Source organism: Hirundo rustica, chromosome 3, assembly GCF_015227805.2.
Source record: "Hirundo rustica isolate bHirRus1 chromosome 3, bHirRus1.pri.v3, whole genome shotgun sequence".
NCBI classification, from domain to species: Eukaryota; Metazoa; Chordata; class Aves; order Passeriformes; family Hirundinidae; genus Hirundo; species Hirundo rustica.
The window spans coordinates 112,401,084-112,544,018 of NC_053452.1; the positions used below are offsets into that span (position 1 = coordinate 112,401,084).

General features: G+C 43.0%; 6 protein-coding genes across 7 annotated transcripts in view; 2 read left to right on the top strand and 4 right to left on the bottom strand.

The window, feature by feature from the left end:
• Positions 1 to 39,699: 39,699 nt before the first annotated feature.
• On the bottom strand, positions 39,700 to 76,015 carry CDC5L (cell division cycle 5 like). Its single transcript, XM_040059007.2, has 16 exons — positions 75,680 to 76,015; positions 72,913 to 73,016; positions 71,952 to 72,113; positions 70,997 to 71,124; positions 70,043 to 70,142; positions 69,741 to 69,959; positions 68,459 to 68,603; positions 68,150 to 68,338; positions 66,644 to 66,792; positions 64,825 to 64,987; positions 63,602 to 63,766; positions 61,606 to 61,686; positions 61,034 to 61,279; positions 58,125 to 58,322; positions 46,391 to 46,603; positions 39,700 to 45,295 (listed from the first exon to the last, which is right to left on the bottom strand). The coding sequence occupies exons 1-16, from the start codon at positions 75,722 to 75,724 to the stop codon at positions 45,191 to 45,193; spliced, it is 2,412 nt and encodes an 803-aa protein (XP_039914941.1). The 5' UTR covers positions 75,725 to 76,015; the 3' UTR covers positions 39,700 to 45,190.
• Positions 76,016 to 77,479: 1,464 nt separating this feature from the next.
• Positions 77,480 to 83,798, bottom strand: LOC120750915 (zinc finger protein 493-like). The gene is made up of 3 exons (XM_040060051.2): positions 83,686 to 83,798; positions 82,873 to 83,475; positions 77,480 to 82,223 (listed from the first exon to the last, which is right to left on the bottom strand). Exons 1-3 carry the CDS (start codon positions 83,750 to 83,752, stop codon positions 79,582 to 79,584), a joined length of 3,312 nt encoding a protein of 1,103 aa, XP_039915985.1. The 5' UTR covers positions 83,753 to 83,798; the 3' UTR covers positions 77,480 to 79,581.
• Positions 83,799 to 105,297: 21,499 nt separating this feature from the next.
• On the top strand, positions 105,298 to 111,133 carry LOC120750871 (opsin-5-like). The gene is made up of 4 exons (XM_040059951.1): positions 105,298 to 105,370; positions 108,731 to 109,024; positions 109,598 to 109,929; positions 110,761 to 111,133. Exons 1-4 carry the CDS (start codon positions 105,298 to 105,300, stop codon positions 111,103 to 111,105), a joined length of 1,044 nt encoding a protein of 347 aa, XP_039915885.1. The 3' UTR covers positions 111,106 to 111,133.
• Positions 111,134 to 113,443: 2,310 nt separating this feature from the next.
• Positions 113,444 to 130,618, bottom strand: MMUT (methylmalonyl-CoA mutase). Its single transcript, XM_040058593.2, is given in 14 exon segments — positions 113,444 to 113,859; positions 115,123 to 115,290; positions 115,401 to 115,548; positions 117,084 to 117,215; positions 121,533 to 121,648; positions 122,183 to 122,298; positions 123,589 to 123,700; positions 123,975 to 124,223; positions 125,630 to 125,801; positions 126,023 to 126,180; positions 126,943 to 127,310; positions 128,215 to 128,594; positions 130,430 to 130,455; positions 130,457 to 130,618. Coding segments are annotated over 14 exon segments (2,430 nt in total). The 5' UTR covers positions 130,613 to 130,618; the 3' UTR covers positions 113,444 to 113,730.
• Positions 130,619 to 130,739: 121 nt separating this feature from the next.
• Positions 130,740 to 135,702, top strand: CENPQ (centromere protein Q). Of its 2 annotated transcripts, none has more exons than XM_040058596.1 (9): positions 130,740 to 130,831; positions 131,781 to 131,936; positions 132,252 to 132,309; positions 132,444 to 132,558; positions 132,714 to 132,782; positions 133,326 to 133,455; positions 133,666 to 133,785; positions 134,050 to 134,127; positions 134,703 to 135,702. In XM_040058596.1, the coding sequence occupies exons 2-9, from the start codon at positions 131,814 to 131,816 to the stop codon at positions 134,829 to 134,831; spliced, it is 822 nt and encodes a 273-aa protein (XP_039914530.1). In that variant the 5' UTR covers positions 130,740 to 130,831; positions 131,781 to 131,813; the 3' UTR covers positions 134,832 to 135,702. The 2 variants fall into 2 exon arrangements, with proteins under 2 accessions (XP_039914530.1, XP_058275788.1); XM_058419805.1 differs by having other exon boundaries at positions 132,255 to 132,309.
• A 1,142-nt stretch (positions 135,703 to 136,844) lies between these two features.
• The window catches only part of LOC120750137 (cytochrome P450 2K6-like), an 8,894-nt gene continuing 2,803 nt past the window's right edge, over positions 136,845 to 142,935 (bottom strand). The window contains exons 3-9 of the mRNA XM_040058385.2: positions 142,327 to 142,476; positions 141,708 to 141,868; positions 140,881 to 141,054; positions 140,162 to 140,303; positions 139,271 to 139,455; positions 139,044 to 139,185; positions 136,845 to 137,717 (exon numbers count right to left, since the gene is read on the bottom strand). Of these exons, the coding sequence (XP_039914319.1) occupies positions 137,530 to 137,717; positions 139,044 to 139,185; positions 139,271 to 139,455; positions 140,162 to 140,303; positions 140,881 to 141,054; positions 141,708 to 141,868; positions 142,327 to 142,476 (1,142 nt within the window). The 3' untranslated portion in view covers positions 136,845 to 137,529. The remainder of the gene's footprint in view (positions 137,718 to 139,043; positions 139,186 to 139,270; positions 139,456 to 140,161; positions 140,304 to 140,880; positions 141,055 to 141,707; positions 141,869 to 142,326; positions 142,477 to 142,935) is intronic.

Sequence of the window (142,935 nt, forward strand, 5' to 3'; positions counted from 1 at the left end):
CCATATAATGTCTCATCCTCTTGGTCTGCGCCTGAATCAACTTCCCTCCATGAAAGCATTTGCAAAGGAGACTGCACCTCTGGGTTTATGGTGGGAGATGTCCTTGGAGGACGAGAAGCAACAGCAGAAAATTGGCAATGATCCAGCCAAGGTTAGGCCCAAGTATTGAACAACTCAGCTGATGGCTTGCACCCATCCCACTGCCAGTGGATCAGGTTGGCTGTTCAGTCTCAGTCACTAAAGTTTCACAGGAGGACACAACCCTCCCTCTTACACCTTGTTGGCTGCGTAATAATTGCTGTGCCATGAAATGCCTCCTCAAAACAAAAGATTCCCTCAAAAAAACTGATTAGAATACTAATATCATGAAATCACAGAATTATTTGGGTTATAAGGGACCTTAAAAATCATCTTGTTCTACCCTTCCTGCCACGGGCAGGGACACCTTCCACTATCCCAGATTTCTCCAAGCCCTGCCCAACCTGTCCTTGGATGCTTCCAGGGATGGTGCAATCACAGCTTCTCTGGGCAACCTGTGCTAGGGCTTCACCACCCTCAGAGGGAAGAATTTCTTCCTCATTTCTTCTTCTCTAATCTAAACCCATTTTCTCACAGTTTAAAACCATTCCCTGGATGCTTCCAGTTCAGCAGGTTTTTGCAGGGGCAAAGGGCATAATGAGTTCTCACTTCTATGAAAACTTCTTTCAAAAGTCAGGTCTTCTAGAATTTTGGAAAATTGTTCAAACCTCACTGAACTGATAAGAGACAAGTGTAAGATGATCAACGCTTTTCAGAAGTCCAGAAAGATAACATTTATAGTCCTTCCCTTGTCCACTGATGTAGTCAGCGCTCTTCTCCATTAAAAATCTTCCTAACATATCTCAAGGAGTCTGATGACGCTCATGAGTTCAGGTTCAACAATTCTGAGGTTTTTATTTCAAACAGTGGGATTTTCCCAAGCTTTTGGTGCAGTGCAGAAATTAATTTGTCCTAAATTTACATGCTGTGAAATTTACAATTCTTTCTTTCTTGTGTCCTTATGCTAAGGATTGGGCTTCTCCAAAATAGGATGAGGGAAAGAACCACATCAGAATGACATTACAGATTTACCAGAGTCCTGCCTCTGGAGGCCTTCAATCAATTGAGAGTGACATTTATTTAACCAAGACAAAAGTCCTGTGGCTCTGTTTCATTGTCACACAGCAGCACAGATCTGGAAAAACTAAGCAAAGGGCTGTTTAAACTCAGATTATAACAGGTCCTTTTTTCGTGTCCCTTTGGAACAATAAATTGGCTAAAAATACAAGACGATATCAAATGCTTATTACTCCTGTGGAGAATTAATGTACCATGGCATCCAAACTATCAAGTGGTCAGACCATATGTTATTAGAAATGGGGGATGCTCTGTATTGGTTAGGGATGTTATGCATTTGTGATTAAGGCTATGAAACTTAACCAATAAACATAGCTGAGAAATGAGCATAAACAGTCAATCCATATGAGGGAAACTGCTCACGTGAAGTAAATGTAGCAAAATGCAATTTAATGAGCCTTGTAGAGAAGACTTGCTACATCCAAGAAACTTTCCCACAAACTAATATTGGCTGAGACCAGCTGCTTATCAAAATAATCCTTGGTCTTACTGGACAGGGGTTCTACACACACGGAGTGTAAGAGACAATAATAAACATCTGACAATAATAAACTTATCACCCTTGAGATATTTGCTGCTGGCAATAGGGATCTTCCCTGCTGTAACTTGTAGAGCCAGGCAGCAGGGATCAACTGGAAAAAAGATTGTGGTGCAGATCCCTCTTCTTGAGTGGCACCAGCAAGCCCAGTCACTGTTTTGTGCCTCAATTTACCCATCACTTTAATGCAATGCTAATACACACAGCTTCCTCGGTTTAATTAGCATGCTAATGAATATCTAGGAATTCCATCTTGTGCATTCCCTCATTGTCTTGAACATTATTTAGCAGGAAATCAGAACAAAGCTTCTTATCACAGTAAACACCTTGGGATCCTGGATGAAATACTCTGAGTGCTTACAAAATTTTGGTGGAGTTCCACCAAATATGAATAGAATCATAGAATCACAGAATGGGTGGAATTGGAAAAGACCTTAAAGACTATCTAATTCTAACCTCCTGTGATGGGCAGGGACATATTCCATGTTGCTCCAAGCCCTGTCCAGCCTGGCCTTGAACACTTCCAGGGATGGGAAATCCACAGATTCTCTGGGCAACCTGTGCCTCACCACCATACAAGGAAGAATTTCTTCCTAATATCTAACCCTGTCCGTTTGAAGACATTTCCCCTTGTCCTGTCAGTTTGAAGCCCCTGTTCTAAGTCCTTCTGCAGCTCTCTTGAAGCTTTTTTAAGCACTGGAAGGAGTTCTGAGGTCTTCCTGTAGCCTTCTCTTCTCCAGATGAACACCTCCTGTTCTCCCAGCCTGACTCCAGAGCAGAGGGGCTCCAATCCCTGGAATATCTTTATGGCCTCCTCTGGACTCACTCCAATAGATCCATGTCCTTCACATTCTGGGGATCCCAGAGTTGGATTCAGTACTCCAGGCATGGTCTGAGGAGAATGTAATAGATTGGGAGAATCCTCTCCTCAACCTGCTGTCCTTTTGATGCAGCACAGAACACATGGCTGCCATCTAAATTCAACACTGGGGAAAGCTGTGGATCAAACATGTCCCCAGGGTATGGTTCAGCACTGTCCCCAAGCCATCATGGTCCCAAAGGAGCACACCTCATCTAATGCCAGCCCAGCATCATTGTCCCTAAGTGGAGATTGAGCCCTCTGCTCCCCAGGGAGCAGTTTCACTTTCACTGAAAGACCTGCCTGGGATAGTTGATGCACTAATTTTCCTGAGTATCCTGATCTTCTCAGGATGTTTCCATGGGTGTTGAAAAAAATTATGCAGTTAGAATCATAGAGTAGCTTGAGTTGGAAGGGATCTCTAAGGGAAAACTAGTCCAACTCCCCTGAAAAAAAAAAAACAGTAACATTTTCAACAAGACCAGGTTGCTCACAGCCCCCGCCAACCTAGCCTTGAACATTTGCAGTTCTTTGTGGCAACAAATAGCATGATGTGTGCTATGTTCTTTTAAAACACCTTTCAAAAATTATGTCTGAGAATTTTGGGAAATTGTTCAAAACTCACTGGACTGAGAAGAAATGAGCTGTAAGTGTAAGGCTGTCATGGGAGGCCTGCTGAAACCCTGGTGGCAGCAGAGCTGAATTCCTGTTATATACACCCGGTTCCTTCTATCCCCTTTCAGCCTCCACTTGTTTATTATTCTTCCCTGGTTTACAAGCTCCAAAGAGACTTGACATAGATTATTATACACAAGAAGGCTCAATGCATCTCGAGATGGATTATTTCCTTCCTTCAGAGCTACAAGAAGGCTGGAGTTGCTCATGATTCTGTATCTTTTGACATTTCATTGCAAAAGCTTACTTTTAGCACAGTGAGGCTGCAGTGTGGGGAAGCCTGACCAACACAGGCCCATTTACCTGCTGGCATCTCCAGCACTCAGGTCCATAATGGGGTTTGCTGTTCCTGTCATGATTTACATCTGGTTTTGCTGTTTAGAAAGTGCTAATTTTGACCTACAAGAGTACTGAAAGTTATGATGTCCATTCCTGTGAGGTGGCCTCATTTTGCACAAGAACCATATGATGAAGAATAAGGAGTAAGAGGAAAGGGTAAAAAAAAAAGTAACTGGAAAAGACAAGCAAAAAACTGTTGAGTTGTTTGACGTGATTTATTTATTTGTTTGCTAAAGTAAATAATTTCTGAGTTATGCAATCAGTGAGCATTTGGAGGCTTGAAATAACATTCAGGCTTATGAATGTCTGAGTCATTGAGACCTTCAGGGCTCAGAACTTCTGTACAAATGGATTTGTCTGCCTGTATTTCATGTACAAAGTGGGGAAGCTCCAGTTTCCCAAATTGAAAACTCTCTTTTTGAGTATCAGAATTGAAGAAAATTGGTAGTGATTCAAAAATGATCTTGTATCAGACGGAAAATAAAAACTTCACCGGGGAAGATTTGTTACTAACATTTATCACAACTCTAATAGTGTGTCATGTCTGAGAGAGCCCAACGAGGAGATGCTACAGCATAGACAAGGTCACTAGTACTGAGTCAGGAGCACACATGCCCCATTTAATTTATCCAGACACCAAAAGGAAGTGGATCCTGTTTAAAAAACAGGTTTTGATCTGCAAAATGACATTCTTGAAAACTGCATCTGAGTCTTACTGCACTGTGATAGCAGAGTCCAAGCAGATTATTCTCCAGTGGTGCTGAGGTATTTTATGTGCATATTCTGACAAAAACCATCAAGCAGGACTCATTGCAAATTAACATTTCCAGTGTACCATACAGAATTTAGCCTTCTGGATTATTCTATTTTCCAGTGAAGTACAGATTATAATACAGCGCGTGTTCTGTTTTTAAAGCAATTATGCTTAAATATACTTGTTCTTCAGTTTAATTTTCCTTCTGAAAGCACAGCAGTCATCTTCTATCAACAAATCCATTCCAGAATGTTTTGCTAGCAACTGTTACTAGGGCTTTTTTCATCCAAATTGGAAGCTTGAGAGGGATATGATCAACTCTTGAGCATGGCTAGAGGCATTTGCCAGTAGCTAAAATACACAGTGAGCAAATACCTGCTCTTTGGATGTTTTTAAAACAAGGAAAAGCCATCATAGTTTTAGGACATGAACTTCATCTGCTTCCCATCCTGGAAAAGCAGGAGTCATTCCAGTCTAACAGTACTTTCAGACAGGAAGGAACAGCTCTCTGGTCCAAGCAATTGCTGAACACCAGTCAAGAATGAGTGGAAGAAACCCCACCATTGGCATTATGTGACAGAACTGTAGTGTTGACTCCAAAAATTCAATTATAGACGGTTTCTCCACAAAACAAAGATCTACATTTGGTGTCTCCTCCTGCATCCCCACTTCTCCCCTGATAGATGTCAGGTGTGACCTGGGGACAGTTTGGCTGTGGATGCCAGGTAGCCCTGGGTCTGTACTCAGAAACAAAAGCAAACTGTGTAAAAAAGTGGCAGAGCAGACACCTAGCCCCTAACGCTGAGGCAAGGCACCATTTCATTTTTATTTAATTGTTTTACCTTTAATTGTTTTCCCAGTCACTGGAAAACACTTGCTTTATTTTTTTTTTTTTCTTTTTTTTTTTTTTTTTTTTTTTTTTCATTTTATCCTCATCTCATTGCAGGGGGTCAAGCAGAATAAAAAACTCTGTGCGCGGCTGGTTGCCAAGACTTTGGGCTTGTCGCCCAACCAGTGGATGACACACACGTCCCTGTTCCTTAACCAGTTAACACCAATAATGATTGTGACTAGTCAGCATTTTAGCACGCCCCATTCTCTCTGTGCACACATGTCTACGTGATTCATGAGGTCTGGATTGCTTCTGAGGTCTGCTCCAAGAGCTGTTTCAGGTGGCTCTGATGTTATCAGGAGTAGCTGGAGAAACAAAGGCCTTTCTACAGAAAAATTGGCAGGTAAGGAAATGAGGAAATTATTTCCAACTCATTTGTTTTAAGGTCTATTTATCACACTCAAATCTAAACATATTGATTTATATTATGGCTTTGGCATCATAAACATTTGATAGGATTATTTATTAATATTGAGCTGTTCTTTTTTGGCTTTCCAAAACAAACTTCTGAGGAAATATTTAAACACACACACACTACACAATTGGCTGATCGCAGCTCACCTCCTCGACACAACTGGATTGTATGAATATCCACAACTTCCATAAGGCAATCCAGCAGTCAGGGGTGCAGACAGATCACAGAATCAGGCTTCTGAGCTAAAGCTACAAAAATACCTGAGTGCTACTTCCAGCTTGGTATTTTACAGGGATCCTTCAAATTCCTGTGGCCGAGGGCTATGAACGTTCACATTAGTGCTGGCAAAGCCCCATGGGCTCAAGTCTCCACCAGAGAAACTACACCAGCCTTGAAGCTGTCATCCTGTTGAGCCCCCTGTGCCACATCTGAGGCAAAGCAGAGCTCTCAGGCTGCTCCTTCCTCGAGGACCTGCTCCAGGGAACGCTGTACTTTGAGCACAGTTACTGTACTTCCCTGGGCACAGCTGTTATGTTTGGCTTTTCTCCAACCAGAAGGTAGTAATGGAACTTTATAATGCTGCCATGTGTGTCCCACCATATCCCACAGGCCAGTGACTGAACTGCACAGGTTTCCTGATCATTTACCTACCCAGCTGAAGAGATGCTCAAAAACCTACCCCAAAATTCAAGTTGTGGGCTGAAGTTCCTCAAAGGAGTGTAGGGGATGTCTGAGAAGACAACTCTCCAAGGTCTTCTTCCGCTGTCAAAAACCAATTCATTCTCCTGCAGGTTTCCATAAAATTGGGCTAGGGTGGCATAGGTACCTAATCTAGAAAAAGATTCAGAGCTAAAAATCCCAGCTAAAGACTCCCAGATAGCCATGGAATCACACAATCACAGAATCATTAAGGCTGGAAAAGACCTCCAAGGCAGCAAGTCCAACCTTCAACCAAATTCCACCAGGACCACTAAACCATATTGCAAAATACCACACCTAATTTTGTTTTATTGAACACTTAGCTTTTAAATATCATGTCTTCCTTCATCCAGGACCAGAAACCTTGGTGCCCTGAGTCTTGCCCATCTTCCTATTTTCTACAAGTTTCCCCATGTATTTTTAAGTTCTCTTTTCTGTTTTGGGCTAATACTATCCATTCATGTAATCTGCTTACAGAGATCCTCAGTGCCTGATGTCTGGAACAGCCTCGGTCTGCGCACAGATCTAGTTTTAAGTGACTTTTCCAGGAGAAGGAAGAAAGTGAATGCGAGAGCCAGGAATGGAAGCCAAGTTTCTTGTTTCATAAACTCCTGAGTTAACCACTTCTGCTCATAAGAATCAAGCGCAAAAAGGACACAACAAAGGGGGAGTGAGAAGGAAAGTTTTCAAAGAACCAAGCCCAATATCACCCATTCAGATTTCTTGAATGCCTTGTGTTGCCAAACATTTATGGCTTTGAGCACTGTTGGAATTCTCTAAGCTGGTGGATAATTTTCCCCACAAATTTTATTACTGTAGAATTTGATTCTGCTGCCATTATGCATCTTGGTCTGCCCCACTTTTAGCCCCTAAGGCTGAAAAAAGCCCTTAAGCTCTAAGGGGACAAAAGGCTGCCAAGTGCAGAAACTTCTTTTTTGTTTCCTTTTCCTTGAAAATAAAAGGAAATGAGCAGATGAAATGCACATTGCACCCTGAGTTTTTTCTTTTTAATGAAATTTTCCTTCCCCTGTGATGCTCACTTTTCCCTGCTGTACTACCCAGGACAAGGTAACACTATGAACCAGACCCAGTGAGAAATTCCCCCCTCAGATAATTTTCCTGCTAGGAAAGGTAGGTTGCTCCTATCTGTATGGTTCCTGGAGGTGGTTTGGTTTTGGCAAATCTTGCAGGAGACCTAAACAAGAGGTTGTACTGGAAATTTGTGTATTTTCTTTTGGCTCAGAAGGATGCTTCTGACTTTTCAGCTGCAGATTTAAGAAGGCTTGATGAGGACTGTGGTGTTCAGGGACCACAGTCTGTGGGTCTTTCAGAAAGGAAATCTGGTGGCAAATAGGACTGGGTCCATTTGATGAGGTTCTTTGAGGTAAAAAAGAAAATGAGAGGATATCAAGATGGGCTTTTTAACCACAATTTAATATGCATAAATGTAATTTCCACAGCAGTTGCTACAATAAGAGTCTACACATTTTTAAACAGCTATCCACTCTATTTCTTGGGGAAGAAAAAATACCTAAATGAATAAAACCTACAGCAGTGAAGAAGAAGGTCCTGGCTTCTGATCAGCAAATGGCAAAAGGGATCTATAAAAAAAAGGTGGCTCCTGTAAAACATAGGGGAGAAGGAAACTCCAGTAAACAAGACAAAACAGACCTAATTTGAAGCAGGCCCCCCAGCAGCATTCTGGATTGGAAGGCAAGTGGGGAGAATGGGAGAGCTGCAGAGAAGATTGGAAGAACTGAAAAGCTCAAAGAAAACCAAGGGGAATTGAATTTAAAAAACCAAAAAACAATCTGCTTATAAAAGTAAACAGAGGGGGAAGGGAGTGCATGCAAAGGGAAAACAGATGCACAGTAAGACAGTGCTCAAGAGACAGAGGGAGATGAAAGCTGTCTAAAACAAGAGGGGAACTCAGAGGGGGAAAAAAAGGAACAACCAAAAAATCCAACAGAAATATTAGCAGCAATGCCTTGGTGACCTTCACACAGCAAGATGCTTCTGTTTGTATAGGCCCTGGGGAGGTTGGTGACATTTTATTGACACAGAAGGGTTTACCATGAGGAGCACACTGAGGAACTCAAAATGCAGTAATGCTGTCTTACTCAGGGTTGGTTTTAAAGTCTCCTCCCTTCTTTGTCTCAGTCTTATAGATCTGGGATGGAACAGATGGAAGAGAAACTCTGAAATTGAGTCAAGATACCTCTCTGAGGTCTGGCTTCCACCTAGAGTATCCAAAGAGGGTCCCATACACCATCAGAAGCTGAGCATCCTCTTCCAGTGGGCTCTGGGTGCACAAAAAATCCATAGGCTTCAAGCCAGAAGGTGTACAAAATTGTGATCTCCATGCATAGGTTAGGTTATTTGTAGGAGTGTGTCCTTCCTGTTAGATAGATGCACAAAAATAACATGTCACAGAAAAAAAAAACCAGCTCTCTGGCTTCTGTGGAACCTGTTGGAAACCCACAGTGGTTCTGAGTACTGCAAACAAGAGCTGAGGGTGCTCTCATGTGAGGAGTTACTCTAAGACTTAAATCAGAAGGATTAGAGTCTTATAAGCTTATTTTGGGAAGCTGAGCAAGGAGGTCTAAAATATTGCTCTTCCAGTTGTCTGTCCCCTTTCTCAGGCAACTCATTTTGGTGAGCCAGTACAAACTGACTCACTTTAGCATAGATTGTATGGGACAAGGGGGAACAGCTTTAAAGTAAAAGAGGAGAGATTTAGATTAAATGTTAGGAAGAAAGTGTTCCCTGTGAGGGTGGCGCGGCTCTAGCACAGGTTGCCCAGAGGAGCTGTGGCTGCCCCTGCATACCTGGAAGTGTCCAAAGCCAGGCTGGACAGGGCTTGGAGCAGCCTGGGATAGTGGATGGTGTCCTTGTCCATGGCAGAGGCTGAAATGAGATGATCTTTCAGGTCTCTTCCAGCTGAGACCATTCCATGATCTCATGATCCCACGATCCCATGGTTCTAAGATCATAACAAGGCATGGTAGACAGAACGGATCTGTGCCTCTTTTGCCAGACTCTGTGGCAAGTGCTTGACTTGTTTTCTTTCAGAGTTTAGGGACTTCCAGAGCTTTGGATGAGTTTAATTGACAACACTGGCAGAAAAGAGCGAATGACTGGGTCTGGGAGCCAAAGGCGTTCTCAGAGGGAAAACTCAACACCTTTCTCAGAATTATGATTTTGGGTTAGTGCTATAGCATTAAGTGATGCTGCTGTGTTACTCCCATGTAGTAAAAAAGCGGAGGATTTATAGATCAGACCTTTATCTTCTTCCAGCCTTCATCTCCCCAGTTTGTCTCATTGACCTCAAAGGTTAGATCTCTATTACTAAAGCAAACACTGTCAGGATTCATTCCTGTGCTTGGAAACTGACGCTCTGGTTACCTCCAGCCTATTAAACTGTCAGATTAAAAATGCATCCAGCCATCTATTGGAGGTGGTCCCAGGAGTGTCCCTGCACTGTCCTCGGGAGCAGTGGGAGAGACACGGCAGCCTGGCAAGGGCCCCTCTGACAGGGAACACCATCAGGGAGATCCGCCCAAGGACCTGGACGTTCCTAATGTGACCGAGATAAAGAGCAAACTGTCTGTGACTGCTAATCTCTCTCCAATAGATCTCACTGTGCTGATATTAAAACCAACAGAAAATGGTTGTACCTGTCAAATATACACACCAACCTACATACAGTTTCCTTCATTGTTAAGGAAAAAAAAAAAAAAAAGAAAAGAAAAGGAAAAAAAAAATTAAAAACAAAACAAAACAAAAAACCCCCACTTTTTAGGACAAATCCCCAAAGACATATATCATTTCCTCACCTTGTAAAATTTCACTGGTTTGCCCTGAACTATGGTGTTTGCCAGGAGGATTCTGGAATAAAATGAAATCTCTGTCCAAACACAAAAAGGGTAAAATTCCAGTTTCTCCTTTTTGTTTTGAGAAAGGCATGAGCTTTTTTTTGTCAGAACCCAATTCCCTCATAGCCTATCTCCTAGAAATGAATTTTTGGACTGCTTTTGTTAAAAGGAACAAACTCCACATCCAACAACTCTTGGATTTAGGACGTAGGTGTGGGCCTATTAACAAGTTAGGAATGCACATGATGCTAGGTTGAAGATCCAGATTTGCCCAAATGTTCAGGGAGTGATCAGATCTGTGGTTTTGGTTCAGCTCCATCCTTGGTTTAGAGGGAGGGAAGTAGTTTGGACTCTGCTGATAAAAGAAACTCACACTTGCATCATTTTATACTGGTAATATGCTAAATACACCGCAGCAGATTCATAGGGCAAGGAAGCATTTCAAGCATTGCAGTGAGCTAACTGAAAGGAACCATAGGAAATATATACCAGAAGTTAATTTTTTCCAGTTCTTTTCCAGCTCTGCACCCTGCCTGTGTTAGTTCTTGTGCCGTGTGGCTTATTTTCACTCAGAGCTGCTTTGGAATAATTATAAAACAACTGGTGTGCCACGAGGACGTGGGGAGTCTCTCGGCTTATATTTTGCAGATGTCCATAATTTAACAGGACCAGCAGGTGACCAGGATTCCAAAGTCACCTTATGATGGTGATCAGCTCATGAACATGGGCAGCTCACAGTAACACATCGAGCCCTGCCCTTGGCTGCTTTCCATCAAGCCTGCCATGCATATTAGATGTTCTCTGCCTGAAATCTGTCCCTTGAGGTTGAAGTTCAAAATCTAATAGTGCCTCCTGGCCCTGAAAATATGTGTCAATCCATCTAGGCCGTGGTTTTGCTTAAAGGTAAAGCAATCCAGGGAGTTTTCAGGTCTGGATGCAACAATCGGCGATTATGGAGTTTATCTTGACATTTATTAGTTGTTAATGGCAGTGCTTCCAGAGAGCTAAGCACATTCCAGGCAGCCACACAGCATCCTTGGGCTGCACCAGCTGGTAGTTTAAGAACACGCAAATACTAAAGGAAACAGCAACAATAAAAAGGTGTTTTTAAAGCTGGGGGTTTTCCCTTTGTCATTAAAGCCCATTTGTCAGAGGGTGGCAGTTTCTCAGAGGCGGAAATATCCATAGGGAAGGGAGCCGCAGGGTGACCTAGATGGGCATGGTGAGGTCAGTTGGAGCGTGGGATTGACCGTCTGCAGGTGTAGAGAGTGCCATAACCAACAAGGGTTTTTCTATAACCTGGGCAAAAAGCCCTACTGCTTGGACAAAGAACCTTGGTGACAGTGACAGAACATGTGACCAAGAAGGTCCCATGTCAGTGGTGCTGGGACTATCTGTGATGGCTGGTGATCCTGAAACCATGGAAATACAGCAGCTCCTTTTCCACTAGAAACTGAAATCCTGAAAGGCTGACATCTTTTTTGGGTGCTCCTGCCCATCAGTGTCTGGTGCTCTCCTGGAACCAAGGATTGGAGGAAGGATTTGGATGTCCCTTGGCTATGGCCAGTTTGATAAATCATAGAAACAGAGAATCCTGGAATATCTTGGGATGGAAGAAACCACAGAGATCATCTCATTCCAGACTCCTGCTGTGGCCAGGGACACCTTCCATCAGACCAGATGCTCAGGGCCACGTCCAACCTGAAATCCCAAATGGCATCCCATGACAAATGAGCATTACATGACCAAGTGAAGCCACTGAAACTCAGTTTTGGCTCCTCCAGCATGGACTGAGTCATTTCTGAGCAGAGCTTTTCAGTCACCAAGCTATTCTTTTGCCTATTCCCTTGGGGGCTGCCATGTGACATGACAAAGCTTTTGCCCTTCTTCCAGAAGAAAAGTTTATTCCAGCAGATAAGAGAAACTTCTCATTGCAGTGACTCTCTGTGGCAGAGACACAGTGAGATGGATGGCATGGGGAAAATATCAGGCAGCAAAATGTATCACTTTAGCCTTTAAATATGCATTTATTGATTTGGGGGTTTCCTCCTAAGTCCAGAACCTGAAATTCAACTCTGAACTCTTCATCCACCTGACTTGTGTGGGCCTTTTGACCTGTCAAGGGTTTTTCCATTTGTAAAGGATGAGTAACAATACCAGGTAGCCTGGTAGTGCAGGAAATGCCTCCCTGAAGTAATGTATGGATCAGAGAAAACAGTATCTATGCCCAGAGACTGCAAAGGACTGTGTAGAAATGGTTTTAAATTATGATGTATTATTTTCTTGGGGTAATCCCATATTTCAGTTATCTCACACCACACCTTCTGCCTCTTCAGAATAAAGCAGTGACACTGGAAACAAAACCCAGATCAGATCTGCCACTTCCAATAAAGTTTTAAAATTATTTGAATTATTTATACACATTTATTTTTAATAAAGGAGACTGCTACCAGTGCATATCCTCTAACAGACCCCCAAAACACTGAATTTCTCAATATAAAGACAAACTTCTATCATAAACAAAATTTATGATACCTACATAGGCTTGACCACCTGTGGCTGCTCTGAGTGTGCTGAAAGGGGCCCTGGATAAGCCCTTCTCCAAAGATGAAGCTGTCTGCTTCCCCAGGTGAAGGCAGCAGCCACTGCTGCTCCAGGCTGCTCCCAGACTGCCAAAGCCATTGGTTATGTCTCTCTGTGCTCCTTTTATTTGCAGCCATAAAGAGTAACAGATAATCACAGATGTGTCAGCCCAGCTCCAATATCACCTCTTGGGTCCTAAATCCAGTCTGTTAGGAGGGCAGGAACTCAAAGAGGCTGCTGATTCTGAGTCGGGGCACTCCCATTGAACAGGGCAGCAGCCCCAAAAGGGTGGAAATGGCCAGGCTTGAAAGTTTTACAAGTGCTTGGGAGGAATGAGGGCTTGTGAGAGTCAGACAAGATGCCTGGGAGCTTAAACAATGCTGAGTGCGGCTCCAAAAGCACTCCCTGTGGACAGCCCATCCTTTCAGCACAGCCAGAGATTGCCCGCACGTCTTTAGAGCCCTGCGTTGCACTGATTGTGCACAGCAGCTGGGAGCTGAACAAATAAGCAGCCGCTGCTGTGCTGGATGAGGGAACATCCTGGTGCTGCTATGACATTCCTTGTCAAGTTTTCAGGCTCAAATGGATCCCACATGGGGGGACTGCAACGGGCTCCATTGGCGGGCGGGAGATTTGGAGGCTGGAGTACTCCCCATCTCCTGCTCGTGGAAACAAAGCATCTTTTATGTTTCCTTGCAACCAGGACAAGAGGCTGGAATAAATCATCAAGTGACCCAGCCACTCCCCTGCTATTATAACAAGCAGCTGGAGGGCCACCAAACCCGGGCACCGTGCTCGTCAAACAGGCGCTTTCCCACTTGCCTTTTATTGGGATTCACTGGTGGCACTCCGGGGGTTTGTCGCTTCTTTCTTTGCCTCCTACTGTCCAGAGACACTACCAGTAAAACCCCAGGGTGATATTAAAAAGGGGAGGCTGGGCTGGCAGCCAGCTGCTGCTACCAGATGTGCCTATGAGCATCGCAGAAAAAGCCAATTTAGCCCATCCAGCCTCCTTGCAAAGTGGAGCCCATTGTTTGATGGGGCACAACAAGCAACTGCAGGAGGTTAAATAAATCCCAGGGCACATATTTCAGGCTGGGGAAAGCTTCCAGAAAGGTGCTTAGTTCTGCAAAGGGAGGCTGGGGAGGTCTCCAAGCAAATAGCACATGCTGGAACATCGGCACTATGGCAACAAAAATAAACTTTTGCATTTTTAAGCTCACTTGGAAGATAATGGGAGTGAGAAGTGCATTTAAGGGATCAAAGTAAAGTTGTCCATGTACCCAGGCTGGATGGGGTTGACTGAAAAATCATTGAATCAGAGAATGGTTTGGGTTGGAAGGGACATTTAAAGAACATCTAGTCCAATCTCCTGCAATGAGCCCGGACATTTTCAATGAGATCAGATTGCTCAGAGCCCCATCCTACGTGGCCTTGAATGTTTCCAGGGATGGGGCAACTTCCACCCCTCTGGTGCCAGGACATACACGGCCTTGAAGATGGTCAAAGGGTACCCAGGTCTAGGGTAGAGTCAAAAGTAGATGCCCAAGTCTTCTGCTGATGTTTCAAAGCCCCCCTCCCTCCATCCTTCCCTTGTCTGGAGTCTGTGCTGCCCTACACAGAGGTGATGCTCACTGCAGCCCACAGGGACTCTTTTCCATCTCGAGCCACAGCCTCAAGGAGCCGCAAAGAGATGAATTTGGCGATGCCCTGTGAACCAGCTGCTTTTCTGGGCCTGCTGCCTTTTCTCTGGGAAGAGGAGAGGCACAGCTGGGGGGAGGAGGCTCCAGCTGGGAAGGTGGGGAGGGTGAGAGGAAAACCATGAGGGAAGTGCCTGAGCAATTTCACAGCAGAGGCAGCGTATGAAGTTGCCTCGGTTCGTGGTCTGCACTCTGGGGTCTGTCTGTGGGAAGCCTGCAGGGGTGTTGCAACCTGCCAGTGCCAATAAACATCACCACAAGACCAGAGGAGCTCAGGGCCAGCAATATGAAAGGCAAAGAGAGGAAAATTAGAAGCAAAAATATGAAGTTAATAAAAATCCTTTATCCAATCAGACTCTAAAGGGAGCGCAGCCATGGGCTGGAAGGAGCAGCCGGGCGCTCCGAGCCCTCACTTTGCTTAATTACCTAATAGCTTGCAGAGCTCCTCCAGCTTTATGAGTTGCACATTTACGTGCAGCTGTCCTGCCTTGCAGGAGCCGAGGTAGCTGCTGGGGGGTGTCTCTGCCCCTGCCCCCTGCCTGCACGCCGGGCAATGGGGCTCCACAGCCCAGATGCTCCACATCTCAAGGTTAGAAATAGGTAAATCCCTTTAGGTAAATAATCTTTCTTATAAACTGTATCATTTGCCATCTAAGGGGAAGAAAATCCCCCTCCCTGCTGTTTGCACAGCAGGTACTCTGAGCGGTTTGTCTGAGCCCCTATTCCCAGGACGCAGGGTTGATGATTTCATGAAGATCAGGAATTGTGCCTGCGGCTTGCTGGGGGCTGGAACAGACTCTGCATTGGTTTTCCTGCTGCAAGAAAACCCCTTCCCAGCTCAGCTCCTGCCTCCTGCAGGGAGAAGCTCCCAGGGCAGCAGGTGGGTGGGATGTTCGGATGGGGCTCTGAGCAATCTGGCCTAGCTGAAAGAAGTCCCCACTCGCTGCAGGGGTTTGGACTAGGTGGCCTTTAAAAGTCCCTTCCAACCCAAGCCATTCTCTGATTCTATGCTGGAAATCTTTTCCCCAGTGATGGGTGCACTTCCCAGGAGTGGAAGACGAGGACAAGGTAGGAACACATATTCCCAAGGTGAGGGCAGCACCCTGGACCCTGGTAAATAATGGGTTTGGGCACAGTAAATGTTTTAGTTCCAGGTCAGGCCGAGGCAGATCTGGTGAAGCTTTCCTCCAGGTTGGACTGCTGGGGACTGCTGAGGGGTGTTGTCTTCCCTGTATCATGGCATCCCCGTTACCTCCTGGACATTTTGTCGGCAGGCTCCATCCCAGCATCCCAGTTTCACCAGAGCAATCCCCCTGTGTCCCCATCCAGTGACTGGAAGAGTTCCCTGTTCTGAGAAAGGACTGCTTGGTACCTCCTGTCTCAGCATTCCCTGGACAAAGCAGTGGATGAAGACGTCTCTGATCAACAAAAAATTCTTTTCAAGATGCCCATGACTGCAGTACTTGGGCTTTGATAAACACCTTGCTTAGCAGGGAAGAACATAAAGGACCCACCTGCAGCAGTGCTTGTCTAGCAGTCATTACAAAGCCCAGAGGCTTTGGTCCCAGCCTTTTTCTGGGGCAGGATGTCTACCCAGGCCACCATGGAAAACCCTGATGGCTTTTTCAGGGCTCTCAAACCCAGAGGCCAGGAGTTACATGCAGGGTTCACATGCAGGGATGAACACTGACCAGCTGAAAGGAGCTGGGGCCTTACTGCTGCAGCTGAGCACCATTAACCTCAGCTGGTCATTAATCCCCAGGAAACTGAGTCATATCACAGAACTGGGGGATAAATGGGCTGAGGGGACCTTTTTGGATCATCTTATCTGACCCTCTGCCACGTGACAACATCAGAGAGCCTTTGTTCCAACACCTTTTGGTGTTGCAAGCTAAAAACGAGGAAGGAGAGGAATGGAGGAGAAAATATAAAGTGCTTAACAAAAGCTGCAGTGATATTGACTGAGTGCAAGCCCTGTTGTTGTTCCCTCTCAGCTGGCAGTTAGGTGAAGGCATAACACATATGTGTGTCCATGAAAATGCTCCAAGGGCTGGAGATTCTCTGCTCTGGAGACAGGATGGGAGAGCCAGGGGTGTTCACCTATAGAAAAGATGGCTCTGAGGAGATTTTAGAGCACCTTCAGTGCCTAAACAGGCCAAAGAGATATAGAGAAGGAATTTCATCAAAGGCATGGGGTGACAGGACAAAGGGGAAGGGTTTCAAACCAAATAAGAAGATATTTAGATCAGATATTAGGGAGAAATTCCTCTCTGCGAGGGTGGTGAGACACTGGCTCAGGTTTCTCAGAGAAGCTGTGGCTGCTCCATCCCTAGAAGTGTCCAAGGCCAGGTTGGATGGAGCTTGGAGCAACCTGGGATAGTGGAAGGTGTTCCTGCCCATGGCAGGGCATGGAAGTAAATGATTTTTCAGTTTCCTTCTGACCCAAACCATTTCTGGTTGATTCTATGATATCTGAAGGGAGAATATTTCTTATAGCACAAATCATCTCACTGAAAGATTTCTGTTGAACATCTGATTTGTTCATTAGGAAGATCTTTCTGCTTTCTTGTTCTATTTGAAATAAATACAGCAACAATTCAAATCAATATTGTGCCTTTAGAGGGTGTGTGAAAAAAGTTCACACAGATGTGTCTTTTTCTGCATTTTGCTGGTCCATTTTCCAAACTGGAGCTTATTGAGAAATCATTTTATCACACCTGGAAATTATAAGTAAAATAAACAGCTTTAAGTGCTCATTGATATTTTTGAAATAGAAACTCTAAGGCTTCCAATAAATCCCAGTCAGTTTTAAAGTAACATAGTTAAGTAAAAAAGTTCAGGATTCAGAAGGAAATTTCATATCACTTGAGAATAAAATAAAATAAAATAAAATAAAATAAAATAAAATAAAATAAAATAAAATAAAATAAAATAAAATAAAATATTCAATTCTATAAATACTAAACAGAGAGAGAAAAGCTATCTAATTTTCCCCAAACTGTTCTGTGCAGGAAACTTGATGTCACGATCACAGGAAGAAAAGACTATCCATAGCTTTTTGTGTTGCAGAAAGGGAAGATGGTCGATACTTGTTTAATTGAATATATGAAAATATATGAACAATTTCTTCACAGAAAGATTTTTATTAATTACAAATGTATAATCTCAGGCTGCAACTGATAAAGGGTGTGTAAATTTGGATTTTAATACTCTCAATTCATGTTTGGATTCTTATTCCCTTTTTCCAAAACATTTTAAAGTCCCACACTGGGCACTTCTGAAAACCGGCCCATTGTCTGAGTGACCTCCCCTCAGCAACTGAGCTCTTTTGAAAACAGAACTTCAGTTGGGAGCTGACCACATCTGTAAAAGTGGAACAGCTTTTCAAACAGAATTAGATGTCAAGTTTCAAAAACACTGGTAGGCATTTAAATACCAGGATAGAAACAAATATTCGTATTTATAACCTGTTCCAGTGGTTTATTAGCCTCTGAGTAAAGACTTTCTTCCTAATATCTAATCTAACCCTGCCCTCTGTCACTTTGAAATATTTCTCCATATGTTCCTCAATCCCTTGTCCCAAGTCCCTCTCCAGCTCTCCTGGAGCCCCTTAAGGCACTGCAAAAGCCCCCAAGTTCTCCCTGGAGCCTTCTCTTCTCCAGGCTGAACAATGCCAGCTCTCCCAGCCTGGCTCCACAGGAGAGGAGCTCCACCCCCTCATCAACTCAGGGACCGCCTCTGGACTTCCAACAGTTCCATGTCTTTGTGGATTTGGGGGCCCCAGACCTGGATGCAGAGCTGCAGGTGGGGTTTAGAGGACATGGTTTAGTGGTGGATTGGCAGTCCTGGGTTAGCAGTTGAATTTGATGATCCTAAGGGTCTCTTCCCACTAAAATAATTCCATAGTTCTATGATTCTGTAAACTGACTTTTAATTTTAAATTGTCCTATTATCCAGTTTTTAAGGTTTTATTTCAGGCAATCAGGCAGCAGGTGTAACTTGTGCTCCCTGCTCAGAGTTAGCAAAACTTGCAGAGTGAGTTTGGTGTGAGATTGGTGGTTACACAGTCTGAAACCAGCTTTAGTACCAGATCTGACACTCTTGGCTTCAGTGGAGATCCAAGGATGAGAACAAGTGAATATTTGCTCCTCCTGCCCTGCATCTCGGGCCCTAAGCTCATCCTGCCAGCATGTGATGCGATGAGTGCTGGCTCCTTTGTGAGCTCATCCCGTGTGAGGATTTTGTGGCTGTGTCCCTCCACCGCCACAGGATTTCTGGAGACATTTGTGAGCCCCAGACCCTTCTCAGTGGCTGCAGAGGGCTGGTCCATCTGCTGTGTGGTGTTCACTTACGGGGAGTCAGAGGAGCTGGCTGCCAGCTCCCAGCAGACAGATCAAACCGGCATAAAAAGGGATTAGTATCTGAAGACCGGATGGAATTCCCTGACGTTACCCCTTAAAAGTTTCAGGTGGAGGATAAAAAAAATTCTTGTAACCTGAAACCTTCTGATGTCCAAATTGTTATGTTGCATAGGAAATCTCCTTCTTTCTTACAGCCCCTGGTGGACTTTCACTGATGAGTGAGTGGGCCATCTGTTTAATTTCACGATTAACGTGTGTGTCGTGCAGTTATAAGCACTTTCCTCCCTGCACTGTCCGGCTGCCCATATCTGAAGTGTAGCTGGTTTTGGTCCAAAAACCACAGCAGGGCGTGTAATTAATAAGGGTAATGTTGTGATATGATAAGTGCTGCAGTGTAGTGTGTGGTTGGGTCCATTGTTAACCCCAGAGCTGTTCATTTCAGGGCAATGTTTTAAGCTGATTTACATGGGAGATAAGCAAATTCATCTGTATTACAGCAATAAGACTATTTAGCACTTATCCATCTGCAGATCTTAAAGCAATTTTTAAACATTAATTAATTAAACTTGGTGTTCAATCAAGCTGCAAACAAGCTTACAGTACTGTAGCCCCATTTCTAGAAAGAAATCCAGAAGAGTGTGAGAGAAATCCCTGTTTTACCAGCCTAAACTGAGAGAAACTGCCCCCAGTTTTTATTAGAAGTTATAAAAGACCTATTGTGTGGCTCTGTCCTTCTTTGGACACCTGGGAAAAAACTCCCTTTAACTTTGATGTCCATTCAATGCTAGGTTTCCCCTTACAACTTAATAGTGAGATATCCTTTTACCAAAATGGTGTTCAAAACACACCCCTGATAAATGAAGGAGGAGTGGGTGAGTTTTTCCTGTGGTATTCTGAACTATGTTAGAAAAAAAAGTCTTTTACGCCCTATTTATCTATGTCTGTGTCTTCTCTGTCTCTACTCAAAAACAAAATGAGAAGTGTCTACATTTTTCAGCAGTCTGGGGCTGTTCCCAGCTCTGTGTAATCAGTTAAAAGAATCCTCGTGCTTTGCAGTGGCTCCAGCTTGGATCCTGAGAATAAATGCTCCTTCTTTTTAGTTACCGGAAAGCCAGGTAGCTCTGCAGTAATCTGGCCAAACTCACTGAGTGAGCTGAGGATGTTTTAGCTGCCCAGCAAAAAAACCCCTCATTAACTGCACAGGACTTGCTTCCATAGGTTTGCAGGATGCAGCTGTGCCCTGCAGGCACTATCCCGCCGTGGGGTGGGAAGTCCTTGGTAAGGCAGCTGAAATGGTTGCTATAGGGTCTCACAGCAGGAATACAGACTCATTGGATGTGATCCTGATTGCTTGTGCCAGGCATTTGACTACTCAGTTGAAAGAGTAAATAGGGACTTCAAAGCCTCATCAACCTGCAAATCAAATATATCCACAGCTGGAGGGAGACCTTGCACAGCAGAGGATGGGGGCAGATGGGCAAAATCTACCTGAGCACAAGTCTGAGGAGGAGCAGCTGAGGGAGCTGGGAAAGGAACTCAGCCTGGAGAAAAGGAGTCCCAAGGGGAACTTTCTGGCTCTGTGCAACTCCCTGACAGGAGGAGACAGCCAGGTGGGGGTCAGGCACTGCTCCCAGGGAACGAGGGACAAGATGAAATGGCCTAAAGTTGTGCTGGGCAAGATTTAGACTGGATAAAAATTTCTTCACTGAAATGTTGTTTTGGCATTGGAACAGGCCATCCAGGGAAGTGGTGGAATCACCATGCTGGAAGTGTGGATGTGACACCAGAGATGTGATTTAATGGTGGGCTTGGCAGTGGTGGGTTGACAGTTGGGCTTGATGACCTTAAAGGTTTTTTCCAACCTTAATGATCCAATAATTCTGTGATTCTAAGAGAAGACCTGTGGGCGTCCCCCCTCTACACATGGGTAAAGGGTTGGAGGAATATCCAGCCAGATTTGCAATGAACTCCTCAGCCAGCACCAGTGGCATTCACCCTTTAAGTGTTCCTGTAAGTGGTCATGTTTTCTGAAACCTTGGTGACCTGAGGTGGCCATCTCTGGCCACCAGTGTCACAAAAAGGTGGTTCTCGAGGTGCTCTGCCCACACTCACAAATCAGAGCAGGGTCATGGTCTCCATTTTGACTCAATGATCTTTGAGGTCTTTTCAGACTTTAATGATTCTCTGTCTTCTTCTTTGACAAGCTCTGAGGACAGGTCCTGCTGCATGGGGCATCCCATTGTTGTTGTCTGAGATTCTTGTGGGCACACCCTGTGGTCTGCAGTTTTACTGTGAGATTCGCTGTTCTGTGTCAGAAAAAAAGTGTGAGGTGCTTCCAGCAGCAGGTTTTTAATTGCTGGTGTCACCAAAAAGGATGTCTTCTGGGTCTTTGTAAAGCCTAGAGAGAGATGGGGTGCCACAGGGAAGAGGAAAGATGCATTTATCTAGTTGGCATTCCCTGATGTATGAGCTGGGACACTCACAGACAGAAAATAATCAGTAACAGGAACTTTTCCCCTTCAGCTCGTCTAGGGGAGGGGAAAAAAAGAAAAAAAAAAAAGAAAAAAAAAAAAAAGAAAAGAAAAAAAGAAAAGAAAAGAAAAGAAAAGAAAAGAAAAGAAAAGAAAAGAAAAGAAAAGAAAAAGAAAAAAAAAAAAAAAAGTGTGCCAAGAAAGCTCCTTTCCAGGGCCTCTTAGACACTTTCCCAGTGCCAGAGGATGATCTTTGAACATCTGTTACAGCTCTGCACATGAAAGGCTCACAGGCACATTAGTTTGCATGTCCAGCCGTCCTACCCTATCTCCAAGGGGGATGCGCTCATCGCTGACGGAGCTATCTGCAGGATGTGATTGCTCATGCTGCACCCAGGTACTTGGCAAGTGAGGGGAGTGACGACGTTCTTGGCACCACACCTGCCCCGTGTGTTGAGCCACGGGCGGGATTTCCGCATCGCTGTCTCCCCTGCCTGGGATGAGAGCGGCTGCGAGCTCACAGCTGGAGCTGGCCGAGCCCAGCAGCTCGGGAGGGAGGATTTTGTCTCTCCTTTCAAGGCAGAGCTGTGAAAAGACTTGCACTTGATGGGTTTTTCCTCTCCAGCTAGACTGAAGGTGCTCAGTGGACTTGGTGGTCTCTGGTCTTCGCTTCAGCTTCTGAGTTTTTTTAGGTAAAGCATTCTTCTTCCCTTGGGGTGACTTGCAGGAAGTAACACAGTGCCCTGACCCCTAAAATGCAGCAGGAGCTTTCCTGTTGGTTTTAAAGCAGCCCCAAAATCACCAAGGCACTGTCAGGAGCTGGGTCCAGCTGCTCTTAGCTCCTGTTGGTTTGCTTTGACTACAAGACCTACCTTCACCAAAGCAGCATCCTCGCCTCCCTGTCAGCCAGCAGGATACCAGTTTAGATTGCTGCGAGTTTTACAACCCTGCTTTTATGCCAGATTGGCTGGGAATCACCCTAGAAGGGTCAGCTGTCTGGAATGCCTTGTGCTCCTTGTTATTTTCCCAGCCAGAACTGCTCACAGTAAGCAATGCTCCCAGAGCTGGGTTTGTGAGCAGCTCTTACAAATGAGTCAGGAAGGGTCATGACGCTTTGGTCATTTGTCTCTGCTTCTCTCTCTTATCTCTTCTACATATTTATTTCAAAGAAAGTGTTTGGGCTGTTCTCAGGGCAAAGTTCAGTTCAGCCTCCTGCTGTATCTTAGTCACAGACTCATTAAGGTTGGAAAAGCCCACTGAGACCACCAGGTCCCACCTTTCCCCCAGCACTGCCAAGTTCCCCACCAAACCATGTCCCCAGGTGCCACATCCACCTGTGTTTTGAACAATTCCAGGGATGGTGGTTCCACCACTTCTCAGGGCAGGCTCGCCTGACCACCCTTTCAGGGATGAAATTTTTCCTAATATTACATCTAAACCTCCCCTGCACAACTTGAGGCTGTTTCCTCTTTTCCTATCAGTTGTTACCTGGAAGAAGAGAATGATCCAGCAGTTTAACCATCTTATACTTGGATTTAAGAATTTTTACATGGTGTAAGCAAGGCAGGGAACAACACCTGGTTTTACACAGAGCACCAGGCAAATGCCACACCAGTGACAGCTTTTGGTCACCAGTGGTCGGGGCTGGGGTTACATCTTGTTGCTGGGAGATAATTTTTTCTTTATTTTGGCCAAATGCTGATCTGTGTGGTTGTGGGACTGCCTCCTTCAGAACAAGGAGACACAGAGATGGGGCAAAACTGCATCCTAAATCTTACCAGAGCATCAGTCTCTTTCTCTCTTTTTCTCAGTCTCACCCCATTTAATTCAACTCTTACTTTCCAATTTGCAACTGTGCGTTATTTTTGTCTCTGCAGACACAAACCCAAATCCTGATTTCATTAATGTTAGTGGCAAAACTTCCAATAACTTCAACTGCACCAGGACTTGGCTCACTGTGAAGAAAATGTTCTGAAGGCAATATGTACTGCCACAAGGCTTCAGACATCCATAAATCCATCAGGCCAATGAGTATTTCCATCTGCCATCCAGCATTTGGAGTCATGTGTGTTAACAATATGAGCTAGAGAGTGAAAGTTACCAGCAAATGCATTTCTGCAACTATTTCTTCCCCCCTTATTGATGAGGCTTTTGTATTTACTGGCAGAAGGATGAAGAACAGCTTCCAGAGCACAGTAGTTTCTGTGTAGGTTGTCTCTTGGATGTCAGTGTGATGAACACCTTGAAAATGTAGTAAGACCTAAAAAGTTTGGTTTGGTTCTAGGAAAGCTGAGCTTATTTCCCAGCTCTGCAACCAACCTCCTGTGTGTCCCAGGGCAAATCACTTGATCTCGCTGTGCCTCTGTCCCTCTGTTACATTTCTAGCTCCTATCCTTTGCTTATGCTAAATTACAGGCAAAGCTGTAATACAAATACAAATACAAATACAAATAATAATAATAACAATAATAATAACAATAATACCGATATGGTCTATACACTGCATCAAATCTCAGCCACCCGCATCTGGCCAGCTACACTCTGGCAGGACTCACACAGCTGAGCAGCACACATGGGAACCCTTTAGATGGGGGAAAAAAAAAAACACCAAAACAAACACCTTTCCCTTTCCTGGTGAATAATTTTAGGACTAGACCGGTAGCAAAGCCAAAGTGCAACCTGGAGGCAATTTTGCTGGCATTCTGAAATGAGTTTTATTTAAGTCCATAAATGTTTTTGAAAAGTCTGTTTTAACAGAGGCCAGAGTGCCCTGGGGTGACTCTCTTTAAAGAGCTTTGTTGGGTTAATGATGATTTGTAAATTCTGTCTGTCGGAAGTGCTGCTGACACTATCTTGGAAAAGTCTCTGCTGGGGAACACAGGTACCTTGTGTTTTCTGAGGTGCTTTGGTGTTTTCCTTTCCAATAATGCCCGTCAGTGCCCCGACCCTGCGTGGCCACAGTGGAATGATGCTCTGCTGTATGGCCATGCTCCTGTGCTACATCCACACATCCATGTCTTCTGTGGCATTTGGGATGTCACCATGCAGAGCAGATGGCATTGCCCTGGGATTTGGGGAGATGAACACCTTGGGGAACTCACCAGATCATTTCTGAGCAAGGACAACACCTGGCAGATCCCTGCTGTAACTGCAGCTGGATGTGCTGTGGTGTGGATGAAGGACACATCTCACCTGTCAGAGGGAGAACTCAATTCATGCCACAGAGAGGGTCCTGCTGGGATGGTGAATAATTGCCATGGGGATGCCCTGAACCAGGAGCCAAAGCCACAAATCCTGGCATTAACTGTCAGAGAAAGGAAAAGGTCAGTCATTTGAGTCGTACAGAGACTGAAGTCTCTGTATTTGTGTTGAGCGGGAAGTAGGACTTCTAAATGACTCTGAGAAATACTCAGAATTGTACTTTCTGCTGCTGCCTCTCCAAGCATGGACTGCGTGAAAACAAGATGCCTGCTATTTCTGCTAAAATCCCACAGTTTGGTTTCTCTGCAATCACTGTTTCAAGCCTCTGGGTCCTTTCAGAGGGCCCAGCTGCATCTTGCAGGGATCAGCAGCACTATTTCTACCCCTCAAATCTACTCCAGCAGCTTCAGTTTGGATAAAATTACAGCAACCATCAATCCAGTGCTCGTAGTCCAGAGCCAACGCTAATCACCACAGAGGGGAAGGAAGCAATTTTCTTCACACTTTATTACTGTGCAGCTCCATACTTACACATCTCAGTGATGCTCTCTATTTTGCATCCTTGAGGAGCATCCATCACCCTCCAGTGCTGGAAGGGCTGACAGAAAACCAGGCTGGACAGACCACTGCACTACCTAAGGTAGAATTCAGGCCTAGGCCTGACCTAACTGTGGCTGCCTGCAAGCTCGGCTGATGCCAAATATCATTTTCTCTTTGGTGGAGGGAGTGGGAGAGGGTCGGGGGATGATTCATCCCATGCTGGGGGAGGTGTCTGAGGCAGCCAGGATAAATCACCCTTTGGAGGCCCAGCTCTCTAGGTGGAGCCCATACAATTCACCCCTGTGAGATTCCAAATTTCTTGATGGCTGTAGTGGAGAGAGGTGTTCCTCACCTCTCCTGGCCATGGGCGCTGTATTCCTGGCCCTCTGCAGCAGTTCTTCAGATGAATGAAATTCCAGAAGATTTGTTTTTGCTTTATAGAAAATTGTCCCAAGCATACTTCCTCTTAGCAGGCTGGTGCAGGACACGAGACCAATATGGATGTGCCATGGTAATAATAATAATAATAATAATAATAATAACAACAACAACAACAATAATGAGAAGAAGAAGAAGAAGAAGAAGAAGAAGAAGAAGAAGAAGAAGAAGAAGAAGAGGAAGAAGAAGAAGAAGAAGAAGAAGAAGGAGAAGAAAAGGAAAAAAAGGAAGAATTGCTGGTTTGGAAAAGGGAAATATACCAGCTGAAACTCAGCAGAAGGGGCCAGTGAGAAATTCTGTTCCAAAATGATTGTGCACTGAGATGAGGTGGAAGAGGAGGGGAAGTTTTATTAATTATCGTACTTAAACCTGAGTGCAACGGCAAACATTACTGCTTTTAAAACTTCCCAGCTGTTCCTTCCTTTGTTCTGGCGACTGCTTGGAAGTTTGAGCAGTGATAAAAGCAAGGGCTCTTAAAGCAGTTTGCAAAGTTGTAGGAGACTTTAAACAGCTGGTATGATAAAACACCCACATTTCCCCTGACAAATGTAAGCTCCACCGGTAGCTTTTAGTACAGGGATCTGTACCAGAGCTATAAAAGAAATCAAATGGTTAAGTGTGGAGGTGAGGTCCCAGGTTTTCCCAGCTCAGTAAAGATATATCCAACCAGCCATTATCACACAGGTGCACGTATATCATTCAACATCAGACATCAAGGAAAAATAATCACCAGGAGCGAGAGAGTAAAGTTCAATGAAAGTTTGAAAGCCTCCTGGAAGGATAATCACACACACACACACATATGAAAAAAAAAAAAAAAAAAAAAAAAAATCTCCCATGATTTTGTTTGGTTGATGAGTTTGGGTTTTCTGGCTGCATCAGATGAGATCTACAAATCCATCTTCATTAGACTTCTAAAAACAATTGTACATTTCCTGGAAGCTCATTAACAGAGGAGCATTGCCAGGCTCTTATTCATAATGACCCTGATTCAACAAAGTAGTTAAACATGTGCTCTGGGACTGATGATTTATAATAGAAAGTATAAAAGGAACCCAGATTTTTTTCTAAGTTGTAGAAAAAACTGAGCCCAGATTTCATTTGCATTTCTAGTGAAAATTCTGGTCAATCCCTCTTTTCTTTGATCTGATATGTTTTAAATAATATATCCAATATCTACCTACCTATTATTTCATCACTCAGCATAAATTCATGTTGAGCTCAAAATACTTGATGACTCCACCTCAGCACCCACTGATTCCTCCTTCTCTTTTCTGAAATACTTCAAATACTCCAGAGGCTGGGAGGGCAGCATCTGTTGCCTGTTGAGCACAAGGATGTAGAATCATGAATGATTTGGGTTGGGACAGGCTGGAAGGTTCATCTGTTCCAAACCCCTGCCACTGGCAGGGACTACTTCCACTAGACCAGGTTGCTCCAAGACGTGACAACCTGGCTTTGAACAATTGCAAGGATGGGGTAGCCACAGATTCTCTGGAGAACCTGTGCCAGGGCCTCACCAGTCTCTGAGTAAAGAATTTCTTCCTAACATTTAATCTAAATCTATCCTCCTACATCTTAAAGCCATGTAGGTAAAAGTCTTTCATGTAGGTTTAAATTTATTTTTCAATAGGTTAAATATCTTTTCTTATTGCAGTTTCTTCATTAAACCTGATTCCCTGCTCCTGGCTCAGCTGTGATCCAGCTTTGGTCCTTATTCCAACTCTCTCCAAGGCATCAGCATCTACTGCTTCTTTCCCCAATTTATTGCTACTTCACCGTTCCTGTTCCCGTAGGATGATAGCCCCAACACTGATTAATCCCTTACTACATCCTAAACTCTGTACAAACATGTAGTCAGAGATTACCATCCCTCTGAGAAGTCTGTAACCTAAATAGTTGAAATAAATTAGGAGGTGAAGTGATTTGCCAGGAGGAAAAGCTGATTTTTGGATTTGCACCTGACAGCGCCAGGTCTCGGTGCCTGGTCATTAATCCCCTGTTCCCCAGGAGAGCACGTGTGTTACCTGCTGGAAGTCCACAGCTGGAAAATGTTCCAGCTACAGCTTTCCTATTGCAGTTCTGCTGGAGAGAGATCACTCCTTGCTTGACACATGGAGTTGTATGAAGTCTCATTACAGAAAATGTTTTATGCTGTCGATCTTCCAAAACGTTGTTGCTGCCAGCAGGGCACTGGCTTCAGAATAGGTGGATTGTGCTTCTAAAAGCTAATTAAAATCATTAGTGGCTCCCTCAGATCAGTTGCCAGAAGCTATCCTTCATGACAGCAACCTCACATTCCCCTTGTCTGCTTCGGTATATTTAAGAGTTATTCTGAAGTTTATTATCTACCTTTTTAAAAATAATTCATGGTTATTTTATGGTAAGGGGAGACATCTTAAAATGATTATGTATACCCAGATAAGCAATAAAAATCACAGAGGTCAAGAAAGAGAGGGCCTGTTTTGAATGTTACAAGTGTTCTGTATCTGCTGCTGGGTTCAAGGCCAGAACCTTTGCCAAATCCCCCGAAGTCAGATATTTTTGCATTCTCTGCTTGTTACAAATGGAAGCTACAAAGCTGCTCAGTGGGAAGGGGATGGAAAAATGAAAGGGGAATTCTCAACAAGAAAATAGCCATGAGAAAATATCTCCATTTAGGACTTCTTTCTCTTTGCCCTGAATTTCTATTTCCCTCATCCTCTGCCATTCCCAGGTTTGTATGCTTTGGAAATGGATAGAAACAGGAGCTTCATGCAAGAAGGTCTATGTCTGTAAGATGGATAAAAACTTTGACCAGGATTTATAGTGCTTACCTGAATACCAAAGAGTAGACCTGTATTAAGTCCCTGGACTGAGAAGGGTGGCTCAGTTCACTGAATACAAGCTGTGACCCTCAATAAATCAAAGTAATACTGCTCTCCTCTGAAACCTTTCTTGTCCTGTCTGTTTCAAATATATTTTATTTGCCTTCCCCAGTTGGTACAGTGGATTCTCCAGGTGCTGACACAAGGCACTTTGAGATTTGTAAGCCACATTACACCTGCAAAGAGCCTGGTGACAGCTGTGAGAGGTGCATTTGTTCCAGCTCTGCTCAGAGCTGCTGGCTACAGCCATTTGTATGGAATAGCTTTGAGCTGTAGTTGTGTAGATTAGGAAGAAATTCTTTACTGTGAGGGTGGAGAGGCCTTGGCACAATTGCCCAGAGAAGCTGTGTCTGCCCCATCTTTGGAAGTGTTCAAAGCCAACCTAGATGAGGCTTGGAGCAACCTGGTCTAGTGAAGGGTGCTCCTGCCCATGGCATGGGATTGGAAATGGATGATCTTTAAAGGCCCTTCCAACCCAAATCATTCTATGATTTTGGCAGAGAACTTGACTGTCTAAAACAAAGTATTTGAGGCTATTGGGAGCAGTTCTTTGTCTGGAGCGTTGCTTTCATGGACATAGAAACTCATTCTGGAAACATAGTTCTAATAATTAAATTAATTTGGATATTTTATGTAGAATGTCAGTTTAGCTTTGTAATAATAAATTCCAGTTTTTCTTCTGTTTGTAGCAATTTACCTCTTACTGGAAGAATCACTTCTGTTCTACTTCTGCTTCCCATGCAGTGATTAGTTCTAGTGCCATGGATTTAGCACCCAGTATGATTTTTAAAAAGCACAATAACACCTGTAAGATGGGGCTGCCCATTGCATCTCTGCTCAGGGCTGCCAGTGATCCCAGCACGGCAAAGAACAGCTCAGAGTGGTTTTGTCCAAAAAAGAAGATGGAAAGAATGTCCGTTGTGCCTGCCTCCTACACTGAGCATCTTCCATGATGATGAAAGGTCCTGGTCCACTTCCTGCCTCTCCCACCTGGAAAGACTATGTAAAAAGAATAACATTCCCTGGCCTTAGATGTGTTGCTGCTCAGTCAGGATTTGCTAAAATTCACTGAAATAGCCATTGAAACCCAAATACGAATAGAAGTTTCTGCAACTCTGATTTCTGCTGTGCAGAAAGGCTGTACCTGTGGTAGCTGAGCCATGCTGCACAGTGACAGCCACCTCTGAAGCCATCCTGCAGGGAAACAGCAATCCAGCCGCATTCATCAGTTCATAGTGAATGACCACAGTTGCTCTGTACATCCCTCACCTAATGGCAGGCTGCCTTCAAAAGTTTGTTGGTTTTCCCCCCCCCCTTTTTTTTTTTTTTTTCTTTTTTTTTGATAGTAGGAAGCATCCTTCCAGTGAACATAAGATCATTTGATGTTACAATAAACCATTCTGCTGGCTCAAATCAAAGATGAGGCACCGAGGTGTTGTAAAAATCTTTGAGTCAACGAAAGACAGCTGGTTGAATCATTTCCCAGATTTTCATATGACTCATAAATTTGTTACATAGTGAGGAAATTCCCTGAAAGCTTCTTGGCAGGCACCACCAGTCTGACCAGTAGCTAAGAAACACATAACCTTCCAGTTATAGGGAGGGAGCAGTGTGGGGAGGAAACAAAGAGCACTCTGCCTTCAGGTTTGAGCCTGGGGTCAGTTGGAAATGCATTTCTGCCACCAAAGCCACAATCCTCCTGCACAAGGGGGCAGGACATTGAAGTGACAGCTCTGGGTCATTATGAGAATATCCAGATGAGTCTTGTCTCCTCCTCTCTCTCATTCCACCCCACTGCACTCATGCACAGAAGCACTCATGTCCAGACTCCACAGGGGTGACCTGGTGGTGCAGATACCTGCACCAGCCAAATACATAAAATTAGATCTTATCCACGTTAACCAAGAGCCATAAATTCATAAATGGTTTGGGTCAAAGGGACTTGAAATATCAACTCATTCCAACCCTCTTCCATGGGCAGAGGCCCCTTCCACTGCCTCAGGTAGCTCCAAGTCTCATCCAGCCTGGCCTTGAACACTTCCAGGGATGTGGTAGCCACAGCTTCTCTGAGAAACCTGTGCCAGTGTTGCACCATCCTCTGAGGGCTAGTGAAGCACTGGAGCGAGACAGGCAGCCCAAATCCTGTCTTATTTGGGCATCTAACTAATGACAAAATTTGAGATGTTTCTGCCGCCATGATCCACATTTCTTTGGGTAGTTAATGGGGAGCACCTTAGAGAGCCTCTAAAGGGAAAAGCCTGCCTATGTGAGAAGGTAGGCTGGGTACACGTGTTCCCCAAAAAGCCTTCAAAGCTGTGTTTGGCTTTTCTACTCTTGCTGCGGATTGTATGTGGACAGGAAGGTCTTCCTTCAAGGGAACCAATTAATTAGACACCTATAGCCTTGGCACAGACTGGGGCACAGTGTTATGGACCCCAAATAAAGCTGTATGAACAAATGCCAGTGACCATCTTGTGCTTGTGTTGACACAAGCACTGGGCAAGATCTTGCCTTACCTCAGAGACCATTTGATCCCGGAGTTGTCTCCATTACCCCAGCAAGATGGAGCTTATCCACAAAACTCCTCCAACTTCAGAGGTTGCTGGTGCAGACAGCTGCGCCTGAATTTCTGCGTGATCCCTTCTTTGTGGCCAGAGGAAAGGAAGAACAAGTTCCTCTCATCCCAAGCTATTGAAGCTCCATGTGACATCAGATATCATGCAAATAATCTCACAATAATATTTTTTCATGTCCCTGTGGTATATAGAGAATAAACCCAGGACACACTCTTGAAAGATGGAGTGTAGAATCATTAATAGCTCTGCTGTAAAACTCAACAATGCAGCATTTGGTCGTCCTGCTGGGTCTCTAAGCTCTACACCTTGTTAACTTTTGAGGAACCCCCAAGGCATCTGGAGGGGCTGTGCATGTCTCAGGTTGTAGAATCTGAGGTGCTTTGGGGTGTTGGCAGATAGGTCTGCTCAGGGTTTTTCCTGGTCACTGGTACCAAAGCCACAAACCACAAGGAGTAATTGACTCCAACATGTTGGGTTGAGGGATGGAAGTGAGATTGTCCAGGTTAGAGAGTGTGAAGATGATGGAGACCACCTTGCAGAGACTTGGGGACCACCAGAGAGGTGTGGGCTCCTATTTGGGGCCCACCAGTGCCAACATTTTAACCAGTGCTTAAGCAGAAGTTGTGTTACCTGGCAATTCGCCCTACAGAGTTTTCACACATTTAATTAATTCATCAGATAATTCAACAGCCGTGGATGATCACGGATAAAAGTTCCACTGAAGTGCCAGTGCGTGAGCACGCACAGGTCCAGGCACATCTAATGGAACACGGCTCCCAGCTCCCCAAATCCCACTGTGCTTAAAATGGCCAAAGGAAACACAAATTACATTTTGTTTCTTCCCTGTGAAAAACACTTTCAAACCCCTGACCAGCGAGAATGGATTGCATTTCAGGGACTTGTTTATTCATCCAAAGCTCAAAAGATTTAAAAGTTTAAATAAAGCGTCTGAATGAGGCTCTGGGTATGCGAGGCTCTGAAATGCTCTTTTTAAGAGACAGACGCCTGACGCCTTGGAGGAGCTCCTCGGTGGCAGAGAGGGGTTTAGCGGCTTCAGTTGGCTGCAATTAAAGCTGATCAGGGCTTCGAGCTGGTTGGCAACACAGAAAATCATGCCCAGTTCAGCCGTCCAAAATGCCTCCCTGTGTCACATATTTGTCACAGCTTTAGCTTCAAATTGCAGCATGAAATACACAGCCCATGGCCAGGTTAGGGGTAAAAATGTTCCTAGGAATTCAGAAACTTTACCAAGCAGTTATTCTGACTGCTTTTTTTTTTTTTTTTTTTTTTTTTTTTTTTTTTTTTTTTTTTTTCCTTTCTTTCTTTCTTTTGGTTGCTTTAATTTTCTAGAGGAAGCAAAAGCAAATAGTTTAATCATAACCATCCCTAGGGGCAATTTAGAATAATTTTCTCATTAGTGCCTATAATATGCAGTATAAGTAATGTTCAATCAGATGGTGGCTACAAAGGCCTGTGCAGACAGTGAAATGAAATGCACTCCAAAGCCAGGAATAGCTGAATGAGAATAATCTTGTCTTTTTTGTATCTTGCTCCTTTGCTGGTGGGTGAACAGGATTCTTTTTTCCCCCTTTATTCTCTTTCTGGTTTGAGGGGGATGAATCAAACTTTCTCCTAAATAGTAAAATCAAGTTATAGAAGTGGAGAGATTCCAAGACTATTAAGGCTCCAGGGAATTCAGTCACAGACAGCCAAAGGCAGGAAGTATTTGAAGGGGGAGAAGAAAATAAAAACACAAGGGAGCAGGAAATACGTGCTCCATAAAGATGACTTAACTGGGAGACATGTGTCACACATCCATAAGGAGGGTCCAACAGGAGTACCTGAGGGTATTTTTGGGAGAGGCAGTCGCTTCAAAGGCTTCTTCTTCTCCTAAAGATTCTCAGCCTGAGATGCAATTAGCTACGTCCCCAATTTCATCATACCACCTTGTGTGGGTCAGGATTGAAGTCAGATCATGGAAATTACTCCCATTAAAAAACAAGCTATGAAGATTCAAAATGGTGGGGCAGGAAGTTCTTGCACCATGTCTCCTGCCAAAGCTGGCACACATGGGATTACTCCCCTCAGTGTAGATAGGTAGGTAAGCAGAAATAAAACGCTCATTACTTGGATGGCCACCAGCTCAGTGGTTGCCCTCTTGCTCCTGTCAGGTGGAATGTGCTGCTCAGTGACAGCTACACCGCGTAAATGGGATCTCATGGATCATCCTGACCATGATGGGGAGCCCAAAGAGCACTGCCTGTGATTCCAGCACAAGCTGGGAGCTGAGGAAAGTAAATTTTTCCTCTATCCAGGGGAAAAATCAGTAAGACCCTTAGCTGTGTGCCTTTCCGTATTTCTCAAAAGGCTTTTGGTTTGCCCAGGGTGATACCTACTGGCTTTGAGGGACTTTGTCTGGGAGAACGGCAAATTCTGGGATTTCCCACTTTCCAGCTGGTCCAGAGTGATGGCTGGGAGTGGATATTGTCTCTTGACTAGTTAAGTCTCTATATATATAAAAAAAATATATAGTGGCTTCACTTGTCTGTTTTTCATAGGTTGGAAGAGACACTGGTGCTGCTCCCAGCATCCACAGAGATCAAAGGTATGAAATTGGACTCCATAGCAAGGGGTTTTGCAGATCATTTTTCAGGATCATTCAATGAGGGTTTGAACCTCCCAAGTTTCACTTAATTCTTCATAACCGAATAAAACCAAAAATTCAAAGTGAAACTCAACCCAGAAATCTACATTCAGCTTGGCTTTGGACGAAAACCAAAGGAAATCATTTAATCCCAACATGGTTTCTACCAGAAGCTCTGCTTTGGTCTGGATTTGGTTGAAGCTCAGCTTCTGCTTCCCTTTGCTGAACAGTTCATGTAAACTATGGGATAAGAAGAAACAAATCAGGAAATACTTGTGTATTTTTCTTTAACTGTTCAAAAATATCCCCTGAATTCTATCAAACACATCATTTCCATGCAACTCCAGAAAATACATCAGTCCAAACTCTGTAAATTGGAAAGAGAAATTTGTCACTGTTTACAGAAACCCCAGCACTGGAAGAACTTGGATATGTAGCCTGCAATTTTTTCCCATAGGTGGAGAAAAAAGACAGCTTCAGAAAAGATTATTTGATTTAATAAACAAAAATGAAAGGCTTAATTAATGCTGTAAACAAGCTTTCCTCTCACTTCTATGAAGTCTGAAGGAAGCAAAAGCAGCATATTTGCTACGAGAGACTTGGAGCATATTTTCCCCGAGATCTCAAAAATGATGGCATTATACAAATGTCCTATTGGGCAACAGGCTTCGAGTGACTAAGGTCAAGACTATCTCATGTCTTATCTCATGGATCAAGGCAAGGAAAACTCTATTAACAGGAGGATGGCAGGACTGTTCAGATAGTACATGAATAGTGAGTAATGGGTACAGAAAATGGATATTTCTTATTTTAGTATGTGCTTGTGTAAATCTGTGTAAGGCTTGTCTGGCTTGTATCCTGTTGACCATGAGAACATGTCCCTTCATAGGAAGGCACAAGAAACCATAATTTGTGCTTATGGGATGAGCAGTTTTTTAGTTCAGCCAACAATTAGGGGCAGCCTGAACTCAGATGATGAAGTACTTGCTCCTTTGGGCTCACAGATGAATTGGGGTCTGTAGATTTGGATTATTCACGGACAGGGTGGACAGGGCTTGGAGCAACCTGGGACAGTGGAAGGTGCCCCTGCCCATGGCAGGGGTTGGAATGAGATATCTTTAAAGTCTCTTCCAGCTGAAACCATCCTGTGATTCTGTGATAATACTGTAAACTGGTATTCCCCCTTAGGCATTCTCGGTGGCAAAAGTACTTGTTTACAGAGTTTGGGTACGATTGTTATTCCTCAGGGAGCGCTAGGCATCTGCAAACTGTGTGCTTGGCAAACTCACACCCTGGAGATATTTCGTGGAAATTCCACTCACTGTTTTTTTGGTTTTTTCTCCACAAATTCCTTGTTAATACATTCGCCACTAATAAATCTTTTAATTGCTCAACCAGCTCTCAGAAAACAAAAGTACTGTTGGGGGAGCGTTTGATTGCAACATTTCTTTCTACAGAAATAATTATCATCCAATAAAGTTGGAAGGAGTTTGGCAGAGTAAAATCCTCCACTGGGATTGGATCTCCTTGAAAAGACTCAAATTAATTTTGCCGCTTCCATGATTTGATTAGATCTTGTTTCACATGTGGTTAAACTTCAAAACAGAGATTTATATCTGTGTAGCTAACCTGTGCAACAGCATTTGTTGCTTCTTTTAACTTTAATACATTGAATGCATGTAAAAAAGCAAACCTAAGGAAAATATTTAAAATATTGACTCACACACATGATGTTTTTGTGCTTCTCTTCTTACGCTGTCTGCAAAAACAATATGTGTTTTGGCCAGGCCATTGTCAGAACAGACAGAGATTAATTACTGCAGCCATTTGTTCTGTTACAGAAAAGATAAAAATAACTCATGAGTCATGACAACAGTGAACAGTGTGAAGCCAAATGCTGCATCCTATTTGCCATCTTCTAGCCTCAGCATAGAAGAAGAGATGTGATCTTGAGAAATGATCTGATGCTATGGTTAGTGCCTCTGGTGTTTGCACAGCCAGGGAAGCCTGTGCCTGGCACTGCTTTTAGGGACACACAGACATGGTTCAGGGGAGGCTGTCCTGCTGCAGGCTGGGGAGTGAGGCCACACTTGGGATTCTGGGTCCAGTTTTGGGCCCCTCATGACAAGAAAGACATTGAGGGGCTGGAGCATGTCCAGAGAAGGGAACAGAGCTGGGGAAGGGTCTGGAGCACAAGTCTGATGAGGAGCAGCTGAGGGAGTTGGGGTGGGGGGTGCTCAGCCTGGAGAAAAGGAGGCTCAGGGGGAGCCTTCTGGCTCTGCACAACTCCATGACAGGAGGGGACAGCCAGGTGGGGTTGGGCTCTCCTCCCAGGGAACAAGTGACTGCACAAGATGAAATGGCCTCAAGCTGCACCACAAGGAGGTTTAGATTAGACCTTTGGAAAAATTTCGTCATTGAAAGGGTGGTCAGACACTGTAACAGGCTGCCCAGGGCAGTGGTGTAGCCACCATCCCTGGAAGTGTTCAGAACTTGTGTGAAATTGGCACTGTGGGACATGGTTTAGTGGTGAACATGATTGTGGTTCTGGGCTGATGGTTGGACTTGATGATCTTAGAGGTCTTTTCCAACCTTAATGATTCTATGATTCTATAAAAATCCACAGGTTGTGCTATAATAAGCATGAAATACATGAACATGACACACGTGTCACCAGTGTGCTGGACCCAAGCTCTGTGCTGTGTGCTCCCTTTGCAGCATGGATTCCTAGGCTTTCCTCAGATGATAGCAGGGGCCAGGGCAAATTTCTGACATAGTTATCATCCCGGGAGAACAGTTTAATAAGGTCGTGGACATAATCCACGCAAGAGACAGGGTCAGGTGTGGTTTAGTTTCCTGGCACAGATTATAGAATCGTAGAATCACAGAATCCTAGAATTATAGAATATCCTGAGTTCAAAGGGGCCCACAGGGATCATTGACTCCAGCTCCTGGCCCTACACAGGACAAACCCAACAGTCCCATCCCTGCCTGAGAGCATTGTCCAAATTCTCCTTGAGCTCTGTCAGGTTTGATGCTGTGACCACTGCCCTGGGGAGCCTGTTCAGTGCCCAGCCACCCTCTGGGTGAAGAACTTTTTCCTAATGTCCAACCTAAACCTCCCCAAACTCGGCTTCAGCCCATTCCCTTGGGGTCCTGTCATTGTGACCACAGAGCAGAGATCAGCACCTGCCCCTCCTCTTCCCCTCATGAGGAATTGTAACTGCAGTGAGGTCTCCCCTCAGTCTCCTCTCTCCAGGGCTGAACAGACCAAGTGACCTCAGCGGCTCCAGACGTGGCCATGCCCTGCACCACAGAGCTCCCTGTGACCTCAGAGGGACAGCCAGCAAGCAGGGAGCAGCTCAAGGCCCGAGGACTGCTCAGATATTTTTCATTTAACAGTGGCTGGATATAACAAACAAAGACAAATCTGACTGAAGTCTTCCAGCCCCTTCCCTGAACTTCTCTCATCTCTCTGGCCTGGGAAGGGGTGAAGAGGAGTTGAGTGCTTTGTTGTTACAGTGCAAATTTTGGCAGCTCCTGGTCCAGACGCTGCTCAGCAGCAGAGTTATGATGATGATGATCCTCTTCCAGCTGTGCTTGTCCCTTCCCTTGTTTTTTATTGGGCCAAGTTCTCTGTTGAGGAGTTGAGCCAGAGATGGCCAAAGACCAAACATGTCACCTGAGTCCCATCATCTCTGGGAGTGTGGTGATGCCAGACAGAAGGCATCTGAGGTCAGCCCTGCATGTGTTACATGAGCAGAGAAGTATCAGGACTCAGTTTTTATTATTTTTTTGAAATTTTGCTGGAACACATCTTGAGTGTCAGGTCATTCCTTCACACATGCACGTGTGTGCAGCTCATTACAGCTTCTTGTCTCCCTCCCTTCCTGCGCCTTGCCCCACTTCCCTGCAGTATCCTCCTTCCACCCTGGGGCTTGGAAGCTGTGCTCAGCCTCTGCAGGAAAACTGCTTCCAGCTGTGTGCTGTGACAGGCTCTCAGCCGCTGTGCAGCTGTTCCCGGGCTCCTCAAACCAAGGGGATGGGTGGGGAAAGGCTGATCCGTGCTGCCGACTGCCTTCTGAAGCAGTTGCCTGAGTCTGGGTTTGGAGATCACCCTGGCCCTGAGAGGATTGTCCAAATGCTCCTTGAGTTCTGGCAGGTTTGGTGCTGTGACCATTTCCCTGGGGAGCCTGTTTGGTGCCCAACCACCCTCTGAGTGAGGAACCTTCTCTTAATATCCAACCAAAACCTCCCCTGACACAACTTCAGGCCATTCCCTTGGGTCCTGTCACTGGTCACCAGTAAGGAGATCAGTGCCTGCCCCTCCTCTTCCTCTCCTGAGGAAGATGTAAACCACTGTCCTTGTAGGTAGGAAGGGTCCTCCCACCCAGCTGATGTCTCTCAACCTCTCCTGGCCATGCTGCTATTTGTGGTCACTTTTTCTTGGTGCTTCCAAGGACATGTGTCTGCCTGGCCCAAGTTCCTCTGTGAACCCTTGTCCTTCTGGCTGATTCAGCAGTTTTTCCAATTACAGTCACAGCCACATGGGCTTGGCTGTGCTCCTGCCATGCCTCATTCCTGCTGGAAGAAGGAGACGCAGGCAGACGTTTGTGCATTCTCTGGTGATGCACAATCCCCATCCTGTGGTCACCGGGTAACTGTAAAATTAAATCAGATCTTTGCTGTTAACCAAAAGGCATCTGCAATAAAGGAAGTTAAATGCAGAGCTGGAGGGGTTGTTTTGCTGCTAACAACACATTACAGGACCTGCTAGGAAATCTAATTCACTGTTCTATCCTCACCCACATAATTAAGTCCACCCTCAGCTTAATGTGATTTAGGATTAGGTGGGACATTTTATTTGTTGTAGGTTCAAGGATCCCTTTTCTTTTTCCCCCTGGACGTTGGTAACATTGCCATTATTAAGAATGACAGAATAAAATGACCTCAAGTTGCAACAGGGGAGGTTTAGATTAGACATTTGGAAAAATTTCTTCATAGAAAGAGTGATCAAACACTGGAACAGGCTGCCTAGAGAAGTGGTGGAGTCACCATCCGTGGAAGTGTTCAAAAATTGTGTGGGACATGGTTTAGTGGTGAACATGATTGTGGTGTGGGGTTGACAGTCGGACTTGATGATCTTAGGGGTTTTTTCCAACCTTAATGATTCTATGATTCTATAAAATGCACAGGATGTGCTATAGCAAACATGAAATACACAGAATACAATTTTTTTCCTGCTGTATAATCCTTCCATGAGGTAGAAAGTGGCCAGATACTCTCATCTTCCTCTCTAGGGACCAGGCAGGAAGCCAGAGCCAAAAATTTCCGCCTTCACCAGATTTTGGGTACTTTCCAGGTAACACAGTTATGCTGGGGGTTTGATCTCTGGGACTGTCAAAAGTGTGAACCAAAGGTCCAGACCTTCCAATCCAGGAGACGGAGGAAGGTTTGGCATCTCTCCTGGAAAGGCACTTTGTCATAGCGAAATGACACAGCTATGTGACTAAACATCTGCTACAGTGGGGTGAGAAACTGCTCAGGGCCCTCTAAAGCAATGACCAACCATTTATGATGTGGGGTGAAAATACCTCATGGGTGTTCCCACCAAACTGCTGTTCCTGGTTTTCTCTTCTTTTCCTCTAAACTGGAAGCAAGATGACCAGCACTGTCTCTTTTCACCTGAAGCACCAGCAAAATGGGGAACAAAAACCCTCGAGGTCCCTGTTGGAGCCAGGATGAGCTAAGGATATAGAAGCAGCAGTTTGAAGGGAGAATACCTTTGAATAAACCAGCTGGAACAGGGAGGTGAGTTTCAGAGTTCAGGGTCTTGTAAATATCTGTGTTCTCCACCCTTCTAATGAAAGACCCTACCTCCTCCCAGACCCTTGGAAGCGCTGGGCAGGAGCATACAACAAGGAGAGATAAGCCTGTTCTGTGCTAGGGATTGATTTGGTTGAGTCAGAATTAAGAAAAAAAGTGGGGGAACACAATCTAAGGAATAATTTAACTTTTATTTATAGTTATTTTATGGTCTGCCATGGAGCTTAATTAATGTGGTCAGTAAACTCACTCTTTTTTTAAGACCCAGTTACAGTGATGGTCCTGCCCAAGCCCTAAGATAATTCATGAACAATTATAGATAAGAGAGAGACAGCTTTGAAATCAATGTTTTACACAAGAGCCAGATATTACAAAGATCAATGCAATAATTAGTTTTTTAAAAAATAAATCTATCATACAGTTGAATTACTCCAGGGGGTGCCTTTGTGTCTGAGGTTCAACCAGTGGATTCTTTTAATCAGAATTAGTTCTGGAATAGATTTTTGCTGGCTGTAGAGCTAAAAACGTAATCCTGGCTGGTTCGTGCAGCTTTATTAAGCATTCATGACTATTTTTCAAAAGAGGATGTCTTTCTTCTCTTGACAGAAATCCTCATCAAATACAGACAGGAAAGGAAAGGAAAGGAAATCTCAGCTCCATTGAAGCTGAAGCCAAATCTCCCATCGAATTCACTGGTGCCACAGTCTCACCTAAGCTGCATAACACACTTAAAAATGCTACTGACCTGATAATTATACGAAATAGACCCCAGATTTTTGTCCTGGGAGGGGAGAAGGAGCAGGAGGAGAAGAGGGGAACGTAACACACACATCTGTTTGATCCTTCGAGGCATTTACCAGTAGCATGTGCTTGGCAAAAGATGTGATGTATGAAGTGAATAAATAATAAAATAGTCTGTGTTTCCTTGTGTCGCAATTAGTAAATGCTTTCGATGCACTCTAAGTGATCCTAAAAGATGTACTTGCATTTCCTTTGAGAAATCCTTGAGGAATCCAAACACATCAGCACCACGGTTGTGACCTGGAAACCTGAAAGTCATCGAATGTGGCAAACGCTTGTCTAATCTGATCTGTGAAAAACCTATGCAAGACTTTTCCAACCCTGACACTAAGGCATCTCTCAATAAATTACAGTAAACCCAGACAACACCCCCCACCAACTGGCAAACAATCAAACCCGCTATGAGTAATCACACCAGCAGCAGAAGTGATGCTGTAAAACACTGCTCATACCTTTTCACCTACTGCATGCATCACAGTCATGCCTGAGGCAGCAGGAATTGGTTAAAGCCACCTCATTTAAATACATAAAAAGCTAATGAGGCTTGCTGGAGGGGAGATGACTCACCTAAAACCTGCATGTAACCAAAAACGTGAAGTTCCTCTTTTTCCACCCACAGCTACTCCCCTTTGCTTCAAGTCTCAAAAGGGCTTAGCGTGGAACTTTCAAAGGGTGAGACAATCGCGTGCATTTAGCGGAGATACAGGGCTGCATTGGCTTAGATATGTGTTAAATGTGTCTTTTGAATTCTTTTTCAGGATCTGATCTCACTCTTAATGTCAGTGCAAGTCTTCAAGATCAGCAGAACCAGGTATTTTTTTGTTGGTAGGGAAAGGTAGAAACTGGAGCCCTGGAAAGGCAGAGCACATAGGTCTGGAATCAGTTACAGGGACACTCTGCCTTGAGATGAGTATCTGGCTATTTTCCAAGGTGCTTTTCACTCAGCTAGGAAAGTGGGGGAAATGCTATTTGATACTCCACTTTTAAATCCTGCTTGGGAGACAGGTGTTGCTTTGAACCCACATTATGGAAGATATCTGCAAGCTGGATTCCAGAGATGAATGTGAGGCAGATTAAGTCCAGACCACAATAATCTCTCTTCTCCAGCAACATCACTGACCGAGGATACTGAAGGCAAGCCAAAGTTCACACACTGGTTTATGATACTGTTAGCAAGTCTGCAGCCAAAACAAAAGTTCAAACACGGTTTTGATGCATTTTATTTAGAAATCTATGTTCAGGCCATGATGACAAAAAACAATGAATTTTCAGCGTTTTCATCAGGGGCACAGATCCAGCTGAGTCTGTCAGAGGACCTAATTGTGGGTAGTTACCTCATGTCAGCTACTGGCCTCTGAGCACTGCAGCCCATGATTCACACTCACTTTAGGCAGACAATGAAGTGGGACATCCTCTGACAGAAGCAATCACAGAATCATTAATGTCGGAAAAGACCTCTAAGATCACCAAGTCCAAACATTAACTCAGCACTGCCAAGCCCAACACTAAACCACGTCTCTAAGCACCACATCCACATGGTTTTTGAACACTTCCAGGGGTGGTGGCTGCACCACTTCCCTGTGCAGCTCGTTCCAATGCCAGATCACCCTTCCAATGACGAAATTTTTTCAAATATCCAGTTTAGCCCTCCTTGGTGTAATTTGAGGCTATTTCCCCTTGCCTTATCACTGGTTACCAGGGAGAAGAGCCTGATCCTACCTTGCTGCCTCCTCCTGCCAGGGAGTTGTGGAGAGCCAGAAGGCCCCCCTGAGCTTCCTTTTCTCCAGGCTGAGCCTCTCCAGCACCCTCAGCTGCTTCCTTGTGCTCCAGAGCCTTCCCCAGCTCCACTGCCCCTCTTTGAACACTAGTCTGCCTCACTTCAACCTTCACTTGCACTTCCTACTTGGAAATGCAGCCCAGCTCATGACTGCCTTGTAGAGGGGATTGGACAATCAAGCTCGATTAACATATTTCACCCCAGATGCGCTGCCCCAATGCTTGTCCCAGCAAACAAGGGTGCAAAAGGCAAACAAGCAGCAACAGGAAAAGACAAGATGCTCCTGTTGGCGCTGGAAGTGTCTTTTTAAGGCAGCCAGAGAACTCTGGTGTGTCTTGGCTGTGCTGGCTGCCGTGACTAATTACAGCGTTACACTGTGCTTATTTCCCTGGAGATTTGCCATGTTTGGAAGAGCTGGCTTCAGCTCTGTTGGATTTCTCACAGGGAACCTTCTGTGCCTCTGAGGAGTCTCCCCCTTACCCTGAGCTCGTGATCTCTGTTATCTGCCGGGTATGGATGAGACACCCTTGGCTTTCCCAGGTACATGAATCCAACTCAACTGAAGTAAATGACAGCCTTATCAACTTCAGGGACTTTGAAGCAGGCTCCAGCTATGGGATTGATCCAATACAGAAATGCCAAATCTGATTGCAGGAAGGGAGGAAAATCATCAGCTGAAATTATTTAAAGGCTTGCAGATATATCTTGGCATGCTGAATGGAAATGGAGGAATTTCTTGGGGAGAACGTTAACTAATCCTCAAAATAATTGCTAACACACACCACAACCCCCATCCCACCTCTGTCAGTCAGGTTAGAGTTTCTCCACTGTAGTGAAGTATTCAGAAGTTTGCATTGTTTATGGTTATACTTATTACTGTTCTTGGAAAGAAAGATAAATCAGTGGCTGGCTTCAGAATTTTAAAATAAAAATTTGCTGTCAAGGAGCACTGGTCAATCTTGTGTCCACCAAACATCTGCATTTAGCTACAAAGCCATTTGGAAAGATTGAAGGAGCGCTGTTTAGGACATAAACTATGCCCAAGAAATAGATCTGGCAAGCCCGAGTTCCATCATCACCTGCAGATGGAAGCACTGACATCTACCAGCACCCAAATTTGCTTGGGTAGACTTCCTAAGCACTCCAGTTTAAGATCCCACTCCTGAATGATATCAGGATGTTTTATCCAGGCTCTGCTGCTCCTTCACACCATTGTGGAACCAACAAATGCACAGAGCACCCTGTGTGAAGTTTGTGAGGTGATTTCAGCAGATCTATGACTGGCTGCCCTAGAGCAGCCAGCTGAGGGCAGGCAAAAAACTAAAGCAGGGCACAGCCAAGCTCTAAGTAATGAAAGAGACTTCATTAGTTTTCTTTCATTATTGAGATAGAAACTTCAGGACAAAAACTCTGACTAAAGCCAGGGAAAACTGTGAACTTACTTAAGTGTTGTGTGAACAAACTACTGCAGAAACAATGAGCAAACCTCCTGCAGGTACTTCTCAAATAGAACCAGCTCGTGCCTGCTGCAATTAATGACTGGTTAATTGCATGCATTTCAAGAAAGAAAAGTCTTTTGTGACTGATCAGTCCTTCTGAATTTGTCATTTAAGCAATTTAAGGCAGTGTCTGAATACCTGTCTAGCTCCAAAGCTGTCAAAAACACAGTGCACATCAAAGAGGCTCTGCTGCAGCCCTAGAAAGAAAGGAAACAATTGTAGTTGTGGTATTGGTAAACCTACAAGGGTTTCTCTGTTAATATCTCCAGCTACCACACAACCACAAGAACTGACATGATATGCCACGATTTTTCCTTTTGGGTATAACCATCCAAGCTAAAATACCCCATATGTTACAAGATTGATCCTTAATACTTCATTCCAGATGTGTTCTGGCTCAGTTAAATATTTAACACATTTCTAGAAGAATGTAGTCTATAATTGCATTAATACTTCAGAAGAATGATGTCCTAGTGAGTAAAGGGAAAGATATTCCAAGGCTGGCTATGTCCCTACTCCTGTCAGTGATCAGCAGGACTAAGCCAGGTTACATTTGAAAGAATCTGATAATCATTGATCTCCATGGATGGCACTGACAGAGCTACACAGCCACAACCCTGACAGTGTTCCCCGGTAACATTTCCAAGGCCTGAGCAAAGTGACACTGTAATCTGGTAAAATTACAGACAGCAAAATCCCCATTTAAATTTCAAATACATCCAAGCAAATTTGCACGATGCATGTCACTGGATGTGTTTAATTGCTGAATTTTGTGTTGTTAACAACAGTTTTGCCTTCTCCCCCAAGCTTTTCCACAAGCTGAAAGACCCAAAGTGTAAGCACATTCCTGCCTTTCCCTAATTCCATCCTTACCCTTCAGGACAAAGCAATGAGACAATTAAATCCTGTTGAGATGTGGTGAAAGAAGAGGAGCAAACACAGAGCTTCTTTCTCATCCCACAGCATGGGCAACAAAGCAGATGATTTATAAAAAATAATACTCAGAAAATTTAACAGTACATTTTCAGCTGAAATATATGTCTCTATTAGGCCATGCTGAGTGTCTTTTATAAAACTTATCCCTACCATGGTTCCAGGACGGGGAGGTTTTGCCAGTGTGACCACCTTGATAAAAGCTGTGAGTGTTTATTCACAGGCACAGAGGAGAGTTGGGAACATGGTATTTATTACCTGGACAACAACAATCCTGCACAGGTAATTCCTATTACAAATTAATCATGAAAATAAAGGCAGCAGCAGGGGGAAGGGAAGACCAGAAACACAAAGGAGGGCTGGGATGCATGAAGATTCAATTTTAGTTAAAAGACAGACATTATTACTTCTCTGTTTTTTAACATTCCTGGTTTATTCAAAAGACATTATTCTGCATGTATCTTACAGGCCTTAAGACTGTTAAAACACTAGGAATATTGTGATAACCCTAGCAAATAAAGACATGGCTAAAATCATACCAGAGTGATTTTTCTTTTCTTTCAATAAAATTTGGGACGTTTCAATCCCATTTTTAACACTGGCCAGAGCTACTCATACCTAGACCATTTGGAGTAGTCCACTGAAGGAACAAAACTTGACAAGATGGAAACAGCAGACTACACTTGATTTCTGCAACTGCTGGGAAAAGCTGCTGGAGAAGTATCTGCACACTTTAGAAATGTTACATCAGTGACAGATGGAATCTGGTGCTTTAATACTTTGCTTGAAAAGTCTCTTTATCCAACATGAAGTCAGCAAATCTCTGCTGGAGCTCCTTTTCTCTCTCCTGCTGTCGCTGCACATCTTCCTTCAGACACTGTAAGGAAAACATCATTAAACAACCAGTCAGTTGTCCACCAGTCACACCCATGAAGACCAAAGGTTGTGTTTTAGTTCCTCCAGAGGAAGAGCTCAGAATTAAGACAGAACATTGCTGAAATTACTTACTTTAAATATAAATGTAAAATGAGCAGTGGATGTAAAGTATCAAGAAACACAGTTATCTTACTTCAAATGTCAGGCAGCTCACCCTGTTTTTGACAGCAGCTAAGATCAAATGCTTCAAAATGAGAGATTTCAAATTGGAACCTTGCCATTTACTAAAAACAGGTGCTATTAGCAGCTGTCAAGTGACCTAATATGTTTTAACTGTTATCTTTCACTAAATCAATTAATTACTTCTGAGTTTGCAGACACATCTATCAGCATTTCTAAATCATCGTCACAAAATCAGTTTTAAGAACTGATGCATTTTATCTTTTTTATAGCAAGTGTTTGAGAATATCTAATCCTCTATGGAAGCCTGTGCTCTGAAGGAAAAACACATTATAATAAAAATTATGCTCAGGTGAACACTTATTCCTTGGAAAGAAAGGCTGGCACTGGTTCAAACCTAGGACTGGATCTTTATTAAGGATTGTCTCATTAGCTGAATAGAAGGAGAATATACTGGAAATCCTTAAACTAAGAGAAGTGGCTCCAAGGCAGTGATTTCAGGTACATACCAGCATTTAGTCCACTGATTTTTAAGGAAGAAGGTTTTAGACAAGTTTTACATTTACCCGAAGTTCTAATAGTAATTAAAACTCAACCAAATCAAGAGAGATGAAACTTGGGCTGATACACATTGCAGAAGACTTATAAAATAAACCACACAAGGAAATAAAAAAAGCCCTGAAGACAGAGAACACACTGCCAGATTAGTCCCAGCCTCTAATATGTGTATCACAGAATCTTTCATACTGAAGTAAAAGACAGATGAGTCTGGTAACAGCCAAAAGTATGATTTTAAGAGAACATTAAAAACTTGATACCAGCTCAGGCTGTGAGGCTTAGAGCTCGTGCCTTATAAAAACATCTTTTCCACTAGGTGCCTGTGTCTGACCTCAGGTACTGGATTTTGGAATCTCACCTCCAGTCTCCGAGGGATCGCAGCATCCTCGTGTTTCTTCAGCTCCTCAAAGGTCCGCAGCTCCAGGTGCGCCTGCTCGATCTGGTCCCACAGATCGTTCAGCTGCTTGATGAGCCCCATTGCTCGAGACTGGTAACCCCCAAGAAGGATCTTCAGCTTCTTCTCCATCTTGGCAGCCCTCTTGGCTTCAGTGGTCATGTGGCCTCTGTTGATCTGCCAGAAGGAACACAAGAGTTGTTTTAATTACCCAGAACTCAAAAGTCAAGAGGGGAAAAAGAAAAAAAAAAGTAAAAATATATCTATGGAATTGTGTTGAGTTGATCAAGTTCTTTGATTTCTATTAAAATAATCATACTGCACGTTTTACAACAACCTAGACTTATGGATTAAAGTCTTTGTAATAGACATAATACAGCTCTAAAATCATAATCCAAACAAAATCCATAAACAGACAAGTGACACAAATTACAAAATTCTGTCAACCGAGACACAGCACCAATAACTGAATGTATTTGTGTTACCATGTTATAAATGTTGCATAAAACATTTATAAATAGCAAAGGCAATAGAAGTCTTTGTGCATTTTCCCACCTGGGGTAAAATTAAATGAGTACTAAAAGAATTAAATAGCCATCAGAATTTTTAAAGCCCGGAAGAAGGGATCAAGGAAATCTTTAACACTGAATCCCAATCACAAATGGCTTAGAGAAGATTAGATTACATTAAATATTTGAAAGAAATTGTTCCCTGTGAGGGTGGTGAGGCCCTGGCACAGGTTGTTCAGAGAAGCTGTGGCTGCCCCATCCCTGAAAATGTTCCAGTTTAGGTTTGACAGGGCTTGGAGCAACCTGGGATAGTGGAAGGTGTCCCTGGCCCATGGCAGGGGTTGGAATGAGATGATCTTTACAGTCCCTTCCAGCCCAGGCCATTCTATGATCCTGTGAAACCAAGAAATTACACAGGTCTACACCACTGAGCACAACCGTGGAGAGGTGCAACAGCTCACAGCTCTGAAGAGGGAGATAAGGCTCCTTGTTAAGGCTTTTTTAATGCCACCTCCTTAAAAAAAAACCAAACAAAAAACCCGAAAAACAACAAAACAAAATAATTTTTCTTTGGAAAGGACTATGTGAAGAATGCCAAGCTCAAGAAAAAAAAGGAATTTAACTTCTCAGACTTTGAGTTTTGCCACACTTAATGATATATTAATGCAGGACATGAAATATGAGTTTCTCAAGTGTTAAAATATAAAAGACTAACTCAGAACCACAGTGTCTGAGTCACCAATCTTTGCCTTGCTTTCTTTAAAAATCAAAGCTTTACTGGTGAACTTTCTCACATACAAAGAAATTACCAACAATCAACCAAAATGTAGCACCTTTGCATTGCTACAATTACCCAAAATATCAATTATTACCAATAATGGAAACAGAACTCCTTTGGGAAGGAACTACTGAAGAGGGATCTGCCCTTCACAGTGATAACTACAGTCAGCCATCAGTCTTACACACCAAGCTACTGCAAAGTGCATTTCATCAGCCTTCCAGCCCTCAAACTGTACTGAAGTACCCTCTGTTACACAGCTGCAAGTTTCTGTAAGGAGCCCTCCTCCTCCTCCTTAACAATTTATTCACTCATTTAGAACAGTTTTAGTTGCTGGTGCAGAGATAAACAAAGTGAATGGTCAAGGGAGCAAACTGTTAATGGGTGAGTGAAAGAGAAATTTGACTTTCTGAGCTGTCTAGTTTGCTCCTGGGGAGAGCGATGCAGACTGCTATGCTTTTCAAACTCTGTTTGCAATGTAGACTTCAGATATGCCCAAGGTGCTTTAAGCATACAGAAAGGCGCCTCTTTTTCAATATTTATATAAATCCAGAGAAAATTAAATAAATAGATTAGGGATTTGTGAGAATACTCTCTGATGGAAAAGTATGAAAGTTTTAAATGTCTTCATTGGTAAATAATATGCTATTACTGCAACAACAAATACAGCTGTGCGGTCAATGAACTATTTTCCAATTACTCTTTCTTGGATGAAAAATGTGTGCTGAGCACCACTGACATTTAGAGATCATGGAATAGATGGATGCACAGGCAAACAGAATTCTGTTTGCAACAGAGGCCTAATGTAACAAAGATCAATTGTCCATGTTTCTCTCAGCATTACAGACAATGTAGAGTATGGCTGGTGTGAAACGAAACTCCCATCACAATGTCACTCTTCAGAGCAGGCTAAAAAAGACCATTTAGAGAAGTTCCACTGCTCTGTCATTCTGAGTGAAGATCTTATTCTTTACTGTGAGGGTAGTGAGGCCCTGGCACAGCTTGCCCAGGGATGTGGCTGTCTCATCCCCTGTCCAAGGCCAGGCTGGATGGAGCTTTGGGCAACCTGGTCTGGTGGAAGGTGTCCCTGCCCATGGCAAGGGGTTGGAACAAGCTGAGCTTTAACATCCCTGCAAGCCAAACTATTCTGTGATTCTATGATCTCTGAACAACCTAATTTTCTAATAAAATGTTAAACACTGAGTACCTGAGGACATAAATACAGTTATCAGCACTATCCCCACCATACAGAAAAGGGACTGGATCAGTGTGGTCACAAGCCCTGAATTATCCCTATGTTCCAAGCATGGAACACGGTATCACCAAGTATCACCAGCAGCAGAGGCAGTAGTGGCTTGGTCTCCCAATTTTACAATCTGCACTTGGGATCCCTTTGCTTGGCTTTAGACACCAACATCTGAGCTTGTCACAGAAGGTCTTTCCATCATCAGGAGAGAAACTGCAACTCCAGGGCATGGCTCATCTGATCCAGGGCCTTGGGACAAGATTAAACACCCCAGTGAAGGGCTCTTCACTGACTGATGGGAGCACAAACTCTTTGCACAGACACTGTTATCCAAGATCAGGTAGATCCATCCCACTCACATTAAGTGTGTACTGTTTTATGGTGTTAGATATCATAAAGCTTTTTTTTACATTTGGAGCTTTTAACAAAGCCAGTTCAAGTCTAATACTTATTACAGCGTCAGACCCTGACTGTTTAAGCATTCTTGAAATTTTCAGACAATGAGAATTGGACTTAATATTCCTGAGTTGGTCTGGATACTGGACCCTTAACTACTACAGCTCCTTAGGTCGTATGCCGTTATATTGCTTTTCTACTCAGCTCCTTGTCCACCTTGGATTATCATAGGCCCCACTGCTATAAGAAGAAAAAAACCCAAGAAAAATAAAATAAAAAAAAACTCTCAAGTATCTAAAACCAGAAATAACAGCCCTTTCTTCCTTCTCTGCTTATGGAGAAATGTGAACACTCACCACCTTTTCCCTTCCCTCCCAACGACAAAATTTTAGGACCTACTACGAAAAGGTCAAAAGAAGGTCTCAGCTTTTGTAACAAATACTATTTATTAAAAATTGCTGACTGCTGCATTAGTGCCAACAACTGCATATAATTTCAGTTCAAGCTTCATAAAATTTTAAGGCTCAGATACCAAGCTAAAAACTCCAAGCAGTTATAAAGAGGTGTGTTTAAACAGTAGTCTACATTATTTGCTTAAAGCAAAGAAATAGATTTGAGTAAAATCTGACAACCATTTCCCCCTGAACATAACAGCAAGATTAAAGACATTTGAAAGATTTCTCCACTTATTTATTTTGTACTGTTCCTTAGCCAGCTTTGGTTCTGCTGACTTTTATACCAGCTACAGCAAAATGAGAACAGCATGTACAGACAAAGGGTAAGATGATATATGATGTTAAGGCAAGTGTGAGAGCCTCATCCTATCCCAAATCTCTGATGTAAAAGCCTTCCCACATGACTCGTAAAGTGGTGTTCAGTTTTCAGTACTGCACCAGAGAACCAAGGAACAGAAACCAAAACAAGAAGCAGACAAAAGAGCCAAAAGAGAAACAGACATAACCAGAGGTTTATAAAACATGATCTAGAAAAGGGAGACTGACTGGAAAACCAGGGTTTGTTTGGTTTGTTTTTCCTCTGCCTAACAGAAATAGAGAAAAAGAAGAAAGACAACACCTGCTTTAAATATCAGAAAGTTCATTGTGAAAAATTCATCTGTTCTTACAGCTACTGAGAAAGGAAGAGGGACTTAAATCTGGAAATGAAATTTTAGATGTTAGCTGTAAGGTTTAACTAAGGACAATGAAGGACAGAGAAGGACTCCTTATGAGAACAAACATCCACTGGGAAAGATTTAAGAAAAACTGACCCTGTGGAAGGAAGAGCTCAAGTGCCTTAAAAACTGCATTTTCAGAATTCTCATCTCACCAGGTCTACTGAGGACACCACTCATCAGTTCCAAGGGCTTTTTCACTGCACTGACTGGTTTGTTTCCCTTCTCTTTAATGTGGAGCTTCTGGTAATCCCTGAACAGCATTAAGCTCTCTTGTCTTTTAATTGATCTTCCTAATCATGCTGGATGGATTAAACAAACATGGAAGAAAAACTGCTGCGTGTTCGGAGCAGAGCCACAGTCAAAGTAAACCAACCTGTTCCGTGACCTTGGAGAATCAACATCATCACAAAGCTGCCTCGCTTGTGCAGAGAAATCCTCTGCCAGCTTCAGCTACGCCGGCTGAGCAGGGTACTCTTGGAACATACACAGGACTATTCTAAACGTTACTGTAACTTTCTTCTTCACCTCAGACCCACACGTGGCCCTCCCAAATTCAGTTCTGCTGGCAGGATTGACTTAATTGGAATGGCAGGTCTGTGAGCTTGGCTCATGCTGGCTCAGCTGCAGTGTCTGGGGTGAGAGCCCTAAGCTGGACAGCAGCTTGTGCTCCAGGCCAGGCATTTCCAACCATTTCCAGGACAAGAACTCCCACACTACTGAATCCTCTGGCCATGCTGGGGTCATCTGCCTTTACAATCTTATGGAGCATTCAACAATAGCATGTTAAGGAAAAAAAAAAAAAGTCCAAAAAAAAAAAAAGTCATTAATTTCTCTACTTGAAAAATGCTTTTTCAGTTCCAAGTTCCTGGACAGAATTCTCTATTTTTGGCTTGAAACACTGTTGTACCTGTCTAGAGTTTGATCAGGCAAAACTCTCTAGAGAGCCCTGCTTGAGTTACCCCCAGCTTAGTTAAAGGTAAGTCAGCTCTGCTGGAAACTGAGGCTAGGAGTTAGTATCAAACCAAAACTGCATGTCCAGTGTAGAACAACATGGCCTCAATCTATTAAACAACATTAGCTCAGCTCATCAACTGAAACCTCTCCATGGGCTTGACACAATTTCACATTTCTGCTGTGACACTAGAGATCACAGAATCAGAGAATGGGTTGGGTTGGAAGAGACCTGAAAGATCATTCCAACCCTCCAGGGCATGGACATGAACACCTTCCACTAGAACAGATTGTTCCAAGCTCAAGTCCAAGCCCAGCCTGGCCTTGAACACATCACCTCCAGTAAGGTGCTTTACTTAATGTACGAGGGAGGATGAGGATCATGAAGTAAAGGTGCTGATCAGGGTCAGAGCAGCCAAACAGGGACTGAGCTTGTAGCTGTTAAGACATGAAAAAGCAGAAATTAATTCTAATTGACTGGGATCACACCAAGGTTTTTATGGAAAGATTCACTTAAAAAAATCCTCAATTTAAGGCATTGCTGGTAAGCAACTACAACTTCCTAACTGAAATTAGACCAGATGTTCAGAGCTTGCATAGCAATATGCAAAAAGCTGCCTTTTCCCAGTTTAATAGGGAAAACCCAGAAAAACTACTATATTGTACTTTATCATCTAGATCCTGTACCATTATGACTAACTGATATCAGCAGAACACTACTGTCTCTACTCACAGCCAAATCTAATGACCCAAGACCATGCTCTCCTGAAGTATGTTCCAGAAATTATAATGACTTGTCTTCAAACACCACGAGTCAGTGTGACTGTTGAGTAAAGACAATACAGGGTATACGAAAAGCAAGTGTTTCTACAGGGGTTCACAGCATCCAACTACCTAGAACAATCTGAAAAGTTACTGTGTAAGTCAGCAGTCATTGCTGATCTGCAGCCATGACAATAAAGTACACTTTGGAGATTTTTATTTCGGAACTGCTTCTAACACCAGCAGTTTTATGAGTGATACCAATCTCTGCTCCCTACAAAGAAAGAAGGTTGTACTGAGGCGGGTGTCATGCTCTTCTCCCAGGTAACATATGACAGGATGAGAGGAAATGGCTTCAAATTGCATCAGGGGTGGTTTATACTGGATATTAGGAAAAAATGTTGTTATGGAAAGGGTTGCCAAGCATTGAAACAGGCTGCACAGGGGAGTGGTGTAGTCACCATCCCCATAACTGTTCAAAAAATGTGTGGATATGGCACTTGAGGACATGGTTTAGAGGTGAACCACATGGTGGTACAAGGCTGACTTGATTATCTCAAGAGGTCTTTTCCAAATTTAATGATTCAAGGTTCCTATCTCAGTCACAGCAGAAACATGTCTAGAAGAAAGAAGTTTATGATGAAAAACGAGTAATTTACTTTTACTAAACTTTTTTGGAAACTCTCTACCACTCATTGGAAAAGAAAAAGCTTGCATTAAGATCACAGACAGCAACACCCACCAGAGGCCAAGATCTTTGATTAACCACAAGCAAACATGGGTTATTGCTGAGTCTGATGAGGTCACAGGGCAGCCAGCACAGTGTAATTACCTCCAAACACTATCCCTGCACACCCAGAGTGCCTGCACTGGCCTCTTCCAGAGGCTTATGAAGTTGTGAAAGCTCAGGCCATAAAGGAGCTGGCAAAGAGCCGGGCTCCCTCCCAATACAGCAGAAGCCCCATGGTGATCCTATAGCAGTCAGTTCTGGACAGTGAGGGTGTGCAAAGGCCTTTGCAGTGAGAGCTTTGTCAATGCTGAACTTTATTTCCAAGCATGCTAAGTTACCAGATTCTGAACAATCTGACAGTGAAGAGCCCTGATACCTCTCTGCTGGGATCCTCTGGTGCCAACTCCATTCCCAACAGACCTTATCAGAAGAAGTGTACTCCACAAATGCAAGACATTAGCACAAAATAAAACGTGACCATAAAAGCAATGCTACTCAGGATTTTCACCATATTTTAGCTTCCTGAGTAATTTCTCTGTTCCTGGTCCTATAAAATCTCTTATTTTCTCCAGGTGCTTTCTAAGTACCAGCACACCTGAAAATGCAAAAGAAACTGCAACCTTTAGCACATAAACTAGAGAGAAATTAAAAGACAATCTCCAATAAACAGATACACCCTGCAGCAGTTATCATGTAACCTATAAAACGCCAGCTAAGCCAGTTGTTTTTAATCTGAATTAATTCAGAGGACTTGGGCTGCAATTAAAAGCAAACATGAGCACTTCAGTAAATCATCACCTTGATGTATCTTGGATACTGCAAAGAATAGATAATTTACTAAATTTTACATATACGGTGTACCTTGAACTTTTCCCCTGTAGGCTTCCAATAGCATTTGTAATTTAGTAATCAATTGAAATGATAATGTTAACTACCACAATTTTAATAAAAGTATTTGTATTCTGCAAGCCAACTTTATTAACTGTCTTCAAAGGAAAAGTAAAGATAACAGGAAGTTTCTATATTGTGAACTACAAAGAGAAGCAACTACGTTGTTAAACAGACGCCTTTACTATCTCATTTCATCTTATAATGTTCCCAGTTTAACATATGTTAGTAGGAATGCTTTGTAAATGTATTTTTTGGAAGAAAAGGGAGCAAATGGTATTTCAGAGAACTGAAGTAGTCACTCAACACAACTGCAAGCATCAGAAAACTTCAATTTCTGAAATCACTTGCTCTGCAGTGTAGCCTAGCCTTGGAAAAATATTCTCCATTTTTAGAAGCTCCTGGAAAGATCAAAAAATTCCACAAATCTAAGGTGTCCAGAGACACATACTGAGGTCACAGGGATTCACTTGAATAGACCTGAAACTCCCCATCTGTAATGCAAAAAAGTTCACATACTAATCCTCTAACACTCTTAACCCACATTAAGTAACACAGTCCAGGATTCCAAAACCCTCAAAACGAAACAATGAAAAATACTACTAATACACAGCAGTACACTCCAACATCAGAACTACTGATGAGCTGTGCATTACTGATGATGCCTGGACAGGATACCCAGCCAAACAGAAGCTCTCCACAACAGCTCCACTTTGCCTCCTCGAGTTCATCAATAACAGCACAGATCTGTTTGTGATATCAGCATCCATTTGAGAAAGATAAATGTCATGTCAACATGGCTGCCACAACTAAACCACTCAGGCAGTGAGAACGGGACAATTAGAGGAAGATGAGTGCATGTCCACACCATCAGTCCAGCCAGGAACCTCAGAGAGACAAAGACAGACACAGAAACAGCTTGGGTTTTTTGCACAGAATTTGCACGGTGTCAGCAGTCCCACATGGAAGTGCTAGACAGTGACTTCCCTTTGGGCAGCTGTGCCAAATATCACCACACTCTCAGGTTGTTTTCCCTAACAGTCTTAGTGCACTATAAAGGGGAAGAAGCAGCCCCCAAAACTGACCAACATCACTTGCTGTTGCTGGCAAACTCTGTTTCACAGTTTCTATTCTTCTCTCAAAGAAAGCTAAGAGTACAAGCAAGTGTCTTGGGGTACTGAAAGCTGAGCTAATGTCCCTGCTTTTCATTAAGCCTGTCTGATACGTACCATTAAAATATCTATTTCAACTGATATTGCGTTCAGACAATTTTCCTTGGAAAAACATTACAATGAAGGTAGGTTTTGTTATTGCTGAGAATGGGCTAGGAAAAAAAAAATCTGTGCTTTTTTACTGCATATTCGTTTGTTCATTAAACTGCTATGCTTTTTATTTATTGTTTAAAAAATGATTCAGCAGGTGACCTATGCTTAAAAAACCTGTATATGTATATCTTCCTTTTAGGAAGGGTCTTCTAGGGTCAGACCACAGAGCTGCACTAAAATGCATTTTGCACACACTTGGGAGAGATCTTCAGGTCAAATTTAACTTTGCACAGAGTGCACCTGCACTCAACAACAGTGAGCCGTGAGAGGCAGCACAGTGCTCACTGCACCTGCAGGTCCCAGTGCCTGCCTGGACTGGGGCTGGGATTTTGGAACACAGGAACATGGGAGAGCAGGATTGGTGTGGAACTGCACCAAGCCATCAGTGTCATCCAGCAGCACTCTGAGCTCCCAGGGGATGTAGCAACATTAACCAGAGTCTCATGATGCAATGACTGGTAACAGACACAGAATGGGTCAGGCTGGAAGGGAAAACAGTGGCTCATCTGGTCCCACCTCCCTGCTCAAGCAGGGTCACCCCAGAGCACAGAGTACAGGATTGTGTCCAGACAGTTCTGGATTATCCCCAGTGAGAGAGACTCTATCCCCTCTCTGGGCAATCTGCTTGGTCACTGCACAGGGAAGTTCTGCCTCATGTCCAGGTGGTACTTGCTGAGATCAGTCCCTGCCCGTTCCTCTGGTGCCTTTGCTGAGCCCCATGGAGCAGAGCCTGGGCCCCATGGAGCCCTCCCTGCACACAGGGACACACAGCGCCGAGGGCCTCTCTCAGCTGGAGCTCCACTCAGGGCTGAACAGCCCCGGCTCCCTCAGCCTTTCCTGGGCAGGGAGATGCTCCAGTCCCTTCATCATCTTTGCCATGCAGCACTGGACACACTCCAGGAGCTCCATGTCTCTCTTGTCCTAAGGACAAGAACTGGACACAATACTCTGGATGGGACACAGCTAATAGGATTCTGGCAAGTGTCTTTCACAGAGTCCCATGCAACCCTGGCAGCAAATAAAACTTTTTTTTTTTTTTTTTTTTTGGCAAGACCTCTGATTTGTATTTTGCTTCCTGGGTGACTGTCTTGTGACTGCAGAGCAAAGACCATTTAGAACAAACATACACGAGTTTGATAAATGATAAACTTGACCTTACTTTGCTTCAGTATCCTTAATAAGCATTCCACCACCAACTACTCATTCAAATATTGGGAAGAGAAGGACAGAAATCAACAGCACAAGAAAGCCCACACAGAAGTAACCAGTTCAGACTGCAGAAACAGTGCACAGGATAAAGGCACAGGGCCACACACTAAACAATTAAGAGAAAACAAAATATTCAAGAGCTACTCATTAAGCAAGTACCATCTACCCTGTGCAGTAAATGAGTCTGTGGAAAAACTAGGCTGCAATCATGAAATTAAAGACTGTCTCAAAAAGCATGTGCATAGGCAAATTAAGGCTGTTCGTGCATTCCCTAACTTGGACTGTTTGACTTTGCAACTTTAATAATGCCTTTCTAATGTCGTTTTGGAGCTAAGATATTTAAATTTCAAAAGCATTTGTACACAAATTAGGTGCAGCCCTCCGACTGCTGGCGCTCTGCCCGCTCAGCCCCGCTGCCATGCCGGGCCAGGCTGTGGCTGAGCTCCCAGACGGGTTTGGGAAAGCAGAGCAAAGCAGAGCCTGTCAGGCAGCGCTGGGCAGGGCAATGGTGCTCTCTGCTGGGTGAGTTGCAGCACGACAGGGGTCCTGGAATTCAGACTAAACCCCTACTACCCGGTTACGCGCAGGTGAACTGCTCCTGGCCCGGAGCGGGGCTGACAACTGCGGGATCTGTACATGGACAATGCTCCTGACTGACAGATTTACGTTGTATTTCATGTGTATGAATCGAGTGAAAATTCAGCCTTTCTGGCCTCTCGTTATTTCTGGGAGAGCAGCTGTCTGGGGAGGTTTACTTCAAGCAACAGTAGCTATGTTGATGTTAAATACAGAAAAACATTTTTTGCAAAGTTTCCTTTTACCATGGGAAAAAAATAATCTGATGCCTGAATAATTTAGAGAGACTTTTAGGCTAGAAAAGTATTTTAGAAAACATTTAATGACTTACTGCAAGACAGAGCAAACATGTTCTGTGCGAAGAAACTGTTTCAGACCAGCTTACCTGTTACCATGAATGTTGTCTATTTTTGGGAGGTTTTTTTTGGTACGGCATGTTTGGGTGAAAATCTAGAGAGTGGACTGAGCAAGGGAAATCAGTGTCAAAGGGTCTGATAAAGAAAGTGAAATGGGATCACAAACATCCATTGTTCTCTTTTTTGGAGGGAATCTGTGGAACTGGAAGAAGATGCCAGCCTGGCAAGAATTCAGGACTATCTCATCTTCATGTATGTAAGAAACCAAATGTTATGCTAGAAAAAGAACTTGAGAGGAACTTTGGGACAGAGATGGTTTTTTAAGCATCTTTCTCTGAGGTTTCTCCTCATACTGGCCACAATCAAGTGCAAACTGAGAAAGATCTGATCCACTCACAGCAGAGAGTAAGAAAACATTAACAAACCCACATGTAATTAAGAGACAGCAGAACCTGACCTTCTCTCTAGTGTGGGCCTGGTATTTCTGGGACTGAGAAATTTTCCCTTGGGAAAAAGTTAACAGCTGCTAGCAGGCTAAAATCTCTCAGACCCAGAAGTATCAGGCCCACACTCCAGTAGAGAATGTGTTAACAGCTAATAGTGCAGAGAGAAACTTTGTGTGGGAATACTCTGTGTGGGGATATTTAAAAAGGAAGATGAGAGAAAGTGATTTAAGCACCTCAAGAACATCTATGAACTCCCTAGGGAAAAAAAAAACCAAAACAAAACCCAAAAACCAAACAAAAACCAAAAAAACAACCCAGAAAAAAAAAGGAGGCAGAAAAAAGTGACACTGACCTCCAGCCTCTTTTCAAGTGACTCTATCCTGTCTTTTTTGCTGGCCAAGTTAGCCCTTGTGTAGCGGCTCTGTCCAGGCAGGTACAACACTTGGCTGTAACATTCTTCCCACACCTGGTTATAAGCTTCACTTGACAGCTCTCCGTGCCCCATTCCTTGCTTTACCACCTCCATCTCTTGTGCCAGGAGATCCTGTGCCTGTTGGAAAGGATCAGAGAAATTGCAGTTACGATACACAGGATACAAGAAAATTCCTCTTCTTTTCAAACCTTCACTGTGCAATTCATGGGGGCAGCTTTTCTTTTCACACTCAAAGCACACCATCAGGTTAAGCTAACTATGAAATCGAACACAGATGCTGTGGATTACAAATGAAACCCAGGCTAGAAGGCTCCTCACAGCACAACTATCCCTCATTTTATATAATTTGGCTAAACCTGACATCACTCTGGCGTGGCTAATGAAAGTTGTGGCACAGCGAGATACTTCATCTTGCTGCACAAGAACAGAGATAAAAGCAGGGACCTTGAGGGGAGGGAGTACTGTACAGACAGAAGCAGCTGTCCTATGAAACAAAAATCACTTTTCATTTCCTTTCGCTTGCCCTTTTCCACACAACCTGGAAAGTCAAGTCTAAACATTCCTGGGTGAGCTGCGCAAGCTCCGCTGCAGGAAATACAACTCCGACTGTAACTAACACATTCTGTGGCTGCAGATGTGAGCACTCTGCTGCTTCCAGTTTAGTTTACAAAGTTTATGACAAGCTGAAAAGATTCTTGTTGGTCTCACAACTCTTAATATTTCTGACAAAGAGCCTGGTCAGCAAAACTGCACAGGCACCCGGGTCCTTCTGATTTTATTAATAACTAAAAATTCTTTGCCAATATAGACCTCATTGGTTGTAAGAACATGTCCATGTCCACTCTTCTAACAGCATTTACAGGTGCAGCACAAATTTCTCTATCAACGGTAGGTATCTTACTGCAAGAAGTTTTGTAACTGCAGACTGACCAGGTAAACATTCAGGTATCACTAAATTAGATGATTGCACAGATACTGGGGAAAGGAAAATTAATTACTTGCTCTTGATGGTCCAGAAAGATAAAACAGGAAGAATGCAACCACACCTGACAAAGCTAAATGTTATAAATTTCAATTAGCCAAGATTAGTACACAGCGAGGAACTACTTGAGAGTATTTACTCGTGGCACCAGAAGTGTTTCCCAGCCCCAGGAGCTCAAGCACACCGTGCCCAGCACCACTGCTAATCCTTCCAAAAGAGAATGGCATATCAGGAAAAGAAAGGAGTATTTTATAAAAGGGTTATAGCACAAAGATGTTCTAAAAACAAATGAAATAAAGCAAAATAAACAAGCCCCAGATGAGATCACAGAGATAGGAAAATTTTCTGGTTTGAACTGGATTTCAGACAAAGAGGGAATACTGTGCTGAATGTTAGAGAGCAAGCAGGAGCAGGGATGCAAAGAAGCTTCTGCCCATCAGTTAGGAGACAAAACTTCCAGGGACTTTGAAGAAAAGTTTCCAGACAAAAACTGCTGGACCATGTAATAGTCTCTAAGGGAAGTGATAGCAAACCTGTTTTTTGCTGCACTTCAAAACAACCAGAGAAAGCACTTGGAGAACATTCCTAAGGGAACAATCTGACACTGGCAGGGCAATGAAATTCATGATCTAACTGTATTTTCCATCTTTAATGTCTCCTCATAAGAGATCTTGAAGTATAATTTTTCATTTAACAGCAAGTTGGAAGTACATACTGTTCACTGTTTCTCCTTTTAGGCTCTACATCTATTGGACAGATATGGTCAACGACATAGATTTAAAATCTGCTTGCGTATCTTTACAGTCATCTTCAAGGAACAGGGAATTTAGGTGTAGAGATACAACAGGTATTGTTAGAGGACAAGTCTAGAGAGATAGACAACTTGGTGGCACGTGATTTTTGTTCTTTTCACTCATTTTTACTCCTGTAGGCATTTGGTCAAAGGTTACTGGCACAGCTTCACAGGTGAACTCTTTGAAAGAGCTGAACCACAGAATTGCCTATCTGTCACTCGGCAGCAAAAGGCAACATCTGCAGCTGCTTAAATAAATGAACACCCTGAACTGGAGCCCTGGTCCGGAGCTTCTGTTTAACTTGGGATTACAATGCAAAACAGGACATGGTGCCCAGGCTGCCCACTCACTGCAGCCAGCCACAGCCCAATCTGCCTGTTCAGCACTTGTGGACCAGGTATGGCTGTAAGATCAGCTGCCACAGCCCAGCAGGCTCTGCACCAGCACAGCTTGCCTGGATCAGCTTGACAAGCATAATTAAACAACTTGATTTGCTGCTCCAAGGTACAAGCTTGTACCACTGTTCTATTCAGTCTGCACTGCTTTCAGAAAATGCTTTGTAATTCTGGATTAATTAAATTCAGAAGGTGGGTATCACACCTGGTTAATGCCTCAATGATTTAACAGCAATTCACAGAAACAGCAAAGTAGAATTTGCTAACTGCTGGGTTATTATTGCTCTTACCCTTATTTAAAATGATAAGCAACCACAACACATTCAAATTGGTATCTTAGTGACAATGTCTATGGGCAAATACAGCATCCTCATCATTTTGCTGAAAGATTAACATCAGCTCACGGAAAGGAAAATGTGCCCTTAAATCATCCTTACTTATTAACTTATCCTTACTTAGTGTTTGGCAGTCCTGGGTTAATGACCAAACCTGATTATCTTAAGAGGTCTTTTCCTACCTCAACAACTCTGTGATTACAGCCCTTCATACAACTCCCGGAAGACCTCCCAGCTGAATTCTGTGCAGGCTTTTTTCCCTAATACTACAGAACTATGCCCAAAGAAGACTTTAGGTCCCCTTAGGCCACACAATTCTCACCTTCTTGAGATCCTCTTTGGAGAACTTCTCATAGGGATTTTGTTCCAAGTAAGCCATGTGCTCTGCATTGTTGCTTCCAAATCCTGGGCCTTTCCCTTTCTTACCAGTAAACTGCTCTCCAAATGGATGGTGTAAAAGATCAAAATGAAGCATGGTAATCATCTCTTTCTTTATGAGTTCTTCACTTTTCTGCAAGTCTGTTAGAGGTGGTTCCACATTTAAGGGTCTCAGTATTGTTTCATTAACCTGTCCAGGAATTAAAAAAAGTTTGTAAGTATCATATACACCAAATATAACATTAAATTCATATATCTCCACTCAAGTACAAATTTTATCTATCAGCTAAACCCCAGAATAGGTGCCAAAATCCCCTGTGGTGGGACACGCAGCAATCTCAATATCTCTGCAGATGGAATACCTCATGACAACTCTGCTGGGGTAGTTTCCTGTAAATCAGCATAGTCAAAGATTTCACTCTCTCATCATCTCCTTCGACTGTACTTCCTTCTGTAATGGTTAAAGCCTTTATTTTTAATTTTTGTTCTTTAACAGTGAATTTTGTTCCCACTTACTTCTGAGGGCCGTGGTAGATTCTTCTGCACAGCTTTGTGCATTCTCTTCAGTTCCTTGGCACGCTCTGCTTCTCGGAGAGCCTAAACAAACAAGCCAAGTGTTACTCCAGCCACTGTACAACAATCAGATGCTGCCTAGGAAGGTATGTGATATAAAAACTAATTGATTATTGCAGTTAAGATTCCTTCCAGTATACAGACTTCATGTTACTAAGTCAGAGCTAAATAATGTGATGACAACATAATTTACTGCCTCTAAAGTGAATGGGAAGAGCACAGCAGACTAACTCCAAGAGAAAAGAGATCTTCAAAAGTCATTTCCAGACATCAAGTTTTCCTTCAATCTCAGCTCCAGCAAGATTTCATTCCTTACAAATTTCTCCACATGTGACAACTGCTCGACTTCTTCATATATTAAATCCACCAGGAAAGGAAAGACTCTTAAATTGGCAGCCATGACTCTTGTCTTCTTCAATGATCTAAAGTACATATTCACTAAAACAATACTTGTGAAAGTGGAAAAGCATGAGAGTTCTCTTTACAATACACTTTCAAGCAATAAACAACATGGAAAACCAGTGTTGTCAGGAACTTCAGGAACAATGACCAACATCTTCCATGTTCTAATCCCAGCATATCACATCTTCATTTAAAGGCAGGGTGCTCCTCTCTTGTATGACGGTACAACTTGGAGACTTTATTCTAAACATTTACATTACTTGTATTTATTCAGACTTTTCATTAGGGTGATGTCAACGAGACACACAAAGCAATCACACACAGACAAGAGATTTTCGCAGAGGTTCTTCCGATCCAGCTCCTAGCTGAGAGAGCTGAGAGAAGAAGAAGCCCTTTTGTTTATTTCTTATTTTTTATACATTTGTGGGTCTAGCAGAAGATTGGCTTTTTGGGGTTTCCACCCCTCAGCCTCAGTGGCCAGACCAATTGTCAGTTACAATTGTTTTCAGGTTAGAAATATGCAAACAAAGGACAGAGAACAAAAAACAAAGGATTTGTTTATGTTACATCTGTGGGAAAGACAGAAAACTGCTCTTAATATTGTACAATAACTAAAAAGATCTGACTCCATATAAGAAAATCAAAAGGCTCAGAAAAACCAGGGTAACAGGGTATATATGCATAAGACATAAATACACATGTGTAAAACATGTTCTTCCCTAAATAGGACACACTAGGAATCAAATTCTGGGAAATGCTTATCCCATGTAAAGATATCAAAGCATTGGATTTTTTAAAATGTTTTGTTCACTTGTCAAAAAAAGAAACCTATTGTCAAAAACTTCTCTAGACTCAAAAATCCCATTTAGTTTTACAAAAAAAAATTATATTTATATAAGGTATATAACAGAAAGAGATTTGCAACCCAAAATTTAGGCTAAGTAATAAATAGGAAAGGAACTGTTTTTACAAAGATTTAAAGTGTCTCTGGTTATTGGCCACTACAGCCATTTAAGTGGCAGAATTTAGGCTTGTACTTTATCCAGCCTTCCTCGAGTCTACACTGAAACAAAACAGGGACCCATTCACACCTTGTTGTCTGTGTGCTACCAGCCTGCCTGAGTTTGTATATACCTGCCTCATCTTTCACAAACAGCAACTTTTAACCCTGAGAGAATAACCTCAAACTGAAAAAAGCACAGTTCTTATGTGCTTAAAATCAAGCTTGTGCCACTGTAGAATAAAGCTTTTAATTAAAATTTTATCCTCTGGGGGACACAGGTGCTCTTAGGGGCTTCATGACAGAAAATGATGTGATACATAACATTCAGAAATTAAGAAAATGATTTAGAGAGAAAACTAATTTGGCCTCTGTGTATGTATACTCTTATAGCAGCCAAGAAAACAGGTGCAATTTACTTTGCTATCCTGTAAAAGAGACTGTATCTCTTCCACTGAACAGCTAAAACGATGGCAACCATACAAGGAACACGTTTTATTTTAAACAAAAGGCACCATCCCCATCTCACACACTGACCTGCTTGCGGGCTTCTATATCAGCAGCATCTTCTACAAAGGTTTCATCTACCTCATTTTCTTCAAGTTCCTTTTCTGCATTTTCAGGCAGAACAATCTCAAAGTCGTTCTTTGGAGCAGGGAGGGCCATGAGCCCCATGCGCAGGTGCTCCCGAGACTCCTTCTCCTGCGGGAAGAGCAGTGAGATGTGATGCTTCTGGATTGAATGAATGCAGTGTTACACCCTGAGTGCAATACAGTCAGACTCCACTCATCTGCATTAACAGACAGAAACAACACATTAATTATTTCCTGGCCACCTCAGTCTGCTGCGAAGCCAAAAAGCACCAGATCTGGAAAGCAGTGGAGTCCACCAGGAATTTGAAGTCTCAGTTTCCCTTCTAGCAGTAAAAAGTCTTTTTACTACAAAAAGGCTAAGACAGAACCAAAGAACCAAACTATATCAAATAAACCTTCTCCTTCAAGTTAAGAGGAGCTCTGGAATTTTGAACTTGAAGAGTTACTGCTGTGAGAACGTGCCAAACACGTGGAGTGGATATCTTAGCTAGGCCAAAAAGAAAACTGTCGATAGCTCAGGTGGGAGATATTCAAAGCCACAGTCGAGGCTGCAGAATCAGCCACATAAAAGGAGTTTCCAAGGTGCTCCCTATTAGGTATATGCCCTTTTATACCATGTCTAATTGGCAGGGTCCATCTGGCTGAATCTCCAAAAATGGAAACATCTGTTGCCAAAGGTGATGAAAGAGTCTGGATGGGACTCAGATTTCTGAACATCTCAAACCCCAGTGCTCCTAATGGCAAAAATTCAACTCCTTTAGCTCAGTGTTGTCAACGCGACAGACTGATGAAAAGGTCCTGCAGGTAAATCGGGAAGCCAAAATGACGAGGAATTTGAGGATTGTGTAGGATTGCAGGAAAAATGAATCTTTGCTCAAGATGCATTTCCTGCTCAGCTTCAAACATAGAAATTGGATGGAAACTTAACTATGTCTTCTCTGACAGTTTTAAGAGTGTGTTTACTGAGCACACTGAAAATCATTCTAAGCAGCAAGATTTCTTTCTTCTAAATAAAGATTGTATTTTATTATGTGATGAGGACAGACCCATAGACAGGTGGAAGAAACAACATTTATTTATTATAAAATAAAATTCTTTTCAGCAGATGAGAACTAAAAACCTGAAAATTAATAGAACACTGATTTTCACTTCTTAACTGCTACTTACCATTTGTTTTGCATAGGATGGGTCACTGTAATCTGCCATTCCCTCTTCTGGGTTGATGTTCAGTTTATCCCGCAGGGGAGTTCTCCCAGGGGTTGTGCCAAGTGCAGGTTTGGGAGTCAGTCCTCCTCGAGGAGTTAAGCTCTCTGACCCCTGAGAGGGTGTTCTAGTGAAGTACAGTTAGATTTTAGTTTTTTACTAAAGAGCTCTACTTACACAAGTCTGAATGTTGGGATAAGCTACAAAAACACAGTCTATACATTCAATCTGGAGTTTTTTTCCTCAGGAGGCAATGAAATTGTAAAGTGCTATTACAAGAATACTAAAAATAAATTGTTTAAGCCTGTCAGTGCGTTACCAATGCCCTGTCAAGCTGAAATCTAGGCACATCATCATTTTAACAGAAGCTCCAGGAACTCCACCAAACACAAACTCCCACTGTTGCTTTTGAGAGAAGGGCTTATCCAGTCACCAGGCATTATTCTGGGATACAGTAATCAGGCCTGAATTGCAAGCTGTGATTTCCCCACCATCTGGGCAAATCATTCACTCCAAAATCACCTGGCCCAACAGCTGTCCCATGCTGCAATTGAATGGATCATCCTGAAAATGTCTTTTTGCTTTCAATGATTATTGAAGAAGTAATTACATTATAATAATTACCTCTAAGCATCTATGGTTAGGCAACATGGATTATGTTTTAGATTTTGTTGGCCCCAACTGTTACTCCTCTAGATTGGGAAGGAATATTGTTCACTATCCTAATGACCTACTACCTGAACAAGGGGCAACTTCACTGATTCATTAATTCTTCCCTCTGCTCAAGGACTTGGGTTTTCCCACTTACAGAGCATTTCTGCAAGCAAGCCATAGGTGGCATATTTACATGTGCAAATCTGAACTTCAGAAGCTAAAAAACACCACAAAAATAACTCCAACAACAAAATTAGAGCACCTCTACTTTTTAAAATATAAAATAATCCAAATCAACAGCCAGATCACTCCAGGTCAAATTCTACATTCATTTTGCACCACACTGACACCAATGGATCTTCAAAAAAAGCACTCATTGCTGGAGCTGCTCTTTTAATTAAAAGACCAGGGCTTTTGCACACAGCTTCTAAACAAAATAAAGCTGCTTTGGAAAAGCTGCCATAAAGGTCCTTTTTATTTCATTCTCCACTTTTCCTACTAACATGATACAAGTAAACTTAGAATCTAAGTGGAAAAACCTGACACACAAAATGTACCAATTGTAACATGTTTTAGCTGTATGGTATTTAGCATTTGTGGGATATATATTTGTTCACTTTAAGAGTTAAACCAGCAATTCTGTACTATTTAGATTGGCAATATGAGAAATATTTTATTTTGGATATATATGGCTTATAAAATATTTACTTCAGCTTTTCAAAAATTCAGTGTGGGTTTGGCTAAGGGACCTCCCACATCTTTGACTCCAAGGTAGTACTTTGGAAAGGCCAGGATCCACATTCAGAATGACACTCCAACTTACTATTTATACTCCTACATTACTCCAGAATAATGTATACTGCTCCAGACCACAGAAAGCCACATTTTGGATCAAAACTCCAGTCAGCCATACACTGTATGAACACAGCTGAAGAGGACATGGCTGAGCTTTTTAAAGACAAAGAGAAGGAAAAATTTGTACAACAAGAGCTTGAAATAGAAGTAAGTTAAAATTTCTTTTGAAGCTCTAATCCTGATAGTATTTTACACATCAAAATCTGCTCTGTTCACCCACCTCCAAACAGACACATGCCCACCCAGGCACCCACCACAAACGGAGTCTGTTTACCTGAAAGGTGTGGAAAGCACAGTATTTGGAGTCTGAACAACCTGTTTCTGTGGTGTTACCCCTGAAAAGTCACTTTCATGCAAGGGAGTATTAAGACCTCCTTTCAGAGGAGTATCCACATTTGTCAGAGCCATCAGATTCTGGGCCTCCTGTGTAACAGACAACACAAGCAGTGCTTCACTAAGACATTCACAGCCACATTTAAGAGTTTCAGTAGCAGCAAGTACAGCTGAAGAGTTATTTCAATATCTATTAGTGGAAAATGTTTAAAATATCTTAGCTTTAACACCCATACAGTGGTATTTGTAAACCCTACTGTTCCACTGAGAGCCATTTGAACTTCATTTCCAGCAAAATATGTTATAAACTGGAGTTGCAAAAATAAGTGGGTTACTTATTGTTTCAGCTTCCTTCAGCTTACCAGACTCCATAAATCTCCAAGGGAGTGTTACTGACTGAACACTCAAGTAATCTTAAAAATCCTGATTTAAGAGGGAAGAGCACACTTGAACTCTGAAACCTGAATTCAATCAACTTTATCCAAACTGCACTTAAAAGAAAATGCTCTGGAAGAGATGGTCACTATTCAGATTTTTGGTCCATGACTCAGATGGGGCTTTTATGAATAGCCTCCTTTTTTATTTTTCCTTATTACAATGAAGAATTAAGTCTCTCTGAAAATGAGCTAATTATACTACTCCAAATAGCAAATATATTCCCATAAGATCACTAATCCACCTAGAGAACTCTGTATATGCAAAATGCAGTGACATTTATAATATCAGAGTAGTCCATTTGAAGGTGAGCCTGACCATTCCTGCAAACATTACACAGACTTAGGTCATGATCTGCAGAGCCAGAACTTTCTCTTTTCTCCTATCATGGAACTGCTGAAATACAGCTCATTGTCAGCTCAGAGGGTTTTTTGGAGCGGGATTTTTGGGGCCTTGTTTTGTCCTACAAACTAGCTGCACTGATTTAATTTATCCATTTCTACATACTCAACAAAACGTTACTCAACATTACCAGTTTTAGAAAAATCTAGGCAATCAGAGGCTGCAAAGGCAGGTTTTGGCTAACCTAAGTTTTAAGCAAATAAAGTGCGATGAAAATATTCTTGCATTGTTGCAGATAATTACTACTTGTTAATGGAAATGAAAAGTAGACAACATAAAATACACTGTTTTAAGGAGATGAACTCATATATCTTCAACACTGAGAGACACACAAGACAAGGGAAAATTATGCAAGACACCAGGAGAATGGTTAAAAGCTTCACACAATATATGGCTAAAAGAAAAAGAATCAAAATGTTTTGAAATGCAGTGACAATTGATCAAATAGAAGCAGGTCTGCTTCTATGCCCTTCAGTGTCCTGAAGATTGGGATTGCTTCAAATCCCAATACTGCACATAATCTAAGGAGTGTTTCTCCTGCACTTACACCTTCTACTCAGTTGACTCCTGCTCCAAAACTTAAAACTCAACCTGTACATTTATACTCTACCTGCAGGATCCTGTCCTGGGCTGCTGGAGTTTTGGGAGTCCTTAGAGCTATGCTGTTGTTGGTTACATTATATTCAGAGAGAAGAGTGCTGGAAGCTGAGTTTGTGATTCCAGATTCCTCAGCTGTCTGACGTGCAATCTCACTTGCCTGGCCGACTTTTACAACTTCTTCAAGTTCTGTATCAGATATCTTTGAAAGAGAAAATCCCAAGGCACAGTAAGACACAATAAACTTTGAGATCTATTCAAATCAAGCAGAAAGCACTGTTTGGTATTGGCCTTTTAAGTTTATGAGCAGTAAACACCTCACCTGAGGAGCTGGAAGCACCAGTTTACTCCTTTTCTTGGTAAATTCTGACACTCCACTGGTCTGCAGAATAGCTGAGGGCAAGTCTGACTCTTTTTTCCGTTTCATGTGTTGCTTGTCCTTTTTGCGCTCTCTTCCCTCCCTCTCACTGTTATTATGGAAAACAGAATCATTTCAGAACACACAGAGCAGCTACAAAGCAAAGCAAAGAAGCCAAGAGCAAAGAGGCTGTACTCTTATCAAACACTACATATGCTGAAATAAAACATTACAGAAAGAGTGGAGCATCTTGTGGATGATTAGATGTGATCTGCAGATCTTGCAGCAGAACCTACTACAGGGCAGTGTAATGGTTTTAAATCATGGAATTAGCCAAAAGATTTAGCTTTTAGGCTGAATAAATCAACAGGGTCATTGGATCAATAAAAAAGCGTCAGGCCAAGAATTTAGATAGTAAAAATAAGGGAATGTGAACAGTCCCTTTTTCTCCAGCAGCTGGAAGGGAAGATGAACATTTTCTTTTGTGCCAAGTGGGAACCAATTTCTCTTCAATCTTTAATAAAAATGGCATTTCTTTCAAACAGCAATGGAGGCAGTCAGCAAAATCATAAGCTTCAGTCTGAAGCTCCTGCCTGACCCTCTGAACAAAGAGCTACACAGAAAAATCAGTTAGTAACACCACATCAGTTAATAAACCAAATTGTACATGGCACTGGACTCTCTCAGTAAAAGCAGTTTTGGCAGAAATAGCGGGAAATGCAACTGTACAACTAAATATGTACCAAGAGTGGCATTTAACTTCTCATCTACACATTTGGGGATTTTTTGAGGGAATGAGGAGAAATTAAGCATTTAAGGACATCAACTTAAGAACAACTCCACCAAAAGTAATACTACAAATCTACTCCTATAAGCAATCTTAATAAGATTATTACTTAAAGGACACTAAATACACAAGCAAATGAACTGCTAAAAAAAACCCAAAACACAGCCTCAAAAAATTAACATTTCGACTTAAAGAGCAAGAACATGCATGAGAAACTTTATTCTGATAGACAAAAGGTAAACTAGAGGAAAGAAAAAAGGTGATTATAGACAACAGGTGAACTAGACCTTTTAGAAAGATAAAACCACAGAAAACTGAAAAGGCAGAGCCACTTGCACTTGTATCTGTCCCACTGAAAATACATTTCCCACCCCATTATGTTTCCCGGACTTAACACACATGCATGGGTTGCTTTTTCTTCAAATACGCTGTTCCCCTCTTACTACAACACATACTTACGATCTTAATTCTCCGTCCAGGTCTTGCTGACGCAGTCTCCTGAAATCTGCATCCAGGGACTGATAATTTTCTTCTGATGTATCATAGAAACCAGGGGCAGGCTTTTTTTCAAATGGAATTTCTGCATTGTAATCCACACCTCTCTTCTTTTTTCTTTTCTTCTGGATCTCAATTCCAGCTGCGCGAAGTTCTCGTCTTTTCTGGAGAGCAGCAAGACGTCTAAAGAAACAGTAAAACCCTATGATTTAAAGTGTAGAGTAAAGAAAAGCAGTCCCAGGGTATGAAACCAAGTCTAAGTTTACCGAGCTTCTTCCAGCTGCTTCTCCCTGGCTTTCCTCTTGGCCTTCTTTCCCTGTGTATTTGCCAGACGTGCTCGAGCCTCAGACAGCATTTCAAGCTCATCTACAATAGTACAGATAAATACAGCAGTGAATCTGCACTTAAAAGATGAAAGTCAGGAAAAAGGTAACATTAAGATCAGAAAACCATCTTTAAAAGCTGAATCAATTAATCAATCACAGGCATTCTGTCACCACTGGTCTTCAAGTTGTCCCAATGTATTTACTGAATCACTGGCCAGGTGAAATGAAGACTTTTAGAAAAAAAGCCTAATGTTGAAAATAGTATCAATAAGTATCAACACCAAATCAAGATATTTACATAAAGAGGCAAAGTGACCACATTAATGCAAGTAAAACTTCATTTACATCTTTACTTGGGAGTATTATCTTGAGAACTTATTAGTTATATTTAGTTCCAGAGCTGAGAGCGCTGTTTTTATGAACTTGTGGCTGCTCAAAACCATGAATGGTCCATTAATGGAATTTTTACAATGCTCATTTTTCAGTTCATAACATTGCAAAGAAAAAAAAAAAAAAAAAAAAAAAAAAAAAAAAAAAAAAAAAGTCAGGCAGTCCTTCTGTGCTTCAGCATGGATTCATCTGAGAAGTATGAGCCAATGGAAAATGATGAAGATACAGAATTCAAGGAAGCAGAGCAATTGTCAAAGCAAAGAACAGCCGGTCATGGTAACAGATGAAGGTGACAGATAAGGAGGCAAAAAACACACCAAGAAAAAAAAACTGGAAAAAAATAACTGACTGGCCAGATACAAAGATAAGACAAAATTTGTAAGTAAATTAATGACCAGGCAGTGGCGGAAAAAAAGAAGAAAACCAAGGCATACTGGCAGTGTAAACAGAAAAATCAAACAGATCAGATTTCTGTTTAAAATGGTAAACATACTCCTAACTCACCTTCATCCATGTCAATAGGATCTGGCCTGGCAGGTTTGGTTTCTGGATTTGGATCGATTTCTCCAGGTTTCAGTTTCCGAGGATCATCAGCAGTTTCTTCCTCATTGTCTCTCTGAGCAGCTTTGTCCCTAGAAACACATTGTAGGTGTCACCACCAGCTCTCTGCTTTCCCCCAGACTCATAATAACCATCTCTTAAATGTCTCCAAAGACTGATTATAAGGCAGTACCCTTGTACTCTGTACAAGACATGAAATCTGTTATACAATTCACAAGCGTGGTACAGTTCCACAATCTTAAACAAGATGAGAGAAAGAAACCAACACAGTATTACATTACAACAATAAAATATTATATAAAATACAATACTGATACAGCTAGTAATAAAGAAGTTTCCTCAGGTAATCTTTAATAAAAACAAGAATTCAAGCAGTGTGACAAAATTAAAAAATCAAGTTTTCTAATATGTTTTTTCTAGTCAACCAATAGCACCAGAATTAAGAAAACTCAAAAGGGAAAGCAGCGTGTTCTTTCTCTTCTTGTGGCCTAAAGAAACTCTGCAGCAGAGAGATGGTATCTGCGCATTCAGCCATTTCAACACATGTTTTATGTCTCTTTTCTTTCTCACATACCCACTCCTGCTGATCAGCCAGTCAAAAATGCCCAAACAGCCTAATATAAAAGCAGAAATCTTGACAGTCCCTTAGCCAGAATGACCAGGAGCAAGAAGAGATACACCTATCTCTATTCAAGCTGCTCTCCAGGTTCCAGGAGCTTTCAAGCTAGACACAAGTGACTGAAAACAATCTTTAAATATTTGCTTACAAAAGGACTCAGACAACTTGAAACCACCCTAATTTACCACCTTGGGAGAAGGTAACGACACATTGCTACAACTCCACAGATTTTTTTGGGTATTCCTGGCTAGATGTTCCGCTAGGCAAGCAGAAACTCACAGCAGAAATTCATAGTGTTCCAAGCACTGTGCAGCAGTTCTCCCAATGATGGGGGCAATGGTTCTCCACTGGGTTGGCATCAGCTTGGCCAGGTGCAACAGTTTCTCCTCCTCCTCCCGAGACCACTCTGTCTTTTTGATGCTCGGGTCCAGCCATTCGTACCTGTAGTAAGGGAAAAAATGAGGGATGACAGATCCAAGTTATCCATTGATTTGTCTTCAAGAGTGTTTTCATGACATATGTATCTGAGCTTTAAAATGTATTATTTATCCAGCACTTTTCATACAGATACTGCCTCTTCTTCCTTTTCTCATCTCTATTCTGTCAAAGAGTCACAGAATTAATCCTGAAAAAAAAAAAAGTAACAATTGCAACTATCAAAGATAGAGAAATGGTAGAATCGTTTGGTCTGGAGCCTTCAACAATTCTCTTACTAATCCTCAACTGTGCCAGTCCTGTTATCTCTACAAGAAGTATTCCATTAAATATGTGTGGTTCAGTATTTGAGAAACTAAGTCTGAGTCTCAAATACATTCATACTGCATCAGTTGAAAATTCCTATTTTTTATAAAATATTAAATTTCACAGTGCAATTTCTGAACATTTACTCTTAAGCCACGCTCCCATTACATGAAATTAGCAAATTATATGTAAGAGAGATTAGTATCTTAAACATGGCAATATCCACAGATTAAAACATGTTTAAATGAAGGGAAAAACTAATGTTTATAATTTAAAGTGATCCTGCATTTGCTAACGCTGCAGCCACTGGCAAACAGAACATCTGACTACTTTTGTTCAACTACTTTCAAACAGTAAGAATTTGAACTTTCCATGATAAAATCCAACAGTGTTAAAACTGTTGATGCTCTGTGACATAAATTAGTCTGTGGTAACATTTTTTCCTAAATTTCCACTAATTATGAAGGTCATATTCCCAGGCACAGCACCTCTCACTTACCATCTGGCTTTGCACTGCTTTGCTGATTTCCTGTGCAATAACGAGGCAATTCGAGACCACTGGTTTTTGCCATATTTCATAACAGCTGCTTTCAGAATTTCATCCTTGAAAAAAAAAACATAAATAAATACCCTTATGGACTGAAAACAGAAAGTCTGAGCTCAAGCAAAGGAGAACATGGTAAGTTTCATGGGCTGGCCTAGAGGAAACAGCATTACACTGCTACTTCTGTTCCATTTTATTCTCAAGAAAAATGAGGATTTGTATTTCAAAGGCCAATGAAATACATACAGATTAAATGAAAAAGACACATGATTATTGTTCCAAACTTCATATGTCCAATGGAACTTTCCAAATTATTATTTTCAGTGCTCTCTAATGCATCAGTGTTTAATGGCTCTCTATATCTTCCCTGAAGGACAGCAGCAAAGGTAAAGAAGTGTTTGTCTGGTAATGACAACACAATTGGAAAAAAAAAGTTGAATTGGCAGAAATCTCTGGCTGCCTGGTTTTAAATAATACCATGAAATAATCTATTTTTCACATTTTAATACAATTGGAATAAAAATGTAATAGATTCAGCTTGGGAGCCAGGTTGTTCACAGACAATGAATTGTGCACTGAGTTTGATCAAAAGCCAGAAGTGCTATCAATTTTTTGTCCATCCATCCATCAATCCCTCTCTCCCTTCCTCAATACACGGGTTCATTATTTCCGGTTTATTCACAGAAAATGGTATTTTAAATGCATTAAAGCTTTCTTGCAGCCCTGTCAAGCACAGATGTCCCTCTCCTGTACCCAGTGAGTGTTCAATGAGTCTGACACTGTCTCCACTGACACCACCCAGAGAACAACAGTTTTAACTGGGAGCTTATGATCAGCTCCTTTTCTGAAATAAGTCATAAATCCTCCCTTGTGTGTTTCTTTTCAACTTACTCAGTGCTCTATGGCACACATGAGCTGTACCAGTGACATTAAAAGGCTTTTTTTGAAAGTAACCGGTCATTTTATGGAATGACCTGGTATCACCTAGTTCCACTTTCTGTTTTTAATGCTGTATGTAAAATCAAAATGTTAATAAAAGAAAAAAAAGAAAGAAAATCACCTATTTTATCTCTGGTACACAAAGCCTGGTGAACTAGGGACCTATTTGGCCACTGGAACAGGCTCCTCATGGCAGTGGCCACAGCCCTAAGCCTGCCAGAGTTCAAGCAGCATTTGGACAATGCTCTCAGGCACAGGGTGGGATTCCTGTTCTGTGCAGGACTTGGACTTGATGGTCCTTGTGGGTCCCATTTAATGCACTGCTCTTTCTCTTAAACAGTCACCAAAATTTATCAAGTGTGGAAGACCCTAAGAATGTGGTGAAGACAACATGAGTTTTCCTGTCCTCTGCTGACCTCAAATTTAGCTGCTTCCTGGCACATCACTTTGTGTGCTTAAAAGCACACAAAGCACATTTTATCTTCTGTTACTTTTTCCTCACTGTTTCCTGGAACCACGTACGTGCCTGGTGTTCACCATATACAGTGACAGAGTTCTGTATTTTACAGTGCCAGGTAGATCCTTTTGCTTTAAACACACACCTAATAAAACTGACATCCTTGATTTCTCATGTTATTGATTTCTTTTTCAAGACTGCCTGCGGTTCTGAAAGCTCGTGACAGCAAAATTGGAGCGGATGGTTGTTTTTTTGAACAACAATTTCTGTGCACAGACTTCTTGGGGCTGCAGATGAAGAGCCCACACACACTGACAAGAAACAGACTGAAGTTGCATCAGGGGTTTAGATTAGTTACTGGGATTTTTTTTTTCCCATGGAAAGGGTTGTAAAGCATTGAAACAGGCTGCCCAGGGCAGTAGTGGAGTCACCATTCCTGGAAGTGATTAAAAAAACGTGTAGATTGTGGCATTTAAGGACAGGTTAAATGGTGAACATGGTGGTGGTGCTGGGTTGATGGCTGGACAGTTGGTGATCTTAGGTCTTTTCCAATCCTAAAAAATCCTATGATTCTGCCTTTGCCATTTCCACATTTGGAAATACCTTCAAGGCAAGAGATTCCTGCTGCCTCATTCCCCTAGAGCATAAAAACCCTGTCCCTGCAGTACAAGTCACATGCAGCCCAACAGAGAGCCAAGGAATCACAGAATCAGTTAGCTTGGAAAAGGCCTCTCAGATCACTGAGTTTAACCTACGATCACCACCAGGTCAATGAGACCATGGCACGCGGTGCCACATTAGCCATTCCTTAAACACCTCCAGGTACGGTGACTCCCTCAACTCCCTGGGCAACCCATTCCAATACTTAATCACCCTTTCCCGTGAAAAAATCCTTCCCAATGTCCAACCTAAACCTCTCCTGGTGCAGTTCCAGGCCACGTCCTCTTGTCCCGTCGCTTGCTGCCTGGGAGCAGAGCCCGACTCCCACTTGGCTATCCCCTCCTGTCAGGGAGCTGTGCAGAAGGTTCCCTCTGAGCCTCCCCAGGCTGAGTCCCCCCAGCTCCCTCTGCCGCTCCTCATCAGATCTGTGCTCCAGAGCCTTCCCCAGCTGTGCTGCCCTTCCAGCGCGCTCCTGCGGCGCCCCGACCCTCTGATGTCCCGGCACAGGGGCTCCAGCTGACCCGAACCTGTCCCGGGATATCCCAAAAACCTCAGCCCCCGCGCAGGCGCACCACGACACCCCCGCGCCTGCGCAGCACTGAGGGCCTCCCCAACCTCCCCGGGCCCTGAGGGGGGGACAAGGGCTCAAACACCGCCGCGTCCTACCTCGGTGTTCCGCCACACGCCGCCTTTAATCATAATCCGCGGCATCTTGGCGGCGAAGGGAGGCGGGGCCGAACCCCTGGAGCGAGTGAATGGAGAGAGGAATGGAGCGCCGCTGGCGTCAGCGGGGCCGGCCGAGACGGCACACGGTCGCCCTCAGCGGCGGCGGGTGCCGAGGGGGAAGTAAGCGAGGCCGGCTGCTCTGCCAGAAAAGCGGGAAGCGGGACCGGCTGCGTTCCCAGGGAAGCAGGACCGGCGACTTTTTCCAATGGGAACTGAGGCCGCTGCTCCTCCAGGGACGCGGGTCCGGCCGCTCCGCGCATGCGCAGCCCCCCGCGTGTCCTGAGGCGGCCCTCGGCGCTAGCGCCACCTGTCGCCTGGAGGAGCGCACGGCGAGAGACCCGGCCGGCGCCGAAAGGAGGAACGGGGCGGGGGCGTTCATTAAACTCTTCACATTTCCCCAAGGGACGCAAATGAGGGAAGAAAGGGACAGCGGAAGGTAATCGCATCTCCCCAATGTTCCGTTTAGAGGGTATTTTGTTCGTTTCAGGGAAAAACGGCGTGCGTTTATGTGTGGAATAAATGATTTGGCTGTGACGGTGGCGAGGCCCTGGCGCAAGTTTCCCAGAGCAGCTGTGGCTGTCCCGTCCCTGGAAGTATTCAAGGCCCGTTTGGACAGGGCTTGGAGCAGCCTAGGACCGTGGAAGGTGTCCCTGCCCATGGCAGCGGGTGGAACAAGATAATCTTTAAGCTGTCAATGCAAAATTATTCTGTGATTCTACAAGAGAGCAACGCTGATACCACATTTGCTTATTCACACTCACACAAACACACTAAAGGAGTGTGTATAAGGTACATACCTGAATTTGGGAAATTTTCACAGGCAAGTACTCATGTCACTCTCAACAGGTTGAGGGCTGAGTTTCAGAGAGTGGGGATCTCAGCTCAGGATCTGTCATTGTCATTCAGCTGGGGCCCCCCAAGTGTCTCCAGCCTGGGGGTTGTGTGGCTCAGAGAGGTTCCACTCAGTGGGAAGTGTTGGTCTCTGCCCGCTGCAGTCCTGGAGAGCTCAGAGGGTCACAAATACCACTGCTTAGAGAGTCACGACAGGCTTGGCTTTCCTCATGGCAATTTTCCACCCCCGGCAGCAATTCACATTGGTAACTTTCTTTGAAAGTTAAAAACATTGTTTCACCTGCGTGGTTATTCAGTCAAGAAAAGTAAGTTCCCAAAGGCGGTTAAAACCCAGAGGGCTCCTTAGCCAGCACAAGATCCTGGGAACAGACAGTGTTTTGGATAAAGCTGAAGAGGAACTCAGCCCAGCTTGTCACGGCCAAGCCCCAATGAGATTTTCTGAGACGACAGTGTGGCCTAAACAGGAGGATGCACCACCACACCATACAGGTCTGACTCACTACTGTTCATCTACATCACCTCCAGTTTAACTTGTATTCATTTAATTAGCAGATGCACAGCTGGTAAAATTACAGCCTTTTACTCAATTTGTTTTGTTACATTTTTGTTTTGTCCAAATTCAGGATATGTTCATGGAGAAAATTATGAAACCTTTTTGGTTCCAATAGGAAACGTCATAGTATAATTTAGGAAAGGCTTTGATTTTTGTTTAAACTGCAGGAATAAAAAATATTACACTTCTAGCTGCCAAAAAAACCCCCAACAATAGCCCATGTCTTATTTGAAACTGAATATGCCTCAACCTTTAAATTTCACTGACTTGGCAGACTGAGAATACCTTTGAAACCCCAAAAATCCAGTGCAGTGCATAAGGAACATAAAGCAACATCAGGAGTCATTGAAGTGTTTATTTCTATTAGAGGCAGTGACTAATTATTTTTACAAAACTGTCTAGTCCCAACTGAAAATACCTTCTTGTTCTTACTTACAACTTGAAGAAACTTACATTTACAAAGTCTTTCAAAAAATTACTGCAGTTAATTTATTCCCCTAAATCAGGCTCTTACTATACTTTTAAACAACTGTGTTCTATCAGATTTAGCCTTCATAGTCTCATCTGATATAGAGGCTTACAATTCCTTCAGTATTTTTGTTTTCCCTTTGTAAGTATTCTTTTCAAATAAATCATCAGAATTATAATGTAATGCAGGTAAAAACTCCTCCAAGCTTGAGTAAGCATTAATATTTCCCAAAATGCTTTCTTCATACAGGATAATGTTCTTCTTTCTCACAACTGGATTAGGTGGCTCCAAGGTCTAAATCACTCATCTCTAACCACCATGGTTCAGGCACAGATACTTGCTTGTCTGACTTTACTGAAGCTACAAAGAACTGGGTCACATGAATATCTTTGCTGATCTGGCCTTAAATACATGCATCTGTCCATGAATTTCAATCCATTATTGAAAAATGTCGTCCAAATTGCAGAACTGCTTCAGGAGTTCTGGAAGACAATCACCTGCTCAGGCAGAGCCACCCAGAGCCAATTGTCCACGATTACATGTAGATGGCTTTTAAATGCCTTAAAGAGGGGAACTCCACTACCTCTCTGGGCAGCCCTTCCTAGCCTGTCTCCCACCAGAAAGCCTCTACAAGACATTAGCTGTATTTCTACAGAAAGACACACATCCAGGAGCAGGAAAAAAAAAAAAACAAAACAAAACAAAAAAAACCCACCAAAACCAAAAAACCAAACAACAAAAACCCCACTGAGTTCCACATTTCCATTCCCTAAATTAAACCACAGGTTTGTTCTGCTGCTCCAGGGACTGAGCTGTAGCATTGGGACAGTTTGCACCAGCCCTTTGCTGTTGTCTTTCCTCACACCAGGGGACAGCACACTTTTATTAAAACTACTTACTGCACTCCTAGCACTATGTAACTCCAAAACAAACAGAGATTTGTCTAGATTTGAATATAAATTGGAAGCAGCATCTGTGTTCACCATACCCTGCACCAACTGCTACATAGTACAATGGTTCCTACACAGTATTTTAGACTAAAGTTCTTAAAATAAATTTTACAGTTTCAGATACTGCTAAGGTTTTCAATACAACTAAACAGCATTCACAATTATCAGCAACTGCTCATATTAACAGAAGTTATTTGAAAAGTGTTATCATCTATCTTAACAAACAACACAGTAACTACCAACCTGAGAAAAAGTAAGGCATTTCGTACTAGATTAACACTGGACATTCACATAAAATTGAAGATTTAAAGATTCCCAGTATCATAAACTGCATGTTTCTGGACACTACAATTTGTCAGACTACTCAAAAAAATTATCAAAACTGCAGACAAGGTAAAAGCTTAATAAACATCTTATACATACAGACACACGTAAAACATTTTCATGTCACAATTACCAAGTGATGACAAGCAAATTTTGTTTCTGTAATTTGGTGAAAAACTGATTTTTTTTTCCTCTTACAAGTATTGCAAAAAGCACCTGGGAGTAAAGGAGGCAACTTTCATCAGATGGGAGGTAGCATCCAGATATGCTGGTAATTTTTATATGAAAAGTTATTATTACTGTGAAATACAACATGCCCTTCCTTCCCTCCCTTTAGACATCCTTTCAGTTAGAAAAGAGATTTTTTTATTAAATTTTTACCAGAAAATAAGTGGTGCAGAATAACTGTTTAAACACAGATGAACACTGGCCAAAGTAACTGACCTCTACTGAAGCAGCTACTCAGGGATGAAAAAGAGTCTCCAAAATCTTCAGCACAGCCTGTGCTGTAATTGATGTTCTCAGAGACACCTGCAGCAAACCAATACCCCAAGTTTCACTCTCTCAACCAAAATGTTGGATGTATCCATTACCAGCCACTGTTTTGGGCACAGCAAAGGAACATAAAGCCATGAAGAAATGCAGGACGTTCCAAACTTGTCCAAAGCCAAGCACCAACTTCCAATTCTCAACCTCACATTCCAAGCTTGTGATGCTGTGTATGCTTCTCCAGCAGCTTTTTGCTAGGCAGCACCACATTACACTTTTCACACCTGTACTTCTTTTTGTGCTTTGTTATGTGCTTTTGGAAAGCCTGTTTATCCATTGTGGAATACCTGCACCTCCTGCAGTGCAGCTTGAGGTGAGTCAGCATGTGGCGTTTGAGGTGGCTGGAGGTGCGGAAAGCCAGGGAGCACTGCTTGCACTGGAACGGCTTCTCCCCTGTGTGGGTCTTCAGGTGGAGCTTCAGGTTCCCATTGTGGGCTGTGCAATAGCCACACTCCTCACACCTGTATGTCTTGACAGGCAGCTCCTTGTGCTCGCAGTGGCAGCCAGGAGTGGAGGTTCCCTCCCCGGTGTGAGAAGCCAGGTGCTGCTTCAAGGACAGCCATTTGCTGGTTGAGTAGTCACAGCTCCTGCACTTGAAATGCCCCACGTTCAAATGTGTGAGCCTGTGCCTGTTCAGGTGACTGGAAGTACGGAACTTCTTCTGACAAACGGTGCAGCTGTAGGGCCTCTCACCTGTGTGAGTCCTGATGTGGAGCTCCAGGTTGCCTAAAATGCCAGTAGCATAGCTGCACTCTACACACTGATACAACAGTGGCTTATTTGGTGCTTGGACATCATTTGCTGTGGCCCTCTGAACACCCTGCTGAACTCCACAGACTTCTGAACCAAGCAAGGAGCTGTTTGAGGCTTTGCAGGAATCAAAATCCCTTTCTGGATATGTGCCTCTGTGGATTTCACGATGCAATTCAAGATTCTCTAAACACCTCTCTACAAAGACGCAACTTCCAAACTCCTGTCCATTTTCCACATGGAGAAGGCTGTGTTTCTGCAAGTGGCTTGATGTTTTAAATACCTCATTGCACTCTTTACACACGAATGATCTTTCATCCGTATGTATCTTTAGGTGCAACCTGAAGTTGTTAGGAACAGCAGTAGCATAACTGCAGTGCTGGCACCTGTACATTTGGAATGTATTTAAATTAGAAGGATATGTATCCTTCAAGTTTTCCACGAAGTTACGAAATGAAGAATCATCTTGCACTTGTGAGTGAGAAGCCTCTGATTGGAGGAAAGGCTCCTCTTTGTAATTGGCACCATCCATTTGGTAGGAGGCCCGAGGAACTTCTGATCTATTTTCAGTAACAGTGAGGCTGTTGTTTCCTTGGCTGTTCTCAAGGAATTTCTTTCCAGGGCATATTTTCTTACTGTCCCACACATCACATGCTTGCTCGAACTCCACTTCAGAAGCCAGGATTCCCCCAGATGGACAATCATTTTCTCTACCAAAAAGAGAGTGAGAAACACGGCCCTGAGAATCACCATCAGCTTTGCATATTTTGTTTTTACAGTATTTATTGCTCTGACTCATACAACCATTAGCCTTTAACTCCTCATGAAATTTCCTGTGAAAGCTGAGATGTCCTTTAGTGTAGAATACCAGGTTACATTCATCACATGTGTAATCCTTTGGAGGTCTTTCAGTTTTCTTTCTCCCACTCAGAGAGTTGGGTTGCTGCGCTTGGCACGTTTCTGTCCCTGCATGGATCCTCCTGTGTCTCTCCAACCCTGATGTGCTGGTGAATGCTGCCTGGCAGAGCTCACAGGAATATGGTTTATCCCCTGCATGGACTTGGCTGTGCCTCACCATGTTTGCAAAATACAATGAGAAGAAGGTGCAGAACCTGCACTGGTAGAGCTTATAGCCAGCATGCCAGTACATGTGATTTAACAGGTAGGACAAGCTGCTGCAGGAGTAATCACACTGAGGGCACTGGTAAGGTGGTCTCTCCTTGTGTCCCTTCATGTGATGAATAAAATTCCTAGGATTTGATGAAGCAAAGAAACAAATTCTGCAGGAAAAGCTAACTGGCACATCCAGAGGTGTAAAGTCCCTTTCAATTTTAATAAAAAATTTATTGTATTTACTTTCTTTTTTCTTGGTCTCAGATTCTCTTTCTTCAGATCCTTTCTGCCTCCCTTTTCTCACACTTAGTCTATTTTTCCTTGCCTTTTGCAACATAGCAATCTTATGAAATTTAAGGTGATTCTTAAGATTGACAGAAAAGAAAAAAGTTCTTTTACAAAAGCAGCATTTATGTATTTTCTTATCTTTATGAGCTGAATAAATATGTTTCTTCAGGTGTGCACTGCATTTGTAAACAGAACTACAAAACTTGCACTTGAAACTCGATCGTTCCTTCTCCTTTGTAAAACAAGATGTTTTAGGAAGAGGTGTGATGGTCATACTACCACTCAGCCACGTTAAACCTTCCTGCTGGCTCTGGAACTCTTTTGGGCTTGCATGAGAAGAAACAACTTCTTGTTGCTGGTATCTTTTCTTACTGAATGGTGTTAACATCTTGTAAATATGCTCTCCAGCAGTATTTAATTCAGCAGAAGTGGAAGGACTCATGTTAGGTTTCTCTACATCTTCTAGATCCTCCTTAAAAGTAGAACAGCCATTAAGAAATGGATCAGAAAAATTATAGCTACATTTCTCTTCTTCTTTCAAGCCATGTTCCGAAAGAGAACTTAGAGTTTCATCTTCAAATTTGCTTATTTTCCTGTACTCAATTTCCTTATCTTCATCCTTTGAGGAATCAGAATCTACAAGGAGATAATAAAAAGTCAAAATTCATACAATCACAAGTATGCATGATTAATTCATAATAATAATCCCAAATTGCCTAACAACTTGCTTGTTCTTCACTGCTTCTGATTCCTTATTATTTCCCTCTCTCCATTTTTCTCTAATGCCTCTCTTCATGCTCCCCTCTGCCCCCAACATTTAAGTGTTGCTACTAGTTAGAAGCCACCTTCTTTCATACTCTCTGTTCTCACTCAAGACTCTGAATTTCACAGGACAACACCATGTCCAGTTTTTAACAGAACACCTTTATGCCAGGATTCCTATGTATGTACTAACGCCAAATTTTTCTAATGCTCCATTCTCACAAATACCATGTTTTTTCTGCGTTTTTGAGAACATTTCCCTGATGAAAGGCCAACCTTTTTATCATTGGAGGAGAATGACAAAGTACCAACTTCTTGTAATCTCACTGCCTTTCGCAGGAGCCTGTGAAAGAACTGAGCATACCCCAGACAGTATTTTCCTTCTGCTGCACTTATGAATCTAATTTGAAATGCTTACTCTATAAGAAATTGGTTTCATAGCATTCTATACAATTTTGTATTTCAAAAATTCAAGGTTTACCGTATTTATTAAACTCTTGAAATAACCTTATTAATATATTACCTTCCATTTTAACGATTATCTTAAATTCCTTGTAGATATCTGGTTGTTTCTGTGGACTGCCATCAAAAAGAACACTTGCAACACTGACAGGTTCTTCTTCATGTTTGGGTACCACTACCAATGTCTCAAAAGTGTCAGCTCTGTCACTGTCAGTGGAGGAGAGGAGAGGAGGAATCTTCTGAAAGCCATCGTCATTGCCACAATCTTCTCCATCGCTGTATTTTATTATCTCTGGAAGCTCTGTTTTGCAAGATGATGTAGGTAACATGCAATTTTGACCATATTTATCCATATCTGCACCATACCCATCACTTAAAAATAACTTTGTTTTGTTATACACACTCTCAGCAAGCCATTTATCCTCAGAGTACTCAACACAATTATCTTCATTTGAAACACTCTTGTTTGCATCCCAATTGCCTACACTGCTACTGCCGTTTGAAGGCTCCACTTCATGTTCTAGGCAAAGGCTGTTGTTTAATTTAAACTCCTGCTCCACCTCGGGAATGGACACTTCCTGATCCGCATCAACATCCTGGAGAAAATCCTCATCGCTCAGCACAAAGATAGTGACTGGCAACACAGTCTCAAAGACCTCGGCCTCTGCGAGGAGAAACAAAGACAATTATCGTAATTACCCCCAAAAAAACCCCAAAACCCCAGGGCACCGCGTCCACCATAATCCCCGCGCACACCCAGTGCGCATGCGCATCCCCGCCAATTCTCCCCGCATCCCCACTTTGCGCGGGCTCTCGGGCACCGCCGCTCCCGCGGGAGCCGCGCCGGATCCCTGCCCAGGCCACCGGCACTTACCGCTGTCCGCGGCCGCCTGCGGGATCCCCTCCGCGGCCACCTGCGACACTCCCGGCTCCGTCGGCATGTCCGGGCCGTTCCGCCGCGGGACTCGAGCCACCGGCGCTGTGCGCCTGCGCAGAGGGGCGGTGCCGCTGGCGCCTCTCGATTTAAGGAAGAGGCGGGGGCGCGGCTTAAGGAATGCGTGGGGCGAGCCCCGAGGCTTTCAAATACGTTGGAAAATTCGGTTGAAAACGTGCTCTTCAGTGGTTTAAAAACTCCGTTTAATTACCCACCCGGCCGGGGAGCCGCCAGCTCTGGGCAGAATTATGCGAATGCTCTGCGAAACCTGTTCCCGGTTTAAGCAATTTTGATCGGTTGTTACTTCTATTCCTGTAAAATTAGATCTCAGCTAATACGGATTATAGTCTTAAAATAGGCATTGTGCCAACAATAAGGCACTCCTTTGTGTGAAAAACGCCAATCACTTGTTTTAAATTTTTAAAAGTATAATGGTAATAAAATGGTTATAAAAATAGAATTAGAGTAATAAAAAAAATTGAACAATTAAGGTTAGGACAATACAAGACAATAAAAACAAAGAAACAGGCGTCTGGGTGCCTTCCCGAGCAAAAAGCTCTGAAGAAGGACCCCCAATTAACAAAGAGTTATCCCTTAAAAGTAATAGCCTGTTGAATATTCATACATTTCATACATGATGCATAAATTCTATTCAAACAGATAATTCTCTCTGGTTAGTGTCACTTTTTTCCTTTAATCTCTATGGCGTCTTCAGGGCTGAGTGAGGCAGGAGAAGCTGGTCTTTTCTGATGAGGAAGTTATAAATTCTTTTTCTCTGAAAGATTTATGTTTTCCTGTGGCTGGTATATAAAAACTACATTTTAACTACTAAACTACATTTACCATACTATCAAAATACTAATACAACATTACTAATCAATACAACATAATACATTTAGTAAATACCTTGCATAGATTCATATAATAGGCACTTTTCACACTTGTTAGGGACAGAAAGAATCACAGTCGCAGGCAGGAGTCACAAAATTCATGGAAACACAAAACAGCATCTTTGGTTTCATCCTGTTCTCTTGGCTGTTCAGGCTGAAAGTGGAAAATGTATGAACCTGTGTGTAAACATATTTGCACGTGTAATGCACGTGCATAAAGAGATGTAGCTCTTTATATACATATATAAATTTGTAGACACGCAGGGTGTCCCTGCCCATGACAGGGTGGATGGAAAGAGGTGGTCCCTTCCAACAAAAACCATTCTGTAATACTGTGAGTTGGGGCTGGAAGGGACCTCTGGAGACCATCCAGTCCAAACCCCCTGGTAAGGCAGTGTCACCTGGAGCAGCTGACATGTCCAGATGGGTTTGGAGTGTCTCCAGGGAAGGACAATCCACAAAATCCCCGGGCAGCCTGCTCCAGTGCTCTGCCACCCGCAACATGAAGTTCTTCCTCATGTTGAGCTGGAAATTGTTGTGTTTCATTTTATGGCCATTGTTCCTCATCCTGTTGCTGGGCACCGCTGTAAAGAGTCTGGCACCATCCTCCTGGCACCTGCCTTGGAGATACTTACATAGATTGTTGAGATCCTCTCTCAGTCTTCTCTTCTCCAGGCTAACCAGGCCCAGTTCCTGCAATCTTTCCTCATAAGAGAGATGCTCCAGAGGCCTCATCATCTTTGAAGCCTCTCCAGGAGCTCCTTGTCCTGCCATTCCAAGGATCCCCCCAGCTCCCAGCACCCTGTTCCTGACATTATTTTTTCCCCACCCCCAGCTGTGATCCCACATTCTGCACTGCTAGAGGATTCCCAGTTCTCATTTTCCAGGCTCAGCACTCCATAGTGGTGTCTCCAGAAGAGAGTGGAACGTTTAGCCACTCCAATGAGAGGATTTTCCCCTATTCCCTGTCTTCTTCCCCCAGTAAAAATCATGGAACCAATTATCTGCCTTAATTTCAAAGCCTTGCACTTGTGTGCACTTGTATGGAGCTGCACCCATTTGTAGGAATATTTGTTCAGATTGTGAAGTTTAGGTGGCATCTTTTTTATTTTCAGGTAGAACCCATGAAGTCTTGAGGGAGGATCATTTCCAAAATCCTCCCCACTGGGAGTATTAAATTAGAGAAAGATGGGAGGAGTATTGGTTTCTGTGTTTCAGCTCTCAGGGAGTTTGGGAGACTCTACAGAGTGAGAAGACTTGTTGATACTCCAAGGTGATTGAAACAGGTGCTGGGATGAGCATGTCTTGTGTAGATTTCTTGCTGCCTGAGCAAGCCACAGCGTGTGAAATAACAAATGTAAAAAAATCTTCTCCTGGCATAACCTTCTGAGTCTTCCCCACAAGATGGCTCTGCAGCCATAGGCTCTGCAAGGGGAGACTGGTAATTTCTCCTTTTTTAAAGCATTAAATTTAAAATAATCTCCTTTGAAAGATATCTCCCTCACTAGAAAACCTGCAAAGTTCTGTGAAAACTTTACGAAGATGTTAATCCAAGCCTTTTTCCTCAAAAGTGGTTCTCTCCAAACTTTTTCTTGAAGGAACAGACTATTACTCTCAGCCTAATACTTCATGATACCATCATCCAATGGATAAAATAACCATGAAATGTCTGAGGAATGAATCTGGTCAGTCTGGGCTTCATCTGTCTTTATAAGCCCTTTGCACAAAACTATGTTTTGCAAATTCAGCTTGCAATGGAGTGATCTGAACCTGCTTGCAACTGTGCTTGTGCCCAGACCAGCATGAAAAAAAGTTGTGGAAGGTATCTTGTGAGGAGTAGGACGGGGGGGACTGGGGGACGGGGGGGGTGTGTTGGGGGGGGTGTTGGGGGGGGAATGGCTTTAAGATGAAAGAGGGTGGGTTTAGAATGGGTATTAGGAAAAAAAATTTCCCTCTGATGGTGGTGAAGGATGGTGGTGAAGCTCTGGCACACTGTTGGGGGTTAGTTTTTTGTTTGTTTGTTTGTTTGTTTGTTTGTTTGTTTGTGGTTTTTTTGTTGTTTGGTTTGGTTTTATTTTTTTTTTTTCCCCCTATAGAATACCACCCCCTCCGCCCCATAAGTTGCTAAGAGACTAAATACGGATGCTTAGAGGGTGCTTGGCACACACAAAAGGGTGGGGGAAGATCACTTAAGTTTGGGAGAGGGAAAGGCACAGTGCTCCGGGAGGTGCGCGTGCTTTTCTCCTGCTCTCGGCATCGGAGAGGCACAGTCGGATGACTACTGGCTGCGTGAAGAGTCCACTGATAACGGAGGGTCCAGTCCTGGGAATTCTATCGTCTGCTGGAGCAGGAATTCGGATCCACCTCACCTGCTCTGCTGGAGCTGCGTCAGCCTCATCCAGCCGTCGTGGTTTCTTCAGCACTGCTCGCTTTGCCTGCCGGGACAACCCACCGTTTCCAGTCATCAGCCCCGGAGCATCCCACCGTTTCAGCTTGGTGCTCTCGGCGTCCCAAGAGATCAGACTGCCCCGGGCTTGTGAAACAAAGCCCCTCGAGGTTCTTGGTTCTGTTTATTATTATTATTATTGCTGTAGTTGTTGTTGTTTGTTTTTCCAGTTGTATTTACTAGTAAAGGACTGTTATTCCTTTCCCCATAGCTCTGACTGAAAAGCCTCTTTAATCTTCTAAATTATTATAACTTGGAGGGAAGGGATTGGAATTCCCCATTCCTAGAGAGGCCCCGCCTCTCCCTAGCAGATACCTGTCTTTCAAACCAAGACACACAGGTTGCCCTGTGGCTGCCCCATCACTGGAAGTGTTCCAGCCAGGTTGGGTGGGGCTTGGAGCAACCTGGGATAATGGAAGGTGTCCCTGCCCATGGCAGGAGCTGAAATGAGATGATCCTTAAGGTTTCTTCCGACCCAAACCATTTTGTGATTATGTGAAATATTAGATACTAGGAGAAATTGAAGCAACCCAAATAGATTGTGATTATTTGAAGTGTGGATTTTTGACATCTTTGTGGCCAGAACAGTAAGTTACCTCAACTAACATAAGATATTGACCTGAAAGGTGTAACTTGAGAGTGTAGTCACCTTAGGCTGCGAGTGGGTTTTATCCTCCTGCATTTAATCCTGTAGGTTGGAAGAGCCTATGCCAGTAATTTTGTAAGGTCTTACACCAGTATCCTTCACTTTACCAGCCAGGCCACATAACAATAAATCAAGCTGGAAATACTGAACAAAAAGCCTAAAAGTTGAGGGATAAAGATAATGTCACTTTTAGACCAGGGAGAGTCAGAGGATTGTTCCTGGGAAACTTACATTATGTAGGTGCATAATGTAAGTGTGTATGGTCTGGCAATAAAAGCAGAAGTGGTAGCTGAATACAAGTCCAGCTGGGAAAGCATAGAAAAGAGGCTGGATAAGTTGTAAATGAAGTTATAGTTCAATGTCAGCTAATATAAAGAGGGATATATCTCCAGAAGGATTGCTCAGTGCAGTTTCAGCTGTATTAGTATTAGGACTGTGAACTACAGGGACTGGGAGCTTTTTAACAGCCCGGATGTTTCAGTAACAAGCCAAGACTTAGTAATTAAATTGATTCTTTTACTACAAAACCTGCTGGTTTGTTTTTCTCTTTCTCACACTGCCACTTCTTTTTTTTTTTTTTTTTTTTTTTTGGAAAACAGCTCCACTGAAGTCTGTTCCAGAGGGAAGAGAAGAAAACACATCAGTGAGGACAAAGAGCTGAGCAGCACTTAGGCACAGAGCCTTCTCACACCAAATGCCCAGAGAGAATGCAGCTGAGGATTGAGAGTCACACAAAATCCCAGCACACTCTGTTTTCCAATACCTTCTGCCCAAAGCAGATCTCTTATCACTCAGTTCACCTTGAACTTGTGGAAACTGCAAGACTAGGAAAAAAATTCAGTCTTATTGTTAGGGTACAGGAGCCAGGAAATTTGATTTCCATTCCTTTTTTTCCTGCAGGTTTGTGAAAATCCCAACTGTTTGCCGAGTTTTCAAACTCTTCACATCGCTTTAAAAGCACAAAGCAGCGTTCTTATATGTTTTCAGCTCTCAGTATTGGAAGAAGAGTTTGATTTATTGCCATATGCAGCATTTCCCTAAATCTGGAGACAAATGCATCTAAGGTAGAACTCAGGAAAATCTGGAAATACAGAGCAAATTTCTCTGGTACATTGAGCATGGTCCATTCTACTGATTTTGCTCTTTTTCTCTTCATAGAATCATAGAATAGTTTGAGATAGAAGGACCTCTTAAAGGTTACTGAATCCAATCCCGCTGCCATGGGCAGGGACACTTTCCACTAGACCAGGCTGTTCCAAGTCCCTTCCAACCCAGACTTGAACACTATCATGGATGGGGCAGTTCTCTCGTGCCTTTCTGATGTGAAAGACAGAGAACTTCTGAATCAAAAATGATTGCTTTTTATGAGGCCACGCTGATCTGAGCAAAGTTAGCCCAAAACTGATTTATGGAGTTTGTTGCAGTTTGAGAGAAACAAACGTGGCAAAGGAAATTTCAGCTTGAAAGTTCCAGCATAGCAAGACCTCATTGTGGATAATGTGAGGAAATCTTAATAGAAGGGGTTGGTGCCTCTGCCTTCTATAATTTGAAAACTGAACATTAAAATACTGACAGTAACAGAGGGTAATGAGCCATTGCTTGTCAAGAATGATGCATAGGAAAAGGTCAGCTCTTTGGGAAAGCAAGTGCCTGTGGATTGACAAAGTTAATCATAAAAATAAGTGTATTGCTGCCAAATTGCCAGTTGCTGGGTAACCCACAGGTGAAGGGAAGTGAATTTGCTTAGTAACAGGAGTTTAATGATTCACCATCTGGGTGAAGTATTCTTCAGTGGAGCGTGTATGATTTTTATTTAGACAATGCAGTCTACCTGTACCAATTTACCAGCTAATCTGTCTCTAGACTCCTTTCATAATATTGGCTGCAAGCTTAACTCAGTTGTCTGAATATGAATAATAATAAAAGTTCTCATATTAGTTTTTCTGTATCCTTAATGGTCTTAAATTAACTTAAAGTAACACATCCACACCAGATAAATAGCATAATTACTTTGTGGAAAAGGTGCTTCTTAGGCATAAGATTTGGAGACCAACCTGAAAACATGATAAACTCTTTTTTTTTTCTTTTTTTTTTTTTTTTTAATATAGCATGGCAAAGTTGCCTCAGTCAAAACAGAGAGCGTTCTGTTTGCTTTTAACTGGATGTTAATAGTTTAGCTGTTTTTTCACATGGTTTTTGCATTGAATTTTTCCCTGTGAGGGTGGTGAGGCCCTGGCATAGGTTGTCCAGAGAAGCTGTGGCTGCCCCTGGATCCCTGGAATTGTCCAAAGCCAGGTTGGATGGGGCTTGGAGCAGCCTGGTATAGCAGAAGGCATCCCTGTCCATGGCAGGGGCTGAAACAAGATGAGGTTTCAAGTCTTTTCAACCCAAACCATTTATTACTCTATGAATTTGTGTGGCAGGGCTTTTCTGCAGATTGGAGGCCTTTTGGTGTGATCTGGTCTTGCCCTATTGTGAATTCCTGTTACTGCCCCAAACTCGGTGATTAGGGACACCTTCCACTAGGCAGGTGACTCTGACTTGATCCAGGCAAAACAAAAGGTCTCCTACACAATTTCCAGGCACACTTTAGGGTTAGCATGGGCCAGGGCTAATTTCCCAGAACAGAAATAAACAGAAGGAATGAGCAGAGAAGATTAATGCCTGCACAAAATCAGATGAGAACCTCTGGCACTCATGATGCCATCTAGAAAAATGTTATAACATGCAAGTAACTTTTTTGTTTGTACGTTTCAGAAGATTTCTTACAAAGTCCCTTCAACCCTGAACTATATGGGGTTCAGATGTAGTCTATGGAATTATAGTCAGCCTGGTTACTTGTCTGCAGCTGGGAGGAGTGTTTCAGCTAAAAGCAAAATAGATGAATGGTCTTTCAACTAATTTTCAGCATTGTTTTATATTCTCTAGCTGCTTCTAAATCACAGCAAAAATCAACAATATTATTCATACTGACAAGATTAAAAATGATAAAAAATTATGGAAAAGGAGAAGACAAAGTTTTTGTGTTTCCAACCTTTTCCTCAGCTAAACATTTCAGGTCCCTCCTACCTTATTTTTGTATTTTCCCTCCATCTTAGATTATTCCATCTTAAAATATTTTTGGTACCTTTTTGCATTTTTAGCAAGTGCAAAATACTGGGTTTTTTTTCTGTATTTTTGCCTTGCATAAGTGGCAGTTACACAACACTTTGGAAATTATTCAGACATTCACCAAATGGTATGGATTGCTCATTAAATTAAGATCATTACTAGGGTGATTGAGCAGTCTAAAGGCATTATATTTATATTTTTCCCAGTGAGGGTAGTGAGGCCCTGACACAGATTGCCCAGAGAAGCTGTGACTGCCCCATTCCTGGAAGTGTTCAAGTCCCGGTTGGACAGGGCTTGGAGCAACCTGGGATAGTGGAAGGTGTTCCTACTTTCAGGAATCTCATTCCTTTTCTGTATTCATTCCTTATCTCTATTTCTTTATGGAATATTTAAAAACAGAAATCCAGATCTTGTCCAAACAGGTCTGCATTTCCTGATAGATGGTATGAATCTGTACACCTCAGATATGTCTGTTAAGTTCACAAAATGCTCTGAGATTTCCCAATACAGCTATTACGGAAATAGCCATTGTTATTCTTGTTTTTAATAACTGCGGACAGTCAGGAATATTTTGCGGTAAGTGCCAAGTTATAAGCTGTGATTCTGAATAGAGTTTTTCAAATACTCAAGGGGTCTATTATGTTTGAGGTAATTTGTCTGGACTGTCATCCCAGAAGCATCTGGTGGAAGGGGATCAGACTGGTGCAACAAAGACTGGCAGCGGTACTCACATGTCCTCTTACGGAGCCACTTTATGGGTTTGGTTCTGCTAAAGATGTTGAACACTTTTCAGGGCATTACTGAATTTTCTTGAGCTGTCTGAAACTCAGCATTTCCATTTCATGGCAAATATTGAAGTTTCACAGTATGTTTTTATTCTCCGTATGAACATACCCACAAGTATAAAACCTGTCCTGCCCATTTAGAAAAGTGTTGTTTTAAACAAAGAATAAATATATAGAGAGAAATTTCACTTCAAAATTAAATTACTAGTTCAAAGCTTATTTTGTTTGGTTCCTAATCTTAGTATGAGGTGTTGGTTTGTGTCTGAAGAAGGAGAACGGAGCTGGGGAAGGGTCTGGAGCACAGGGGGGCTCAGCCTGGAGAAAAGGCGGCTCAGGGGGAACCTTCTGCCTCTGCACAACTCCCTGACAGGAAGGTGAGGACTGGTGGGAGTTGGGCTCTGCTCCCAAGAAACAAGTGATAAGACAAGAGGAAACAGCCTCAAGTTGCACTAGGACAGGTTAAGGTTGGATATTAGGAAAAAAAAATCTTTATTAAATAGGTTATCAATTATTGGGCAGTGATAGAGTCACCATCCCTGGAGGAATTTGAAAAACATGTAGATGTGGCACTAGGGGACATGGTTTAGTGATGGACTTGGAAGTGCTGGGTTAATGATTGGATTCAATGATCTTAGAGGTATTTTCTACCTCAAGCAGTTCTGTGATTCAATGTTTCTCTCCTGACACAACAGTTCTAATGGTTCAGGACATGGCCCAGCTCATCACACTATATCCTGTCAGGATAAGAACCAGGTAAGGATGATATTGGTGGGCAACCACATGGGCAGTTTCTAGAGGATGAGATTCATCGGCCATTACCTAATTTTAGGTGGCTTTTTTTTGTTGTGACTACATTGGAGCTTGATGATCAAATTCCTGATTTGGAGAGGGATTTTCTGCAGCCAAAAAAGTGTAGTCCAAGTCAGTGTTAAATTAGATACCTCTACTTAGACAAGTGATTTTCTGTCTCCATTGCCTGTATTGAGTCATTCTCCACTAGCATAATGGGAGTCTAGACTGTTGCAGCCATGTCCATATAGGTTTGAATTTGGTGCTGAATTTCCCCCTATTCTGTTCACCAATGGATGAGAGCTTTCTGAGGACTAATTAGTGGCAATAACTTGAAGCCTCTTTTCCCTTTATTGTTATTATCTTTATAATATGCATGAGACCATTTTGGGCCTGTGATCCAGAACATGTAACCAGACTAGGGTACATAAAGGCTGTCTTGTCACTGGAATGTTTTGAAGTTGTTGATATAAAATCCTACTGAGGCAAAGCTCTGTAGTTCATGCAAGACAACTCAAACCCAACTGGGTTTATCTGAACCTGTCTCCATTAGGATCTTGTGTTGACTTTGCTATTTGATTTAGCAAACAGCTGTAAAAGACAACATTTTGGAAACCAGTCTAATGAAGATACTTAGAGTGATATCCTTCCAACCACGTTTGAATTTGAGAAAATTACTTCAGGCTTTATTCCCTTTATTGTTGATGGGAGGAAGCAGAATTTAGAGTGTGAGTCATCTGACCTATTTTAGATGTCCATTTTGGAGTGATGAGTTGCAGATGAAATGCTGATTTCTCCCTGTTGAGCAGTAGAAGGCCAGAGGGAGATTAGTTTTGATGCAGGTGACCAATGGGATTGGAGGAACTCATCCCATTCCCGCTTCAGGGTACAACATTTGGCCTTATCAGCAATAGCTTTATTGCCCAGCAAATGCCATGGCTGATATGGGATCTCTGCCAGGACAAGTCTGCATGGAGATAAGACCAGCCACTGGAATTGGAGCTCCATTTCCATTTGAGAATTATTCACAGCCCACTGAGGTCAACGGGAATCTTTCCACTGGCTTCAATGGGCTTTGCAAACCCCTGGGTTTCAGCATACATTAATTTAGCAGCTTGTGCCACAATTTAAGATAACATCATTCTCCTGGGTTTTATTATCAATGTTTTGCCAAAGGTCAGCACTCTCACAGCAGAGCTGGCAGACCAAAGTCAGCCACAGACTCATACAGCGGTTCACTTGGTCATAAAGGCCTTGCATGTGCTACTCTGAACAGATTCCTTCCCTTGGTACCTGAGTCTCCTTTGGTTTGGTTTATCTAGTCCATAGTCTTCATCATCATAGAAATCCATATTTAATCCCTTTGTCCAAGACTGCCAGGGGTCTGTGGTTTACAAAGAACAGTGTCCCTATCCAATCCCCACTCCCTGACATGTGATCTCTGTTCTTTCAGCCTTTAACCACCTTGAAGCTGCATCTCAGAACCGAGTCTGGTGGATTAAATAAATTACCTCTGATAAAGAGGGGACTGAAAGTACCTTTGATATGAACTCAAGATAGACCAAAAAATTGGGGTAAAGACTGTATGTTCTTCCTTTCTGCCAGGCAGGCAGAGATGTTGCTTATTTGAAGGAAAACTATTAAGAGAAAATTCAGTATTGAATTGTATAACTGAAGCTTGAAACTTTATTAATTACAATTAAATAACTTGAGAAGATAAAATGGCTTTTGTGGCAAGTGAAGACTTTGGAGAGAAAACAGAAGAGTTTAAGTATTTGTCTTGTTTTTGTGGTAATATGGATATTTTTGCAATACTTATATTTTTACTCACTCCACTTCCCCAAACATCCTTTTTATTATCTGGGAAAAATTATTCTTTTAGAGCCCACACAGTGCTTCAGAGAACATGCTACTGCGTTACCAGAAAAGCCTTACAGGTACCGACAATTTTCTGTGTCAAAAGAGGACCAAACTCAAGTTCACTGCGTTGTCCAGATCAATGTGATGTGACTTTCACAGTCAGACACAGATCATTCAAATATTAATAACATCATTGTCTTGGTCATGTTTCTACAGGAGGGAACTGGTAATTAAAAATCTTTGGGGAAATAATATTACAGTTGGACAGCTAAAATACTTTCCTTTGTTTTAAATATCAAGCAGGCTTCATGATCACTGCATGCTCTGAGGAATTTTGGTTTTGGCAGTAATGGAAACAAGGGGAATATAACACAGTTGAAAGCCTCAACTCAAGATTTGAGGCTGTATGTTCATCCTTTATTACATGTTTCTTGTGTTTCTTAGAATGTCTGTCAGGACAGGATTCAAATCAACCAAATTTAGCCACTTGAAACTTGGGTGGCTTATTTAAGACACCTCTCTGTAATCCCAGAGTGTAATTACCTTCCTGTAATCCCAGAGTGGTTTGGGTTGGATGGGACCATAAAGATCATCTTGTGCCACCCTCTACCATGGGCAGGGACACATTCCAATATCCCAGGTTGCTCCAAGCCCCATCCAGTCTGGCCTTGGACACTTCCAGGGATCCAGGGGCAGCCACAGTTTTTCTGGGAAACTGTTCCAGGGCCTCACCACCCTCACAGTGAATAATGATGGTATTGTAATGATGAAATTATAATTGTGATTATAATTATTGCTATTATTGCTGTTATTGCTTGTTGGGGAGGAGGAAGCCAAAAACCCCTATAAATATGATTGCCTATATTCTGAGAATGAGAAACCTGTAGGTGAGATAGAATTGAAAGTAAGTTTTGATGTTTGAGATGTATTAGATACTGGATGTCTGGGAAAACAGTTATGTGACCATCTGAATGTTACCTGCAGCCAGACCCAGGTCAAATGGAATGTTCTGTCTCACCCCTCAATGTATGGTTCATCCCACACCTGTAACCCTCCCCCGAAGTATCAGGTATCTGTAACCCCATTGGCACAAGTCCTGTTCCTTATCAGGGGGCTGCGAAGGTGGCTCGCTCTTTTTTTGCGCTTTGCTGTTTGCTCTCTTTGCTTGCACCCTTCCCCGAGGACTTTCCTCTCTTGGAATTTCCTCTCCTCTCCCTTCCCCCACTTTCCTAGGCCTTGCCACGAGCTGCAGCCTGGCAGCTCAGAGCAAGGCCCCCACATCCCTTACAATAAACCTCATCTTCTAAAACCTAACTTCAGAGATCTCTCGTCTACATTTATCTACACAGTCCTGGAGTCCTCAGCAGCAGGAGGAAGCAATTTCTACAATTGCTATTATTGCTATTATTACTATTATTGCCATTATTGCTATTTTTGCTATTATTAAATTTAATGTGAATAGACACTTCCAAATAACAACTGATTTCATCCAGAGAAGGTGCATATTTCTCCACTGAGGGTGTCTTTCGTTTCAGTGATCTTTCACTATTGACTCCAGGGGAAGTCTGGATGACCAGTTTCAACCAGATCTGAAATTTTTAAATGGTTTTATTTCATTTAAATACATTCTCTGGTCAAGTTAGGGCTATGAAATCTTTTTAAGTACATGTGACAGCTTTTAATATATTCAGTTACAAGCCAATAAATATTTGCTTCAAATGTTCAGGTTATAAAAACGATTTCAACATGTGTGACAGTAAAATATTTTAATATATTCAGTTACAGGCAAAAGTAGATTGGTACTACCCTATCAACTCCATGCATTAAAATGGACACAAGTCAATATGACAGCAATGATGAGTGAAAAAAGGGTCATAATTATGGTTCTTTATTTACCTCATAGTTTTTGTGCCTCTTGTATTCATGCTGTCAGAGTTTTTCTAAATAACCATAATGGATAGAGATGGCCTAGAATTTCCCCTTCTGAATCAATACAGAGATTCTCTCCTGATGAGGACATGGAGTCTACAAACAAACAAACAAACAAACAAACAAACAAACAAACAGTGTTTGCAATGCAGGCTGAATAGCAAATGCAGCTCCACTTCCAGATAAGCCCAACTGAGCCATGGGGACCTTTTTCCCCAGGTCCTAGTCCAGGTTCAACAAGCCCCCAGCACCAAGCCTCATGAAATTCAATGAGGCCAAGTGCAAGATGTTGCACCTGGTCAGGAAAACCCCTGTTATCAACCCTGAGAATGGATTGAGAGCAGCCCTGCTGAGGAGGACTTGGGGGTGCTGGTCAATGAAAAGCTGGGCTTGACTTGGCAGTGACTGCTCGTTTCTTGCACTCATAGCCCAAAAAGCCAACTGTGTCCTGGGCTGCATCAGAACCAGGCTGAGAAGTGAGTCAAGTGAGTCAATTCTTTCTCTGCTTTGCTTTTGTGATATCCCATCTGGGGTGCTGCATCCAGCTGTGGGAGCACCAACACAAAAAAAGATCAGGGACATGTCCATAGGAGGGCACAAAGATGCTCCAAGGGCTGGAGCCCCTCTGCTCTGGAGCCAGTCTGGGAGAGATGGGAATGTTCACCTGGAGAAGAGATGGCTCTGGAAGACCTTAGAGCCCCTTCCAGTGCTTAAAGAAGGCTTCCAGGAAAGCCAAAAAGGGAATTTTTATAAGGGTATTTAGTGACAGGACAGGGGCAATGGCCTCAAACTGACAGGGTTTATATTTGGATTAAATATGAGGAAGAAATTCTTCCCTGCGAGGGTGGTGAGGCCCTGGCACAGGTTGCCCAGAGAAACCCTGCCTGCCCCATCCCTGGAAGTGTCCAAGGCCAGGTTGGACAGGGCTTGGAGAAACCTGGGATAGTGGAGAATGTCCCTGCCCATGACAGGAGCTGAAATGAGATGAGCTTCGAGGTCCCATCCAGCACAAACCATTCTGTTCCCATGAATGTGTGACAGTGATTTAGAGGATATAAAGAAGTAAGCTTTTATTTGCATCCATTTCTGAGGCATTAAAGCACAGAAAGATTTAATCCCTGGCCAAAAAGCAGTGACAGGAAGACTGTGGCAAGGCAAAGATCCGAACCCAGAATGCCCCAGGGCCCTCACCACAATTTTTTTTTTTTCTGAGCGTAAGTTCATCTCTGTTTTTTCAGTGTAATTGAGTGCAGGAAGTATTCACAGTCACTGTTGCTGTTTTTGAGCATGGTCTATTAGAGAATAATCGGAACCAGCCTCTTAGAAACAAGACAATAATTTTCTGATGTACAGCAGATAATGTGAGCAGCAGAGGAACTGATGTCATCCCTACCTGAGATGAAGGAGACTGCAGTGATGCTTTTCTGAGGCCTTTCCTTGTCTTACGAGTTTTTCACTGTAGAGGGGCCCTGGTAAGGCAAGCAAGAGGGATAACTCAATATTAGCAAAACAAACTGAACACTGTGTGAACATGGGGGAAAGAGCTGGAATTTTCTCTGTGCCAATGCAGGGAATACCCACTAAATATTAACTTACTCCCAGTTTTGTTTCCTGTCAAGTATCAAGAGCAATGAGTAAAGGACCTAGCTGCAAGTCAATAACACTTGTGGGATTAATTTTTTGCAAGTTTAATGATCTCTTATATCCCTGCAAAGGGCATTTCACACCGCTGCAAAGGAGCGAAGTGTGAAGAAGTAAAACCTAAAGCACTTTCCAAGGTGTGGAAAATGCTTTCTGAAAGCAATGTGTTGCTGCAGCTCAGTTAACCTTGAAAACTCAAGCAATTAATATGCAAGTGACTAAGAAATAATAATTAAGAGAAAGTAGTTCTTCTTCTTTCCCTCATAATCCTATTCTGTGCCATATTTACAACTATCCTGAGTTGGCAGTTTTTTATAGGGGGAACTAACCACTATTTGCCTTAAAGGGTCAAAAGACCTCAGAAAGGAAGTCAAGACAACATAGCTGTGACTTCTCTCACTCATATGATTATAATTTGAAGGCTGGAAAAGAGACCTGAACATGATTTAATGAAGAAAATGACAGAGGGTCTTTACATGAGACTTCTGGTTCTCTCCCTGCTGCTGGGGACCCTTAAACTCCAAGCAATGTCTTTCACGGGAAGTTAAAATCCAGGGAAGTTGCCTTAGCAGTAGGTTGCTGTGATAGTTGTCAGTCAGGCAGCTCTGCTCAATGCTGTCCTTAACAGAGTCCTTGTCAAAGAGCTGGTGATGCCACCAGTTTACTGCAGAGCAGAAGTTTTGCCTTCCCCATTCTACCGAATAAGAGATTTGTTAACATCGAGCCTCTGTTATGCCCTTGTTTCCCAATCTTTTTTTTTTTCCTTTCTCCATTAAACTTTTTGTTCCAGATTGGACAAGGTAACCTGCTCTTTTCCATCCAAGAGAAGACTCTCCATTAATTTTCTCTCTTATCTGCATCTATATTTTTACAGGATTCAGTCTCAGCTATTTTACTTCTCTCCAAATAATGAGTTGTAATCCTGGCATTTTTGAATTCCCAGCATGGGTCTATTTAGAAATTAGTAAGAGTAATTCTAATATGAAAGAAAATTGTCCTCTTTAAGCTATTGTTGTGTCACAATGGTGCTGAGACGCACAAGCCAACAACGGCGCTGCTTTGTTACCAGGCACTGGGTCAGGCCTTGGGAAATGTAGAATTTCAGAGGGTCAGTCAGAGGCAGCGAGAGGAAGCAAGTGACCTGAGCAGAGTCACAGTAGGCAGCACCAGAGCCAGGGCAGTGCCACGGAGTTCATCTGTAGTGCCGTAAGATTGCACCCTTGAATCCTGCCATGCTGTCTGTGTGGGATACACAGCCATGCCTGCTCTGGGGTCACATCCCTGGGCTGCTCTATTCCTGCCTTGGCAGAGAAACTGGACAGGGAGTAGAGGTGGGTGTGCCCAAACAGTGTTCAGAGAGTCCATGATGTCAGCACAACTGGGTTACACCATTTGGGCAGAGATTATTGATATATAATCAGCTCTGGCCCCAAAGGTTCTATAAAAACCCTGATCTCTTGTCTTCCACTCTGGCAACCTTTACTCTGACTACCTTTAAATAAATGTAAAAATGTTATCTCAAAACAAATCCCCTTTCCACTCTTCAGTGAAGCAAGGAACAGCAACATCAGCTGCAACCAGTGAACTCTTTTAGAGGCAGCACTGGGAGGACTTCAGTGTCCTCATGCCAGTGTCTGGGAGAGCCCTGCAGTGTTTGCCATCCCATATGACCACCACAGCCTGTCTGGTCCTGTCTCAGTTCTGCCAGATCCCAGTCCTGCTATCAAAGTTAAGGAACAAAGAGAAGGACCAGTTTCACCTGTGCTGCTGGAGAGATGCTCCCTCTCAGCATGGTTCTGGATTTCCTAGCAAAAAGGAGAGGATGGAGTTTTGTCATTCAAAAGAGGAAGTGGAGAGCCCAAATCAGCACTAGGTCAAATGGATAAAAGACAAAGAAGCAGAGCTGGGACTAGTCCTGAAGCTGGGCAGCCTCGTGCAGAGCTGGCCCTCCTGCTCCCAGTGCTGCTGGAAGGATCTGAGCAGGTTTGGTCCCAACCCTACACACTGTGATCCCTTGTCTCCCAGTCCTAATTGCTGCTTTGCTGCTTCCAGAACACTTCTGATCTTAGGATCACAATCAAGTCCTCGTTGCCATCATGCTACAGTAACACAAAACTGGAGGGTCTTAAATGATTCAGTCTGTCAAATCTGGCTTTTTAGAGGGTGGAGTGGCTGGAATGTGTTGCCTTCCAGGTCACCACCCTTCTCTGTAGCCACACTTTTGCTTGCTCAGGGATGTGCTCACCATAGAGGTGTGCAGAGGATGATGAGACAGAGCTGCTGCACAGCAATATTCCTGTGGTGGCCCAGGTGCTCCCTTCTACAAATCGTGGGTTTTTTTCCCATTGTCTGAATGACACAAAGGAATTGTGAATAAACAAAGTGCAAGACCCAAAAATGCAAAGGAAAAGTCAACGGAGCTTGCTACCAAAACCTACATGTCAATAAATGATTGAAAAAAAAACCAAAACAAAACCTGTAATCACACCTTGTGTGATTGTTTGTGCAATATCTAACATCACAGAGTATGGTTTTGCTTGTGAGCCCTTGAAAAACGAGAGCAATTGCTGTTCATACCACTGTTAAACTGAGATCTGGGAACATGGTCACCATATTAAATATGAGCAGGTTTGAAATGTCAAATTCCATTGCATGGGCAATGTATTTTATTCTTCTCTTTTCTTGATACAATAGTAGCTTTCATTTTGTTTTAGCACCTTTCCTTTCCATTCTTAGTGTGTTAGAGTCTGTCTTCTCACACCTCTGAAACAGCTGTAGTATGTTTCATACTTGAATGTTGAATTAACCTTTTCATAGCTCATTGCAATTTCTTCTTTCCCACCTCCTGCTGTGTTTCTCCTTTACCTTGTGGGGGTTTTTTTTTGGGTGTTTTTTTTTGTTTGTTTGTTTGGTTGTTTGTTTATTTTTGTTGTTGTTGTTGTTTGGTTTTGGTTTGTTTTTTTTTTTTTTTTTTTCCAAATTAGAGCCTCTCATTGCATATTTGAGAACACTGGGGGAAAAAAAAGAAAAAATCTCTGAGAGGGCAGCCTATTGCCCAGTTGAAAAGAGCTGGTTTGTCATGTCAGAGACATCTTTACTGCATGTGTGACTTTCCTCACTACATACCTGGTGTTTTTTTCACCAGTGCAGCATGAATATCATGGTTACAACAAATAATGACTTTGTTTAATAAATGTGTGTCACTAGAGGCCACAAAAAGAATTATACACAGTTTGTAGTCAGGGCAAAAAGAAGGGAAGTTTATTTTTGACCTCGATTTATATAGATTCTGGACAATGACCAGGGATTGGAGAATGAGGTTGCCACCTCTCCGACCCTACTGGTCAAACTAGAAGTCCGCCAATTGTCCATCCTCCAAGGAAGAATGTGAAAACCATCACTTTGTTTATGTTACAGTCCGTGAGAAAACTCCACTACGAAAATGTAAACTTAGAAGGCTGAAAAGAGTAAGACAACAAATGTGAGTTTCTGGCTTCAGTTCCACAACCCTTCCCCAGCCTCGTTGCTCTTTCCCCGACATGCTCCAGCCCCTCAATGTCTTTTTTGTCCTGAGGGCCCAAAATTGAACACAGCACTTGGGGTGTGGCCTCAGCCGTGCCCAGCACAGGGGACGATCACTGCCCTGGTCCTGCTGCCACACCATGGCTGGTACAGACCAGGTGCCATTGGCCTTCTTGCCCACCTGGGCACAGCAGGGCCGTGCTAAGCTGCTGTGACTGACACCCCCAGGTCCTTTTCCAGCTTTCCAGCCGCTCTCCCCAACCTGCAGCACTGCAGGGGTTGTTGTGACCCAAGTAACTCCCTTGGACTGGGTTAACCAACACACAAGTATTATATATTAAACTGGTTGTCGTGAAAGACCAAAACGTATTGATCCAAATGGATTCTTCAGTTCCTGCCAAGGGAAGTTGGGACTTTAGTGTCCCTAGACTGAAGTTAGACTTTGTAAATAACCCTCAGACAATAACATGCAAGTCAGTGCAGGCAGCCAGAAGAAAACAATTTTAAAACGACTATGCTTGAGGTTGCAAATACCAGCTTAAACAAGACTTAGTTGTTGAAAACATACAACTCCATGAGGAGGCCCTGAGAATTCCACTTAAATGCTGCTTCTGGTTTTCATAAATAGAGGTGAAAGCTAGAGAAGCTCAGCTAGAGGTCTCAGCTCAAAGATGAGCTTCCAAAAGTAAAACTGCAGAAATAAACAAATATTTAAAAGGAAGGAAGTAGTAGGAATTCATGGAGAATATGATGAAGTTGTCTCCTCCAAGGAGTTTGGAAAATGTGGCATTTTTTAATCAAAAAGCTTGAGTTGTGCATCATGGCAGATGTGTTTTGCAGCAAGGAGAGGGCACTCAAAAGGGCCTGTCCGCAGAGACTGTTTGCACACTCTGCTCATTTGAGATCTCAGAGTCTTTGCGAAGAGAAGATCTGTACACAGCAGCCAGAAACAGGAATAACAAAGTCATGTCCTCTTCTAAATGATACATGATTATTTTTGATAGACATTCCTGATACGGACCCAGATTCATAGCCCTCCCCACGTACCTAGAAATATCAGTGATTTTGATATATGGTACCAAGCACAAACCAGTATTCATGTTCCAAACAGCTCCAAATATTGAGACATTTTATCTCTCAAAATGCATCACTATGCAGTGGTAATTCAGAGCAATTCCATTGCTCCTACAGATTCAGAATACTCTTTATTTTTTTCCCTGTGGAAAGTAAAAATAAAGTTGTAGGACATTCTCACCGGGTACATCAAAATTTATACCCTGCTCTATGCCAACAATGGGAACTTGTTTTATATATATGTGCATATTTACATCAAATATGTGTAACAATTTCATGGTGAGTTTATTAACTTCATTCTTCCATCTGCCTCATTTCATGACTACTTTATTAAATTGAAAATAAGTTTCACAAAACAATGCTAAAATATGATCCCCCCAAATCTGGGTCTGTCAAGATATATATACTTGGGCTGTTGTGAACAGATCATATGGCTTGATCTGATGTGCAGGAAGATGGTGATGAGCACAACTTGCTATTGTTAAACGACACTTGAATAGCGCACTGGATTTGGGATCCGTCAGCTCTTCTGGTTTTAATCATTCATTTTCTTTTCTTTCATTTCGTAACTGGATTGTTGATGTAATCCTACCCCATGTGAATGCTAAGCTGAGGGTTTCACAATAAATGAAATGCCATCAAAAACAGCTTGAAAGAGCCACACAGTGTAATCTAAGGTGCCCACAAAAGCTGACAGAGGACCGGCCTCCTGATGTAGCCAGTGGAGTCTCCAGTAATTAAGTAATAATTAGCAATTAAATTCTCAGCAAAATGTTTTAATCTTGCCCTTGTTCTCCTTGCTTGCCTGAAGAAAGGCAGTGTTTTATTTCAGTAGAGAGAGGATGGACCATGCAACAAGTGGGAAAGCAGGAGATCTGGCTGGGACTGGGTGGCACCAGCTCCTTGAACTGAGCCCTCTGCCATGGTTTCACCAAGAAAGGCCAAAAAGAAACATTAGGTGAGATAACTGCATAGCACAGGCCAGGAATTTTATCAAGAAAGGGTTTTATCAGAATTAAAAACTCTGTTTGAGGACTTTAAAACATTCAATCCTCATCCAATGGCTGCACCTTGAGAAGCTAAATGTTTGTACTCAGGATAAGAGCAAAACCCATGGGCAACATCTGTACCAGGGAACAAAACACTTTGTTTTTGAAGCTGATGATGTTTGTGTTTGCTGGGAACAGTCCTAGGCTTGTTTTAGCCAACCTGTGCCTGGGAATGCCAGGACAGTGCCAGCTGGTCCAGCCCAAAGCAGTGCCAGGTTCTGCGAATTTAGCAAGGTGAGCAGTCGAGTTCCAGCCTCTTTGTGGTGATCTGGCCTTGTATAATTGTACACCAACACAGTGGGTTTGTGTGCTGGATTTGGTGTCCGAATGTGGCAATTTTCTACTTTCTGACACAGGATTTGTGTGATACTCTAGCAGGCAATTCTCCCTGTCCTTTTTCTACTACAGAATCACCTCCACATCCTGGCCATGCCCTTCCTGACTACTGCAAAATTAACCCTGTCCTGGCCAGCACCAGGACACTCCCCCAAAATGCTATCAAATGGTAACCTCTCTTTCTCTACACTGAATTGACCAAGCTGTTTGAAACTCTCAGTACTGTGCATGTTTTTGAAACATGACCTCTTCCCTTTTTTATTCTATTCTGATAAAAGAACTTCCTTTTATTGCAACCACCACCCACATTCATTCAGCTGAATCTCCTCTGCTGAGGAGCGTTCAGTGAAGAACACCTGCACTGAACAGCTCATGAGCAGCTGCCGGATTTCATGAGTTGGGTGATGTCTTTATTCCAGAACTGTGTGAGGCTTTGAACACTGGAACAATTGTTGTGGAGTCTCCATGCTTGGAGATACACAAAACCCTGCTGAGACTAAAGGCTTTTGAAGTCTCCCCGACTCCTATGTTTAGACTGTTACTGTTATACTCGGGCACCTAAATTCCACCTAAATCACACTTGAGATGCCTCCATGCTCTTATAAATTTTAAAATTCTTTATCACAGAATCACAGAATGGTTTGGGCTGGAAGGGACCTTAAAGACCATCTAGTTCCAGCCCCCTGCCATGGGCAGAGATGCCACCCACTAAGCCAGGTTGCTCATTATGGTGATTTTAGGCTCAGATATTATAAGGAGCAGGAAGTCACAGGGATGAGGTGTTCCTGTGGCTGCTTGCCAGGTCAGAACTCTGGAGTGTCACAGAGTGACCTCAGAGGTTGGTTCTCTTCTGGCACACTACACTGGACAGAGCATCGTCTAGTTCTGCACTGGAGGAGCTCAGACAGTCCTGTCTTCAGTGGTGTGACTTTGACCCTGCTGAGCCCCTGCAGCAAACACCTTTCCTCTAACTCTTCAACTCAGAGACTCCTGCCCCAGCCTCGTATCTCCCATACTCAGCCATAAAGCTGGAAAACAAAACTCCCAACCTTCCTTCCCTTGCCTGCCCCCTCAGCCTGGCTTTATTTCCCAGGGCTGCTGATGGTTGAAGAACAATTGGTTTTGCTCATCTGAGGGGACTTGCACTGTGAATCTTCCCGACAAGCCAAGGAGCAGGAGGGTGGGAGAGGAGGGGTGGGAGGAGAGATGCTCTGCCAGCCAGGCAGGCGGGATCGCTCTGGCAGCAGCTCTGCCTGGCTTTCACTCTGCCTCCCAGGGGGAAATCCTTCCTCTCACTCCAGGCTTCTCCCTTGCCACACCAGAGGCACGACAAGGAAGCAGCAGAAGGGTCCCTGCACTGCCAGCACCCAACACCAGCTCTCACCTGCAGCAGGCAAACCATGAGGACGAGCTCTTTGCTCCTGCAGCGTCTTCACCCTTGATTGAAAACCTTCACCCATCTCCACAAGGTACCATGGAAGAGCAGTACATTTCCAAACTCCACCCAGTAGTGGATTATGGAGCTGGGGTCTTTCTTCTAATCATAGGTGAGTTCACAGCCTGCTTGTTTGCTTGGAGCCAGGGAACAGGGTACAGGGGTTCCCTGTCTGTGCCGTGGTCAGGCAGAAGAACCTGGAGGGAAATGACAGCAAATATTTCCCCACAGATTCTCCTGCTTAGTGCCTTGGAGTGGGTTGGCAGCCAGGATTAATCTCCACTCTTGGATTTGAAATCTCGTTTGGATGCTGAAGGATGGCCACCACAAATTTGCCTCTGTGGCATCGCAGATATTTGAAATAAGTTGTCTGTCACATTCTGTGGCATGTCAGCCCTGAGAACTGAGCCAGGGCAGCTCAATCATTGTTCTGGTCAGGGGAAGGCAGCTGTGGGCTGACCCTTGGTGGGGGAAGTGTCATTCTGCTGTGTCTTGGTAGGATGAACTGCTACAGAACAGCAAAGTGTTTCCAGATAGCAGTTCTGGGTTTTGCAGCAGCCTGTCTGCCCTGCTGCAGGCAGACTGAAAATGAAATACAAGTGGGGATAGCTACCAGCCCATGGCTTCAGTTAGGTGTTTTCTTCCTTGTCTGCTTCTTGCATGTACACAGGCATTTGTTTTCTACCCTCATGGATTTGGAGAGGAGTGGAACTTGTTTAGGCATGCTTTCCACCCGAATTTTTCCTAAGATTCCTTCCTTCAGCTCCCTTGAAATCTCTGGGTGACATAAGAAAGACAAGCCTATATTTCCATGTGCTTTAATACTGAGGCTCTGGGCAGAAGTGCTGGACTTTAGCATTTCATATTTCCTCTTGTTCTGCACAGCAGAGCTCAACTCGGGGTGAGAAAATCCCTGTTTACAAAACAATGAAAGGCTTTTTCAAGTCAGGATGCCATCTCTCTTCTCTCAGAAATGTAAATACATAGATGCAGTTAAGACAATGGGAAGGGACAGCAAAAAAGGGCTGGAGGCTGAAGCTCCCACGTTCATGTTCCACCATGCTGCAGCCTCACACCTCTCCCGGGGGACTTTGAGGCACTGAAACTCCAGGCACAGCTTCCAGCATCAGATCCAGAGCCCTGTGTGGCAGGCACGTTCACTGCATCCTGCAGGAACGCTCAGAAATAAAGCAGAGAGCTGAACTGGAAACAGGTGTTGTATTTATCCATAGCTTTGCCACCTCACTGGGGCAGCACGATTGTGCCCTGAAATGATGTTTTAATTAGGAACAAGGCCAGGGCATGGGCAGCAGCTCTCACCACCAGCTGTTTGGTCACTGTCCCACAGTTACAGCTCTGTCCTGTGCCAGGCAGCAGCCCACAGGCTGTGGGATGGAGGGGAAGAGCTTCTGTCAGGGTAAAAGAGAGGCTGGGCCTGGATGTCACCTCTGATGACAGAGCTGCCTCCTGCATCCTGTATAAGGGTTGGGCTCTTACAGAAGAAAGTGAACTGGGTTCATTTTTCCTCCTGAACCCTGAGGATGTTCTGTTTTGGGACCCTCACTGCGAGAAGCAGAATGAGGGGCTGGAGTGACTCCAGGGAAGGGAACGGAGTTGGAGAAGGGGCTGGAGCACCAGGAGCAGCTGAGGGAGCTGGGAAAGGGGCTCAGCCTGGAGAGAAGAGAGCTCAGGGGAACCTTCTGGCTCTGCACAACTCCCTGACAGGAGGCGACAGCCAGGGGGTTCAGCCTCTGCTCCCAGATAACAAGTAATAGGACAAGAAGAAATAGCCTCAAGTTGCACCAGGGCAGGTTTAGATTGGATATTAGGAAACATTTCTTCATGGAAAGGACTGTGAAGCCTTGGAACAGGCTGCCCAGGGTAGTGGTGGAGTCACCACCCCTGGGAGGATTTAAAAGCCCTGTGGATGTGGCATTTGGGGACATGCTTTAGAGGTGGCCTGGTCAGTGCTGGGGAATGGCTGGACCCAATGATCTTAGAGGTGTTTTCTAGTCAAAAGAATTCCACGATTCCATGGTTCCGTGTCCCAGCCTGTGGAAAGTGCTCTGCCCACTGAGCTGCAGGTTGTTCTGTCAGCAAGTGGCCAAGTCCACGTGGGCATCATCCCGTGTGTGCAGGCACAGAGATCCTGAGAGCTCAGGGAACCCTTCAAGGACATCCAGAGGTGGCAAGTGAATTTGTTTGTTTGGAAAGTGAATGAAGGAGAGACATGAGGTCTCAGATTTGTGTTCCCATTTCATTTAAGCCTTTCTCTTGACACCTATGAGGTTCTTGTACTTATGCCAATATAATTATTCCATTTTATTGCATGTGCCCCTATTAAGTGCTCTGTGGGCACTTTAAGTGATACCTGTGAGCAATGCAGCCTTCCTGCATTCACAGCCACAAGGGAACAGGACAGAATCGTTTTCTGTCTCCTTTTATGTCTGACTTTTGAGGACACCTTCTCAGGAAAACCTTTCATCAGAATGTTGCTACAGAACCATGCTCACTTGAAGGCAGAGAGAAAATGAGTTGTTTGGTGCATGTACTTCTGACACTGCTGTCACCAGCCCTTTGAAGCTCTGTGGCACACCCGAATAATGTATGTCTGACAGCTCCTTCTGCAAAGCAAGCTCTGGGTCTGCACACCCCTGGCTAAACAACTCCCACGGTCCCACTGCTCTGAGAGACCACCAGAACAGTCATGCTGATTCTCAGGGATCAGCAAGGACCCTGAGCTGCCCAGTCAGCACATGCCCAACCCCCAGGCAGCTCAGAGCCCAGTGCTGGGGCTCCAGTTGATGATGAGGGAGGTCACACAGAGGGAAGGCTTTGGGAAGTGCAGGGGACAGGTGGACAGGATGGCTGGAGTACTTCAGCAGGATTAAGTGAGGATAATCTTTCTCAGTGAAAGAAATGCGTGGACCTGCTAGAGTGGGTCCAGAGGAGACCACAAAGATGCTCTGAGGGCCGGAGCACCTTCGCTCTGGAGACAGGCTGGGAGAACTGGGGGGTTCTTTGTGGAAACGGCTACAGGGAGACCTCATTGTGACCTTCCAGAACTTAAAGAGGGCTTATAAAAAAGGCAGAAAGTGACTTTTCACACAGGCAGACAGTGATGGGACATTGCAAACCCTGCCATGGGCAGGGACACCTTCCACCATCCCAGGTTGCTCCAAGCCCTGTCCAGCCTGGCCTTGGACACTTCCAGGGATGGGGCAGCCATAGCTTCTCTGGCAACCCATGCCAGGCAGGGTCTCATCACCCTCACATGGGAGAACACCTAATACCAAATCTAAACCTGCTCTCTTTCAGTTTAAAGCCGTTCCCCCTTATCACTACATAACCTTGTAAGAAGTCCTTCCTCAGCTCTATTGTCGCCCCCTCAGGAACTTCGCATACTTCCAATGAATTTCACAGGTGCATTAACTGTGTGATATTCTTGTCTGTATTGACCCTTCCCTTTCAGCCATCTTGACAATCCTGGGGAATTCAGCCGTCCTTGCCACGGCTGTGAAACGCTCTTCCCTGCTGAAGTCACCGGAGCTGCTCACAGTGAACCTGGCGGTGGCAGACATTGGGATGGCCCTCAGCATGTACCCGCTGGCCATCGCATCCGCCTGGAACCACGCCTGGCTGGGGGGAGACACCTCCTGTGTTTACTATGCCCTGATGGGCTTCCTCTTTGGGGTCTGCAGCATGATGACCCTGTGTGCCATGGCCGTGATTCGATTCCTCGTCACCAACTCATCCAAGTCCAACAGTGAGTAAATGGCCCCTCTGCTCACCTGGTGGTGCTGTGCTTGGGCTGGGCTGCTCTGGGAGGTGCTTTGTGGAATGTGGCGTGGAATATCGGGTCAGTAACAGCAGAATAAGCCTGAGCTTTCTGTGCAATATCAAACCCTGGTGTTCCCAGAAGGATCTGATTAAATTCTGTATGAAAAGTGAGGTTTTTCACTTCTCAGTTTTACCAATGAAACTACCTGAGAAAGGAGAGCACAAACATTTTCCTGGACCAACTTCCTTCCCTCCCTTTTTGTATCCAAGCAGATACACTGGAATTTAAGAGGAAGGAATATTCTGGCATTCCTGGGCTGGGACCACAGCACATTCAAGGTGAAATTGATCTTGTTAGGCTCCTTGCCTAACTAAGCTCTAGATGAGCACTGAGGGCTGTGTTCAGGTCTCATCCAATCCTCTGACACTCTGTTTCTCTAGAAGCCCAAAGGTTAGGGACCTGCAGCAGCATCCCAGGTGTACCTGTAGCCACCATCCTGCTGTCTAGGAAGTTATGGCAAACCATCCCATATACTCTTGCTCCTCCTCTTTCTCACAGGTAACAAAATCACCAAGAACACTGTCTGCATCCTGATTGCTTTTATCTGGCTCTACTCCTTGCTCTGGGCCATCCTGCCCTTGGTGGGCTGGGGCTACTACGGCCCTGAGCCCTTTGGCATCTCTTGTACAATAGCCTGGAGCAAGTTCCACAACTCCTCCAATGGTTTCTCCTTCATCCTGAGCATGTTCCTCCTGTGCACGGTCCTGCCAGCGCTGACCATTGTTGCCTGTTACTTGGGGATTGCCTGGAAGGTTCATAAAGCATACCAAGAGATCCAGAATATTGACAGGATCCCTAATGCAGCCAAACTGGAGAAGAAGCTGACCCTGGTGAGTTATCCCTGAGATGGGAAGAGTGTGCAGTGATCAGGAGTTGGCAGAGAGCTGGCTCTGCTCATGCACAGCTCACAAAATCATGGAATTACATGAGACCGACACAGAAATCCTGTATGGAAACAGGATTTTAATATATTGGATATTAATATATTAATTTTTTTCCAAATATGCACTTCTGTTGTGCATTTCTTGTGGAAAAGCAGAATTGACCCAAGCTGTCTAGAGGCCAGTCATAGAATCACTGAATCATTAAGATTGGAAAAGATCTCTGAGATCATCAGGTCTAACCGTTGATTCAGCACTGACAGGTCCACCACTAAACCATGCCCCTAAGCAGCACAGCAACACACTTTTCTCAATATTGCTAATGACAGTGACTCCACCACTGCCCTGAGCAGTCTGTCCCAATGACTGACAACCCCTCCTGTGAAGAAATGCTTCCTAATATCCAATCTAAACATCCTCTGGTACCACCTGAGGGCATTTCCTCTTGTCCCTTCATTTTTTTACCTGGGAGCAGAGCCTGATTCCCACCTGGCTCTATCCTCCAGGGAATTGTAGAGAGTGGTAAGATTCTCCTGAATCTCCTTTTCCCCAGGCTGAGCCCCACCCATCTCCCTCAGCTGCTCCTCCTCAGACTTGTGCTCCAGGGCCTTCCCCAGCTCCATTCCCTTCTCTGGACACACACCAGCCCCTCAGTGTCCCTCCTGTCATGAGGGCCCAGCAAGCACAGCTTGCAGTTCATGTGTGGTCCCACCCACACCCCGTGTGCCAGGCTGTCCCACCCTGTCTGTGCCAGCTGCCAGCAGCTCTGTTCCCTTGCAGATGGCCGTGCTCATCTCAGTGGCATTCCTGAGCTCCTGGACTCCCTATGCAGCTGCCAGCTTCTGGTCCATCTTTAACTCCAGCGACTCCCTGCAGCCCGTGGTGACGCTGCTGCCCTGCCTGTTTGCCAAGTCCTCCACGGCCTACAACCCTTTCATTTACTACGTCTTCAGCAAGACTTTCCGCTGCGAGGTGAGGAAGCTGCAGTGCTGCTGCGGCTGGAGGGTTCACTACTTCAGCTCCGACAACTCGGCGGAGAACCCCGTGTCCATGTGGAGCGGGAGGGACAACGTCCGTCTGTCTGCGGCGGCGAGGCGGGAGAACCCGGGAGCTGCAGCTCTCTGAGGGGCAGCCACGGGGTCACAGCACAGCTCAAACCCGGCCTCACTCCCAGGTCCAAAGGAGCAGGGATGCAGCAAATGAGGTTGTCACTGCCTATCTTATGTCAATACGGAGGTTTAAGTATATATTTTTAAGCATCTCTCAAATATTTTCTTTAAGCCTCACAGAAAAAAAAAAAAAAAATTAAAAATCTATTTTTTCCCCCAAGGAAATCCATTTTAGGGGCAACAGATTTATGTACCAAACATAAAATCATGTAAATTAAACTTATTTTCAAGTAAACAGAGATTTATTATTTTTGTTGATTTTTTCCTATACTTTTGATTTTTTTTTTAATGCAATCTGCCAACTCTTGGCTCTCTCAGTATAACAGCCATCAGACAAAACCATAGGTTGCACAAAGTGTTACCAAATAAACACAGCTGAGTGTGTAGTTTTCCAGCAATACAGACTGAAAACCATATGGGGAGCAAGAAATGTTCACTGCCAGGAAAAGGTGAGAATGTGGCTGCTCCCAAACTGATACAGGGAGCTCTGGTTCCTTGCCCTTTCAGAGCTGCAGCTCCAACTCCTCCAAGCACAAGTCGAGCTGAGCAGCATTGGTCGGACGAGGTTTGGTGGGAACGCGGCAGTCAGCGAAGGATGCCTTCTGTGTATCCCAAATGGCACAGTGGGAAGGGAAGGAAGCTCTCAGCAGGAGGAACTGTGTCCTTCAGCTGCTGCTGCCTGAGGTACAATAGCTCTTCTGCCTCTGTCGGAGCACTTCAGGATAGGAATTGTTAAGGTTGGAAAAGATCTTTGAAATCATGTCCAACCATCAACCCATCACCACCACGTTCACCACTAAACCAAGTCCTCAAGTGCCACATCCAGGTATTCTCGGAATACTTCCAGGGATGGTGACTCCATCACTTCCCTGGGCAGCCTGTTCCAGTGCCTTCCCACCCTTTCTCTGCAGCTGTTCTCTGTACAGGGGGACACAAGGCATTCCCCAGGTCACCTTCCTAGCAGTATCACCCTGCAGATGCAATCCTGGCTCTCATGGCTTCCATGGGAGCTCCTGAGATCCCAAATTCCCCCCAGATATGGCACTGACATGACTGCAACTGAGAAGTTTGCTGATTGAGTACAACCATAACACCAGGTTTGTTTGATTGATTTTTAAGTTTTGAGAAGGTCAAATTATAATTGATCAAATTATAAATGGTCAGATTCCATGGTTATTTCCTACCCAGCCCTGGACTGTGCCATCTTTTCAGAGGTGGAAGCAGGAGGCAAGCACTGAGTTCAGTCTGGGCACCTCATGTTTGCAATCACCAGTGCAAACACCTCAATAACAAAAATTTAATCTAAAAACTCCAACAGATCAGACCTCTCACATATTGGGAGTTTTCTCACCACTCTGAGGAGGTTTCCAATGCAGACACTCAACCTGAGCCAGACACCTTTGGCTTCTTTCTTTCCACTGAGGATAAATGGAGCTCCCTACTCAGATGATGACATATAAAGTTAGATTATACAACTAAAACTCTGATCTGTATTAAAATAAGTTGGAATTCAATGCCTTACTTCGAAAGAGCTTCTAGGCAGTCTCTGGCTATTGAGGCCTAGGTATAACTTACAGAATTTTTATAGAAAATTTCTGGTAACGGTCAATTTTCCATCTGTAAAATTAAATGTGACTCACTTCAGAACAAAGATAATTGCTTGAGAGAGGTCATTATTCCAGAAGCTGGGACATGAGGATAACACTGCAAAGGCTTGGATTCCACCCCATAACTTTGCCAGTAATACTGTGAAACTCAAACTTTGCCTTGGGTTCTTCTCTCATGCACATAACAGAGACAGTTTTGCTGCTCGTGAATGTAAAACATGAGCTGTTTGATGAACAACTTCATAGAATCACAGAAACACGGATCATAGAGTGGTCTAGGTTGGAAGGGATCTGAAAGACCATCTTGTTCCAACCCCCTTCCACTATCCCAGGCTGCTCCAAGCCCCACCCAGTCTGGTCTTGAACACTTCCAGGGATGCGGCAGCCACAATGTAACTCTCCTTATAAAACCATAGGTAGATAAACCACAATGTTTGAATTTCATTGCTTAGTAAGATACAAATGCTGTACATGGCAGTAGCCTGTATAGGAGCAGCTGTGCACTGTCCCCATCACTGCCCTTCCCTGAGGAGCCACCATTTCTCAAATCAAAGTGTTGCTGGATTCAATCCCACCTCTGCAGAATGCATCTCCTGCCTGAAGACTGCTAGGTCTACTGTAACTGCCAAAAATTTTTAAAACAAGTTCTCTGCATGCGAGAGAGATCAGGCAAAAATGATCAACCAAAGACCTGCAGCAGTTATTTTATTTATCAGTATATCTGGAAAAAAACCCCACCAAACACACTTTTTTGAATTCCCTTCACTTCCTGAAGTCATAGTTCTAGAGATAAAATTTTCTTGTGGGTACCTATATAAATAATCCTCAAATAGAACAAGCAGAGAGTTTAGAACTTTCTTAGAAAGCACGAAACATGAGGCCAGGGGGCAGTGGGAGCAGAGGTTTGTGGTTGGCCATCCCTTGCTGACAATCAAGTGGTCAGTGTAAGGCTGCTGAGCTGTGACATTTCGGTGTCACATGGATTGCTGCCTCTTCTCCAGGCACTTCTCAATGTCATCCAACACTTGCACAGCTGCTTTTGGAATACGAGTGCCTGGACCAAACACATTGGCAACGCCAGCTTCATACAGGAAATCATAATCCTGTTGGAAAAAGACATTTAAGATCTATAGTTAATAGTGAAAAAGACAATTGGTAATTGATTTATAGCTGGTGCATGCTCTGTTCTCTGTGCTGGGCCTGAGAAAGCAACAAGTCCCAGAGAGGCAGCACAGCTTCCAGGAAATGGGAAAATGGTGGGAGTTAGAAGGTAGAAAAAAAACCACTAAAAAATATCCATGGGAAAGGGTTTATTTCTTTAGAGTCAGACTAATGGCAATCCTTGGAAAGTATTCAAAAGTCAACTGTATATGAGTCTGAATAACCTACCCTAAATTTGATCTAATTTTGAAAATAGTAATTTAAACAGGGCCTTGGAGCAGATGACTGCCAGCAGTCTCATGCAATCTATAGTTAATTTAATTTCATGACTGTCCTGAAATTTCAAAAATACTTGGGAAGCAGTTCTGTACTCTCTTTCTTCTATATAGGATATATTACACCTTTACCAACCACAGGGCAGTAGCATCCCATTGAGAGATACTGGACAGAACATAAATTGTCACCTAGAAAAATACTGAGTTTTGTTTGTTCAGTTTAGAATTCTGTCATTCCCGAATGCTTACTTAACTGCCTAGAAAAGGGAGAGGCGTGGAAAAAGGGAGTAACAGCAGATTTATGTGCAAAATCAATTTGGATCACTAGAGAGAGAGGAAGGCTGTAAGGTGATAAAGACAGGCAGATTGCATGAGCTAAGGAAAATTTAAAGATGAAAGCACAGATCTGACTGCAAGGGAATTCAATAAACTGCTCAACAGTTTAGGGAATGAGAGGCAACACCTGCCTGATGATGGGGAAGGTGAGGAGAGGCTGAAAAGTGAGTGAAATGTGCAGCCTGTGGGTGCACATGGTCCCTATGGGACCTGCCAGGAGCCTTAGTCACTAGCTGTGGCTTTTCCCAACCATTGCTGGAAGTCAAAAGGTCCCTTAAGACAGAAGCCAGTCTGTACCAATGATGCGCAAGGACTGGTGATCCAAAACAACAGAGCATAAAGAACACCTCGCTGAAGCTCATCTTTTCACAACACAGCTGCGTATTCCATCCCACAAACACTCATAAGTTAAACCAGGGCATGGTGTATAGAAAATGACATTGGGGGACCCCACTTTGCAGATCTGAACTGGCCCTGCTGACTGTACAGGGGAGCCTTCAGTGCTCTGACATTGCAGAACAGAGGAAACAGCTCAAACAGCTCAGAGAGAGATAAATCAGTCTCTTAGCTGGATGGAAATGATGCTGCCCGTACCTGAGGGGGGATGACTCCTCCACACATGACCAGGATGTCGGGCCGGCCCAGGGCGTTGAGCTCCTTGATGAGTTCAGGCACCAGGGTTTTGTGCCCCGCGGCGAGCGTGCTCACCCCGACACAGTGCACGTCCGCGTCCACGGCCTGCTGTGCCACCTCCCGCGGGGTCTGTGCGCAAACAGGGCGTGGGACAGGGCACAGCCACAGCCTGGGGGCTGAGCACGCCTTCCAGGGACAAGGGATGCCCAGGGAACGCTCTGGGTGCTGCTCAGTCCTACCTGGAAGAGGGGCCCTATGTCCACGTCAAAGCCGATGTCCGCGAAGCCGGTGGCAATGACTTTGGCTCCTCTGTCGTGGCCATCCTGACCCATCTTGGCAACAAGGATACGAGGCCTGCGGCCCTCACGCTCCTTGAACTTGTTAACTCTGGTTGAAAACACACATGCTGTCAGTGCAAGTCACTGAGAATCGCTGGAAGTATTTCCACACACAAAAAAAGCACTTGCTGCGAGTGTAGCGTAATTTCATCAAATAAAAAGATCTTCTAAGTCATGGTTTGGCTGTGCAGTCTGCACACCATGTTAATATTCATGTTATGTTATTACTAACTCATTTCTTGTATTTACTAGCCTCAAAAATAAAATATTCTTTATTTTAAAAAATCTTCCACTATTCTTTTGCTTTCTAACAGGTAAAATGCTGAAATCTCTGAGGGTTTAATGAGCTGAATTACAACTCACTAAAACACATTTTTTTTAGTTTTTAAGAATAATCGTGACCTATTATTTCAAAAGTACTCGCACACAGATGGGTCCTGGACATCCCACTGTGCATTACCTTTCCAATGGGCAAAAATCCGTCCACGGAAGGATTATTGTATCTCCTATTCTGTGCACTCATTCCACTGTCCCTCTTTTTTTGGATAATGGCAGTTCATATTTCTGTTGTATTGATGCTTCTGTATAATCACAACCTCAGATATTAACCTGGCATCTTACTCCTCATCAAGTACCAGGATCTGTCTGTGGTTACAGGCTGGACTTGCTGATCTTGAAAGTCTTTTCCAACCTAAATGATTCTGTGATTCTATGTAAAAAAGGGAGCTACATCGTGATTTTTCAAGGGGTTCGTTGAGTTCTCTTTCACATAAAAGCATGATTAGAAATAGTTAAATTTAAATAGTTAAAACATAAGAATAATGGTGACATTTCCTAGCACAACTACTTTCAAGTCAATCTAATCATCACCACTGCAAAGGCATCAGTAATTCCATTTCAGGAGAGCCTGAACTCTTTAACGGGTAAACCCCAACACAGCAGTGACTGATGAGCATTGATTTGTGCTGCATCATCTCCCACAGCAGCAATTCAGGCTCTGTACCCCTGAGAGCAGCAGGAAAGGCAGAAGCTGAGAAAAGGCCCAAAGAGGCGACTGTTTTCACACATACCAACATCTTCAGATGCCTTCTCCATGGGGGTATGAGTAACACCCAAAGACAGATTTTAGCAACAGTAAGAGTGAAATTGCAGGAACAAGTTATGGGTAGATCAAAATAAGGTTTTGTAGTATGAACTGCTGGAAGTATTTGAGAGATTATTATTATTACACAGCCTTTAAAAGAAGCAACCCAATGTACAGGGATTTCAGGCAATGTTTCTCAGCTCCTTAATCCTGTGGCTGCTTAGACTATTTGAACAAAACCTTCAAATCATAACTTCACCTCAATGAATTTTGTTTACAAGCAAATACAACTTCAATTAAGTTTTGACTTTGTCTTATTGTACTTAATCCTTGTCATTCAATTCCCTGCTTATGAGAGTGCTTTTGCACGTCACTGCTTTCCCCAGGGATGTTCACCCAGGTTTGGGAAATGTTTTTTTAGGGCACAGTCAGTAGCACACATACCTCCTGGATTAAATGTGAGGCTATTACATATTTGGCTGCCTGAGAAGAGTTCTCACCTCTTGATGGCATGAAGGATTTCATCACTCTCCCCAAACTCCTGGCGATAGGCCCCGCTGACCATACGGTCGCTGGCTTTGTGCTCCCCAAACACCTTCTTCATGGCATCTGTTATCTCCCCCACGGTGCACCTGAGGCACAGACAAAAAACATTCATGCTATCAGCAGGCTAAAATGAAAACAGAACACAGACATCACTGGCACTGGCACAACCATTTGCCTTGCTGCTGGACAAATTTACTTATATTGGTTTTCCTTTCAGTGCTGCGACTCTGAACATCTGACTCACCCCACTGCCACCCACTGATAGAATGTGCAAAGGCATTTTTAAGAAAATACTTTATTGCTCATGTGAGAATTGATTTACAACTGGCAATGCAATGGGGAATGGCAAAACGCTTCAGAAAATTACATCAGATTTTCTGAATGGGAATTTTTTTTGGGGGGGGTGAGGGGCTCAGACTAAAAGATCCTGCATTTGGACTCAGGCTAAAATACAAAATATAAATCAAGAGGGGACAAAAAAAGGAAGAACACACAGAAGAGACTGAAACCTAACAATTTAATAGGGATTTATTTGCCTTTCCCTTGGTGCTTTTATTTTAGTGTTTATTCTCCTCTACTTCTGACACAGCTCTTTTACCCACTGAGATGCAGAAGGATCTGGGAAATTTATTTACGTGCAAGTTATGTGTTTTGTTTGCTACTGGACACACTGTACATGTTTGAAATAATACTTCTGCTGTAGCACAAGTGAGAGAAGCAAACTAGGCTGTGCTGTCTTCTTGTACAAACATCAACAATAACAGCCTCTATCCCAAAGCAATTAAAAAATTTGTGCTGAATACAACTTGCTGCAAACTTTGTCAAAGGAACGAAATAAAAATACTATTCTTCTAAACTACTTTAAAAGTGCACTTACAAATACAGACACCAAAGCAGTATTAAGTATATAACTAATTAAGCTAGCACATTTCAAACCTCTGGAATCCATATTTTCTCCTGCCACATTATATTTATTCTCTACAACTCCCCGAAAGGAGGATGGAGCCAGGTAGGGACCAGTTTCTTCTCTCAGATAACAAGTGACAGGACAAAAGGAAATGGCCTTAAGTTGCACCAGGGGATGTTTACATTGGATATTTGGAAATATTTCTTCACTGAAACAGGTGTCAGGCATGAGGACAGACTGCCCAGGGCAGTGGTGGAGGGATTTAAAAGCTGTGTAGATGTGGCACTCGGAGACATGGGAATTTTCCAAACTAAATGATTCTATGATTTAACTACAAGCCACTCTGAGGCATAATTAACTTAAGCATTCTTTAAAGCTTTTGTTTAAATGCTCAGGAAACACTGGACAAGGTGAACCCTGCTGTCCACACCCCTCTAAAAGGAGATGGCCAAATGAGCTGTACTCAGTTCTCCTTGTGCTGTTTGCAGTTTCAGCAGCCACTGATTCCTACCACGTGCAATCTGCCACACATGCCCCCAAGGTAACAAGGGATGGATTTCTGCTGCATTTGCTGAATCCTTCAGTAAATTTCAGAGATGTTTTACTTCCTATGACTCCCCTAACTAATTTGCTCTTTTGCTCTCAGCAAACTTAGTTATAAACATAAACTATGCAAAAGTAAAATGTCAGAAATCCATTTATGATCACATAGGCAAGATCTGTACAGCTCAAATTTTTGACATGGTTGCTTTTCTCTGGTATCACTTTTCACAGTTGGCCAGCTTTGCCTAAAGACAGCATCATTCTTAACTCATATTATTGATGCTGATTTGGCCATTTTTGTAATCTCCCCTCCCCTGGCTTTCTGGAATTCTGCTTGACTCACTCTTAATCACTCGTGTCATCGGGTTTTGATTTTCAGGACATCTAAATAATCCTATTCATATTACTTCTTTCTGTAATTACTAACAAAGAATGAAAAGTAAAAAATGAAAAGCAAAATTGCATTAGGTAAGGTTAAGAAGCAAGTTTGCAGCAGACTTAAAAAATAGCATCTATAAATACTGACTCCCCTCTCAGAGTGCCAGACATCACATGCAGATTGCAGCCCAAAATAAATACACCCCATGCACAAGCATGGGGAGCTTACTCCTGGCAGTGTGGTGAAGGGCTACAGTGGCACAAAAGACATCTTTTCTTCTAGACAAAACTAAGCTTGGATAAATCTTTCTCCTCCTCTTTTGCAGAAGCAGTATCTAAGTATACTTCAGTATTAAATAAAGCCCACCATGGCTGTGGTGTGTTTTTTTGTTCTTATTATGTAAAACTGTGAATGAAATTTTTGTGTTACAAATGAAAAATAAATGAGGCATAACCTGGTGGCTGGGATGAAGTTGTTTTTGTGTACTGTACAAAAATGAAACACACTTCTTTCTTCTATAGACACTGCTTCTGAAATCCCTGTGTTTTGGAAATTGTGTCCCAAATCTCTGCAAACCTTTAAATCTAAAGCTTTTAAGTAATAACAAGACTTCTGCTTTTAAACTACTCATGAATACTTTCCTGCTGTCTACCAAGATTTTTTTTTTTTTAAATCTCTGCCACATATGCATCCACAATGGAATAGCCGTCTCTGGAGCCAGGAATACAGCCTCTTTTATTAACTGAGTCATTTTTTGTATCAGTCTGTATTTGTGTGTGACTCTCTCCCAGTGGTTCACAATCAGCTGGAGTCTAAATGCCAATTTAGAGAAAGTCAATGACCAAAATGTGCCTGTTAGAGCTGGGACCCTGTGTCTGTCAGCCTCAGCTGCTGCTGCTCCTCTCTGCATTTCCCCAGTAAGCAGAGGTAGCAGTGTGAAATCAGTTGAGGAAGTACCACGAAGACACAGAAGGGGCAGAAAGAGAAGAAGCACAAGCAGCTACGCTGCATTTCTGCCTTCCCTTTCCATCACTGAACTGCAAGTCTGGAGAGGGACACAAAAACAGCACAGCAGGTGAGGCAGGAGACAAAGAACTTGGTGTAACCTGTGCCATTTTCCTGTAATGGGGTTTCTCATGAGACATGAGGCACAGAAGGGAGGTACTGCTCTCATTCCCTGAAATTTTAGATCTGCCTTATTTCTTGGGTTAGAATAACAACATGAACTTTCTACTCATGTTTGTCAGCACTGAAATCTCCGTACAAGTCCATGGAATCTTTTCCATAGTTCAGAACTGACAATTCTGTGCTACTCATTTTATTCCAAGTGAGTTAGATTACATCATGCTCAAAATCCATAATTTTCCATTTAGCAGGAAAGAGGCATCTGTCCCATTCATGCTGATGATACTGGCCCACTTGTTTACTACTTGTGAGGGTGAATGTGTTAATTTTGAAACCTTTTCCCATGTTGCCCCCAACAGGAAAGCTCCCTGTACATATTCCAAGAGCTCATAACCCTCCTCCAAACACTGTATCAGATGCCACTACAGTTTCTTTCTGTGGTCACATCCCATATATATTTTTGGGGCAGAATTTAGTTTTGTGTTTGGAACTTACACCTTCAGTCCATTAATGCTTTTACAATTAACAAAAACTAGATCAACAAGGATAGAAACTAGGAGCTGACTGATGAATTTTGGTACAGAAGATATGAATCCCTTGTAAATCCAACACTGCCCTCCTGCGACCTTCCCAGTTCAAAGACAAATGAAGACAAACTGCTGGAGATTCCTGACTGTGGTTAAGTGTATTAAAAATACAGTTATGTATTCTAGGAATGGGAATGAAGGAATTTGAGATGTGACAGTGAAAACAGAGCAGCACCCCAATAAGGAGTGAATTTGGTTTGCTCATCTTTGGGCCATTTAGTTCATTAAGGAACAGATAGACAGAATCTATTCTAGAGACTGATGCTGACCTTGAAACAGGAAAGAAAGCAGCCTCAAAAGCACCTTGGGTGAAAAACGGAACTGTTTCACTGGACTCCAAGGATGCCTCACAATCCTCAAGAACATTTCTTACAACTCTGCCTGACTAAGCAAACTGATTTACCTCCTTCAGCCAAAAAATGTTTTCACACCAATCTGTGGTGCAAGGAAATATGAAGCAACAGAGCATGATAAGACTGTGAATATCCATTTTCACATCTCAGACTCTTAAACTCCTTGACCCACGAAAACAGCTGATTGACAGAAAAACCCAGTTATGTCCTGGAACTGGTAAGAATATGAGTTGTAAATAGCAGAATGTATATGAACAGCCTTATTTCATAGCAGATTCTTTATATCTGTAGTGCTCCTTGTGAGAAATCAAAGCATTGCCTTAAGAAACTGTAAAATGTAATAATAGTGTATCTTACAATGTGAAATGGCAGCCATTATTTATTTCCACCTCTAAAGAAAAACCCCAAAACTCCAGTCTTGCTGACACCACACCCAAGAAAAGTTAAAAGGTGAAAATGAACCATCAATTTTTAAACAAGAATCAGCTGTTCAACCCCACCCCTAGTACCTGGCACGTGCTGCTTCCACTGCCAGAGCAAGTAAGTTGCCTTCCCCAGTGGCAGCACATTGTGTGAGAGCAGCCAGGGCCTGCTGGGCTGCTGCCTGGTCTCTGCTGGCCTTCACCTAAAGTGCAGGAGAGACATTCAGTTCAAAGAAACCACAAAGGGAAATGGGAAGTTGAGTGTGGAAGACTGTCTACTTTCAAATATTAATTCTGGATGTGGAATTGTCAATATCTTCTTTCTATTTCAATGAGATTAGAAATCAAAAAGCATCTCAGACCTTAAAATGTGTAAAAGTCCATAACAAAACCCTAAACCAATTTTATCTACATTTTCACTGATTATGACAGTGGGTGTTGATTTCTGGTTCTGTAACCCTCAGCAGCACTTGACAAGAAGCACCCAACAATGAATGATTAAGCAATGTTACAGGCTTCTAGAGCACAACATTGCCTAGATGGTTTCTATCTTATTTTCAGAACATGTAAAGCTCTCAATTCTTAAAGGCTGAACATATAGATATATATTCCAGTTTCTCCACTAATGACCAGAGTGGACACTCAGAAATTGGAAGGTCAAACTTCTGGCAAGCAGTCTTCACTCAGTCTCTGTCTGCAACTACAGTAAGATTCATTTTTAAGAAGGTTGTTCCCACCTTGTTGATTTTCTCAATCTGCTTGGCACGGACTGCAGAGTTATCAATGGCCAGAACTTCCACTGTCTCCTCTTTCTCTAGCTGGTGCTTGTTCACTCCAACAATTACTTCAGACCCTATTTCCAGTGGAAACACCAGAAACTCAGAACACATTTGCAAACTACTGTGAAAAGACACAACGTTAACAGGACAAGAAGATTTTGAGCATTATTATGCATTGCTTTGCTTATAGAACCCTATACTTTTCAAATATGTAAAATCTGCTCTTATAGAATGGATTTAAGTCTGTATTTTCCAGATTTTATGATGAGAGATTAAATGCATGAACATTCAACTCAGTAAATACTGCAGCAGAAAAAAAAATGAAATAGAACAATATTTATCTTGAAAACTGATTTAGTAACGAGTCCCTAAAATACATTGGCTATTTTTCTCTTTTTAAGCTTACATAAGTGTATCTGACAGAACTAAGCAGAAGCGGTGGTCTCCTGCTCTGCATTTATTTTTCTGATTTAACAGATAAATAAGAAAGTGAAGTTCTTACCTAAAAGTACTCCATAATGTGCATAAAAATTAATTTATCATGTTGGAAAATGGTATATTTGGTTTCAACTAGTATGGACTTATCAGCTATTTTTATTTGCAGTGCCTGATGACATTAATACACTCTTTGAAGCAACATGAGATAATTTACCATAAGCAAGAAAACACAGAACTTTACTGATTATTCTTTATTGGTCATAATTAAGACCTGCTTCAAATTTATCCTCCATACAAGTAAGTCCATATAACTTCTTTCATGTTTGAGTTATTCCTAGTTTCTGTTGCTGGATTACTACTGGAATGAAGATTACAAAATGTGGAATAGAGTTTTAAGCACACATGTATAAATATCTCCACAAATACTTACTCTATGAGTACATACACACGTGTATAGCAAACAAGGAGCTGTGTTATCCTCTGCTATGATCTGACCATTCAGGAAAAAACGGGCAGTTCTCCAGAAAACTCAGGAATTCGGCCAGCTACGGTGAGTATCGCCATCTGGTGGCATTTCTGCTTTTAAACTCTGGAATCACAGCTTAAAGCTTCTATCAGAGATCAAGTGATTCACTGTGGAAGGCTCCAAACACTCCTTTAAAATTGTGTTTCTACTGCTCGGTCTAATCTAATCTTGAACATGTCAAGCAAGACTTTTCACACTGGTGCTGTATTTTATACACACTGTCTCTTTCCAGAGCCAGAGCTTTCACTGACATGAAACCATCACCATTTTTTCTATCGCTCACAATCTGCTACTTCTAAACTGAGAAATAAAAAAAAAAACAATGAGCATGTGTGTAAAAAACCTTTATACTGAAGTATTCTATAGGCAATTTTCCCTTCTTTCATCCCCCTGCTCCTACCAGAGTCAATCCTGGCTTGTCTCCGGGCTGCACACTCTTCAATACGAAGTTTGGGGATCCCCTCAGCAACAGCTTTGGCCATTCCACCCATTTCTTCTATCTCCTCAATAAGCTGAGAAATAGAGAGGATTTAGATAGTGAGTAGCAGCAAGGTTTAAAAATTGAGCTTTGTACCTGTGCTACCACCCACATTTTCATTAAACCTTTTTTATAGTTTTGTGCTCTGAACTGTGTTTTGTAAAGTTTGTTTACAAAGACATCACTGAAGCACAAGTGTAAAATAATTCCTTGATTAGAAGTTACCAATTTATCAAACAGTCCCTTAGAAGACATTTCTCAAAACTCCCATTCCTAAAATTTTCCCAGAGAAGGATTTTCAAACTGACCTTTAAAGCAGCTTCATAGACATCATTGGTGAGGCACTCCATGAGGTAAGATCCCCCCCAGGGATCTGCCACTTTGGGAATCCCTGATTCCTCCTGGATTATGATCTGTGTGTTGCGGGCAATGCGAGCACTCTTCACTGTGGGCAGCCCCAAGGCTTCATCAAAGGAGTTGGTGTGCAAAGACTGCGTCCCTCCAAACACCGCAGCCATGGCTTCGATGGTGGTGCGGATGACGTTGTTGAAGGGATCCTGCAAGGAAAAGGGGAGCCCTGAAGCTCAGTGGTTCTGCCACGGGGCTGAGGCCGATTAGTCATTGTTGCAAAGAAACAAATGCGAAATTCCCCACTGAAACACCGTAATCAGAACAAAAGCTGGAAAAAAAAACCCCAAATCAAACTGATTTATCACTTGTCGATATCTTAACAAATAGATTAATCCATAAAAAAAGCCAAAATGATCACTGTGCTATTAAACTGCTCACAGTAACAAACCAAAGCCTAATTTATACGTAGTAGTGTTTCAAAGAACTTAGTGAATCCAAATCAGAGAGGATGGAACAGTAGGCCCGATGTCTTCCATCCTCCAAATACAGAATACTTGGAGCAGTAAACAGCACGTGTGTCAGACAAATTACTAGTCAAGATGTGTTTTGGAACTAAATGTGCTTAAACATTTTCATTAATGACAGCATTAATTATAGAAATTATAATTATAGTAATTATAGAAAACTGTGTTTTGGATAGGTAAGAATGTAAAGCATAATTTATGAGTAGGTATCTATCTAAAGGCATGTCAAGTATATTTGCCCTCTGAAACCTATAAGGAGAAAACACTGCACACTGAGAAACTATATTAAGATAAACCACAATGTTTAGGCATAAAGGAAGAGTTATGATCAAGCCAGAAATATATTTACACTGGGCACTGGAAGACAATTGAATATTGTTTTGGTAATAATAACATTTTTGCACTCTCACAATACTTTTAATTAGAGGACCCACAGAGGCTACTGTTCAGAAAATTCTATTGTTTTTGTTTTACTGTATTGTCATAATGTAAGTAAACACTACATTTACTTTGAAAAAAAAACCAACAAAAATAACAAGGCACAGAAGTCAACAATGCTTATAATCACAACCTAAAAATAACTCCTATTGCATGACTTTGATTGAGCAGCAGGCCTTGGGATCAGAGCTGGAACCCAGCTCTGACCTCCCTTGGGAGTCTGTATGCACTCCAATGATTTATCTCCTTGCTGTAATGTAAACCAGCAGGAAGAACAGAGAGTGCTCCCAGTTTCAAAGGAGCAGATAAGCTGTAAGCATTACTCCTCGCTTCAGCAGTGAGCATCAGGGGCATGAATGACTCCCTTGGCTGCTCAAATGAATTCTCAAGCCACTGATCCTGAGAAAAAAAGTGCCTCTGCTCACTGACTGCACTGCATTTTGGACGGATAACTCACAGGACAAATCCAAGAGACAGCTTCATCCTCTGAGTCCTTAACTGACATAAAGGTGTATCCAATGCCAGTGTGTGCGTTTATCAGACTGAGAGGACAGCTGCTGCACCTCTATGAGTAAAACCAGCAGCCCCCTTTAAGACACACCACGAGGATACCTGAAACTAAGGATGTTGATGAGAGCCCAATTTCTAACCTGCTCAGTGAGCGACCAGCCTGAAGTCTGACAATGAGCTCTCAGCAGAAGAGATTTGGAATTCTTGGGCTTAAACATTTTCTCAATCAAGTGAGCCCACAGCCGCCTCCCAGCTCTCAGCTTTGCTATTTCCATATAGAAGTTCATTCCAATTCCCCAGAAGAAAGAGAGCCTGTAACAGGAGAACATGAATAGAATATAACATTGAATCTTTCTAATAACTCTGGATCTGTAACAGAGAAGCCCTACAGCAAGGTCTCTGATTAATGTACTTCCACAGATGATGGGAATGTTCCTACTTGCTTGTATGTGTAAAAATACTGAATTTCATATTAAACTCTATAGAGGTTTTACAAAAAGTGAGTTTTATGCTTGCAAATCTCTTGAGCTCACCTAGGTGCAAATTCATCAATAGTGAGGCCAGCTTTAAGCCCAGTTCTGCAGTACTCCAAGCCATCTGCTATGGTATAAGCTAATTCCAGGATGGTGTCAGCTCCTGCCTCTTGCATGTGGTACCCACTGATGGAAATGGAATTAAATTTTGGCATATACTAGGAAAAAAAAGAAAAAAGATACAACAGGGTATAACAGCAGAAGGGAGGATCAAATACTTATTCTATCAACATTCACACAGAATCACAGAATGGTTTGGGTTGTAAGAGACTTAAAGGTCATCTAGTTTCAATACCCCCTGCCATGGGCAGGGACACCTTCCACTATCCCAGGTTGCTCCAAGCCCAGTCCAACCTGGCCTTGGATAACACTTCCATGGATAGGGCAGCCACAGCTCCTCTGGGAAACCTCTGCCAGGGCCTCAACACCCTCACAGGGAAGAATTTCTTCTAACATCTAATCTAAATCCTCTTTTAGTTCTAAAATATTCCTCCTTGTCCTGACACTATCTGTGTATAAAGTTGTCACTACTGGTGTAAAAGGTCGCTCTTGACCTATTTTATAAACCCTCCTTAGGCACTGAAGGGCTGCAATGAGATCCCCTTGGAGCCTTCTCCAGGGTGAACACCCCCAGCTCTCTCAGCCTGTCTCCAGGGCAGAGGTGCTCCAGCCCATTCTATGAATTCCTTGTTGACTACAAATACAACCCATCTCTACAAAGATGTGTTTGCAGATCTGGTCTGACTCAATCTTCAAATTGATACTACAAGTGATGTTGGATCTTAACTTCTCCTACTGGCCCTTTCCACAACCACATTACTCTTCTCTATGACATGTCTTCCCATTTTTTCTTTGTTCTCCAAAGTTCCTCATAAATAGTTAACCTAGGAATAGAAGTTCCACATTTAAACAATGAATACCTTTGAGGTGTACTGGAAGATGTCAGCAATGATCCGCATGGACGGTTCTGGGGGGAAGATGTAGGTATTTCTGACCATGAACTCCTTCAAGATGTCATTTTGGATTGTCCCTGTCAGCTTGGCCTGAGGCACTCCCTGCTCTTCCCCAGTCACAATGAATGTAGCCAGCACAGGAATGACTGCCCCGTTCATTGTCATGGAAACTGACATTTTCTCCAAAGGAATCCCATCAAAAAGGATTTTGGTGTCTTCCACTGTGTCGATGGCAACTCCAGCCATTCCAACGTCTCCTCGAACTCGGGGATTGTCTGAATCATAACCACGGTGGGTGGCTAAATCAAAAGCAACTGATAATCCCTGCTGGCCAGCTACATGAAAAAGAAAGGAAAATACCCAAAAAACAACAAAGAGAGATAGTTAGAAGTGTTGAACAGACTTGCATTAGGATGGGATCTAAATTTATTAACTCTATTTTACATGATTCAGGCTTGGACAGCTAACTAAATTTTGATGTTAAACACTGTTCCTTCCCCAAACCTGTCCAAGGTCTAGTAGTCTCAAACTTTAAATGAAGAAGTTTTTAACTGGGGGGAAAAAAGTGAAAAAGGTACTCCTTACTGTGCTTTAAACATTGCTGAATAACAGCTCACTCAAAAGTTTTAAATATGCCTAGACAGGCAGTGTAAGAGCTAATACACACAAGTCAGCTTGGCTTAGCTGGGAACAGAAGTGTCATAAACTCTGTCACGTTACCTTCTCTTTATCACCAACTAAACACAGACAGACTGTTCCCTGGCTCTACCGACACATGCTGTTATCTGTAAATCTGCAGTAAGAGAAAATTATTCATATAAAACAGGGAATAGGACAGCCAGAGCTCTTGTTGATGCAACCTGAAAGCAGAACTCAAAACTCTGCTGTCCCCAGGCACTCCCCCCCGACCAGTAACTGGGCTGTGCCACCAGCTAACCCAGGTTACCACTTCTGTTTCAGCTCTGTGATCTCAGCTGCTTGAACTCTGGGATGGATCCAAATTATGCCCATGTGTTAAGGTGCAATAACTAAAACCAGCATTTAACACATTCATTCTCCACAGCAATCTCCAGAAACGATTGAATTTCCCAGTAATAAAGAAAGACAGAGCCACTGGTACGACCTTATCAGAAATCCAAACTCACAACACAGAATAATCACATTTGCTGTGTAACTGACTGAATTCACGTCCCCCATTGCTTCACAAGGCAGTGCTGTTTCCCAGAGCAGCTGCCCCACCTTTGATGTTGTCCTTGTAGAACTTGTTGCTCTCCTCCACCGTGCTGAACCCAGCATACTGGCGGATGGTCCACGGCCTGTACGTGTACATGGTAGGGTAGGGCCCTCGAGTGAAAGGCTTCACCCCTGGCAGCTCCTCAGGGAAGTCCTCCGTGTCCCTTCTGGAGTATAAAGGCTTGATGTCGATTCCCTCTGGGGTGTGCCAGATTAAATCCTTTGGATTCTTGCCTTTCAGCTGCTTCTGAGCCAGGGCAGCCCACTCGGGGTGCAGTGGCTGCCTGTGCAGGGAGCGCCAGGCCAGCAGCGCGCAGCGGCGCGGCCACAGCCGCAGGACAGCATCCCCGGCCCTCAGCATGGCTCTCTTTGCAGTGTGGGCCAAGCTGGACAAAACAGAAACATATATTTTGCATTATCATACGCACCTAACATAGGAGATGTGAGGATGGAGAGGTCAAGGCATTTGCTAAAGCAAAAACAGTCCCTCGGGAGAAAAATTAAATGTGTTGTTCACGCACTGATTTGACAAACAGCCCTTCCTCTTGCCTTTCAACCAGGAACAGAGTCCAGGAAAATTCCTACATTTTCCTCTAACCAAGGAAAACATTTCCACAACTTATCTAAATTGATATCTGAGATGTGTAACTTATTTCAGTCCCTCAGCATCACTGTCATTACTCAGTCACTGGAAAGCCAGTGTGAGGCATGAAGATGGCATGGCCATTTACCCTCTCACCTTCACACCTCTCTCATCTAGGAATTCCGTAATGTCAAAGAGCGATCCTTTTCCAGGGATGGGGCAGCTACAGCTTCTCTGGGCAACCTGTGCCAGTGTGTCACCACCCTCATGGGGAAGAATTTCTTCCCAGTATCCAGCATCAAGGAGGTGCTCTGCAGGAAGTGAGCTGTCAGAAAATTGCTGATATAATCATACCCTTTGGAAAAGTTGGCTTGGGCTGGATGGAAACTAGAGAAAGGTTGAAAAAGAAAGGAGAAAAAAAATGTGGTATGTGAGAGCACAGGGACAATCCAAGCTGCAGAACTTGTCCCACCATGCATGAGACTGATAGGGGCAATAATGTCAACAATTCCCTGTGAGGGTGGTGAGGCCTTGGCACAGGTTGCCCAGAGAAGCTGTGGATGCCCAATCCCTGGAAGTGTCCAAGGACAGGCTGGATGAAGCTTGGAGCAACCTGATTTAGAGGAAGATGCCCCTGGCCATGGCAGGGGTTGGAATGAGATCTTTCAGGTCCTTTCCAACTCAAACCAGTCTGTGAGTTCAGTAACTCCTAAAAGCTGTAAGCTCTTTTGCTTCTGCTCTCCATTTCTATCCTTGCACTTTCTTGAAAAACAAAATCTTTACAGCTTGGCTCCAAGGGTCAGTTACATCCTCACCACCTCATCTCTTTCACAACTCCCAAGAAACACACACTTGAGAAACACACACACTGAGAAATTCTACGTGAAACTGGAAAGCACCTGTATCACTACAGCAACACCCTCTGAACATGTGCTTTAATAATGCATATGCTAAGTGTGGTATCCAGGCACAGGATTGTGTCTAGACAGTTCTGGAGTATCTCCATTGAGGGAGACTCCACAGTCTCCCTGGTCTCTGTTCAGTGCTCGGTCACTGCACAGGGAAGAAGTTCTGCCTCCTGTTCGGGTGGAACTTGCTGGGATCAGTCCCTGCCCATTCCTCTGGTGCTATTGCTGAGCCCTTGGAGCAGAGCCTGGGCCCTGCTCTGAGCCCTCCCTGCACACAGGGACACACAGGGACACACAGGGACACACAGAGACACACAGAGACACACAGGGACACACAGGGACACACAGCGCCCAGGGCCTCTCTCAGCTGGGGCTCCACTCAGGGCTGAACAGCCCCGGCTCCCTCAGCCTTTCCTGGGCAGGGAGATGCTCCAGTCCCTTCATCATCTTTGCCACGCAGCACTGGACACACTCCAGGAGCTCCATGTCTCTCTTGTCCCGAGGAGCCCAGAACTGGACACAGAATCCCAGATATGCCTCAGCAGGGCTGGGCAGCGGGGGAAGATCACCTTTCTGCTGGCAACGCTCTTCCTAACGCACGCCACGATTATTCCTGCTCCGGTGCTGACGCTGCATTTACCCTCGTTCAGTTTCAGACAATTCTGTGCCCATCTCCCATGCCCGCACGCCGAGGGGCCCCCAGAGCCGCCCTGTCACCCCCGCTCCGCACCTCTCCCAACTCAGCACCCACGGCCGGACAGGAACGCTCCGCTCTCCGTCCCGGGACAGCGCCCGCCGCCACCGCCCGCCCCCAACACGCCCCTCGGGCGGCCAATGGGGACGGGGAGCCGGGCCGGGAGCTGGAACAGGGGATAAGGACAAGGACAGGGGCAGGGCTCGGGGCTCCAGACATGGACAGGAACACGGAAAGGGATCAGGCTCAGGACAGGGATGGGATCCCCCCGTTACCTGCCACCAGCCCCTCCGTCAGCGCGCGGCCCCCGCGCACGCGCGGCGGGCGGGAGCGGCGCTGCGCGTGCGCCGCGGGGAGCGCGGGTTTGTTTAGTAACGTGCCCGCGGGCTGAGGCGGGACCGGTAGCGGCGCTGAGGAGCGGGACGTAGCGCCGGGAAGGTGAGGCTTGCGGCGAGATGAGCCGGGAGGAGAGGAAGGGTTTTGTGGAGATGTTATCCGCGATGCCATCCTGCAGCACCGGGGAGCGGGCATTTGGGGGTCTGAGGGGGTATGGGTGGGGGAGGACTACAACTCCCGGCATGCACTGCGATGGAGGGTGAGTATCCCAGGCGGCGGCGGGGAGCGATACTTGCCGGCAGTTGTAGTCCATTCCGATTTGCGGTCTGCCGTTAAAGGTGTCCCATAATATTGGTAGTTGTGGAGGAGGGGAGAGGCAGGGCTTACTTACCTGATTTAGTGCTTATTTAGCTGGTGTGGAGCTTATTTACCTGTTATAGGCCTCACTTGCCCGGCCGGCGCTTATTTGTCTGGTGTCAATTTCGACACTCGCCTGGTGAGAAGTGACAGGACCTGAGTGAGGGAAAGTGGCCTGAGGAGGGGAGAGAAAAGCTGACTAAATCTGAGTCGTGGTGCTTTAGAGACGAGAAGGGTGATGGGGTTTGTGGCTACTCCTTTCTGTGTGACTGCTTTTCCCTCTGTCTCTATAGTAAGTAAGAAAAGCTGTAGGTTTAATCTACATCAAAGACCACTGTGCTTAGGTGCTAAGTAAAAAGTTCTGGTAATTGGATGACTGTGCTGAAAATTAGAAAGATAAATCATAGAATCACAGAATGATTTGGGTTGGAAGAGACCTTAAAGATCATCTATTTATAACCCCCTGCCATGGGGGCATCTTCCAAATGGGGGTGCTTTTTTAGTGGTCCTGCATTTAAGTAAATTTACTGGATTTAGGCTCCAACATTTCATCTCATTTTGGCTCATTTGAGGCTTATTGGGTTGAACCCAATTTCCATAATTTTGTTTTTTAAAGTATGGTTTGTGCTGTATGGGTTATAATTGCTGGATTTAAATTTTGTCTTTGTTTCCTCCTGTTCCCATTGGTTAACAGATAATTAAACCCCACCACACATCTTCCAATAAAATGGGGAAACCGACTGGTGGGAAATCAGCAAAAAATCCTTTTAAATTGCAAAATCAACAAGGACCTCTCAGAAAAAAAAAGGGAGCAGATGAACAAGGAAGTAAACAAGGTCAAAAAAGAAAGGTATTCATTATTTTGGATCAAACAAAGTAGAAAAGTAACTGGGGGGTGGGGAAAAGGAGAAAGCGTTTTTGTGTTTTTTTTTTTTTTTTCTCATTTTTTAAACTGGAATTTATAGAGAATAATTCATTAACTAAGAATAGTCCTCTCGAGGAAATGCCCAGTGTGAAGAGCTCTTTTGAGCAGTCTTCAATAAAGGTTTTTCTTTTGTGGTCAGTGTCAAAGACTTCTGTCAGACACTGGCATAGTGAGTTCATAGGAGTAGATGAATGATTGCACAGTAGAGGATGTCTCAAAGTTGCCACATTTTCCCTTCAGCAGGTCCCTCAGACAGTCACAAGGGAAGTTAAGGAACTGAAAGACTATTCCCCTGCAGGTAGGGTCCTATTCTTTCCTATTAAATCTGAACTGTTTTACTCCTTTGACTCCGGTCTGACTGAGCTGAGTCACAAAGCTGTCTGTCCAGGTTTGACAAGTCATACCTCTCCCTTTTTTCCTTTGTGATAACAGGAGAAAATGGTTCTTCAAAAAAGGTGAAGCTGTCCAGTGCTACAATAGGAACTTGGCAGCCTCTCTCAGAGAACAGTAGACTGTTCCTGGAAAGTATAGTGGATTCAGTAGTACTGTAAGTGCCAAATATCCTGGTGGTTCTTCTTTGTTTCCACAAGGAATATAGTGAAAATAATACTATTACTTGAGCTGGAAGTCAGTGTGGTTTTTCATGTGTTCTCAGTGCTTGCAGGTTTTCTGATGGGAATTCTGCCTTTATTTTCTTTCCAGATCTGTTTTGTCCCAACAAAGGGAGAGAAAAGGTGATGTTCAGAAGCATCTCAATGTACTGAAAGAAAGGTATGAAATTATAAATTTAAAAAAAAAAAAAAAAAAAAAAAAAAGAGGGAGAGATTTCTTCTACCCAGTTGTTTTGTACCACGCTTTGAGGCTGAGCTAAAACACTCACACTCTCTTTCTGACTTAAAGCTATATATCATGTTACATGAAGTACATAAAATGATCATCATTTGGAAGCAGCTAAAAGTCCTCCTCTTAGAACTTAATCTGAAAAGCAGAAGGGTCAGAACTGGGAAAATAATAATCAATGTCAATTTAGAGTCAGGGAATGTAGAGGCCAAGGGAATATAAACCACAGAAGGTCAGTGCAATAGCAAACATGAGAATATTGGGATTTCTTGTTCCTGGTTCTTTCCTTGGACACATACTCCACATGATTTTGGAAAACAATTCAAGGCAGATTTTCTTCCTGTTTGCAACTTTTTACTTCACTGGCATCAATTAAGTATAAAGCTAAAGTGAGATTATTTTTTCCCCAGAATTTTCTTTCTGCTTTACGAAGAACTCCAAACAAACCATACTTTCCTTTTCCTGTAATTAAAGGGTGCTGAGAAGTTTCAGGTCTTTAAAGGTGCCTCCAGGGAAGCTGGGCAACCTGAAGAATATCCTGAGCCTTCAAATGGCGGAGAAACAAATGCTTGAGACAAACGAGGAGTCTTTGGTACAACTGCAGGTATGAAAAGCAAGGAAGGGAAGAAATGACCTGACCACACTGCTGGCAGTGCCTGTGCTGTGGTGGAGGAGTGTCCAGCGTTCATCATTGTCACACACTTTTGCTGCAAAGCTCTGTCTCTTTTTGAGTGTTTTTTTCAGTGACTCTGTGTTCTCTGGGAAAGACTCACTATCTCTAAAGTACATTTTCTTTATGTCTGTTTCATTTTAGGAAGAAATAACTGAAGTGGAACAATCAGCAGAGCGCATTGAGGAAAAAATACAGCAACTGCAGTACAAAATCCAGGTGCTGAAGAACCAGTTAGAGGAAGATGAAAAAGAAGCCAGGAAGGTATTTCTCAAAAATACTTGTGTACTCCTGTAACCTAGAGGAATGGGCTGACTTCCAGAGCTTTCTCAGAGGAACTGTTTCTCAGGCAGTGTCGTTTAAGGAAGGCATCGTTTGCCTTTGGGAATGGATCTTCATAATCTTTCCAGCTTCAGTTGCAGAATTAAGACATTTGGTATCAGAAGCTAGATAATGACAGGTTATTTTCCTACTTGTGTGCCTGATATTTGGGGGTTTGGATTGTTTTTTCACTCTTTCTTTTTCTAGGTATTCCAGGAAAACGGCAGTGGAACACTCCACCTCCCAGAACTCCCCAAGAGCAGTTTGCAGGCACCCACTTTGCAGGTGAGTGTGGAATATATACTTATCTTTTCAGAGACACTTTGGTTATGAGGATGAAGGCAATAGAATGTACTTTTATCCCTTAACCTCTTCCAGAGGGAGCAATTCTGAAAATTCAGAAAATTTGAATAGGTTTTCATTTTCCTTTTTTTTTTTTAGATTTAAACATAAGCACAATAGTTCTCAAAAACAGGACAAAATACTAAAAAACTCCTCATCCCTGGAAGTGTTCAAGGCCAGGTTGGATGGGGATTTGAGCACCTGGGGAGGGTGGAACCTTGTGGGAGGTGTCCCTGCCCATGGCAGGGGGTTGGAACAAGTTGGTCTTTAAGGTCCCTTCCAACCCAAACCATCCTGTGATCTTATAATTTAAGACATTGCATGTCTTTTCCAGGAAGCCCTATGGTCCTGGGGAGCTTGTAATTTCTGAAATATATCTATAACTGCTGGAGGGAGGACTCATTCTATGACTTTGAATATTTTTTGTTTTAGCTGTAGCTGGTCTGCATGAAAGTGAAATTCCTGTTGCACTCGACAAAAGCTGCTTTTTTATTTGTTATCTATCATTCCTTCTTTAGGAGGAAATTTTGAAGATAAAGAATCAGAAGGGCCTTTTAAAGGATATGAATGCTATTCAGCAGTCAGCTGACTTGAAGAACTTGTTAACCCTCATTGAAAAGAGCTATGAGAAGGTGGATTTGCTTTGAGAAGGCAGAATGTGTGGAGTCTCCGTGCTGAGCTGGGAAACTGCCTTCTTCCTAATGGCCTTCCTGTAATGACTGCAGAATTTCTGTTAAAACATTTTCTATTAACATTGGTATATAAATCTGTAGATACATTTTACATTTTGGGACTCAAATGATTTAAGTCATCTGTAATGTTTCTTTTTTTGTTGTTGTTGTTTTTTTTTTTTTTTTTTTTTTTTTTTTTTGACCTGTGGTGACTTCTAATGATGATGTATCCTGTCTTAGGAGAAGGGAGGGAAATAGATCCGGGGTTATTTTTCCAGAATAAGGGAACTGTTCCATTATATTTGCCCTTCTATATCTGTAAATCACTGAAGGCAGTGTCTTTTACCAAAGTAGTTCGCATTTGGGAGTTTAAACCTGAAACAGGCAGTAAAAATAAGCTTATCTAATACTCATTTGTAAATCTGTTCAACTTTCTTACTATTTTTTAATAAAAAGCCCTCAATTGAAGAACAGTGAATAATTTTTATCAAATGTACAAAATTGTTTTTACCTTTTTGTTACTTAATGCAAAAACCAATGTCAAACAACATAAAGTACTTTCTCAGGATAAATACCCTGCTGGAAGATAGCAGTTCTCTTTACACTGACTTGCCTCATAAACTGTTGTTCTTCTATTTACAAGCTGCTGCCACTCTTAATGAGATTAAAGCTAATTGTCTCTCTTTTATGAGGGCTTGAAAGCCTCTATGGAGTTAGAATCATGGAATATCTCAAGTTGGAATGAACCTGTACCTAAACCATGTAGGATCAGAAAAAATAGACTAAGTACTTGCTTTATACAGAATCACAGGAAAAGAAATAAAATTATTTAGAAATATGTCTCAAATTTGTGATCACTTGGCTAGGGGAGCATTTACTGATATAACCCTTTCCCCAAAATAATTTAATTGAGAGTATGGATTAAAAATTTTCCTGCATGCCAGGGAAAGGTTAAGTAAAGATCTACTCCTTTGCTTTCATTAAGGGTGATTTACTGTGTGGGTTTTGAACTTCCTGACCCAGATAGAGACCTTTTCCTTTTTTAATTTTTTATTTTGGAAAGAAAGTGTGGAGGTGGGCAGTGAGTAGGAGTCAGATTCAGCTTCCACACAAAGAAGTTGAAATAGTAACTGAAGAATGAGCTTCTGCATTTCAGCTCTGGATAGTTACAGAGGCGAGCCATAATTACTTCAATTTATTTTTTCCCCCCCTGATGCTGGGTGGTTTATGATAGGCTGGCTGTGGGTATTGTTGCTTTGGGGTTGTCATGCACACCTAAACAGGGCACCATGAACCAGGGAGCATAAATCCAGACGTTTATTAGGTGGTTTTAGCTCAACTTGATGGTGGATACTCTTGGACAGAGTTGCAGAATGATCGGATTGTTGGTTTTGATGAGATTAGAGCCTCTTTCAGAAGGTTCACTGTTGATATGTGTGTGTGGAGCTGTGACCATAGCTGTGTGGTTTGACCTGGGAGCACCCGAAACTTCAATTTCAGAAACTTGGCTTTAAGTAGGTAAGGCATTTTCTCATGTGTGTATACTTTATTTACTGAGTTTATCCTTTTAAGGAATACTCTAGGAAAATCTGAATGAACCTCTGGATTCAGGTCAATTTTGCTTTAGGTTTTTCCTCAGAAGTGATCCACAGCAAGTACAGAACTGTGATTTTTTTGCATGTGGAAATGGAAGGAGTAGGGAGAAAAGCCAAGGGAAGAAGCTGAGGCACTGGGGAACATCAAGATATCCAGCCCATCTTCAAACCCAGCTGACTGCCAAGGTCAAAAAGCCCTTCTCCTCTGACAGCCTGAAACTCTGAACATCCCACATTTATCTCCTTGTACGACCTGAGCACAGCTTCGTGGTTCGCATGTCTTTTGGGAAGAACCTGGACTTGGGAGTATTTTTTGGGATATGCTTTCAACAAACACTCAGTGAAAATAGCAGCAAGAATAAGAAAGCTGAAGGTCTGTATTATTTAGCCCAGATTAGGTGAACTAAGAGATCAATCCATGAGCCACCAATTACTTCACACTTCTGTATTGGGGTTTCCAATACCTCCGAGGGTCCAACCCTGTTAGGAAAAATGGCTTAAATCATATAGGTAACCAACATCTCCAGACATGCTTTGTAAAATAAAAGGTTTTAATAATCAATGGAAATAATAAACAGATACAGAAATGCAGGTCGAACACAGCATAGAGAGCATTCTAACACTGTTAAGGCAGTCCTGAAAGCCCTTTGGTTCCTTTGTGTAGTCTCTTTATTTAACAGTCTAGGTGGGTTCTACTGGCTAATTGCCAGTGGGGAAAGGTACAGACTTTGAAGGACAGTGACAAGGTCCAACAGGTGCTTCTCTCTTGGCATTGAGTCAATTACAAAGAGGAAGACACAGAATTTTCTAGTTTGGTTTCCTTACATGTTTCAGGTAAGCTGAAACCCTTTTCCTTATGCAGGAATGCCCACTCAGGGATGGGGGGTGCATTACATTTCTGGTCCATTTATGTCCTCTCCCAGTGAAGAAAAAACAAAGGAACACCACTTTGGTTTAGAACTACTGGAAACCGTAATTGAAATATGGATTGTTTTGGTCAAAGAATTAAGAAAACAGATGTAATGAAAGGATAATTTAAACATTTTAGAAACATTTAGAAATGGATGCTGATTAGAGCTCTAGGAACGTGCTACAGCACACATTTTATAGGGTTTGGGGATGACATTAAATGAAATGGCAGGGCTGAGGTCCAGGTCTGAGCTGGAAACTCCAGGTGGAAGGCAGAAGTTGAACCTCTGCAGGAGACTGGTGAAGAAGAGGAAGAGCTCCATTTTAGCAAGAGTCTCCCCAGCACAGATCCTCCGCCCTGGAACAAAATGCAAAAGGACCACAAGAAAATCAGTGAGAGCTGCTTCTTCAGTACTGGAAACTATCCCCCCCCCCCCCCCCCCCCCCCTCTTTTATCAACTCTTGATCTGAAAAAGTTGAGTGGGAATCCAGAACATTTAAATGTTATATCCTAGATATGAATAAAGAACACAGTAGATTTTAAAAGTCTGTTGGATACAAATTATCAGAGAGACAGGATTTTGATCTTCAGAGGCATCATACCAAAGCCAGCTGGTGATGGGTTTTTATTTTCCTTTGTCTAAATGCTTGCATTTGGAGAGAAATATATGGAAATGTAGTCTGAATTCCTTAACTCTAGTTTTCAATAAAATCCAAATTTTTACTTAATTTTCACATTTTTCCTCTACTTGGCCCAATTTTTGGATCCTGAACTAACTGGTTTAGTCTAGACTTTAAGTCTATTAGTCAACTCCTAGGCAATTTTTTAATACTAAAATTTGTCAGCAAATTCCTTGAAGATTCACAAATGCTGGCCAGAGTGGGACTAAGAAGCAAGGTGGAGGAGATATGCTATGGATATTCAAAAATAAATATAAGTTCTGCCAAATCCAGTAGCTAGTGAACTGCCTTACTCATAGCATGATGATTCAAGGCCAGAACTAACAAAAACCTGAACTAAAATTTGGGTTTAAAACCCTTGTGTGACAAAAAGCGGAAAATGGAGAGCTGTTGCACGGCTGTGATATGAAATAAGCCCTCCAGGGAATGTCCAGACCTGACACTCCATGGATGTGCTTTCAGCTGGGACATGTAGACTTAAGTCCGGAAAAGAAGATCTGGGAACCGGAAGTGTCCTAAGTTCTTAAGAAAAAAAAAAAAAAGGTGTACTGGATGGTGAGTATGACAAGAAAAATCTTATTCAAAGATCGTACAGAGTTGAAAATATACAAATAGGGTTGATAAAAAAATTGAGAGTGTTGAAGATATGATAAATAAATTAGCCAGAGACTGATGTATGGGAACCTAAAAAGAGAATTACAGAGCCTGCAAAGCAGGGGACATGCCAGAGAAGCAGCAAGGTTAGGATCTCCCATGATTTGGCAAATGGTGCAGGCATGTAAATTCAGGTGAGCATCACACTCTGGGCAAGCCCCTGCTGTCCTTTGTTTTTACACAGAATTTGGGGGTTTCTATGGCAACTCCCTCTTGTTGCCACACCATATGAAATCTTGACCCAGCTGATATTTTTTGTGACTTTTTAAAAGGGATATGGAAAAATGAAGCAGGAAATGCACAGAAGCATCTTTGTGCATGTCTTGTGTAAATGTAAAAGAGAAAGCACCTGCTGAAAAAGGCAGGAAAGCATCTTTCTTCACAAATTTCCCATTGGCATCAAGGAAGTGCTCAGGGTAGAACTTGTCTGGTTTCTCCCACTGCGACTGGTCTTTCAGGACTGAGGTCAGTAAAGGGATGACATAGGTTCCCTGCAAAATAGGACAGGGGAATGAATTCCTGGACAAATTCAGAAAGAAGAAATGTTTAAAAGAAGCAATCCTGTAGGCATCTCACCTTGGGAATGAAATAACCTTTGAGGGTGACATCTGCAGCAGTCTCATGAGGCAGATCCAGTGGCAGGATATTGGCAAACCTCTGAATTTCATGGATGACAGCATCTGTGTATGGCATCTGAGTTCGGTGCTCGATCCGTGGGGGGTTGGACCCTATCACTTGCTCTATCTCTTCTTGGACCTTTTCTGAAGAAAGAAGCAACTCTCAGGTAGAAGGACTCATTCACCCCTGAGACGCAGACTGCTTTACTAATGTAAAGTATAATAGACCTATAATATGAACCATAAATTCTCCAAAAATTGTTTCTTTTGTTTCAGAAATAATAGGAGGTAAACAAGATTACAGTGTTTGATTGATTCTTTACCAACAAGAAACCTAAAGATTTTTTTTCCTGCCATCTCTTCTGTCTAAAGATCCATGTTCTGCCCAAGGGTTGTCTTGAAACCCCCATTTGACCCCAAACAATGCTGTACTATTGGCTGGAAAGGAGAAGTCAGACAAGGGCAATTCCATGAATCTTCTCAGGTCCCTGAAGTCTCAGTACAGTCTATTTAACATCTGCACAGGCCTTTGGTTTCTGAGGGAAGCCTGGAACCAAACCATTGACCAACACAGGACAGCTCTTTACCTATTAATTAATGAGATTTCCCTAAGCAAAGGGCCTGGCCTGTGTGAACTCTGTGTTCTGCTGCTGGCTGACCAGTGTGACCCTCACGGGGTCTGAACCACAGGGCACAGAGACAATAATTGGCTGGAAATCTCAGCTTTTTTTAACTTAGTGTGTTGATCTTAATGTAATTTAAGTGATTTGACTTAATGTGTTGATCCTCCAGGTTCCTCTTTGGTCCCTAATACCCTGAGTATAACAGTATCTACCATTAAATCACTTACTCTGGATTTCAGGGTACTTTAGCATCAGCAGAAAGCCCCAGTTTAATGTGGTGGAAATTGTCTCAACACCAGCAGTAAACAAATTGCCCACCAGGCTCAGCAAGTTGCCATTATGGAAATACCCATTGGTAGTGGATTTCTCCTGAAAGAAGTGGTTGAGATAAAAGGATGAAAACTCAAAGCTTTCCATGTGAAAATGCAAGTTATGTAGATAAACATTTGCTAAGATACAAATCCTCTGTTTTAGAAAAAGTGTGAAAGAGAAGGAAGAACTTTGGGTTTGTGCCTGGGGGAGGCTGCTGACATATCTTTGTATTTACTGGGACCATCTGCAAAGTGAGTTGCTTTCCCCATGGGAAAGGTAACCCAGACATATCAGAGACCCCAGATAAGTCCCAGTAAAGCCCAGGTAGTGATTCCATTCAGTAAAAGAGCCAGAAGAGCTGAAACAACAGAGAGAGCAGATAAAAAGATGCAGCCTTGGTAAATATATTTATACAGTCTGAAGAAAATAAATAAGGATAAATGTTCACTGATTAAAACAGGTTGGAACTTCAACAGCGTGAAGTATCTGTTCAACTCTACCACTTTTTCGTATGTATCTTCTCAAAGACAGCTTCCCTAAGGAAATTCAGCTGTAATTGTAAGGGCTGAATCAAAATTGCAAATGTCTTCACAGAACCATAAAAGATGGAATCAGTGAGAAAATAATCAGTTACCTCCTGCTGTTTAATGAGGAAAGCATCAATAAAACTTCTTTGGTCATTTTTGTCCAGGTTTTTGAGGTTCTCTACAAAAGTAACTCGCAAAAAATCATGGAATTCATCTCTGTTTCGGAGGAGAGCCTTGTTAGCCCTTAGGAGGAAACCAAGGTATGGGAAGATATTGTACATCTACGAGAGTGGAAGTTGTTAGAGAAAGTTTATCAGCCAGAGCTCTGAAAACATTACAGAAACAAATTAACAACATTTGGCCTTCTTTGCAAATACTAAGTCAAAAACTTAAGATTAATATTTTGTTTCTTAGAACACGAAAAAGTGACTGGATGAATTTGTGGTAGAAAATTCATCAAGAACCACCGAATACATGTAAAACTCTTTCCCCAAATTACTATTTTTCAGGAGTAGTGTAGGTGTCAGGCTCAAACAGCTTCAAGCTGCCACCAGGCAAGTGGAAATGTTGGCCAGCAACTTTTTTGTTGTTTTAGCCAACTCTTTCACTAACAATTTTATTTTCTTTTTTAAAAACCTAGATAAACATAAATCAGTCCAGAATATGGGAAAATTACATGCAAGTATCCAAAGATATTTTTCACTCACTAGCACTCTTCAAACTGTATCTTAAATATGTTTTTGAGAGACTGGAGGCTTGATTGTTGACTTCATTATTCCCAAATTGTCTCAGGGTATTTTATCCAAGACAGTGCCTTGTAAACCTATTATCTCTCAAAGTCTCAGATTTCCTGTTTAACAGAAGAAACTGATCACAAGTATTGCTATTTTTCTGTGGCATCCAGTGGAACAGCATCATAGATGTGAATCATTACCGTAACTAAAGGTTTCCCAGCAAGCCTCATGTTTTCATTGGTCAGATTTAGAAGTCTCAGAAATCTGGAGTCTTTGTAGTCAAATCGTTTTCCAAGCAATATTGACACAATTATATTAGCAACAGCTGCATTAATTATTTTGCTGGCATCAATGGGATTTCCTAGACAAGGAACAAGAGAATTTATTACACTGTAATAAATTCATGTAATTTGTAAATGTAAATTTATTATTAAATCTTGCTATTTATTTGTTATGCTTGATTTCTATCATTGATTATTATCCAATGTCAGAATACCATACCAAGACACAAAAGTGCCAGAGGAGCCAAAGTCATCAAACTGATGCACATTTCATAGAAAAGTCTCAACTTGAGAAGGCTCAAAAAGCCCCTGCATAGTTAGACAAAACCTCACAGGTAGTGAGGCCCTGGCACAAGTTGCCCCACTCCTGGAGATGTTCCAGACCAGGTTAGACAGGGTTGGGAACAACCGGGGATAGTGGAAGATGTCCCTGCCCATGGCAGGGGGTGGAACTGGATGAGCTTTAAGGTCCTTTTGAACCCAAACCATTCTGTAGCTCTGTGATTCTACAGATTTGAAGAATGAGTGATCCACCCACCCTTGTGTGAGGCGATGGTGTCTGCCAGGTGCCCGTACTCCTCCACAATTCGATCCTCAATGGCCTTTTTGCCCATCCCAAAGTCTCGTAAGGCTGTGAGGGTAAATCTTCGCATCACCTTCCAGTTTTCTCCATGAGCAAAAACAACCCCTGAGACCAAGAGAACATTTCAAGGTGGCAGAAGATGTTAATTTTGTAGGCATAGAAAGGAGATGTTTAGTAGCAGTCATTTTTAAAACAAGTTAAATTGCATCCAGATGAGGAGAAATGCAACTAACTATGCCTTAAGTATTTTCAATCCTCAGCAATATTTATGTAATATATTTATTACACAAAGGATACATATTTAAGCTTTATTTAATCAAATCTTAAGAATATATATCTTCAAGGACACTTGTCACTGAAAGAAAGTGGACATTGGAAATTTGAGTTCAAACTGCTGGGCATCATAGTTTGGAAGTGGAATTGAACTGAGATCTCTGATGACTGCAGGAAAAAATTAAGTGGGAACAAATGTCTTAAAACGTCCACCATCAGTTTTTTTCACTGAAATTATTACATCATTTAACTGATGACCTCAACTATGAGGGTTAAAAAAAAAAAAAAAAA

Excerpts from the sequence above, each read along its gene's own strand:
- CDC5L (XM_040059007.2), bottom strand. The coding sequence starts at position 75,724 with ATGCCGCGGATTATGATTAAAGGCGGCGTGTGGCGGAACACCGAG. Across the intron at positions 71,125-71,951 it reads GAACACTATGAATTTCTGCT|GGACAAAGCTGCTCAGAGAG; the intron begins GTGAGTTTCTGC and ends ATGTGTTTCTAG. Across the intron at positions 63,767-64,824 it reads CATCCTATGCAAAACAAATG|GAGAAGGAGTCTCGGGAGCA; the intron begins GTAAGTAGCAGT and ends CTCTTCCCGCAG.
- CENPQ (XM_040058596.1), top strand. The coding sequence starts at position 131,814 with ATGGGGAAACCGACTGGTGGGAAATCAGCAAAAAATCCTTTTAAATTG. Across the intron at positions 131,937-132,251 it reads AACAAGGTCAAAAAAGAAAG|CAGGTCCCTCAGACAGTCAC; the intron begins GTATTCATTATT and ends TTTTCCCTTCAG. Across the intron at positions 132,559-132,713 it reads ATAGTGGATTCAGTAGTACT|ATCTGTTTTGTCCCAACAAA; the intron begins GTAAGTGCCAAA and ends TTTTCTTTCCAG.
- LOC120750915 (XM_040060051.2), bottom strand. The coding sequence starts at position 83,752 with ATGCCGACGGAGCCGGGAGTGTCGCAGGTGGCCGCGGAGGGGATCCCG. Across the intron at positions 83,476-83,685 it reads GCAGGCGGCCGCGGACAGCG|AGGCCGAGGTCTTTGAGACT; the intron begins GTAAGTGCCGGT and ends TTCTCCTCGCAG. Across the intron at positions 82,224-82,872 it reads GATAATCGTTAAAATGGAAG|ATTCTGATTCCTCAAAGGAT; the intron begins GTAATATATTAA and ends ATCTCCTTGTAG.
- LOC120750871 (XM_040059951.1), top strand. The coding sequence starts at position 105,298 with ATGGAAGAGCAGTACATTTCCAAACTCCACCCAGTAGTGGATTATGGA. Across the intron at positions 105,371-108,730 it reads GGTCTTTCTTCTAATCATAG|CCATCTTGACAATCCTGGGG; the intron begins GTGAGTTCACAG and ends CTTCCCTTTCAG. Across the intron at positions 109,930-110,760 it reads TGGAGAAGAAGCTGACCCTG|ATGGCCGTGCTCATCTCAGT; the intron begins GTGAGTTATCCC and ends GTTCCCTTGCAG.